Source organism: Odocoileus virginianus, chromosome 14 (genome assembly GCF_023699985.2).
Source record: "Odocoileus virginianus isolate 20LAN1187 ecotype Illinois chromosome 14, Ovbor_1.2, whole genome shotgun sequence".
Taxonomy (NCBI): Eukaryota; Metazoa; Chordata; class Mammalia; order Artiodactyla; family Cervidae; genus Odocoileus; species Odocoileus virginianus.
Genome location: NC_069687.1, coordinates 28,372,617 through 28,483,550, shown reverse-complemented (window position 1 = coordinate 28,483,550; position 110,934 = coordinate 28,372,617). Strand labels below are relative to the sequence as shown.

At 37.6% G+C, this 110,934-nt stretch overlaps 1 protein-coding gene across 3 annotated transcripts; it reads left to right on the top strand.

Annotated features, from left to right (window-relative positions):
- Positions 1-21,497: 21,497 nt before the first annotated feature.
- ZFR (zinc finger RNA binding protein) lies at positions 21,498-101,894 on the top strand. Of its 3 annotated transcripts, XM_070476545.1 has the most exons (21): positions 21,499-21,635; positions 21,930-22,029; positions 45,273-45,296; positions 46,778-47,060; positions 48,687-48,831; positions 51,875-52,093; positions 60,621-60,868; positions 63,835-64,026; positions 64,549-64,840; positions 67,836-68,029; positions 69,725-69,844; positions 70,941-71,086; positions 74,306-74,468; positions 75,728-75,933; positions 76,619-76,769; positions 79,242-79,383; positions 83,932-84,029; positions 84,899-84,994; positions 96,960-97,071; positions 97,200-97,297; positions 101,375-101,894. In XM_070476545.1, exons 1-21 carry the CDS (start codon positions 21,599-21,601, stop codon positions 101,552-101,554), a joined length of 3,246 nt encoding a protein of 1,081 aa, XP_070332646.1. In that variant the 5' UTR covers positions 21,499-21,598; the 3' UTR covers positions 101,555-101,894. The 3 variants fall into 3 exon arrangements, with proteins under 3 accessions (XP_070332648.1, XP_070332646.1, XP_070332647.1); XM_070476546.1 differs by lacking the exon at positions 45,273-45,296; XM_070476547.1 differs by lacking the exons at positions 83,932-84,029; positions 96,960-97,071; positions 97,200-97,297; positions 101,375-101,894 and having other exon boundaries at positions 21,498-21,635; positions 84,899-84,985.
- The last annotated feature ends 9,040 nt before the right edge of the window (positions 101,895-110,934 follow it).

The window sequence follows — 110,934 nt, the reverse complement described above, 5'->3', positions numbered from 1 at the left end:
AGTGGTCAAACAGGAGATGGCAAGAGTGAATGTTGACATTCTAGGAATTAGCAAACTAAAATGGACTGGAATGGCTGAATTTAACTCAGATGACCATTATATCTACTACTGTGGGCAAGAATCCCTTAGAAGAAATGGAGTAGCCATCATAGTCAACAAAAGAGTTCGAAATGCAGTACTTGGATGCAATCTCAAAAACAACAGAATGATCTCTGTTTGTTTCCAAGGCAAACCATTCAATCCAAGTTTATGCCTCAACCAGTAATGCTGAAGAAGTTGAAGTTGAATGGTTCTATGAAGACCTACAAGACCTTTTAGAACTAACACCCAAAAAAGATGTCCTTTTCATTATAGGGGACTGGAATGCAAAAGTAGGAAGTCAAGAAATACCTGGAGTAACAGGCAAACTTGGCCTTGGAGTACAGAACGAAGCAGGGCAAAGGCTAATAGAGTTTTGCCAAGAGAATGTACAGGTCATAGCAAACAGCCTCTTCCAACAACACAAGAGAAAACTCTGCACATGGACATCACCAGATGGCCAACATTGAAATCAGATTGATTATATTCTTTGCAGCCAAAGATGGAGAAGCTCTATACAGTCAGCAATAACAAGACTGGGAGCCGACTGTGGCTCAGATCATGAACTCCTTATTGTCAGATTCAGACTGAAATTGAAGAAAGTAGGGAAAACCACTAGACCATTCAGGTATGACCTAAATCAAATCCCTTACAATTATACAGTGGAGGTGAGAAATAGATTTGAGGGACTACATCTGATAGACAGAGTGCCTGATGAACTGTGGACACAGGTTCATGGCATTGAACAGGAAACAGGGATTAAGACCATCCCCAAGAAAAAGAAATGCAAAATAGCATGGCTGTCTGAGGAGGCCTTAAAATAGCTGTGAAAAGAAGATAAATGAAAAGCAAAGGAGAAAAGGAAAGATATACCCATTTGAAGGCAGAGTTCCAAAGAATAGAAAGGAGAGATAAGAAAGCCTTCCTCAGTGATCAGTGCAAAGAATTAGAAGAAAACAATAGAATGGGAAAGACTAGAGATCTCTTCAAGAAAATTAGAGATACCAAGGGAACATTATGCCTACCCTTACCATAGTTTGGCCTCAAGCCAAACTGCAGGGAGAGAACACAGGCCCACCCATCAGCAGAAAATTGGATTAAAGATTTACTGTATATGGCCCCACAAACCAAAGTAAGACCTAGTTTATCCCACAGCCAGACCCTCCCATCAGGAACCTTCCACAAGCCTCTTATCCTAATCCATCAGAGGGCAGACAGAATGAAAACCACAATCACAGCAGACTATGTACATCTCCATACATTCTGAACTCTTTGCAATAAACAGATCTCCTCCTACAGAAGTGATGCCCCACCCACACTCAACCCACACCTTGATGGCTAAGATGACACCCTCTGTGCACAGAGTTGTTTGAGGCTCTAGATGTCTGTGAGGGAGAATGTGTGAGAATGTGTCAGGGCTAAATACACATGATTTCGCTTTTACTGAGGATAACCTAATCACTGAAAGTGAAAGTGAAAGTTGCTCAGTCGTGTCCAACTCTTTGCGACCCCATGGACTATACAGCCCACGGAATTTTCCAGGCCAGAATACTGGAATGGGTAGCCTTTCCCTTCTCCAGGGGATCTACCCAACCCAGGGATAAACCCAAGTCTCCTGCATTGCAGGCGGATTCTTTACCAGCTGAGCCACAAGAGAAGAGGGCTTTCCTAGTGGCTCAGATGGTAAACAGTCTGCCTACAGTGTGGAAGACCTGGGTTTGATCCCTGGGTTGGGAAGATCCCCTGGAGCAGGGAATGGCAACCCACCCTAGTATTCTTGCCTGGAAAACCCAATGAACCGAGGAGCTATACAGTCCATGGGGTCAGACACAGCTGATCGACTATTACTCACCATAATCACAACTCTGGTGTCCCCTGTAACCAGTGTTATCCCCAGTCTGCTACCCAAGCTGGGACCACCTAATTATCTCACAGAGAAGGAATGGCAGATGTTGTTTACTACCTACTTGGCAGCTGTTATGGGCTGAATAGATGTGTCCCTTGAAAATTCCTATGTCAGAGCTCTAATCCCCAAATGTGATGGTATTTGGAGTTGAGGTCTTTCAGTAATTAGGGTTAGGTGAGTTCAGAAGGGTGGGACCCTCACGATGGGATTAGTGCCCTAATAAGAAGAGTCTCTCTCTTTCTCCCAGCACACACCTCAGGAAAGGCTATATGAGCACACAGAAAGATGGTAGCCATGTCCAAACAGAAAGCAAATTGAACCCTGCTGGGCTGTGATATTGGCCTTTTCAGCCTCCAATTTTCTGTTGTTTAAGTCACCCAGATTGTGGAATTTTCTTATGGTAGCCCTAGATGCCTGAAGCAATTCCCTTTCTTTCCTAACAGAAGCCTTATTTTTAATGAGTGGAAACCTCTGGTAACAGAATTCTAGTGGATAAATAATGATTTGTCTAAGGCAATTATTATAATACCATCCCCCTTTTCCAATAATGGGTTTAAGAGTGGGCATGTCAATTAGCCAGTGAGAATCAAAAGAAACTTGGGGTTAAAAGCCATAAAAAATTGTTTTTAGCAGGACATTAGCTTCCAATGTCCGACATTGGAAGTCGGAATCTGCTAAGGAGAGTGTAACAATTCACCTGTCAAATCAACTAGCCCTGAAAATGGATGGTGCTAGAGCATCAGGGCCATACCTGGTCATCGCTGCTAACAAGCACATAAAAAGATGCTCAACATCGCTCATTATTAGAGAAATGCAGATCAAAACTACACACTGAGATATCACCTCACACCAGTCAGAATGGCCATCATCAAAAAAAAACCTAATAAATGCTGGAGAGGGTGTGGAGAAAAGGGAACCGTCTTGCACTGTTGGTGGGAATGTAAATTGATACAGCCACTATGTATGGTGTGATTCCTTAAAATCAGGATTGTGATTCCTTAGAAAAAAAAAGCTAGGAATAAAACCACCATATGACCCAGGAATCTCACTACTAGACATATACCCTGAGGAAACAAAAACTGAAAAAGACACATGTACCCCAATGTTCATTGCAGCACTACTTACAATACCTAGAACATGGAAGAAACCTAGATGGTAATTGACAGATCAGTGGTTAAAGAATCTGTGGTTCATAGGTACAATGGAATATTACTCAGCCATTAAAAGGAACACATTTGAGTCAGTTCTAATGAAGTGCATGAACCTAGAGCCTATTATACAGATCGAAGTAAGTCAGAAAGAGAAAAAGAAGTATCATATACTAATACATCTAGGAGAATGGTACTGATGCAATTATCTGCAGGACAACAATGGAGACACAGAGAACAGACTTATGAACACAGTGGGAGTGGAGGAAGGAGACGGTCGGATGTACAGAGATAGTAATATGGAAACTTACATTACCATATGTAAAATAGACAGCCAATGGGAATTCGCTGTGTGACTCAGGGAACTCAAACTGGGGCTCTGTAACAACCGAGAGGAGTGGGATGAGAAGGAAGATGGGAAGAAAGTTCAAGAGAGAGGGGACATATGTATACCAATGGCTGATTCATGTTGATGGTTGACAGAAATCAACACAATTCTGTAAAGCAATTATCCTTCAATTAAAAAATAAATAAATTTTAAAAATAATAAAAAACAAACAGGAAAAGAATTAATTTAATTTTTAAAAATATCCTTTTTATTCTGCCCCTTCCTTTCTCTAGTGTGGTTGGAACAGCAGCAGCCATCCTGTAACCAGGAGATAAGATACATGAGGAAGAAAAGCTAATACCCTGATGATGGTGAGGCCAAGGGTGCTTGAAGATTTTACTGAGCCATTTAGTCAGCTCTGGGACTTCATGTTCGGTAAGGAATAAATGTCCTTATTGTTCACACTCATCTGTCAGCTCTCTGTTATTTGAAGCTGAATGGAATAATTTCATTGATAAAGGAGGAAGTCACCAGACTCCTCCCCAGGCAAGCTGAATTCCAAAAGGCATTTAGCCAATGGAAGTCTGTACCATTTCTAGATGCCCAGGGTATTCCTGGCAAAAGTGTATTCTCCCCCTTTGAGGGGAGAATACCAGGAAAGTTAAGAGCTCTAGCTTTAGGATCAGATGCATGTGTTCAAATCCTAGCTTTTAAGTTGATTAACTATGTGACCCTAAGAATGTTCCTCAACTGCTCTATGCCACAGTTTTCTTCCCATCAAAACCTAGGAATAATAATAGTGATTGCCTCATATGGTTGTTGTGAGAATATAATGAGATGATACCTGTGAAGTGCTTAGCACAAGGCATATAGCATGGCATATAATAATCACTCAAATATTCGCTATGCTCCATGACAGAAGATGAAGTGTAAGGTTTCGGGATTTAGTGGACAAGAATGTCCAATACGGATTCATGCAACTCTTGATCATACAGGCTGACAAATCAAGAAGACCTTTTGCTTCGGAATGTCTGAGGGGTTTTAAGTTATAAAGGGATTGAGGCTCTTGGGCAGAGGTAGGGATATAGCTTGAAATTTTCCGACCTAATTTTCACCTGGTTGTTTAGGAATGAAAAACTTTCTGTGTGCTTGCTCAGTCATGTCCGACTCTTCTTGACCCCATGGACTGAAGCCAGTGTCCCCTGTCCATGGACTTCTCCAGGCAAGAATTCTGGAGTGGGTTGCCATGCCTTCCTCCAGGGGATCTTCCCCACCTAGGGATCGAACCCGCACCTCCTGCATTGGCAGGTGGATTCTTTACCACTGGGCCACCTGGGAAGCCCTTAGGAACATTACTCATTACTCATCTCCTTACTGGTGCTTAACCTCAGGCATCAACACTCAAGTTGTCATTAAACAAGGACTCTAGGGAGCCTAATTTGGGATGGATCAGCAGTGCAATGAGTGGAGAAGCTTTAAAGACCTAAGAGAGTTTATTTAAATTATTATACCCATCAGATAACTTTGATGCTGGTAGATCTTTGAGGGCTTCATGAATAAGAACATTAATGGCTTATGGCCTAGAAGTTGCCCTCTACACAGATGGTTCTCCACCAAAGTGACCCTGTCCTGGGGGAATATTAGAAGTTTGTGGTTGTTGCAGTGACACCCCTGGCGTTTAATGGTCAGGGGGCATGGATATTAAATACCTTGCTATACACAAGACAGTTCTATAGGGCAATGGATTATCTCAGTATCAAATTGGATATTCCTGTACATGCAAAGTGTGTTTATAAGCCTAGAATCTAAGTTGGCTTTGAGATATAAAAACAAAGTATTTTTGCACAGTTTTAACATGCTCTAGATTTGAAAGGAACATCATTAAAAAAAAAAAAAAGAAAGAAAGAAAGGAACATCATTATTGTGGAGATGGAAGGATGGTTAGGCTGTGTTCTGTTTAAAATGTTAACACAGATTGTTTTCTGTTTCGGAAAACTCTATCACCAGCATCCTAGTAATTAGCTAGTATATTACCTGATGCCATCAGCACTTGCAAATATTGCACTCATGGAGGTTTTCACTTGAGGTGCAAGTACCTGTTGTATACTCAGTGTCTTCCAGAGCAGTCCTGACCAAATATCAACACACTGAAATACACATTATCTTATCATAAAGTTTTTCCCTTTTCTTTTTTTCTTTATATCCTTACTAAGGTACTTATTTAACTTATATGCAGAGTGTATCATGAGAAGCACTGGGCTGGAAGAAGCACAAGCTGGAATCAAGATTGCCTGGAGAAATATCAATAACCTCAGATATGCAGATGACACCACCCTTATGGCAGAAAGTGAAGAGAAACTAAAAAGCCTCTTGATGAAAGTGAAAGACGAGAGTGAAAAAGTTGGCTTAAAGTTCAACATTCAGAAAACTAAGATCATGGCATCTGGTCCCATCACTTCATGGGAAATAGATGGGGAGACAGTAGAAACAGTGTCAGACTTTATTTTTGGGGGCTCCAAAATCACTGCAGATGGTGACTGCAGCCATGAAATTAAAAGACGCTTACTCCTTGGAAGGAAAGCTATGACCAACCTAGACAGCATATTAAAAAGCAGAGACATTACTTTGCCAACAAAGATCAGTCTGGTCAAGACTATGGTTTTTCCAGTAGTCATGTATGGATGTGACAGTTGAACTATGAAGAAAGCTGAGTGCCGAAAAATTGATGCTTTTGAATTATAGTGTTGGAGAAGACTCTTGAGAGTCCCTTGGACTGTAAGGAGATCCAACCAGTCTATCCTAAAGGAGATCAGCCCTGGGTGTTCATTGGAAGGACTGATGCTGAAGCTGAAACTCCAGTACTTTGGCCACCTCATGCGAAGAGTTGACTCATTGGAAAAGACCCTGATGCTGAAAGGGATTGGGGACAGGAGGAGAAGGGGACGACAGAGGATGAGATGGTTGGATGGCATCACTGACTCGATGGACATGGGTTTGAGTAGACTCCGGGAGTTGGTGATGGACAGGGAGGCCTGGTGTGGTGTGATTCATGGGGTCGCAAAGAGTCGGACACGACTGAGCGACTGAACTGAACTGAACTGAACTGAAGGTACTACGTTAATTTATTTTTCATTATGAAATTAAAATTTTATTTTAAAAAGAAAAAACTTTATACAAGTCGTATGTACAATTCTCTACACCTTTCATTTCAGGAAAGGACAGAGGATGTCACAAAACATTTGTTATAAAGGAGGGGTATTTGGGTTTGATAAAATGGAGAACCACTACTCTATGGGGACTTTTTTTTTAAGTAAACTTTACACTGAAGTAAACATACATGCAGAAAAATGTAATTTAATTTATAAATTAAATTTTTAAAAGCTACCCATCTCCTCAGATGGATCCTAATATTACCAGTTCCATAGAACTCCGCCTCACTCTCCTCCTGGTCACTTCTCACTCACTATCCTAACTTATCCCACCAGAGATTAATACTGCCTATTTTTTGTCTTGGAGGGTTTTTTTCACCACACTGCTCAGTCTGTGGGATCTGTTTCCCGATCAGGGATTGAACCTGCACCACAGCATTGAAAGCCGTGAATCCTCACCACTACGCCACCAGGGAACTCCCAATGTTGCCAAGTTTTAATTAAAACTTCATGTAAAGGATTATAACTATGTGAGGCAATGGCTGTGTTAACTAACTTTATTATGTCCATCATTTCACAATATATATAATATTCAATAAGTGTATCAAGTCATATCATTGTACACCTTAAACTTGCACAGCATATTTCAATTATATCTCAATAAAACTGAAAAAAACTTCATATAAATGATATCACAAAATTCTGTGATATGCACGTGTGACGTTTTTTTGATCAACATTGTATTTGTGAGAACCATCTATGCTGCTGCACATATTGGTAATTCATTCTTATTGTTGATACTGTTCTTTTGTACAAATGTAATGGAATTTGTTTTACCCATTTGACTGTTGATGAATATCTGGGTAGTTTCCAATTTTGGACTATAAGACTAGTTCTCTAAGTATTCTTGTAAATATTTTTGTTAAACATATATGTATCCATAAGTGTACCTAGAGAGTAGTAGTAAGTGTGCGTTTGTTGAGCTTTAATGGATTCTGCCAGTTTTCCAAAGTGGTTGAAATGATCTGTCCTCCCTGTGCAGCTATGAGAGTCCCATTTGCTCTACACTCTCAGGTTTAGACATTTAAATGTATTCTTCCAACCCCACCTGATACCGAATCTTTCCCTCCAGGCTTTTAGAAACTAGCAAGGATGGAGGGTGATCCCTTCAGCACAGAATGCTCTCTGAATGTGCTCAAGGCTGAGTGTTGCTCGGGAGCATAGCTGGTAAGTGCTGTGAGCAAGGCCTTGGCTGAGTGACAGCCACGCGCAGCCATCTCTGGGGCTCTGGAGCTCCCACTGCATCTCAGGGGGAGGATGACTCAACACCAAGGCCCTTCAGGCAGAGAAGGAATTGTTCGAATGCGCCTGGCCTCCAGCCTAGCTGGGCTGCACAGGTGGAGCGTGAAATAAGCAGAGCGGGCTATCAGCCAGAAAGCAGACTCCAGGTAGGTGGGAGTGGGAAAATCAGGGTGTGTGTGTGTGTGTGCGCGTGTGTGTGTTAGTTGCTCAGTCATATCCTACTCTTTGTGACCCCATGAACTGTAGCCTGCCAGGCTCCTCTGTCCATGGAATTCTCCAGGCAAGAAAGTCAGAGAAATATAGCCATTTATATAGCCAAAGTCAGGGTATAAATTGTTGTATAGTTTCAACATGTTTGCAAATCTGATATACTTAGAACTGTTGTTTTTTTTAATTAAGGTTATTATTCCTTTATTTCTTTTTTTAAAACATAATTTTGTTTACTTATTTTGGTTGTGCTGGGTCTTCTTGTTGCATGGGTTTTCTTCCAGTTGCAGGGAGCAGGGTCTACCCCTTATTGCAGTGCACAGGCTTCTCATTGTGGAGGCTTCTCTTGTTGTGGAGCACAAGCTCTAGGGCACGCAGGCTTCAGAAGTTGTGGTTCCTGGGCTCTAGAGCACAGGCTCAACAGCTGTGGCACACAGGCTTATTTGCTCCCTGGCATGTGGGATCTTTCTGGACCAAGGATTGAACCCGCGTCTCCTGCATTGGCAGGCAGATTCTTTACCCGGGCCAGCAGGGAAGCACCAGAACTAGGTTTCTAATTGAAAATTAAATTCATTATAGAGGGAAAATTTTTCCCCAACCACCACAAATGTTTTTTCATACCATGAAAAAATAAAACCTCTTTTGCCTCTTAGGTTGCCAATCCTCCAGGATCCTTCCCCCAAGAAAGGCTTCGGTTCTCTGTCAAAATTATCTATTTTGTCATTTAACTTTTGATCAGGTAATTAAAGTTAATTTCCAGTCCATATTTGATAAACTGTATATCTTAATCATATATTCATTATTTTATTGAATTCTGATGTGATGCATGAAAATTTGTACAAATAATTTAAAATTCTTGATGTTTTCTTTCTCTAGAGGTTGACTTTTGTTTCCAATAGTACCTCAATCGATTTTAATTGACCCTCTGAAACCATGCTTTAGACCTATGAAAGCTAATTTTTTGTTTAATTACTTCATGGGTATATAGCCCTTCTTACTATCCTTATCATGCCTGGTTGAAAACTTCAACTTTTGCTTTGCTAACTGAACAAAACTCTAAGACAAAAGCTATGTCCAATGTTTGGTTCATGGTCCTTCCAGAAGCAGCCTGTGCCTACCCAAGAACAGACATAGAGGTATGGCTCAGATGGTAAAGAATCCACCACAATGCAGGAGACCTGGGTTCCATGAGGGAGACCTGGGTTTGATCCCTGGGTTCGGAAGATCCCCTGGAGGAGAGCATGGCAACCCACTCCCGTATAATTGCTTGGAGAATCCCCATGGACAGAGGAGCCTGGCTGGCTACAGTCCATGGGGTTGCAAAGAGTCAGGCACAACTGAGCGACTAAGCATACATCTTCAATGAGTTATTAAGCTTCTCTGGGCTTCATCATCTTTATCCTTAAAATGAGGGGACTGGGCATAGTCCAACTTCCTTGTTGATAAGAAGCACTTGAGGAAACTTGTTCAATGTACGGTTTCCCAGGCCACAGGGTCTAAGATTCCAACTCAGTGGGACTGCAATTGCAATTAAGAATTTTTATTATTGAAAGATCCTTAGGTGATTCTTGGGCTTTCCTGGTGGCTCAAACAGTAAAGAATCTGCCTGCAATGTAGGAGACCTCAGTTCAGTCCCTGGGTTGGGAAGATTCCCTGGAGAAGGGAGTAGCTACCCACTCCAGTGCTTCTGCCTGGAGAATTCCATGGAGAGAGGAACCTGGCGGGCTACAGTCCATGAGGTTGCAAACAGTCAGACACGACAGAGTGACTAAACTAACTAGGTGGTTCTTATTATCAGAAAGTTGAAGGAAACACTGGATGTAGAATAATTTTATTTGGTTTTGCCAAAGGCAAACAGGTGGTGGGTATGAGGGGTACAGACCATAAAGTTTGTTGTTGTTGTTTAGACCCTAAGTTGTGTCCGACTCTTCCCAACACAGGGATCAAACCCAGGTCTGCTGCAAGTCTCCTGCATTGGCTGTAGACTCTTTAATGCTGAGACACCAGAGAGGCTTACAGACCCTAAAGATCCAGGCTCTATTTTTCCTGGTATACCTGGCATAAAGCAGAATAAGGAAACTGAAAACATTTATTTTGCAAAGTTGGGGTTTTAGTTTTCATACAAATCATGAATAATAAATTTATATTTATTATTTCATATAAATAAATAAATGAATAATGAGACTGGCTTTGGGCTGAAAGTCAGATGTGTCTGGCTATGGCACTGCCCCTAAAGAGCTGTGTGATTTTGGAAAAAGTCACTTACCTCTCTAGACCTGTTTCCTTATGCATACAATGGAAGGGTGGATTGGGGAGTACCTTATTTTGATGATTCTGTTTGTTTGTCTGTTTCACATTGTTACATCTCTGTACTTCGAATGCATCTCATAATCAATGGTGTCTTATAAATATTATAGTTCTTTTCTTTGCTGCTTTTACAATCTATAGCTGATTAGAATAAGTTAATTACCATACTGAGAAATTTACCTCTAGCCTGGGAGGCTTCTGGGCCCTGGACAAAATGGGATGCCAGTTGACTATGAGAACTGTCTATCATAAACTAGGTACTATCTTATCCTCCAAATTATAAAACTAAACCTATACAGAAGCCTTTCAAATTAGAAGCGATATATACATATACAGATTGCAATATACATATTGCTTCTACTTTATGGGCTTATATATATTATATATATATATATGGGCTTCCCCGGTGGCTCAGACAGTAAACAATCTGCCTGCAATGAAGGAGACCCGGGTTTAATCCCTGGGTTGGGCAGATCCCCTGAAGAAGGAAATGGCAACCCACTCCAGTATTCTTGCCATGAGAATCTCATGGACAGAGGAGCCTGGTGGGCTACAATCCATGGGGTCACAAAGAGTAGGACATGACTGAGTGACTAACATATTTACATACATAAAATGAGGCTGGAGCAGTCTGAAGATACAGGTAAACTACCACAAGCTGGTAGCCCAGAATCCCATGGTACCTGCTCCTATTACCCTGCACTCTCTTCCTCTACTCATTCTTATAGCCTCATGGGAATTCCCCATGACCAGTTACTGAAGGAGGCAAATAAGGAGAATCAGCTCCTGAATCATTGATCCAGCTGCAAGGTCTGCCATTCCAGTTGATATTGGACAACTGCTGCCCTCCTACTCAGGTGACCCTGAAGTACAGTGGAAAAGAAAAGTCCTCTGAGAGGGCAGGATTTGGGGTGTGCATTTTATTCTTTACTTCATATGTGAGTAAAGATAGGCTGAGTACAGATCTATACTAATTTTATTTATTTATTTATTTATTTATTTGACTGTGCTGGATCTTAGTTGTGGCATGCAGGATCCAGTTCCCTGGCTAGGGATTGAACACAGCCCACCCCCACCTGCTGCTGGCCTTGGATTGGAAGCACAGAGTCTTAACCACTGGACCACCAAGGAAGTCCCAGGTCTATGCTTATTAATAAGCCCTCACAGCTGATCAGGGACTGGGAAAGAACAAACAAGGCTAGGAAATGTGACATGAAGGTCTGGGGGAGTGGTACATGGATAGATCTTCCAGAATGGTCACTGAATGTGAAAATGTTCATACCTCATGAGGAATGGGCAGAAGGACCTTCAAACCTAATATATGTTCTCTTACATGACTTTATTTTGGGGGGCTCCAAAATCACTGCAGATGGTGACCACAGCCATGAAATTAAAAGACGCTTGCTCCTTGTAAGGAAAGTTATGACCAACTTAGACAGCATATTAAAAAGCAGAGACATTACTTTGCCAACAAAGGTCCATCTAGTCAAAACTATGGTTTTTCCAGTAGTCATGTATGGATGTGAGAGTTGGACTACAAAGAAAATTGAGCGCTGAAGAATTGATGCTTTTGAACTGTGGTGTTGGAGAAGACTTCAGAGTCTGGACTGCAAGGAGATCCAACCAGTCCATCCTAAAGGAGATCAGTCCTGAGTGTTCACTGGAAGGACTGATGTTGAAGCTGAAACTCCAATATTTTGGCCACCTGATGCAAAGAGCAGACTCATTTGAAAAGACCCTGATGCTGGGAAAGATTGAGGGCAGGAGGAGAAGGGGACGACAGAGGATGAGATGGTTGGATGGCATCACCAGCTCAATGGACATGGGTTTGGGTAAACTCCAGGAGTTGGTGATGGATGGGGAGGCCTGGTTTGCTGTGGTTCATCGAATCACAAAGAGTCAGACATGACTGAGCGACTGAACTGAACTGAACATAGCAAAAAGAACTTTGCAGATATGATTAAGTTCAGGATCGTGAGATAGGGAGATTATCCTGGATTTTCCGGGTAGGTCTAATGTAACCACAAGGGTCCTTATAAAAGGAGGACAGAAGTGTCTGACTGAAGGAGATTTGAAAATGCTTTGCTAGTAGCTTTGAAGAAAGGAAAGGGCCATGAGCCAAGAAATGTAGGCAAACTCTAGAAGCTGGAAAAGGCAAGGATGGATTCTCCTCTAGAGCCTGCAGAAGGAATGTGGCCCTGTTAACACTTTGATTTCAGCCCAGTGATATTTCGGGACTACAGAATAATAATGTATAAATGTGTTGTTTTAAGCCAGGAAGTCTGTGGTAATTTGCTGTCTCACGTGAATGTTCACCACAGGGTGTTCTCAGAGGACAGGGCACTCTGTTAATCAGAGAGCAAGATGACCCATTTATCGATGTGGGTTAATCACTTTCCCCAGCCACCCCAGTGCTAGCTTGATGGAGCCATGAACAAAGTGTATGTTTAGTCATTTTATGCTCACATCTGATTTGTCAGATTAGCGCCACTATTAGTCTTCCTATTTTTTTAAATGAGCAGACCAGGACATGAGGAGTTTAAGTAAATTGGCCAAAGACATATAGTCAGTAAATAGTGGAGCCAGGATTTGAACCTAGATCATGGGCTTCCCAAGTGGTGCTAGTAGTAAAGAAACTGTCTGCCAGTGCAGGAGAGGTAAGAGAAGTGAGTTCAATCCCTGGGTCAGGAAGATCCCCCGGAGGAGGGCATGTCAACTCACGCCAGTTTTCTTGCCTGGAGAATCCCACGGACAGAGGAGCCTGGAGGACTATAGTTCATAGGGTTGCAAAGAGTCAGACATGACTGAAACGACTTAGCATGCATGCATCTGACTCCGGTACTGTACTCTCCAATATGATAGTCACCAGCCATACACAGGTATTTAGATTTAAATTAAGTAAAAAGTTTAGTTTCTGTCACACTAGCCACATTTCAAGTGCTCAACAGACACATGTGGCTAGGGGCTGCCATTTGGAGAGTACAGATATAGAACATTTCTATCTTTGAAGAAAATTCTGTTGGGCAGTGTTGCTCTAGAGTGTGGGCTCTAAACCAATACAACCTTCAGCATCTCTCATTAACAATTATATCAAGTTCTAAATCAGGTTGCAGTATGGATCAGACTCTTCTCCAGTTCCCTAAATAGCTATTCCTTGTGGCTGCCTTGAGTTCTGCAGGTTGCTCAGATTCCAAAGAACGTTACTGACACAAAGAAACCCTTACAGTACTGGTGTTGGGTGTTGAGACTTTGCAGCAGATTACACATGCTAGAGTGTCAAAGTTGCACAGATGACTAAAGTAGGTTGGCATTTGCTTATATGTCTGGTACCATGTCAGCTGGCAGTTGGAGAAGGGTGGAGGAAGATACCAAAGATATATGTCATAACACCATTGTTCTCAGGAAATAAAGGATACAGGATTAAGCTCATCTATCCCACAAACACTTATTTAGTGCCTACTACATTCCTTCCAGGGTCCTAGGCATTGGGAATTTAGAGGCAAATAAAACAGACATAGGTTTCAACCCTGTGGAACTTCTGTTCTTTGCTTGGGAAAAGAAAGACATTGAGTAAGAAATAGTCTGTTGTGCATCAGGAAATGCAAAGTGTGGCATACTTTGGGATGAAATAACTAAAGAGCTGATAATATAAGTGCTCGAATAGTTTATAAATGAGAAATAGCCATGTACACTAATAGGACATGTTCTTATTTTAGGCCAGTGGGAATCTGTGTAAGATTTTCAGCAGGGTAGAGACACGTTGGATGGAAGTGTTCTAGGGAGGTGGTATGTCATTGAGGTTAGGCATCCTGGAGTCATGTTGGTCAAGATACAAATCCTGCCTCTACCACTGATGAACTTCATGAACTCAGTTTTATCATCTCCAAATGTCATGAGCATAATAGTCCCTACCTCTTAGGTTTTTTTTCTCATAGGTTTTTATAAAGAATAAATGTTTGCAATATACCTTGATATTCTTCTTACAATTACTATTAGCTTTTTTTTCTTTTTTGCTGCTCAAGGTCTTCATTGCAGCACAAGGGCTTTCTCTCATTGCTGTGCAGGTTTCTTTAGTTGTGGCACATGGGCTTAGTTGACCCGAGGCATGTAGGATCTTAGCTCCCCAGTGTTAGTGTTAGTCACTCAGTTGTATTGGACTCTTTGTGACCTGCCAGGCTCCTCTGTCCATGGGATTTCCCAGGCAAAAATACTGAAGCTGCCATTTCCTTCTCCAGAGGATCTTCTTGACCCAGGGATCAAACTCCAATGTCCTGCATTGCAAGTGGATTCTTTACCATCTGAGCCACCAGGGAAGCCCCCAACCAAGGATCAAACCCAAGTCCCCTGCATTAGAAGGCAAATTCTCAACCACTAGACCATCAGAGAAGTCCCACAATTGCTACTATTTTTAAAATTTTATATCCTTTGATAATTATGGGGAAGATGGGTTTGAGAGAGTTGGATCCTTAGGGAGAGAGATCAATTAGTGAGCTACTGAAGTGTCCTTGGGCAAGAGGCTGTGAAGAGGAAGAGAATTTGAGATATTTAGAACTTTTTTTTAAGGCAGTTGAGGGGGCGGCTGGTACTTACCAGCAATCCCACTTAGGAGAAATAATAATATATGTCCACACAAAAACTTTTACCAATCAGGGTTCTCCAGAGAAAAGAACCAATCAGATATACGGTGATATGTATAACAGATTCAGTATAGGAAGTGGCTCATTCTGTCATGGAGCCTCAGAAGCCCCTTGATATGCAAGTTGAAGAACCAAGAAAACAGGTGATGAAATTCAGCCCAAGACCAAAGGCCTAAGAATCAGAACCAAAAGTGTTAAGTCCCTGTTGGAGCCATCAGGCTCGAGAACCAGGAACTCCAAGTCGAAGGTTAGGAGAAGATGGATGTCTCAGCTCAGGTACAGAGTGAATTCGCCCAACCTCTGCCTTTTTGTTCTTTTCAGGGTTTCAGCGGATTGGATGGTGGCCACTCACACTGGTGAGGCCATCTTCTGATTCAAATGCTAATCTCTTCCAGAGACACCTTCACAGACACACCCAGAAAAAAAAAAAAATGTTTAACCAGGTATTGTAGCATCTCTTAGTTCAGTCAAGTTGACACATGTGAACAAATGTTCATAGTAGCATTATTGTTAATAGCCAGATAATGCAAACAACTCAAACATCCATCAACTTATGAATGATAAATAAGATGTGGAATATCCAAACAATGGAATATTGTGTTCAGTCACCCAGTTGTTTCCGACTGTTTGCGACCCCATGTACTGCAGCACACCAGGCCTCTCTGTCTCTCATCATCTCCCGAAGTTTGCCTAAGTTCATGTCCATTGCATTAGTGATGCCATCCGGCCATCTCATCCTCTGACATCTTCTTCTCCTTCGGCCCTCAATCCTTCCCTGCATCAGGGACTTTTCCAATGAGTCAGCTGCTAGCATCAGATGACCAAAATACTGGAGTTTCAGCTTCAGCATCAGTCCTTCCAATGAGCATTCAGGGTTGATTTTTCTTAAGATTAACTAGTTTGATCTCCTTGTTCTCGGGAGTCTGCTCCAGGACCACAATTTGAAGGCATCAATTCTTCAGCACTCTACCTTCTTTACAGTACAGCTCTCACAATCATACGTGACCACTGGGAAGACCATAGCCTTGACTATACAGACTTCTGTCAGCAGAGTAATGTCTCTGCTTTTCAACACACTGTCCAGGAATATTATTCAGTCATAAAGAAGAAAGAAGTACTGATGCCTGCTACAACATACATGAAACTTGAAAACATAAGACTAAATGAAGGAAGCCAGATAAAAAAGGCACATATTGTATGATTGCATTTATATTAAATGTCCAGTACAGACAAATCCACAAAGACAGAAAGTAAATTTGTGGTTTCTAAGGACTGAGAGGAGTATGGAAAGTGACTACTAATGGATACAGGATTTATTACTGGTGTGATGAAAATGTTCTGAAATTAGATAGTGTCGAGAGTTGCACAATTCCGTAAATGTGCTAAAAACTACTGAACTGAATATTTTAAAACCATGGATCTTACAATACATGAATTAAATATTATTTGTCAAAAAATCTTAAGATATAGTAAATAGGGTGACAGAAATCAGAGAGTGTCTATGCCTAGAGATCCTTTAATATCTATTCTGTCTTGGTGGCAACCAAAAGGATTGCATTGAGCACTTCCCATGTGCCAAGCAATGTTCCAAGGATTTTACAGGTCTTAATTCATGTAATACCCACAACAATCATATAAACTAGACATCATTAGTTCCTGGAGTAACTGAGATCCAGAGAGGTTATACAACTTGCCCTAGATCTCCACAACTAATAAGTAGTGTGAGTAGAATAGGAACCCACCAAATCTGGCCCTAGAACAAACTACTATATCATTAACTTTCTTACTGAGATAAATAACATGATCTTCTGCACTAAATTTCCTTTCACTCCAGCAGCTGTCACTGTATTTATCAAGGATACATTTAATCTCTGTAGATTACCCTACTATCTGATCCTGGATTACAGTTCTCAGTTTGTTTCTTAACTATTTCAAAAGTCCTGACATATCCATCCATTTAGCCACCATCCACCATCCATTGGCCAAAACTCAAGAAAAAACCTTAACTGGCTTCTAAAGAGTACCTGTTCAGTCAACATATCTTCTAGACGACAGTTATTCCTCCAAAGGAGGTGAGGAGAGCAGAGGGGAAGGGAGGGTAGAGAGAAGAAGGCGTGGGGAAGGAGGTAAGACTTTAGATGGGCCTGCTTCCTGGTCTTTCACTGTCACTGTCTAGGAACCTCCCATTTTATGCCATGTGGGGCTTGGTCTCCTTTCCCCCTTGCCACAAAAATACGTTCCCATCCTTTGGCTCATTTTTTATTATAACAAGAGAGGGTGGTGGTTAGAATAATAGCCAACGCTCACAAAGTGCTTGCAGTGGCCAGGCATCTAGGACACTGTGAAACTCTACCAGCAACCCCCTGCTGTAGGTAGTACTTTCATCATCTCTATTTACAGAGGAGAAAAATGAGGCACAAAGAGGTTGTGGCTGAGGTGAGTTACGGCAGTGAGTGACAGAGCTGAGATCTGAAGCCAGTTGGGCCCAGCATCAGAGTCTTATTCAGCATCAGAGTCTTATTCATTATGCTGTACTCCTCTTGGTATCCCTGTCAGTGTGGTCAGTTGTGTCCGACTCTCTGCGACCCCATGGACTGTAGCCTGCCAGACTCCTCTGTCCATGGAATTTTCCAGGCAAGAATACTGGGTTGCCATTTCCTCCTCCAGGGGATCTTCCAGACCCAGGGATTGAACCCGTGCCTCTTGCATCTCCTGCATTGGCAGGCAAATTCTTTACCGCTGCACCACCTGGGAAGCCCTGTCTTGGTATAGAGTTATTTGTATATTATCTTTTCTGGCTGACAAGTTTGTATTAAGAAACCCTTTTAGGATACCAGTTCTTGACAGAAAGGTGTGAGGAAAGGCAGTTAGATATATTTCGGGAGAGTTTATGGGCAGTCCTCCTAGCTCCACCTTGTCTGCCAACTGACATATCCTTCTTTGACCTCAGATGCTATTTAAGGTTTCTCATGATGACCCTGAGGTGCGACAGGTTCCTGAACTGCCTTCTGAATCATCCAAGGAAGATCAAGCTGTGCACAGCTGGTTCATTCACTAAATAAGTTCTACCACCAGGCACCCAGTATTGGCACCCTACCTTCAAAAAACTACAGTCTGATGGGGGGAAATACATATTAATCAAATAATTCTGTGATAAGGGAAATGAAGTACCGAAGGCATGATAAGGGTCTGATCCAGCCAGGGGATCATAGAAGACTGAGGAGGGGTTGGCTGAGTTGAGACCTTGAAGCATGAGGATTAACTGGGTGAAGCGAGGTGAGAACATTCTAAGCAAGGAGAACATGATAGTCCTGGGGTGGGACAGAGCATGGTAAATAGCAGGCTAAGGAAGCTGGAATGGAGAGAATCAGGAGTAAAATGGAGCAGGACCCTAATAGTCCTCCCCATCCACCCCCCACTCATGTCCTCTGCCTGCCTTTTGTCTGTGGAAAACTTCAGTCAAAAAATAAGTTTAGTCAGAGAAGTGAGACATACTAAAACAAAGTAAAACAGTCAAAAGAGATTAAATAATAATAATATAGTCATTAAGCACAGCCAAGAAACTAACTTTTTCTCAAGGGCTATAGATAATATTCTCAGCCATATCCTGTGAGCTGTCTTACAGACACCAAAACACCAGGTGGAGAAATTAACTACACGAGGACCGGACTGTCCCCAGGACAAGAGCTGCCACAATACTAAGAACTAGCCACAAAGAAATGGGAACAAATGGACTCTGGAACTGAAGATTAACTGTATACCTAAAACAACCAAGATGATGCTGGTCAGACCACCGATGACCAATTTGAAGAGGACTGTCAGAGAAGACTGTGTTGTTTCTGCATGTAGCCCCCACTCCCCGCAATGTGTCTATAAAAGTTCTCACCCCCTGCTCATCAGGGTTGGGGGAGTCAGCCTTTGGACATACGCCCTTGCTCCCCACACCACCCCCCAGTTGCCAGCATCTGAAATAAAGCAAACCTTCCTTTCCACCAAGCTGACCTGTTTATTGGCTTTTGAAAGTAACAAGCACACTTGAGACCCACACACTATTTAGGTTAACAGAAGGAAGATGCTGAAGAGGTGGCAAGGTCAGACCACACAGGGCTTGTAAGCCATGTGGAACTTTTGATTTATCCTAAGAGGGAGGTGGAGCACAGAGGGGTTTGATCAGATTTGCATTTTGAACCCATTGTCTGAAGTGTGAAGGACTGTTGTTTTATAGAAATGCTACTTCAAAAAAAAAAAAAGAAAAGAAATGCTACTTCATTGAAACCCCACCACAATCCTGTGAGGGTTATTGTTATTCCAGTCATATAGGTTCAGAAAGGCTAAACAATGTGCTCAGGTCATTCCACTACAAAATGCCCAGGAAAAGGACCTGAGTCCTCTTGATTCCCAGCTGCTTCCAAAACTCCTTCCTTAAATAAACCCAAGTCGGGGGCAAGTTGAGGCCCTTCCTGATGCCACACCTACCCTGATCTCTAGGAATAGTTACAAAAGAGAAAAGGCATGCCTCCCTCTTTCCAGTTACCTGCCTGCTCACTGGGGTGTGCCCACAGTCCTCTTCTATCCTCGAATGCCTGCCAACCAATCAAGCACAAAACTGGCCAAAAAAGAATCTTCTTGGTCAGGTGATTAACACCTGTCTTTTCTCCGCCAGTTTTATTCAAGTAGCCTAGCAACTAATAGTGCAAATTTATTAAAGCAGTTACAGTCAGCACCTTGAAGGCTTGATTGCTCCCTGAAGTTCAAGGCAAATTACTTTTAAAACGCAGTTCTAATATTCTGAGTGAAGGAGATCTTTTTTTTTTCCCCTAGCAACACACTTGGAGCACAAATAACTTTTGCCTGGGGAAACATCTGCATTCTCAAAAACAATGACATTAACTTATCTCAAATATACATTTTCTCTGTTTTGAAATGAGTAAGAGGATAATGCAGACAGGATTTCAGAAACTGTGCCTTCGTAGGAGGTATGGGGGGAGCAGGACTGGCACATATAAGAACTGAGGTATTATCTCTGCCCTGGCAGGAGAGGGCTTCCCAGGTGGCCTAGTGGTAAAGAATCCGATTGCCAATGCAGGAGACCCAAGAGACGTATGTACGATCCCTAGGTCGGGAATATTCCCCAGCGGCAACCCACTCCAGTAACCTTGCTTGGAAAATCCTGTGGACAGAGGAGCCACAGTCCAGAGTCGGGACAGGACTTAACACATAGATACCAAGCAGAGGGTCTGGGGGATGGGCGCGAACACCGTGAAGAAGAGGTCAAGTGCAGCACTTAGGCGCTGGTGGAAGGCAGGAAAAGAGATAAGGCGGGAGAAATAGAAACAATCCGACGAGGGATGCAAGAGGAAAGAGAATGGTTGAAAATGCACAGGGAAAGTAGAGAGAAAACAGTGAGAAAGCAGAGGGAACAAAGACACGCCTGCACGGGGGAAGAGTGTCCTCCGGTCCTGACGCTGACAGATTAGGCTCTCTTAGCAAAGACTGTTCTGATCCCGACTCCCTGTCACTAGACTCCAGCCAGACTAACTTCCTTGCTGCTCTTGAGCACTCCTGCCTTAGGGTCCTCCATTTGCTGCTCTTCCAGCAACCATCTACACCAGGTTTATCTCCTCACTTCCCGGGGCTCTACTCGACGACTTCCCGGGGCTCTACTCGACGGCTTCCCTAACCACACCCTAGTAAAGAAGCACCTCCCTCGCTCTCTAACTCCTACCCTGCTTTATTCTTAAAGCTGCAATCAACCGGCCGACAGACTATTTGGCTATTGTCTGAATTTCACCACCCCCCTCCCCTCCCCGTTTCCCAGAAGGTAAATTCCGTTTGAAGGCGGACTTTGTTTTGCTCACTGCTCTATCTCCAGCACCCAGAACGGGGACTGACGCTTTGTGGAGGCTCCATACACGTCCTCGGAATCAAGGGAGTGGGCGCGGGTGAGAGAAAGCGACCGGAAGAGATTAATTCGGAAGGGGTAGCCAACGCAACAGCACACCTGCCATTCTTTTTCTCTTTCTCCCCTCCCCGTCTTTCACTCTCCACTTCAAAGGCTAAGGACAAGAAGCGGGATTGAGAGAAATACGGAGAAAAAGAATCCAGATTAGTCCAGTTCAAATCCTGATGAAAAGGGCAAGGGTTGGAGAAGGGCTGAAAGGGAGAAAAACAAATGCACACACAACAGTGAAAAGAAGTGAAAAGTAAGAAGAAAAGACTGGTAGACGTCACTCTCTCCAGTCACTCTCTCTGACTCCTCCTCTCGGCCGGCCAGGGGCGGTTCGCCTCGGTCAACGTCGCGCAGGAAGCCAGACCCGCCTCCCTCGGAGGACGCCCCTGGCCCGCCTCGGCTGAGGCCCGGCACGCGCCCGCCCGAGCCGCGAAGGCGGCGGGACTACAGCTCCCAGAGTGCCGCGCGCGGCCGCGCCTGCGCAGTGCAGCTGGAGGCGGCGGTCTGTTCTCCGCTGAGGAGGAGCGGGGCTGAGGAGGGAGGCAGCGGGTGAGAGTTCAGAGTTCAGCTGCAGCAGCCCGAGCCCATGATTCCCATATGCCCTGTAGTTTCTTTCACCTATGGTGAGTATAATGTGCCCCTCCGGGGTCCCCGCCCGGCCCCTTCCCCGGCCCGGGGCGGCGGGGAGGCGCGGGGGTTGGGGCAGGCTCCGGGGAGGAGGCGGCGGCCGCCGCCACCGGGGCGTGCGAGTGAGTGAGGGAGTGCGAGGCGGGAGGGGGAGGCGGCGCGGCCGCGGCCCGACGAGGGCGGCTTCTCACGGCGCCTCTCTCTCTCTCTACCCCTTCCCTCCCTCGGCGACTCTGCCCCTCGGCGCCTTTTCTCCCGCCATGGGACCCGACTCTCCTTGCCCGTCGCAGTGCCCAGCCGGCTGGGGGAAGATGCCAAAATGGCGACCGGCAACTACTTTGGATTCACCCACAGCGGGGCGGCGGCGGCGGCGGCTGCGGCCCAGTATAGGTAACGGCTCCCCGCTCTTTCCCTCCTCTCCCCCTGCCCGCCCCTCCGCCGGGATCCTGCCGACGCGACGGCCCCGCGCCCGCCGCTACTCCCTCCCCCCCGGAGTCCCGGCCCGTGGCAGGCCGGGCCCGCGGCCTCTCACGGCCCGGGGCGGGAGCGAGGAGAAGGCGAGGCTGGGGGCCGCGGAGGGCCGCCCGGGCCTTCGGCGGCCCCGCAGCTAAAATGGCCTCCCGCGGCTTCGGAGCCGCGTCGCCGCCCCCGCCCGGCGGGCTGAGGAAGGGAGCGGAGGCCGAGGCCCCTGCGGTCCCCCAGCCCCCTCGGGCCGGTCCCCGCCTCCGATCACTTGGGGATGGAGAGAGTGGGCGAGGGCTTCTCTGAGGGAGTCTGGGGTCGCCCCGGCCCGCGCGCTGCCTCTCCTCGCCGGGTGTTCGGGCCGCGGAGCCCAGATAACGTGTCGTTTTCTCGGTGCCTTCTCCTGCGTCCCGTAATCTCACCTGGCCCTCCACCTGAGCCCCGCAAAACCAACTGCGGGTGTCATCGCATTCATTTCGTTGATTTAGTTTTCCCTGCGAGGAGAGAGGTAAACACACCAACCACCTGTGAATTGTGTAGATGGTAGACTGGAAAAGATGCGCGAAGTTTCTAGTGCTGACAAATGAGTCCATTGCCTTGTTGCAGCTATTGCGATTAGGCTCCAGGTGGGCCAGTAATTCCCCTGGGCGGCTCTTTTTCCTCCGGAGAAATGAAAAGGGCTAGTGGGGTACAGTTAAATGCCCCATATGAAATCGCTACCTTAAGGGAAGCTCTAATTTCTGAAGTGTCTGTATTTCGTTATATATCTTCTCAAAAGAAAGAAAAAAACTAGATTTTGTTACTTTCGAGTCATTCTGAGAGGCTCTAGGTTCAGGCTGTAAGCATACAGGGCTCCTAAGTGATCAACTTTTTATATAGAGAGAGATTATATTGGATATCTGTGTAATAGGTAATTTAAAACCCAGATAGTTTTCTCACGTGATTCACTTCATTAGGCGGGTGCTCTAATGGAAAGGACATCACTGGGAACCAGAAGACCTGAGTTTCAGTCTATTTTGCTCCTGATTTTATGACAGTGGGAGTATCTCTTAATTGAGCTGTCATTTTCCTCATCTGTAAAATAAGGCTGTCTTTTGTGGTTAAAACTTGTAATTCTGAAACACAGTTGCCATATTTCATGGAATAATAAGATGCTATGTCTTGAAAGCGCTTCCCTGGTGGCTAGGCGGTAAAGAATCCGCCTGCCAATACTGGAAGAATCCGCCTGCCAATACTGGAGATTCGGTTTGATCCCTGGGTAGGGAAGATCCCTTGGAGAAGGAAATGGCAACCCACTCCAGTATTGTTGTTGGGAAATCCCATGGAGAGAGGAGCCTGGCGGGCTACAGTCCATGGGGTTGAAAATGAGGCAGACAGGAGTAGCAACTAACCACCACCATGTATTATAAAGAGAAGGGTGTCAATATTTTATGTATCACTTAAAAAAAACCACTACCGATTAAAACCACTCAATGCTTCAGACACCCTTGATTTTTAAGAGATGTATAAATATTTTATTGATGAAATTGATATTTTACTAATTGTTGAATGCCTTGAACGCATGTGGCATCCTTTACAAGTCCTTTCACCTTGACGCTTACTTCCAGAGAAAGGACTGAGATGACAGATTATTGAGGCATAAACGTTTAAAAAAAAAAAGTCTTTGCTTACAAGTTGTGATAATTAAACAACTAGCGAAGTTTCAGATACTTTAAACAGCTGATAATATTCGTGAAGAGAGAAAAATCAAGCCATTTTTCTTTCTCTGGGAAATAGGAGATAACTAATGAGCATCTGTGTCATAAATCTACTGATACCAAGTACTATGTGTTCTAGACCAGACTGTATTTAACCACTTAAATTTTAATTGTTTAACACAGTTTTTCTGTTATACTGTTCGAAGAGTGATGATAGATTTGTTGAATTATTTATTAACTGTTTACTGAAAACTAGTTCTTTGTGGCAGTTTTGACGTATTTTTTCTAATGCAAACCTATAGCTAGAAATGAGGGGAGGAAATGCCAATTTAAAGGTACTTAATCACTTTTTGATGAAAATATTTGCATATATGTATTTTATCCCAGTATAGGAAGCTATTACAGAATTTCTGTGTCTAGTTTGTTTTTTTTTTTTTTACTTGAATCTTAATAGTTTTAGTAAACTGTAATGTCAATCCAAAATATTAAACTGATTGTTATATATTTCTGTGTATCTAATGCCGGAGACCCGGGTTCCACCCCTGGGTCCGGAAGATCTACTGGAGAAGGAAATGGCAACCCACTCCATTATTCTTGCCTGGAGAATACCATGGAAGAAGGAGCCTGGCAGGCTACAGTCCATGGGGTTGCAAAGAGTCTGACAGGCCTGAGCGACTAACACTTTAATGAGAAAAGACTAGTCTTTTGACATTACTTATTTATGCATATATTGGCAAAACTAATTTTATCCTTGTACTTAACATAGTATATGGGATTCTTTGTTTTTAATGGAAAGAAATCAGATTCAATAATGCTAATACTTGTTCAAGGAGGATCAACAAATAATAGTAAAAGCATATGCAAAAAATGCAGTGATGATGTTCATCTTTCTTCCTGAGTAGAAATCATTAAAATATGACTTTCAGACATGGAAGACCACGGATTATTTTTCAAAAAAATTTTTTTTTAATTTAAGGGATGTAAACTCAAGGAAATCTTAAACATTTACCTGTTGGATTACGTGAATAATTGGCTTCACCTGTCGAAGAGTACAGATAACTGAAAGTAACTATTTCTTAAGTCTAGGTTTAATTGTGGTTGTTAGTTTTCTTGGTTACAGGTATGTAAGGTATTTGATTAAGTTTAAGCTTTCTTTTTGCTTGTTAATATTTGAAATTTATAATGGTATACTAAATAGCAAAGTTCTTTAAGAGATGTTATAAGAATCTAAGTCCTGCTACTAATAATTTTTAGATAAACCAAGTTTTTCTTTTGTATAATGCATATTAGATATTTTATGATAAGCATTTACTCAATCCTTGTGCTACATGTTCCGTCAGCCACTGAATATTTTTCTTCCTGCTTTCTGTATTTCCTTTTTTTTTCTTTTTGTATTTCTTCTAACGCTACTAAATAAACCTGTTGTGCCATTTGGCCACTATTGCAAATGTAATCTTTTCATTTTCTTACCATTCATGTGCTTTTTTCCCCCCTTGAAAATTACAAAATCAAAAAAAAATTAAGTATTAATTATTGTGTTTATATGTATATGTTTCTGGTAGAATGTTTATTTGGAGTGTGCAGGACAAAGCAGATTTCAGGCATGGTGAAAAAAATAGGAATGGCTTCATGGCAGAAAGAGAACTTGGATAGGTACCTACTTCAGTACTCTTTTTTGTTTGAGAAGATACACTTTAAAACTTCTAGACATAATTAACAATTTTAACAATTAATTAATAATTAGCAATCTTAACAGTTGTAAGGACTTACTGTAGCAAAAAATGTGAGAAAGATAATTCTCAGTGGAAAAAACTTGCTAAAAATTAATGTTTCATAGGATCAAATCAGTTTTTTCTCTCTTACTGGGAGTTATACAGAAGTTCTCATAGAAGTTCTTCAGTTTTTTGAGGAATTTTGTGGCGTAAACACACTATATGTAATACAAACTAAAGTAATCCCATTATAGTTTACTATTAATAGGACATAATCTTTTCTTTGAGAGTTTTAAACAGCTGGTTTCTCTTATTCCTTAGAAAAGCCATGGATGTTTCAGTTCTTGTCACCTTTCTATCTTCTCAAGATACTTGTCTGTTTCCTGCATAACCTGAATCTTTAGCCTGTGCTTATTAAGCTTTCTTTGTTTTGTCTGTAATTCTTATCTGAATGTTATTCTACCTTCAATAAAGTTAGCTATTTAAAGTAATCATTTGGCAACATTTTTTACCCTTTTAATATCTAGAATTTATTGAGTTCAAAAACTTGAGTAATGATTGTATAACGATCCAAGGTAATTGCCACCGTATCTTAGAATAATAATATTCTTAAATAATAAATGTTTAAGTGGATTTTGACTGTTGTCTGAATATTAGCTTACACATCTGCTAGTCATCTCATCTAGTGATTCTTGAGATGTCTTTAGGACATCTGTTCCTAAAGGATGAGTATCTCTTCACATCACTAAGGTAACTTGGATAGGCTGATTAGCCAGTGAGTCTTCTTTTTTTTTTTTTTTTCTCTTTTTTCCTTTTTATTGGAATGTAGAGTTAAGAGTATTGTATCTTGGAGGAAAGGATAAAAGTAACACTAGTAAAGTAGAAGTAATCACTAACTGAGATTGTGAAAAAACCAGATGAACAGGTTTTTGAAACCAATCTTAGTGATGGAAATTTACTGGCTCTACTGAAAAAAATTTACTGCAGCTGCTAATTATATTAGCTCTTCCTTTGTTGAATTAGAGATCTTAGGGTTCATATTGCATGAATGAATTTGAAATAATGAACATTTTCTTTCCAAAAAGATCAGTGCTATTACAGGGATGTGTCCTGTATGTTATTAATAGCCTTAAGGGCAGTGTGAGCCAAAATAGCACTCTATAGAATGCTTAAAGTGTATTCTTGACTGTGCTTTTGCTTTTGTAACTTGCTTCCCAGTATACTATAATGAAAAGGGGATGAGCTAGTCCCACTTTGGATTTGAATCTCTCTTAAGACTTTTCCAAGTCCCTTAATTTTTCTACGACTTGGTTTCTTCAGCTAACTTGCTTTGAGGTGAAGATTAAATATAAAACTTCCTAGCCTAGTGCCTGATTTTCAATAGGTACTTTACCCATGTTAGTTTTCAGCAGAGATTTGCATAATAATATTAAAAGGGTTCTAAAAGCTATGGTTAGTTGATACCTATCCTACATTTAATATATGGAGTTTCATAATCTCAATGAAGAAGGAAATGGCAACCCACCCCAGTGTTCTTGCCTGGAGAATCCCAGGGATGGAGGAGCCTGGTAGGCTGCCATCTATGGGGTCGCACAGAGTTGGACATGACTGAAGCAACTTAGCAGCAGCAGCAGGATCTCAAATGTTAAAAGTAGGTACTTGAGTATCAGTTGGCGGCCTCAGTTTCAGTGTCAGTTTAATAGAGACCTCCAAATTTTTAATTACTTGCAAGTAACATGATTATAGTTAACAGACAAATATGAGAAATAATAAGAATTCAGATTTCCTGCATCGGGGAAATATTGTTAACTCTCCTGTTTCATCAGTGGCAAATTAGATAATTATATTTCAAATAAGTTCTTTGTACATAGCCATAAAATCTATTAAGTAGATCTGAAATTAATGAGATATGCAAAACATTTTAAGGAAAAAATAAAATAGGCTATAAAGAACAGAAAAGACATACATGAAAATGGGCTGTGTTCATGGAGTGAAAAAAAATCAATACTATCAAGTTAATCAGTTTTCTCCTGAGTAGTCCATATATTTAATGTAATTCCAATAAAAACCACAGCAGACTTTTTGGGGTAACTTGATAAAGAAATCTTTATGTTGACAGTGAAGAGTATTTGTCCAAAAGTAGTCAAGACAGTCTTGCATAATATGCATGTCTTGCTTATTAGCAGGGACCAAAAGACATTATTAAACAATCAGGATAATTAGAAAACAGTCCTTTGTCAAATGTAGTAATTGACAAAGTATGTTAGAATTACTAAAAAGAGATTAAAGGTGGGGAGTGTGCCTACAGTACTTATCCATACATTGTCCTTGGCATCACTCTATCATAATTGGGGTCATTGTTCTAAGAACAACATTGCTTAGTGTTTTGGGAAAGCTGTGTACAGTGCAGCTCTTAATTCACCCTTACACAGGGCAAATTAATGAAATAAAGAACATCTGACTTTTTGTTTTTTTTATTAATAGTCTCCTCATGTAATAAGTATCTTAAAATGCATTTATAGGGAGTAACTTGTAGTATGCATACCTGCTCTCAAGTAGTTTACTCTGCTGGAAGGTGAGAGTAGGGGCAGGTATACCTACAGGTAACTCTGCCATGGTAACAATCGTACTGATTTTTAATAAAATACTTAAATGGGGAATTGGAGCATTTCGACTATGGAGTTTGAGGTAGTCTTCATGGTGTTTAATTCTGAAAATCAAGGCAGGGTCATTTTAGACAAAGAAAATGTGTTGGCCAAGGCAAGAATGAATTAAATTCTTTTTTGGTTAGTGTAGGTTTTTTTGGACACACCCTGTGGCATGTAGGGATCTTAGTTCCCCAGGGATTGAACATGTGCCCTCAGCAATGAAAGCACAGAGTCCTAACCACTGGACTGCCAGGAAATTCTATGAATTAAATTCTTAATGTGGTTTGTAGTTGGTAGATTCTGAAGTCCTGGCTCCCTCTACTATTTTCCATGTGACATTGGGCAAACAGTCCTTTGGTACTTGAGTTTCTTCATCTATAAATTAGAGATAATACTAATAATTATCTCATAGGATTGAAATTTTTTGAAAAATTCTCCCTTGAAGTGTGATATATATGAAAAAAGCACATATAATAAGAGTATAGCTTGATGAAATGTCAGAAGCTGGGCACCACTGTATAACCAGCACCCAGACCAAGAAACAACATTATCAGCATCCCAGGAGGCCTCTACATTCTCCATTGTGGTTTGAGAATTCAATGAGATAACATTTGTAATGTGCTCAGAATATTCAGTAGGCATTTGGAAATAGAGCTCAGAATTGGGATAAGGGTCGAAGTGTAAATGTGAATATTAGCCATATGGTGGTGAATCCACTGTTGTAGCTGTGAGTATGGATGAACCAGAGGAACTACTTGTCATGCATCAAACATTTAAACATTTAGTAAACTTTTTTTGAATGAGTGGAAGAAAAATAGTCACTGTTACAAACTTGGGGAACTTTGGTGTTGAAAGTAGAGCCAGAGAAAGAAACAAATACTGGGTCAGGGTGGTGGTAAACAGAGAACTGGGAGAATGTAGTGTTCATAAAAACCAAAAGAAGATAGAGTAGTCAGCAATATTAAGGCTTTAGAGAGGCCAAGTAAAGAATTGACAGTTATCAAAATCATTGCTTTAATTTTCATGGGCGGCCATTATAGAAAAACTAGAATCGGACTCTTTTTGGAGCTACAGAAAGACAAGCATAAAATTTTGCACAAAATAGGTTTTGCATTCTTTTTTTTTTTTTTTTTAATTTTTATTAGTTGGAGGCTAATTACTTTGCATCATTACAGTAGTTTTTGTTATACATTGATATGAATTAGCCATGGAGGTTTTGCATTCTAAGTATTCAAATAAATTTTTTTAAAAATTTGAAGTATGGTTGATTTACAATGCTGTATTTTCTGCTGTACTGCTAAGTGGCTCAGTTATACTCATATAAACATTCTTTTTTATGGTCTTTTCCATTATAGTTTATCCCAGGATATTGAGTATAGGTCCCTCTGCTATACAGTAGGACTTTATTGTTTATCCACAAATAAATTCTTGAGGGTCCTAGAGGTTAAATGGGCTTAAAGTATTGGGAGGCACTGTGTTTAAAGATAAAAGAAGTGAAAATAAAATTTTGAATTAATTTTTTACTTCTTGGAAAAGATACTATATTGTATACTTGCATTATACTGGTGTAGTAGTCTGCATTAAATGGGCAGAGAACTTGAAATTTGAAGAATGATACTTTATGATAGAAAAAACAATGAGCCTTTTAAAAATACATATAAATGAGGGCAAAGAGTGATGTGGTTTATGAAGATGACTTTATTGCTTCTCTCACTCCCCCAGTCCTACCCATCCCAAGCCATTTTTTACTATAAGCAGACATAGTCACTATAAATTTAATCAAAATACTCATACTTAAAATCCTTCATTTGCTAACCTTTACTTTCAGAATATCTGGTTATCCTAGCTTCACATTTAGAGGATTGGGGATCTTATTGTATAGACTTGTTCATTATTCACATGATATCCAAAAAATTCTGAAAACAATACTAGTAAAAAAAAAAAAAAAGGAAAAACTGACATGAAGAGTAGGTTGTTGCTCATTGTTCAGTTGCTCAGTTGTGTCCAACTCTTTGCCACTCCATGGACTGCAGCACACCAGGCCTCCCTGACCTTCACCATCTCCTGGAGCTTGCTCAGACTCATGTTCATTGAGTCGGTGACGCCATCCAACCATCTTGTCCTCTGTCATCCCCTTCTCCTCCTGCCTTCAGTCTTTCCCAGCATTAGGGTCTTTTCTAATGAGCAGCTCTTCTCGCATCAGGTGGCCAAAGTATTGGAGCTTCAGTATCAGTCCTTCTAATGAATATTCAAGATTGATTTCCTTTAGAATTGACTTGTTTGATCTCCTTGCAGTCCAAGGGACTCTGTAGAGTCTTCTCCAACACCACAGTTCAAAAGCATCAGTTCTTCAGCACTCAGCCTTCTTTATTGTCCAACTCTTTACATCCATACGTGACAACTGGAAAAACCATAGCTTTGACTAGACGGACCTTTGTTGGCAAAGTAATGTCTCTGCTTTTTAATTTGCTGTTGGTCATAGCTTTTCCTCGAAGGAGCAATTGTCTTTTAATTTCATGGCTGCAGTCACCATCTGCAGTGATTTTGGAGTCCAAGAAAATAAAGTCTGTCACTGTTTGCATTGTTTCCCCATCTATTTGCCATGAAAGGATGGGACTGGATGCCATGAACTTAGTTTTTTGAATGTTGAATTTTAAGCCAGGTTTTCCACTCTCCTCTTTGACTTTCATCAAGACCCTTTTAGTTCCTCTTCACTTTCTGCCATAAGGGTGGTGTCATCTGCGTCTCTGAGGTTATTGATATTTCTCCCAGCAATCTTGATTCCAGCTTGTGCTTCATCCAGCCCAGCATTTCTCATGATGTACTCTGCATGTAAGTTAAATAAGCAGGGTGACAATAAACAGCCTTGACATACTCCTTTCCCAATTTTGAACCAGTCCATTGTTCCATGTCTGGTTCTATTGCTTCCTGACCTGCAGACAGGTTTCTCAAGAGGCAGGTAAGGTGGTCTGATACTCCCATCTGTCTTAAGAATTTTATACAGTTTTGTTGTGGTCCACACAGTCAAAGGCTTTAGCATAGTCAGTGAAGCAGTAGATGTTTTTCTGGAATTCTCTTTCCTATGATCCAACAGATGTTGGCAGTTTGATCTCTTGTTCCTCTGCCTTTTCTAAATCCGCTTGCACATCTGGAAGTTCTCAGTTCACGTACTGTTGAAGCTTACCTTGGAGAGTTTTTAGCTTTACCTTGCTAGCATGTGAAAAGAATGCAATTGTTCAGTAGTTTGAACATTCTTTGGCTCTTTGGTAGGCGGCATGTAATTTTTTAGTTTCACCTCTGTGAGTATCCATACCTTTCTCTGAAGAAATGTTAATATATTAGAGAGATAATGAAAGATGTATTTTTCTTGGGTATAGGAAATTATAGAGCACTTTGGTTTAATTTATGGTATCCACCAGCTTTAATTATACCCAATAGCTTGGTTGTTTTTTTTTATAAGTCTAAGATTTAGAGTTTGGAATCTTAGTGATCTTGTTTTTCTGTTTCTTGAAACATTTTGCTATTTTGTCATCCTAAAGGTTATTTCCTCTTTACTCATCACTTATTTCCAACTATGCTTTAAAAAAAAAATAATGCAATAGCAAAATTGTTTTGGAAGCACCTCAAAGGATGGTACAGTAGTGAAATAAGTGGAAGATACTGCATTGCCCAACATTTTGCATCTTTCAAGATGGTATGAAAGAAGAGAGAGACACTACCTTTAATTGTTGGCTTTTAGTTTTCCTTCAACACAGTTGAGAAGTCAGAATTATTCATTCTCTGTTCATACTGTCAAAAGATAAGAAAGTTAACACAAAATATTTGACAGTTATTACATAAATAAGATGAATGCAAAAACAAAATGACGCTACTCAAGACATATGATAATGGTGAAATTGATTGCATGAGCAAAATCTCAGCATAAAGGTCTTTACATACCATATCCTAGATCAGGGATCCCCACCCCCCAGGCCACGGACTGTTAGGAATCAGCCACACAGGAGGTAAGTGGCATGCCAGTGAGGGAAGTGTCCGTCTGTGTTTAAGAGGCTCACGTCACTCCCTTTAAACCTGAGCTCCACCTGCTGTCAGACCTGGAGAAATATTATATTCTCATAGGAGCTGCAAAGCTCCTCCTGTAAGAATCTAATGCCTGATGATCTGAGGAGGGGCTGAGGTGATGCTAGTGCTGGGGAGGCACTGCAAATACAGATGATTATTAGCAGAGAGATTTGACTGCACAGAGACCACAGTCAGTTGCGTGCAGACTACTGTCAGAACCCTGTCAGTGAATGGCAATTATATGTGTGCATGCTAAGTCACTTGAGTTGTGTCCGACTCTTTGTGACCCTGTGGACTGTAGCCTGCGAGACTCCTCTGTCCATGGGATTCCCCAGGCAAGAATACTAGAGGGTTGTGTTTTCCTCCTCCAGGGGATCTTCCCAATCCAGGGATTGAACCTGCGTCTCCTGCATCTCCTGCATTGGCAGGCAAGTTCTTTACCATTAGTTCCACCTGGAAAGCCCAGGTGGCAATTGTATAATTTATTCATTATATATTACAATGTAATAATAATAGAAATAAATGCACAATAAATGTAATGCACTTGAATCATCCCCTCCCCCCATCTGTGGAAAAATTGTCTTCCATGAAACTGGTCCCTGGTGCCAAAAAAGTTGCGGACCACTGTCTGAGATGAATTTTTTCACACTGAAGAATCAGTAAATGAACAGTATATTTCTAAGGAACTGAAGAATCAGTAAACGAACAGTATATTTCTAAGGATAAAAAAAGAAAATAAAGTACTCATATAGTTAATAGGAAGGACTTCATTATGTAATATTCTGTGACAATATTCAGAACATCCCATTTTGCTCGAAGTATATGTGGCAGAAATCTTTCTTGTTTTGTGATGTTTGTGAACTAAAATTTACCTGATGTGGTGCATTAATGGACAGATCATCAAGGCAGGTATGTATTCAAAGGTAGTTGGAAGTAAATAGATGGTGTAGAAATTAAAAGATTCATTAGATCATTCCAAAACAAAAAATTAATGTTTTGCAATTATGAATCAAATATGGTCATCATCATCTCTCTCTCTCCAGCAAAATATGAGCCATAAAACATTTCAAAACTTTTTAAAGCATTGTATGTTGACAATTCAAATGCAGGAAGAAGAACTGGAAGTAATGAAGAGTTGGAACTCATTAGAGAAATACTTAAAATGTGGAACTAGCATTTACAGATAGACATGTTTCATGTTCTGCATTAAAGTTGATGAGCAGTTATGTTCAGAAAACATGGTCCATTTTGTCTATATGTGGAGTAAGAATTTGAATTTGCTATAATTCATATTGAAAATTTTCTTATAGATTTTCATTATCCCTTATTTGTATGTAAATGGTCAAATAACCTCAAAAATGCTGAAAAGGAGAGAATGAGGTTCAGCGGATCCAAATGACATTTCTCCTGGTGGTAGCTCAGCTGGTAAAGAACCCACTTGCAATGCAGGTGAGACCCTGGTTAATTCCTGGGTCAGGGAGATTAAAGAATCCACCTGCAATATGGGAGACCTGGTTTTGATCCCTGGGTTGGAAAGATCCCCTGGAGGAGGGCATGGCAACCCGTTCCTATATTCTTGTCTGAATAATTCCCAAGGGCAGAGGAACCAGCGATCTACAGTTGATGGGGTTGCTAAGAGTCAGACATGACTGAGCGACTTTAAGCACAGAACAGTACAACATTGAGAGTTAAAAGATCTCAAGAAAACTGTTAACAGTTCATAGGCTATTTAACCATCCCTCTCCCTTGTAGTCTACAAATCTAATGAGTTGGTAGAAATGGTAGGATTGGTTATTTTATTTGTTCTGGTTTTTAAGAAGAAAATACAGCCTGAATTTACTCAGTATTCAGTTCAGTCGCTCAGTCATGTCCAACTCTTTGCAACCCCATGGACTGCAGCACACCAGGCTTCCCTCTCCATCACCAACTCCCAGAGCTTACTCAAACTCATGTCCATAGAGTTGGTGATGCCATCCAACCATCTCATCCTCTGTCGTCCCCTTCTCCCACCTTCAGTCTTTCCCAGCATCAGGATCTTTTCCAAGGAGTCAGTTCTTCACATCAGGTGGCCAAAGTATTGCAGTTTCAGCTTCAGCATCAGTCCTTCCAGTGAATATTCAGGACTGATTTCCTTTAGGATGGACTGACTGGCTGGATCTCCTTGCAGTCCACGGGACTCTCGAGAGTCTTCTCCAACACCACTTTTTATGTTCAAAAGCATAAATTCTTCAGCACTCAACTTTGTTTATAGTCCAGCTCTCACATCCATACATGACTCCTGGAAAAACCATAGCTTTGACTAGACGGACCTTTGTTGGCAAAGTAATGTCTCTGCTTTTTAATATGCTCTCTAGGTTGATCATAGCTTTTCTATGAAGGAGCGAGGGTCTTTTAATTTCATGGCTGCAGTCACCATCTGCAGTGATTTTGGAGCCCAAGAAAATAAAGTCTGTCACTGTTTCCATTGTTTCCCCATCTATTGCCATGAAGGGATAGGACCGGATGCCATGATCTTAGTTTTCTGAATATTGAGTTTTAAGCCAACATATTCACTCTCCTCTTTCACTTTCATTAAGAGACTCTTTAGTTCACTTTCTGCCATAAGGGTGGTGTCATCTGTGTATCTGAGGTTATTGATATTTCTTCTGGCAATCTTGATTCCAGCTTGTGCTTCATCCAGCCCAGCATTTCTTAAATAAGTTAAATAAGCAAGGTGACAGTATACAGCCATGACGTACTCCTTTCCCAATTTGGAACCAGTTTGTTTGTTCCATGTCCAGTCCTAACTGTTTCTTGACCTGCATACAGATTTCTCAGGAGACAGATCAGGTGGTCTGGTATTGCCATATTGTCTTTAAGAATTTTCCACAGTTTGGTGTGATCCACACAGTCAAAGTTTTAGCTTAGTCCATAAACCAGAGGTAGGTGTTTTTCTGGAACTCTCTTGCTTTTTCGATGATCCAGCGGATGTTTGCAATTTGATCTCGGGTTCCTCTGCCTTTTCTAAATTCAGCTTGAACATCTGGAAGTTCATGGTTCACGTACTGTTGAAGCCTGACTTGGGGAATTTAGAGCATTACCTTTCTAGCATGTGAGATGAGTGCAGTTGTGCAGTAGTTTGAGCATTCTTTGGCATTGCCTTTCTTTGGGATTGGAATGAAAACTGACCTTTTCCAGTGCTGTGGCCACTGTTGAGTTTGCCAAATTTGCTGGCATATTGAGTGCAGCACTTTCACAGCATCATCTTTTAGGATTTGAAATAGCTCAACTGGATTTCCATCACCTCCACTAGCTTTGTTCGTAGTGATGCTTCCTAAGGCTCACTTGACTTCGAACTCCAGGATGTCTGGCTCTAAGTGAGTGATCATGCCATTGTGGTTATCTGGGTCATGAAGATCTTTTTGTATAGTTATGTGTATTCTTGCCACAGAATACAGTCTACGGTCTTCTTAATATCTTCTACTTCTGTTAGGTCCATAACATTTCTGTCCTTTATTGTGCCCATCTTTGCATGAAATTTCCCTTGGTACCTCCAGTTTTCTTGAAGAGATCTCTAGTCTTTCCATTCTGTTGTTTTCCTCTTATTTCTTTGCATTGATCACCGAGGAAGGCTTTCTTATGTCTCCTTGCTATTCTTTGGAACTCTGCATTCAAAGGGATATATCTTTCCTCTTATCCTTTGCGTTTAACTTCTCTTCTTTTCTCAGCTATTTGTAAGGCTTCCTCAGACAACCGTTTTGCCTTTTTACATTTCTTTTTCTTGCGGATGGTCTTGATCCCTGCCTCCTGTACAATGTCCCGAACCTCTGTCCATAGTTCTTCAGGCACTCTGCCTATCAGATCTAATCCCTTGAATCTATTTGTCCCTTCCACTGTATAATCGTAAGGGATTTAATTTAGGTCAAACCTGAATGGTCTAGTAGGGAACTTCTTCCTCCAATTTAAGTCTGAATTTGGCAATAAGGAGTTCATGATCTGATCTGAGCCACAGTCAGCTCCTGCTCTTGTTTTTGCTGACTGTATAGAGCTTCTCCATCTTTGGCTGCAAAGAATATAATCAGTCTGATTTCTGTATTGACCATCTGGTGATGTCCACGTGTAGTGTCTTCTCTTGTGTTGTTAGAAGAGGGTGTTTGCTGAGACTGGTGTGTTCTCTTGGCAACTCTATTAGCCTTTGACCTACTTCGTTTTGTACTCCACGGCCAAATTTGCCTGTTACTGCAGGTATCTATTGACTTCCTACTTTTGCATTTCAGTCCCCTATAATGAACAGGACATCTTTTTTGAGTGTGTGTTCTAGAACGTCTTGTATCTCTTCACAGAACCATTCAACTTGAGCTTCTCCACCATTAGTGGTTGGGGCATAGACTTGCATTACTGTGATATTGAATGGTTTGCCTTGGAAAGGAACAGAGATCATTCTGTCATTTTGGAGACTGCATCCAAGTACTGCATTTTGGACTCCTATTGACTATGATGGCTACTTCATTTCTTCTAAGGGATTCTTGCCCACAGTGGTAGATATAATGGTCATCTGAGTTAAACTCACCGATTCCAGTCCATTTTAGTTCACTGATTCCTAAGATGTTCACTCTTGCCATCTCCTGTTTGACCACTTCCAGTTTGCCTTGCTTCATAGACCTAACATTCCAGCTTCCTATGCAGTATTGCTCTTTACAGCATCCGACTTGAGTTCCATCACGAGTCACATCCACAACTGGGATATTTAATCCAGATATTTAACCATCCTTCTCCCTTGTAGTCTACAAATCTAATGAGTTGGTAGAAATTGTAGGATTGGTTATTTTATTTATTCTGGTTTTTAAGAAGAAAATAGCGCCTGAATGTAAGTTTCTTCCAAAATTCTACAATGATGCAGTTATTGTTTTAATAGCATTGTAAAGGTAATGGAGCATGACATAGCAAGTTTAAGAAATACCTAAAGGTAGTATGTCTTTTTTCTTCATTCTCAACATTATAAAATATTAAATATAAAGAAGATAAATTTGTCAGAAGTTTTGTAGACATAGAAAATCCTATAATTTGACCTAGAAGAGTCCAACAATGTTGAACATTAAATTTGGGCTAATGGAAAGATTGTGTTTTGTGTGCCAAGAGAAGGGGAAAAAAATGTTTTATCAGTTACTTAACTGTGTTATCCAGAGTTGAAACAGATACACTCAACAGTAGTTTCCAGAGGAAAAAAAAAGCACATTTAGTAATGTAAGTCACAGAAGCTACCTACATTTTCTTGAGATTATTTTTCCCCTCATTGCCTTTCAAGGTCAGAAATTAAACATTCTACATCTATCCTATGGTGACTCCTCTAGAAATTTCACATTTTTAATTTAATCTGAAGTTAATCATTACCTTTACTTTACCTGTTTAGGAAGGTACCTTTACATTACCTTCCTAAACAGAACAAGGACTTAAAATGCTCAACTTTGTTCAGTTGCCTCTTCATTTTGTGCTTTCATTGTTTTTAGATTTTCTAAACCCTGTGACAGTTGTTGGACGAAACTGTCTTATATAGCCAGTGATTATTTAAATTTGCCTTCAGATTTACCTTTTTTTTTTTTTAACATTCATTCATCCTGAGATCATTTTCTTTCTTCCTAAAGTAAATCTTTGAGAATGTCCTTTAATACGGGTTTACTAAGAACAGATTTGTTTTGTTTTGTTTTTTTAATCTCAGATATCTTCATTTCTCCCTTCTCATTCTTGAGAAATCATCACTTAGTCTCTAAGGAATTTTTTTCCTCAGCCTAGTTGTGCTTCTCGCTCTTTGGTGTTTACATTTTCACTCAGATGGATTTTGGTGAGAGTTCCTTATTTAATCTTACTTTGGATTAGTTGGGACTCCTGGACATGAGGATTGTTATATCAGACATTCTATTTAGATGTTTCCTCTCTCCCATTCTTTTTCTTCATTTGTAGCTCCAGTGAGTTGCAAGTTACCATTTTTTACTCTTTCCTCCTGGTCTTTTAACATCTTTGATATCTTTCATCTCTGTGTGCATTCTGGGTAGGTTTATAGATTTTTTTTTTTTTTTTTTGGCCAGCTATGTCTAATCAGTTATGCCTTTCTAAGATTCTAATTTTTATGTACTGTATTTCATTTCTTAAAATTGTTTCCATTCATCTGGTTGTTTTTGATTGACCTCTTGGTCTTGGTTTTGACTATCTCTTTGCTGCTGCTACTAAGTCACTTCAGTCGTGTTCGACTCTCTGCATCCCCATAGACGGCAGCGCACAAGGCTCCCCCATCCCTGGGATTCTCCAGGCAAGAACACTGGAGTGGGTTGCCATTTCCTTCTCCAATGCATGAAAGTGAAAAGTGACAGTGAAGTCGCTCAGTCGTGTCTGACTCTTAGCGACCCCATGGACTGCAGGCTACCAGTCTGCTCCATCCATGGGATTTTCCAGGCAAGAGTACTGGAGTGGGTTGCCATTGCCTTCTCCAGACTATCTCTTCAGTGTGCTTATTTTCTGTTTTGTATCCAATAATTCTAATAATTGTAGTTTTCTCAGTTTTTTAATAATTTTGCAAGCTCTTGCTCATAGTATCTTATTTTCTTATGGGTTTCATGTTTGATTGAGATCTCTTTCTTGCAGGATTGTAGCATTAGAGAGAAATCTGGATTCTGTGACACCTGGAAGCATTGTCAGCACAGAGATAACTACTTGGTTTGGTGTTTTCCCTGGTCAGATAATGTGAATTCCAGAGCCCAATCTAGGAGAGTGCTCACTTGTTAAGTATTATCAAAGAAGAGCCTTCTCTCCTTTACCTAGAGCCAAGGCTCAGACAAGAAAGTTTCCATACAGTTCTCCCTTAAAGGGGAAAGTGGGCTTTTTCCTAATTCACTTTCTGTTAGTTTCTTGTGGGGGTTCCAAAGTTCTGAGTCTTTACTTCCCAATGCCTTTGATGTCTCTCTTAACACAGAAATTGGTATGTATAGCAGTTAACCAGGAGATTTGGAGCCCTAGATAAGACTATTATAGGTTTAGGCAACAGACCTCTGGCCGCTCATGCACTGCTGTTTTAATGGAAAACAAATACTGTTTCTCTGTCACAAGATAGAAGGAAGCATTTTGCTTAAAGAGGTAATAAGAGCAGGAAAATGAACGGTGAATACCATCACAGATCTTAAGTTAATATTCTGTATCATAAAATGGTGATTCTCAAACTTTATGGCTCTGGGACCCTTCTAACTTGTAATTATTAAAACCCCCCCCAAAAAAACCACTTTTGTTTATGTGGATTACACTAATATTTACTGTATTAGGAATTTCTAAAATATTTATAAAATTGTTTTAAAAGTAAAGCCACTACATGCTAACCAAGAATATCTTTATGAAAAGGAACTATATTCCAACCATGAAAAAAGTAGTGAGATGAGAAGCATTGTTTTTCATTTTTACAAATCTTATTAGTATCTCTGTGGATATAGAGATAAGATGGTTGATTCATTAAGATGGTTGGATTCTCATATCTGCTTTTGCATTTAGTCTGTTGCAATAAGTTGTTTGGATTAAAATATATGAAGGCAATTTGTAATTGAAAAAGGAGAACCAGCCTTATGGACCCTCTGTAATCTTAGGGACCCTTAGCCGTCCTTGGATCACATTTTGAGAACCACTGTATAGAAATTAACTAAGATGTAGGATTGTGTTCCCTGTTACTAGATGCCATGTATGTGGACAAGCCATTTGTACACATAACTTGTTGTGATTTCAGTAGTGACTGTAGATTTAGTAGTGTAATATAAAGTCAGGTCATATTAATGGAATTTGAAAGATGGGCCCAGAGTTGGGTATAGATTCAGGTTGAGGCCAGTAATGTACATGTAGAGTTGTATTGGAATAACTAGAAGGGAGTATTTAAAGTTAGGGCTGGTTTGTTAGTCATTAAAGTTGCCTGTCTGAGAATTCTGTTCTAATATCTTATGCTTCCTTTTTCCCAGAGTAATGCATTAACTAATTAAAAATAGATAGAAGGACTTAATGATAACAAGTCACTTATTTTCCTTCTCCCTGCCTCCCAATTCCACTTCCCAGGGACCCTCACCTTTAATATATCTTGGTTTTATTTCTAACCTCCATATCACTAAATAGTATGCTGTGTTTTTATATCTTAATTTATTAACTATACATTATATTTTCTTAAAATCATGGTTAGGAGTTCGTATATACACTCTCATGCTTCTCATATTTCTCTTCCCAAATTCAGTAATACGGCTGTCTCTCTTCAACAATACTGTCAGTTCTGTTGTAGTTCCATCACAAGCTGATAGTATCTTGGTACTGTTAAGAATCTTTAAATTCTTCTGCTTTACTTTCCCTCTTTCTCCACTCCATCCCTCTACTCAGCTATAGTTTTCCTTGTGATAGCATTTACATTGTGTTCTGCAATCGTTGACTTCCCGTGATTTAGGTTGATTCTAAAACTTAAAAGCAAAAACCATTTCATTTTTATAACTGTAAATAGTATTTACTGTGGTGCCAAGTACTGATCTATGATTAGAATTCCTAGTGTATTCCATTTTATAACGCTGTATCACTTAATAATCTTTCTAGGCTCAAGTTCAAATGGGTTTTCCTTTTTTTACACTCCTAGTTGCTCAGCTGTGATCATTATTTTTCTTGACCAGTTTCATATTTCCTAAAGTCTTTCATTATCCTGTTTTTCACCCAAATCTTCTTGGTGCCTTGATTATATCCTGAGATTTCACCAGTCTCCTGGTCTGCTGTCTATTGTCCAGTCATCTGTTTTCCTGAACATCTTTCTCCTGGAGGCTTCTGTCCTTCCTTTGATTGCAGTCTCATAAACTTTGCCTTTCTGGGCCTTTGTATTACACTGCTGACCTGGGCTTTTATCACTCTCCTAGTTTGAATCCACTGTTTGTGGAATTGCATGTTATTTTTCTTGTTTTACTTTTTGCTGAAGTATGTTTTCATGTAGCTTCCTAAGAAAAGGCATATAGGAGGTAAACTTCAGACATTAAATGTCAGAATCTATATTCTGTGTTAATAGTTTAGCTGGGTGCAGAATTCCACATTAATAACCATTTTCCCTTGAATTTTCAAGACGTTACCATATTGTCTTCCGACCACTAGTGTTAAAAATAAGTATGATTTTCATTTAGTTGTATGTAGGTAACCTGTTTGTTTGTATCTGGAGAGTTAAAGGATTTTTTTCTCTTTGTCTTGAGGTGTTGTGAAATGCTAAATGTCAGTGTTGTCCTTTCTTTCTGTTCTGCACTCTGTAGACCTCTGAATTTGAAAATATTCCTCTGTTCAAGAGTGGGGAAATTTTATTTCTTAATTTCTTCTATCTGCTTTTTTCCTTTTCTCTAGAATTCCTTCTTGTTAGAATTTTAGACCTGCTATATTTATCCTTTCTCTTTAATCATTTTCTTTATCTTGTTCATGTCCTTCATTTTTATCTTCTAACTGGTGTAAAGTTCTTATTTTATAGATACAAATTGGAAATTTTGAAAATTCTTACTGTTGCTTTGAGTTATCCATTTCCTGTGGAATCATTCTTGTTTCTTTTTCAGTTTATAGTAATATCTGGTCATTTTGGCTGGCTGTTTATTTTGATAAGACTTCTGACTGGCTTCGCTTTCAGCTTTGTTGTTGTTCAGTTGCTAAGACGTGTCTGATTCTTTGTGACCCCGTGGACTGCAGCATACCAGGCCTCCCTGTCCTTCACTATCTCCAGGAGCTTACTCAAACTCATGTCCATTGAGTTGATGATGCCATCCAACCATCTTATCCTCTGTCACCCGCTTCTCCTCCTGCCCTCAGTCTTCCCCAGCATCAGGATCTTTTCCAGTGAGTTGGCCCTTCGCATCAGGTGGCCAAAGTATTAGAGCTTCAGCATCAGTCCTTCCAATGAATATTCAGAGTTGATTTCCTTTAGGATTGACTGGTTTGATCTCCTTGATGTTCAAGTAACTCTCGTTGTCTTCTCCAACACCACAATTTGAAAGCGTAATTTTTTTGTCACTTAGCCTTCTTTATGGTCCAACTCTCACATTTGTACATGACTACTGGAAAAATCATAGCTTTGACTATATGGACCTTTGTCAGCAAAGTGATGTCTTTGCTCTTTAATATGCTGTCTAGGTTTGTCATAGCTTTCCTTCCAAGGGCAAGCATCTTAATTTCATGGCTGCAGTCACAATCCGGAATGATTTTGGAGCCCAAGAAAATAAAATCTGCCCTTGTTTCCACTTTTTCCCCATCTATTTGCTATGAAGTGATAGGGCCAGATGCCATGATCTTAGTTTTCTGAATGATGAGTTTTAAGCCAGCTTTTTCACTCTCCTCTTTCACCTTCATCAAGAGGCTCTTTAGTTACTCTTTGCTTTCTGCCATTAGGGTAGTATGAGCTGCGTTTCTGAGGTAGTTGGTGTTTCTCCCAGCAGTCTTCATTCCAGCTCCTGCTTCATCGACCCAGCATTTTGCATGATGTACTCGGCATAGAAGTTAAATAAGCAGGGTAACAGTATACAAACTTCATGTACTCCTTTCCCAATTTTGAACTAATCCATTGTTCCATGTCTGGTTCTAACTGTTGCTTCCTAGCCTGTAGACAGGTTTCTCCGGAGACAGTTAGGGTGGTCTGGTATTCCCATCTCTTTAAGAATCTACCACAGTTTATTATGATCCACACAGTCAAAGGCTTTAGCATAGTCAATGAAGCAGAAGTAGATATTTTTCTGAAATTCTCTTGCTTTCCCTATGATCCAGCAAATGTTGGCAATTTGATCTCTGGTTTCTCTGCCTTTTCTAAATCCAGCTTATACATCTGCAAGTTCTTGGTTCACATGCTGTTGAAGTCTAGCTTGAAGAATTTTGAGCATTACCTTGAAATGAGTGCAGTTGTGTGGTAGTTTGAACATCTTTAGCTTCGGTTCTTAAGCTGAAGGTAAACAGTTCAGGAATGTGAAACATACTTTTTTACTCTTTAATATCAATAATATCCTAAATTCTCCCCCCTCAAGAGAAATGCCATTCCTATTTTATGTCTGATTATTTCTTAAGCTTTCTTCCCCATGTTGATTTCCTATGTTTGCTTCATAATTTGTTTTTTAGTTTGTTGCACTTTAAAAGTGACTGAAACTGATTAGATTTAATTTATTCACAAAGGATATTATCATCTAAATAAAAGCGTCTGGCCTCCTGGTTGTTTGGTAAATGAAAATCTGATTTCACAGATTATTTCTGTGGCACAGGATGTGGGTTTTTATTTTATGTCCTGTTTTACATAAGATTGGTGGTGGGGGGACACATGACTTGTGGGATTTTACTTGCCAACCAGGGATTGAACTGGGGCCGTTGGCAGTGACAGTTTGGAGTTCTAACCACTGGACTGCCAGGGAGTTCCCTATTTAAGAAACAACTTAAAGACAGTTGTGCGTGTGTGCTCAGTTGGGTTTGACTTTTTGCGATCTCATGGACTGTAGCCCACCAGGCTCCTCTGTCCTTGGGATTTTGCCAGGCAAGAATACTGGAGTGGTTTGCCATTTCCTTCTCCATAAAGATGATTAAGTCTTAAATTTTATATAGAGGTATAACTTAACATCTTTTATTCTAACACTTGAGACTAGGCAAAAACCTTAATTTGAACTTGACCTGAATTCTTAAAAATTGTTTAAACTTAGCTGCTACTGCTAAGTCATTTCAGTTGTGTCTGACTCTGTGCATCCCCATCCCTGGGATTCTCCAGGCAAGAACACTGGAGTGGGTTGCCATTTCCTTCTCCAGTGCATAAAAGTGAAAGTGAAGTCGCTAAGTCATGTCCGACTCTTCAAGACCCCATGGACTGCAGCCTACCAGGCTCCTCTGTCCATGGCATTTTCCAGGCAAGAGTACTGGAGTGGGTTGCCATTGCCTTCTCCGGACTATCTCTTTAGTGTGCTTGTTTTCTGTTTTGTATCCAATAATTCTAGTAATTGTAGTTTCCCTTCTCCGTAAACTTAGCTACTTGATATTTAATTGCATTAGTGTAGTCCAGTGTGGTCATCTGTGTCATGTAAAAGACCGTTCTTCTAAAGGTATTTGAAATTGAAAGAGAATTTCCCAGATGGATCTAAGATAACAGATTAGAGAATCTTCATTCTTAACTGCTGTCAGCTGCCCTAGCCCTTGACTCCCTGGGAACTGAGAGTGGATCATCATCCTTCATGATGCTTTGGTGGAGGCTGTGGTTCCAGTCCAGATTATGGTTAGGGACCTGGTTGTACAGAGCAAGTTAGATTAGTTAACCTTAAGGATGTAAATATATGGTAATTGCTAAATGCACTGACATCTTTTTTATATGGCTGCTGGGAAGAGTGACTATAAAATTTATTGTTCAAATTGAGACATAGGAGAGTGAGAATACTATTAATAAATATGTGGGGCAATAGGCATAAACCAGAGCACAAGGTTATCCATCCCTGAGCTGTGTGGACTTCTATAGATCAGAGGCAGTATACATCAAATTGCCTGCCTAGTATACTTGATATTCCTGTTTTACTCCAACTTTTGCTTTTTGTCCTGTAGGACATATTTTGGGGAGCATAAAATGTGAACAGATGCTTGATAAAGAGCAGTGGGATGAATGGAAACAGTATAGGAATTCAAGACTCTCTGGATTCTTATGTAGCCATATAGCCTGCATGTGCAAAATCTTACCAGTAAATGTTAAATACAAGTTCCACAGAACTGGTGCATTTATGTTTTAAACATGATTCTTTTTCTCAGTTCTAGGAATTTTGAAGAAGTACACGTTACTGGAATTTTTCTTAACGATGTGGAATTATCCATAGAAAATGTCAATACCCATCTAATTTCCCACTATTGCAGTTTAAACTTCCTTTTTCCTGTCTTATAATTGGCATTTATGTAGAAAATGTTAGCTAATTTTTAGTGTCAAAATGTGGAAAACCTCATCCAAATAGAAATTATAAGAGTTTCTTTGGACTCTGTTCTAAGTTTTTGTTTTTTTTTCTTTTTCATATTGGGCTGAAATCTGCCACCCTTCCATCCATTGGTTCTAGTTCTGTTCTCTGGAGCAGCATGGAGTAAGTTTCTTCTATTAGAAGGCAGCTATCATATCTTCCAAGGTCACCTTTTCTAGACTGAATGGCCCCAGGTCCTTCACTTTTTATGTAAAATAATACCCATACTTATAAACTTCATACTGATTCCTTTTGAATACATTCTAATTGTCAGTGTCTTCCAGTGTCTTTACAGTTAAAATGATGGCCCCAGGTTTTAATTCTATGCCATATTTTTTTTGGTATTGTGCATACCAGTGAAGAATATCCTGTACTGTAACCCATGAATCAGGCACACTAGTTTATTAGTGCAGCTTCAGCTGTGTTAGGTATTTTTTTTCTTAGGTGTACTTTTGACTCATATAAAAACATATGGTCATTAAAAAAAAAAAACATATGGTCAACTAAAACCTGTCAGCTAAATAACTATTGGGGCTATCCTTTTTTTTAAGAAGGCATTTCTGCCTTGGTAATAGAGCTTTAGCAGGTGTGATTGTGAATGTATTACTTACTCAGAGAACCTAAAACAACAAAAACATTTTTATATACTAAAATCTGTGGGCCTTGTTTTATGTGACTTGGGCTCTCAAGTTAAAAATTAAAGTAAATGTCATTTTAAGAACTTTACCTGAAGATTAATTAGAGTTTTGAAAAATGTTTTTGTCTCTTTGAGGTCTAAATAGTTATGATTGCAAAGCATCTGACTTAGGTCTCCTTTTGCAGCATGTGCTACATTTTTAAGAGAGAAAGAAATGTGTATAATGATTGCTGCCTATAACCTGGAAAATGTATCTAATATAATAAATATTGCATTGTACAATCTGTACTCTAGAGAAAGAACCTCAGCACTGTTGGCATTCTTTGGATAATTCTTTGCTGTGGATAGCTGTCCTTTATAGGATATATAACAGCATCACTGACCTCTACCCACTAAATACCAGTAGCACGCGTCACCACCTTCTCCTTTGCAGTTTGATCATCAAAAATATCTCCAGACATGACCAGGTATCTCCAGGAGGGCATAGACAACCAGGAGGTTCTCCCCTAGTTGAGAACCACTGCCTTAGAGCATCAGAAGTATTTAAGTCATGTCGGTAACAGTTTCTGCCTTAAATGTTTTCCATAATTGGACCTAGAATACAGTATTTTAAAACTACAGAACATAATAAAGAACTTTACATACAGCAGATACTTTTTTAAGCTTCTAATTTGATCAGTTTTTCTTCCTAATACTGCTTCTTATCTCAGTTTGTCCTCCCTGCTTTGTGATAATGATCTTTTGATCTGAAACAATATATGTGACTCTCTTAATTTATTCAGATTAAGGGATGAAAATTATGCAACAATAACAAATACGGTATTTGGTTAGGTGGTTTATTAAGTTCATACCTGTTCTTTTGTAGTCCATGATTAAATTACTGGGAAATGTGCTTTTAAGTTGATTGAACTTCTAGATTTTAAAAATTGAAATTGTATTATGTTTATTCTTCTACTCCACAATATAGCCAGCAGCCAGCTTCGGGTGTAGCCTACTCTCATCCAACCACCGTTGCTAGCTACACTGTTCATCAGGCTCCAGTAGCTGCTCACACAGTTACTGCTGCCTATGCACCAGCAGCCGCCACAGTTGCAGTTGCCAGGCCTGCTCCAGTAGCTGTTGCAGCTGCTGCAACCGCTGCTGCTTACGGAGGTTACCCCACTGCACACACAGCGACTGACTATGGTTATACACAGAGGCAACAAGAAGCACCTCCACCACCACCTCCAGCTACTACACAGAACTACCAGGTAAGAAAGCTGCTGCTTTCATTAGCCTTAACGTACAGGTTCAGTGGCATCAGTGTTTAATGTAATGTTCAAGCCAATGCTTTTCAAACTTGAGTCTTGCAAAATATACCTCTAATGATAGAGAAAAGTGAATGTGTATTCCTAGGTAATCCAGGGGCACACTCCAGGGATTAAGCCTCCTTGCAGTGAGTTTTATATTAATAATCCCCCAGTCCATTTCACTTCACTCTATATATATGTTTGCTTTAATTTAAAAAAATTAATGGCTAAATATGTTAATCCTATAATAAGTTTTTGAGAGAAATTAAGACATATAAGGTCTTCTGTCCCTTGTTGGTACTGTGGTATTATTTATCCACTTGGGACACCCCTATGTCTATTTTGAGAACCGTGACCTTCAGATATGTAGGACAAACAAATTACATAGTGTCAGGACTTCCCTGGCAGTCCAGTGGTTACCTGCCAGTCCCTGGCACTTCCACCACAGGGAGCGTGGGTTCAGTCTCTGGTGTGGGAACCCGCATGCTGGAATGCCATTAATCAAAGCAAAATTATATAATGTCTTCCTAAAACACGGTGGAAATCCTATTGCCTATGTGTACTTCTTCCTTTGAGATACTCTTTATCTGTAACAGAAATTGATCCTGCTCTTAAGTCATCTAATTCCTTCTTATTAGGTTTATGGGGACATAAAGCTCTTAATTTAAAAATGTGGTCTCTTTATGTCTGGTATGGCACTAAATTACTACTTGCTTATTTAATAAATTTGGTCCTAATTCTTTTAACCCATTTTTTGTTTGTTTGCTTTTAAGATCTGGTTTTTAAAGTTTCGGGCTTCTGATTTTTTAATTTTCTTTCTAAAATAAAGGGATTTATTTTGTTATCTAAGAAATTGACATATGGATCAGCATTATTAGCATTTGCTATTAATATTTAGCAGGTTTCTAAACTCAGAATTACTTTGATGTGTGATTGTTTTCCTTATGACCAAAGACAGAATATAATAAATTTTATTATTTTTAATAGGGTGTATGAAGCCCATCATTTTCTGGGTCCTGCCTGCATCAGTCTTACCTGTGTGCCTCCCCAGCCCTCCTCACTATATGCAGTGCTAGAATTCACCCAGCTCACCTTGATTTTTATTGCTTTGGAGATTTGTAAATAATATTCCTTTCCCTTAGAACTTTTGTTTACCTTCCTTCCACCTGGAAGCTCTTACTCATCATTATGTTAATAAATAGTGGTAAATAAGGGCGAACAAAAAAAAAGCTGAAACAGTCACAAAGCTTAGAACATCCAGGTGTTCTTTACTTTGGAATCCATCTTTAAAGCAGATCCACCATGCAATTTTTAAATAAAATTAATTTTTAAATAATGTTTATTTTAAAATGTTTTGATGATTTTTTTTTTATTTTAAAAGTTAAGCATGCTGCTTTAAATGATTTTGACCTTATTTGATGAAGTCCCAAATGAATCCCCTTTGTATTGAATTTGAATCTTCTGTTTATATTCATACATATTTAGGTTTCTGTTTTCCTTTATTGGGTTTTTAGTATGGCAAAGATGAGGTTTTTTTCCTCTGCCACTTCACTGATAGCAAGATTTTCTTTCATTCTCTTTCTTTAGGATTCGTACTCATATGTAAGATCCACAGCTCCTGCTGTAGCTTATGATAGTAAGCAGTACTACCAACAGCCAACAGCAACTGCTGCTGCTGTAGCTGCCGCTGCCCAGCCTCAGCCTTCTGTTGCTGAGACCTACTATCAGACAGGTGAGTTTATTAACATACCACCCTTTCATTGTACACTGTTGAAACATATTATTCAAGGTATTATTTAATGAAGATAGACTTTTGAACCCATCTAAACTTGTTGTGTTATATTACCTTGAGAGGCAGGTTCTAGCCATGTCCTCTTTCTGTATAAAAATGCCTTTGAGTCCCAAAGAGAGAAGGCCCTGGAGGCAGTTCACAATGTTGTCCTTCTCTCTTGGAAGTGTATTTCATGTCTGGTCTTCAGCTTACAGTTCTTTTTCTGCTGAAATAAGCTGTACAAAAGAAGTTGTGGCAATAACTTCTGGCTGCCTGCTTTTTGCCCAAAAATGCCCAGACATACCTTCCTTTGTAATTACTGGAGGCCCTGATGGTGGTTTCCATTTTGTGGACCCATATTTTTAATTTATCTTTCTCTGGTCTGTAATGACAGTTGGTTTTGTTATCAGCCACTGATAGTACAATATATATTAACAGTTTGAATGCAGGAACTGTTTTGTTTGCAAAGAAGCCTACATATCTGTAGTCTTTAAAAGATGGATTTTTCTCATAGAAATTTAACTGAGCACCTTTAAGACCAAAGCTCTCTGAGTTCTGAAAAGTTAGTCAGTTCAGTTGCTCAGTTGTGTGCAATTCTTTATGACCCCATGGACTGTGGCACGCCATGCCTCCCTGTCCATCACCAACTCCCAGAGCCTGCTCAAACTCATGTCCATCGAGTCAGTGATGCCATCCAACCATCTCATCCTCTGTCGTCCCCTTCTCCTCCGCCTTCAATCTTTCCCAACGTCAGGGTCTTTTCCAAGGAGTCTTCACATCAGGTGGCCAGAGTATTAGAGCTTCAGCATCAGTCCTTCCAGTGAATATTCAGGACTGATTTCCTTTAGTATTGACTGGTTTGATCTCCTTGCAACCCAAGGGACTCTGAAGAGACTTCTCCAACACCACAGTTCAAAAGCATCAATTCTTCGGCACTCAACTTTCTTTATAGTTCAACTCTCACATCCATAGAAGACGACTAGAAAAACCATAGCTTTGACTAGACGGACCTTTGCCAGCAAAGTAATGACTCTGTTTTTTAATATACTGTCTATGTTGATCATAGCTTTTCTTCCAAGGAGCAAGCATCTTTTAGTTTCATGGCTGCAGTCACCATCTGCAGTGATTTTGGAGCCCAAGAAAATAAAGCTGGTCACTGTTTCCATTGTTTCCCCATCTATTTGCCATTAAATGATGGGACTGGATGCCATGATCTTAGTTTTTTTAATGTTGAGTTTTAAGCCAGCCTTTTCACTCTTTTTTCACTTTCATCAAGAGGCTCTTTAGTTCTTCGCTTTCTGCCATAAGGGTGGTGTCATCTGCATATCTGAGTTTATTGGTTTTTCTCCCGGCAATCTTGATTCCAGCTTCATGCAGCCCATCATCTCACATGACATACTCTGCATATAAGTTAAACAGTGGCAATATACAGCCTGAAAAGTAGGAGACTTCTTTATTTTTGAAGGACCATGAGAGTGTGGGTAGACCCTTGAATTAGAAAAGAGTAGAATTGGTTTCCAGCCCTGGTGTTACCAGTATCATGGGCAAGTGATTTTTTTACCTCATTTCATCTCTTCTCTCATTTGTGAACAGGGTAGTTGACTCAGCTCTTTCTAGGATACTTTCAGATCTAACATTGATTTTATGAGTCCCTTGGAAAGTGGGTTAAAAGTATTTTGAATTACAATGATCCTGGCTTTCCTTATAGTCTCCTTTCTAACGATTTTTGGGTACAATGAGCTTTAATAAACTTCCTGATTAATTACCAAGGTTTGATGGATTATGCTGAAGAGTACTGAATTAATCATGAGTCAGAATACCATGGTATAGTCTAAAATCTGACATGACCATGTGACTTTTGTAAATTATTTAGCTGTTGAACATCAGGGTTTTCTTGTAAAATGTTGTACTCATCTGTATGTCATGTGGATCAGATTTCCTACTATGTGTAGAAAAAGTTTTATAAACTGTTAAGTACTGTTTGTTTAAGGTACATTTACTTAAGCATGAATGAGTTTGGTCCCTAATATTTGGGCCTTTCTCAGAAAATGATATTTGTATGCTTTAGTGATCCTTAATAAGGGATTAATTGTTAATTTAGTGATGATAAGTCTCATAAGATTCTTAAGGTATTCAAGTGTGTGTGTGTGCGCTCAGTCATGTCCGACTCTTTGTGACCCCATGGACTGTAGCCCACCCACCAGGTTCCTCTGTCCATGTAATTTTCCAAGCAAGAATACTGGAGTGGGTTGCCGTTTCCTACTCCAGGGAATCTTCCCTACCCAGGGATCCAACTTGAGTCTCCTGCATCAGCAGGCAGGTTCTTTAACACTGCACCCCGGGTATACATTGGTTTTAATGTGTTCAAAGATAGCAGAAGGTTCAGGCGAGACATTAATGATAGCCATTTAAGAATAGCTGCACTTGAGCTATTGACATTTGAAGAATTAAATAAGTAGCTCCTTGTGGGTTGTAATTAGCTTGAAGTTCACTGTGGACAAATCAGTACAATTCTTTTAAATGGTGTATGAACAAGTTCCATATGATCAAGCATTGATAATTTTACTGTAATTTAAATTATACTTTGAGACACTCTCTGTTTTGTTCCCAGTATTAAGCATAAATCTCAAGTATACTGGCTAGCCCAAATATACACACACACATTCTTTCCTTAAACCTTTGGTTTATTTATTTATTTATTTATTTTCCTTAAACCTTTGTTAATGACATGGTTTAAGTAGTGTTGGTATTTCAATTAGTGGCAAATCTTGACAAAATGTCATTTCAGAAATATGTAGAAAGCATCTGGGAAGGAATAGTAATTTATATAGATGTTGTATTTTATGAAGTTGGTAATAAGAATTTTACTCCTTTTATCAAGGAGAAATTGCTAGCATAAAATTTCCAGTTGATGATGTTCTATGTTTGTTTTTTTTTAGGATATTGGTACAGTAACTATACTGGTTCGCCTTTCTGATTTTCTTATGTCTCTTTTCCAATTTAGCCCCTAAAGCAGGTTATAGCCAAGGTGCAACTCAGTATACACAAGCCCAGCAAACTCGACAAGTGACAGCCATAAAACCAGCCACACCAAGTCCAGCTACCACCACTTTCTCCATTTATCCTGTATCCTCCACCGTACAGCCAGTAGCAGCTGCAGCTACTGTGGTGCCATCCTATACCCAGAGTGCTACTTATAGTACCACGGCAGTTACTTATTCTGGTAAGACTGATAAAGTGTGTTTAAGTGAGTAAGCGAATTAGACTCACTGAGAAACTGTCTTGGTTTTCTGTGGGATGATCTTACTCCCAGTACAGCAAGAATTGAATTAATTGATAGGTGTTAATACAAATATTTGTACATAATGTGACAAATGAACCGTACTTTTAAGATGTATGCTTTTTTTTTTTTAATGTCAGCAAATTTTAGAATGTAAAAATGCCCTCTGGGCTTTTAAAACCTTGGTCCCAGCATTGCAGTTAGAGAAAATAACATCTAGTATTCTACAGGGTCATTTCCTATCTGACTTTTCCAGATAAATTTGAAAGTTCAAGGTTAGCTTCAGGAAGTACCAGTGACAGATTATTTACATTGTGTTTTCAGCTCACAAGGAGTTATATCTTCATATTTACTATCAGGAATAAGTAATCTTGAAAATATTGGGGGCCTTTATAAACATCCATAGATGATGGTTATATAACACATCTCTTGGAAGAACAGAGTAGATTTATTTTCCCTAGTAATCATATTTTTCCTGGCCAAGAATAATCACTAAAACCTTGCTGTGCCCACTGTTCTTCCTAATTTTCCACTGAGGTACCTTGTAGTATTGGAATGCTTAAAGTCACACATGACTTTTTTGAAGACACTTAGCGTTGTACTAATGTATAGTTTGTTGTTGGTTTTGCATTTTACTTATTCCTTAGTATGCTATCTTGTTCAATGGAAGATTTAAGGTGGCATAGGTAATTTCATTTTTCATCTCTTGATGTTTTTTGGTAGTTGAGGTGTTAGAAGTAGCCACTGAATTTTTTAACTTTTTTTATTTCTCAAAGATTTTTTTAAATCTCTTACTCTGTGTCGAATGCTGTGCATGGTGTTAGGGATACAAATTCGTCAGGCATGATAAGTTTGGGATCAAGAGTTCATTGTGGCTGAAATACAGAATACACAGGGTAACAGGAAACTGAGGCTGGAAATGTCAGCGTGGAAAGCCTTGTGTGGTCTGCTCTGCTGTCTCGTACTTTACCTCGTGGGCAGACAGGATGCCAAAGAGAGCTCGAGAAAGGGGGCAATGGACAGATTTGTGAGTTAATTAAGACAGCCGTGTGGAGATGAACTGACGTGAGGAGGTATTATTATTGTTTGATTTGTTACTCATGATGGCACAGACACAACTTTCCTGCCTTTCTCTGGTTAACTAGTTATATCTGTAAATGGAGTTGTTTCACTGAAATCTATTTGGACACTTAAGGAAGAAAACCCACATCAGCTTTAATAAATAAGGAATGTGATAGTATCCTTTCCTATTCCTTGTTTTTCTCTTGCATCTATTCTTCCCTTTATCTTTCTGCCTCTCTCAGACTTTGTCTATCTCAGTTGCTTGAACATACCGTACACAGCATGAAGATAATTGTTTCTGTTTACTGCTTTAGTATGTAAGTAATATATCATTTTTAAAACTCGAAGCAGTTGATTTAAAAAGGAGAAAAAATTAAATTACTAGGCATGTATCCCTAGACACTAATTACCATTAACTTTTTAATGCATGTCTCTCTATACTTTCTTCCATACAATTATGCATATATAAATATCATGGTTTCTTAATAAAAAGTGAATTTTGTCTTATATGTACTACAGTGTAAACTGCTTTCCTTGTTGTGAATGCCCTAAGTATAGAGATACACCATTCCCTGGTTCATGTTTTTTCCCCAATTTTAGGAAATTTTCTTCTGCAGAAAAGTGAAAAAAGCAGACAACAGATGCCCATACAACATTTAGGTAGATTCACCAAATATTATTTTGTTACGTTTGCTTAACTCTCCTCTGTTTAAACACATTTTCAAACAGTTTAGCAATGTTTCCTTGTTTGCTAAGTTGCCGATGACATGGTACCTTGCCTGGAATTCTTCCACATGTATTTCCTAAGAGTAGGAGCATTCTTTTATATAACAAAATGCAGATAAGAAATTGGACGTAGATATTATCTAATAAATTTTCTTCAGTTGTCCACAAATGTCTATGGCTGGACTTTCTCCATAGTTGATATATTTGTGCTTTGTCTTAAATTCAGGGTCCAGTCAAGGATTATAGATTATATTTGGTTATTAGTTTCATTTTCCTTTGATGTAGAATAACCCCTGGGGCTTCCCTGGTGGCTTAACAGTAAAGAATCCACCTGCAATGCAGGAGATGTTTGCAGTGCAAGAGACTCGGGTTCAATCCCTGAGTTGGAAAGATTCCCTGGAGAAGTAAAGATTCCTACTCCAGTATGCATGTCTAGGAAATCCCGTGGACAGAGGAGCCGGGGGGTGCTGCAGTCCACAGGATCACAAGAATTGGGCATGACTTAGCCACTGCACCACCACCACCACAGAATAACTTCTATTTTTATATTATCTCTCATGACCTTGATTTACTTATTTACTGTGTGGTTGTGTCAGGTTTTCATTGCAGCACACCGGGTCTCTGCTTGCCACAGGCTCCAGAGAGTACAGGCTCAGGCTAAGTACAAGCACGGGCTCCAGAGACTGCAGCCTCAGTAGTTGTGGTGTGCAGGCCTCGTGGCATGTGGGGTCTTAGTTCCAGAAACAGGGATCGAACCGTGTCCCCTGCATTGGAAGCTGTATTCTTAACCATTGGACCACCAGGAAGATCCCAGCCTTGATGTTTTTGAAGAATTCAGACAAGTTGTCTCGTAGAATATCCCACAATCTGGATTTATCTGATTTCTTTATGTTTAGATTCTGGCAGTTTTTTAGTCAGTAGAACTACCTATGTCAGCATTTCATTTCATCATATCAGGTACATGTAATAAAGTGAAAATCGCTCCTTCATGTCCGACCCCTTGCAATCCCATGGACTATACAGTCCATGGAATTCTCCAAGCCAGAATACTGGAGTACATAGCCTTTCCCTTCTCCAGGGGCTCTTCCCAACCCAGGGATTGAACCCAGGTCTCCCATACTGCAGGCAGATTCTTTAATAGCTGAGCCACAAGGGAAGCCCAGGAGTTCTGGAGTGGGTACCCTATCCCTTCTCCAGCAGAACTTTCCAACCCAGGAATCAAACTGGGGTCTCCTGCATTGCAGGTGGATTCTTAACCAGCTGAGCTATCAGGAAGCCAGCCACGTAATAAATAATGTCAGTTTATTCCTTATTAATGGTGTCAGGTATAATCACTGATTGAAGTGGTGACTACCAGATCTTTCCTTTTTAAACATACCTTTTTCCATTTTGTAATGAACCAAGTTATCTATGGGCCTGTTAGCCCAGCTATCTTTCTAAGGTGTTATATCCTTTGAAAATCAGTAACTGAATCAAATTCTCCATTGGTGAATGAAAAATCCTTTTACTAAGAATCAGTGTGAAATGAGTTGGATTCTTAGGAATTCTTCCCTCAAGAGGAGTCCCGTCACCCTTTCTTTTTTGATGTTACTGTTTATTCAGTTTAGTGTAATCCATTGCTTTCATTTTTCTTTTTAAGGCACACAGTGTCCCAAATTTGGGTAGTAAAGGATCCTTTTCAAACCAGTTCTGAGTCTTTTGAACTTGGCATCATTAGTCTTTGAGCATTTCTTTCTTTTCTGGCACAGTAAAATGTTACTCTGCCTGATTCACCATTGCATCCCTAATATCAAGCATAGCACTTGACGTAGGGTAGGAGATAAAAATCTCTGAGAAATTTTTTAAAATACTTCAGAAATTCAGTATCTAGGCTTCCCACACTCAAGCTCTATAACAAAACATCAAGAGGTAAGAACTGAAATGGCCCTTATAACCTATGCAGAACAAGACAGAGTATTAAGGAATAAATAAAATGCAAAACAACAATAAACTTTGAGCCTTTCCTGCCATAGACTCACAATTAGCCATTTCACAAAGGAAGCTTGGTTTCTTGTATGGCATTAGTATTTAGAAACCAAGATCTATGCTTAGAAAAACATAGTTTTTAATGACTAATACTGTTTTATTGTATGCATGTGATACATTTTAAAGTTTCTGTTGGGGACATTTAGTTTCATATTAAGGAAAAGCTTGAAACAGCACTGGGTAAAATAATCATTTTATGTACAGATTTGTGTGTTTGCCAGTTGTTTTCCTCAGATAAATTCCTAGATTTGTAACTGTTACATCAAAGAGTATACACATTTTAAAGAACATATGATACATTACCATATGAACATACGAAATTACCATCCAAAGAGATCATTATTAGGGCTTCTGAGTTCTGTGTCTGCAATTTTATATCAGCTACAGCTTAGGTCAGCTATTCTTTTTATCTCTTACTGAAAATGAATTCTACAGTGTTGGTACCTACTAAATGATGACTTGTGGTATAATGTATTTACTGCTGAGGTGGTAGTCTTTGTTTCTGATACTGTACCTTTAAAAATTATATTCTAACTGTTCTAATTATGCAACTTCTTATTTGATAAGTATTTATAATAAGGTGCTTTTTATGTGAAATAGTTTTAGCTTTTCAAATGAGCTTTTACTTAATTTAGAGACATAGCATTATTTTCCCATAATGCTTTACGAGAAATGTATGTGTGTTTGCTAGTAGTTATAGGAAATTTAAAGGAGATCCCTTAGCAGAGTTCCAGAACCTTCAGCATACCTTTCAGTTTATGCTTTGATTTTTTAAAAAATACTGAATAGTAAGCTATAATTAGGCTTACCTTTTATTAGTTTTAGACTACATGTATGCAAATGAAGGAGGTTATTTCGTAAATATTATGCTTAGTGATTTTTGTTGTTTAAATAACCCAAAGGACCTTAAAAAACTGGTCAGTTCAGTCGCTTAGTTGTGTCCGACTCTTTGCGAACCCATGAATCACACCACGCCAGGCCTCCCTGTCCATCACCAACTCCTGGAGTCTACCAAACCCATGTCCATTGAATCAGTGATGCCATCCAACCATCTCATCCTCTGTCGTCCCCTTCCCCTCCTGCCCTCAGTCTTTCCCAGCATCAGGGTCTTTTCAAATGAGTCAGCTTTTCGCATGAGGTGGCCAAAGTATTGGAGTTTCAGCTTCAACATTAGTCCTTCCAGTGAACACCCAGGACTGACCTTTTTTAGGATGGACTGGTTGGATCTCCTTGCAGCCCAAGGGACTCTCAAGAGTCTTCTCCAACACCACAGTTCAAAAGCATCAATTCTTCAGCTCTCAGCTTTCTTCACAGTCCAACTCTCACATCCATACATGACCACTGGAAAAACTGTAGCCTTGACTAGACGGACCTCTGTTGGCAAAGTAATGTCTCTGCTTTTTTAATATGCTGTCTAGGTTGATCATAACTTTCCTTCCAAGGAGTAAGCATTTTTTAATTTTATGGCTGCAGTCACCATCTGCAGTGATTTTGGAGCCCAAAAAAATAAAGTCAGTCACTGTTTCCACTGTTTCCCCATCCATTTGCCGTGAAGTGATGAGACCAGATGCCATGATTTTAGTTTTCTGAATGTTGAGCTTGAAGCCAACTTTTTCACTCTCCTCTTTCACTTTCATCATGAGGCTCTTTAGTTCTTCTTTGCTTTCTGCCATAAGGGTGGTGTCTTCTGCATATCTGAGGTTATTGATATTTCTCCCAGCAATCTTGATTCCAGCTTCTGCTTCCTCCAGCCCAGCATTTCTCATGATGTACTCTGCATATAAGTTAAATAAGCAGGGTGACAATGTACCGTCTTGACATGCTCCTTTTCCTTTTTGGAACCAGTCTGTTGTTCCATGTGCAGTTCTAACTGTTGCTTCCTGACCTGCATACAGGTTTCTCAAGAGGCAGGTCAGGTGGTCTGGTATCCCCACCTCTTGAAGAATTTTCCACAGTTTATTGTGATCCACATAGTCAGTAAAGCATAAATAGATGTTTTTCTGAAACTCTTTTGCTTTTTCGATGATCCAGCGGATGTTGGCAATTTGATCTCTGGTTCCTCCCTCTGCCTTTTCTAAATCCAGCTTGAACATCTGGAAGTTCACGGTTCACGTATTGCTGAAGTCTGGCTTGGAGAATTTTGAGCATTACTTTACTAGGATGTGAAATGAATGCAATTGTGCGGTAGTTTGAGCATTCTCTGGCATTGCCTTTCTTTGGGATTGGAGTGAAAACTGATCTTTTCCAGTCCTGTGGCCACTGCTGAGTTTTCCAAATTTGCTGACATATTGAATGCAGCACTTTCACAGCATCATCTTTTAGGATTTGAAATAGCTCAACTGGATTTCCATCACCTCCACTAGCTTTGTAGTGATGCTTCCTAAGGCCCACTTGGCTTCACATTCCAGGATGTCTGGCTCTAAGTGAGTGATCACACCATCTTGATTATCTGGGTCATAAAGATATTTTTTGTACAGTTCTTCTGTGTATTCTTGCCACCTCTTCTTAATATCTTTTGCTTCTGTTAGGTCCATACCATTTCTGTCCTTTATTGAGCCCATCTTTGCATGAAATGTTCCCTTGATATCTCTCATTTTCTTGAAGAGATCTCTAGTCTTTCCCATTCTGTTGTTTTCCTGTATTTGTTTGCACGGATCACTGAGGAAGGCTTTCTTATCTCTCCTTGCTATTCTTTGGAACTCTGCATTCAAATGAGTATATCTTTCCTTTTCTCCTTTGCTTTTCGCTTCTCTTCACAGCTATTTGTAAGGCCTCAGACAGCCATTTTGCTTATTTTGCATTTCTTTTTCTCGGGGATGGTCTTGATTCCTGTCTCCTGTACAATGTCATGAACCTCCGTCCATTGTTTATCAGATCTAGTCCCTTAAATCTATTTCTCACTTCCACTGTATAGTCATAAGTGATTTGATTTAGGTCATACCTAAATGGTCTAATGACATTAGTGAATGGTCTAGTTTCCCCCACTTTCTTCGATTTAAGTCTGAATTTGGCAATAAGGAGTTCATGATCTGAGATACAGCCTCAGTTTTCTCATCTGTAAAGTACATATAGTAATACCTGCAATACTTACCTTATAGTTCTGAGATATCACTGTATCTGGAAAACTGCCTCTTGTAGTATGGATTCTCAATTTTCAAAAAACCTAGGGAATTCCCTGATGGTCCAGTGATTAGTACTTGACCGCTTAATACTATAGGCCCAGATTCAGTCCCCAGTCAGGGAACTAAGATCCTGCAAGCCATGTAGCATGGCTAGAAAAAAACCCAGAGCCCAGTAGTTCTGATCATCCAGCATTGTAGGATGCTGCTCATCTTATTCTCCTTTTTATTATTTTCTTGATACATAATTCATGAAGCTGCAGTTTAAGTGGCCATGTTAACAGTTCCTGCACACAACTAGTCATTTGGAAATTTTCTATTAATAAAAATTTCAGAATCTTACAATTCTGATTTCCCATGCATCTTAACTTTCACCTTTCCAGTTCATGTTCTCTTCCCTGTGTAAAATATATTAAAGTGAGTGAGTCTTGAATCTTTACTCCTCAGTATAGCAGTTTGCATTTGAGATACCAACAAATTCAGTTTTCCTTAGGTGGTTCTGTGCTGCAACTAGGAATCTCTCTCTTGAGCATTAACTTTTGACCCACTCATTTCCTCTTCAGGGGAAAGGATGACGATTAGGGAGTCCCAACAGATTTCCGGGGATCTTAGTTTAGGAAACAGGAAGTTTTCCAGTTTTAACATAGGGTTATAAATAAAATCAGCAACTTTGTCACATGTAAAGCTTTTATAGATTTTTTAAATCAATAAATCACTGCACATAAACAGCTTGTATATGTTATCTCTGTGGCTAGCTTAATGTGCTTATTCATCAAAGACTTTGAACAATGGAAGGATAGAATTTATACATTTAACCAGAAAATTCAGTGCTTTTTCACCTTTTGGAAGATGAGAACCAGTGTCTTTCATTCTTTATTTCATATCTTGCCTTTTGTTGTCCTGATGCTCATCAGAACTCCAACTCCATATTACAGACTTTTGCCAAGCTTTAGTCACCTTACCTCTCCAAACCAGCTTCTATCAGCTCTTTACTTTTATTGATTATAGAACCCCTTCAGTCAGTCACTGGGATTCAAAATCTTGGTGTCATCTTTGTGTAATTTCTTCTTTCATATCTTTTGTCCCCTAAACCACCAAGTGTATATAGTCTTACTTTCATGACTTTCTTTTTTTTCCTTTCTGTATTCTAGTTCAGACTTTTCCTCAAACCCAGCACTTTCTTAATTGTATTCCGAGGAATTCTGCTTGGGGAAAATACTATATAGCAGTTTCATAACCACATAAGTTTATCAGACAGTCTATCACAGCCTTCCAGCAGTACTATAAGCCTTCTTGAAAGCAATGACCAAATCTTACCCTAACACCTGCCATGTATTATGTAAATACTCAGTTGGTTGACTTACATTAAAAGAAGGGTAAGTAACATTTTCCTTAGGTTTTGTGAGATACAATTTATTTGTAAATATGCACATGTAAACCTATCTTCTTAAGCAGAATTTATTGGGTTTAAATTCCCATCACTTTTCTTGGCCTTTTACAGGTATGTAACATAATCTTTGTTTCATTTTATTTGTAAGGTACATCTTATTCAGGTTATGAAGCAGCAGTGTATTCAGCTGCATCCTCCTACTACCAACAGCAGCAGCAGCAACAGAAGCAGGCGGCGGCGGCAGCGGCAGCGGCGGCTGCAACAGCTGCCTGGACAGGGACCACCTTTACTAAAAAAGCACCATTCCAAAATAAACAACTGAAACCAAAACAGCCTCCCAAACCACCCCAGATTCACTATTGTGATGTCTGTAAGATCAGCTGTGCTGGACCACAGGTATGTATATTGTATGCTTCATCATGAATCTTCAGTGGTTGTCCTTGAGAGTTAAGTATGATTGATTATTGTAATTCTTATGCCTACAAAGAAAGTTTACATTTTTCTCTCCTGCTAGTTTTTAGTTAACATGTACATATTTCATCAAATGGCCATTTTTTAAAGGCTTTTGTATTGACATACAAGAATTCTAAGAAAAATACAGTAAAAATAATTATGAATGTTAATAAAAAGTAGACAAATTGAGCTTTTCTTTAGGAAGGATACTTTGCTCTTTAAAACTTTTAATTTAGCTTAAAAGTTTTATATTCAGATTAGTTGGGATTTGGGAGTAAGATTGAATTGTTATTTCTTTTTTGGCATTTATGACTTACTTTTTAAGGCCTTTATGCAAAATTCTTGACCTTAAGACAATTGGATATTGATTTTCTTAGTTCTTCAAGGTCCATATTGAGTGTATAAGTAGAATTTTGCAATCGAAAAAGGATAACCATAGAAATAGTTAAAAATATATATATATTAAAAAAAATAGTTTGATACACTGACATGATGAGATGAGAAGACTTTGTCAGATATAAATAGCAGAAGTTGCCTTTCTCTAATATTAAAAATCCTTAAGCTATTTTAATAATCTATAATGTTAGGATAATATTTTTCATGAGACTGACTTTTGTATATGCTTTGTAGAATGTTACTTGTTTCTATATACTTATTTCTTCCATGAGGCTGTAGGGACTTTGGGAATAAGAAAGCTGTAGGAAAGTGTCTTTTTCAAAAATATCAACCAAAGAAGCATGCAGAACCGTTATTCCTTTATTCTGTTTTTTGTTGTTGTTGTTTTTTGTTATTTTCTTGCCTTTGCTAAACATGAAATAAGTGATTTAGGGAAGGATCTGCTTATAAAATCTAGTGAGTTCAACTCCCTTCCCAACTTTATTTGTTAATACTTTCTTTAAGAGCGTCTAGTGTTTATATTGGAGAAGGAAATGGCAACCCACTCCAGTGTTCTTGCCTGGAGAATCCCAGGGATGGGGGAGCCTGGTGGGCTGCCGTCTATGGGGTCGTTTAGAGTTGGACACGACTGAAGTGACTTAGCAGCAGCAGCAGCAGTGTTTATATAAAAATTTGGTAAGCAGTTTGACAGACAAAAGGCATAGTATTTGAAAAGATCAGATTTTGAGTTTTTAGTAGTTTCTTCCAGTTACATCATCTCTCACCCTTTCCTAACCTGTGTACATTCTTTTAAATTTACTAGATCAGTTCTGTCTGCTTTTCAGTATAGAATTTGGGGGTTATTTTCAATTGTCAGCATTCTCTGAGTTACACCAAATTAGACTAGTTTAATATATGTGGCTGTTAAGATAAGACCTTTTTTTCCCTATTTTAAGTTTGGTAGAAAACAGTGTCATTGTGATAACATGCTCAGGGGAGAGGAGACATGGGGAATGTTTGCAGCAACCCAGGACTAAACATGAAAGGGAACAAGAATGTTGGCTTTAGTATTTGAGGAGAGTATCCTACTCAGTAATGACCGTTCAGGGGGAATGATGATGTGGTGGCAATTACAAATGTTAAGAGACTTGACTATATGGTAACATATAAAAGGATAGCACATAGCTCTAGGGTGATAAGTTAATAGCATTTAGAATCAGTATATATATGCAAGGCTGACCATTGATTTGGGGGAGCGGGATGGTTACACAAGAACAGGCCAAGAGTACCTCTGTTAAGTCAGAGGCAGTGCCGTAAGGGCTTAATGAACCTATGGAGAAAAATACCATATGAATGAGATGGTGAGTTAGAGTCTAGTGTAGATATAAGAAAGGAGACTAAATTGGTTCCAGTATGAGGGGCCATTGTTCCAGTCCTGTTTCTGCGACTTAACTTGTGGCCTTGGGCAAGTTGGAGACTTTAAGTCGATTGTCTGGTCTTTTGTTTCCTCACTTCTGTAATAGGGACTTGTTCCTAAATAATTGAGGTTCCCACTGCTTCACGGAGCCACTTTAGGCTGCTGCAGATGGTGAGAAGAGAATCAGATGACTAGGTCTTAGGGCTTCCTCTTTTGTTTGGAAAACAGTAACTTTCTTTACTTGTGCATAAGATTTCATTTTGAGGAAGGATTTTCTTGTTTCAAACTTAGAAAATCATTGTAGGTAACCTCTAAAGTTCCATTCAGCTCTGAGATTCTGTGCTATCTGTGCAATTTTACACTCATCATATGTGTGTATAAAAATTTTTTAAATAATATAGGAAATAATAATCTGGCCCCACTCAAGGTCCTTATTGACCTCCTCGCATTTTAATAAAACTGCCTTCCTTGGTCATTGACATTGAAGACAATTTTTAATATATACTTGCACTATTTTGATGGCTAGTATCAAAAGGGATACAATTCTGGCAGTTAAATACTTTACATAGACTTTTGTTCAGGGTGGAATGGATTCTAACACAGATTGTGGTAATGCATTCTTGAGTTTTCTCAGATGCAACTGACTTCTAAACCAGTTTTATAAGTAATCATACCTGTTTATAAAGAGTCTTGTTACCATGTAGTAACATTTTTTTTCTTCTCATGTGGCAGATACATTTTTCCTCCCTCCTCATAATCCTATAATTAAATAATTTCTTTTGGAATGATCACTCTTATTAGTCTCTACCCAACATTATACATAAGCACTAAAAGATAGAAATTCTTTCAAACTGAGAGCAGTTACCTTATATTGATATTTTGGCTGTGTATGAAAATCCTTTGTTAATTAAAGTGTTTGGTAAGTGTGTTCTTGGTAAAAAGGTACAGAGAACCACAAATTCATCGTGTATGTAGGGAAGCCACATGCTCCTGTTCAGTTGCTTTTAAAATGGTGTAGTGCTGATATTTTAATGAGTATTAGAGATTGGAATGAATAATTGCAAATAATGTAGATAGAAAAGTAGTGAAGCAAAATTATTCTTTTTGTTTGAGACAGACTTATAAAGAACATTTAGAAGGGCAGAAACATAAAAAAAAAGAAGCTGCATTGAAAGCCTCACAGAATACCAGCAGCAGCAACAGCTCTACTCGTGGGACTCAAAATCAGCTACGTTGTGAGCTCTGCGATGTGTCTTGTACAGGAGCAGATGCATATGCTGCCCACATTCGTGGTGCTAAGCATCAGAAAGTAGGTGTTTTTTTTCCCACACACCCTTATGTCTTAACTCTCTTTTTCTTTTCCATTTTTGGTGGGGGTTGGGGGTAAAGTAAAGAAGTCTTCAAAATTTGAAAATTTTTGAGGGTACTATATGCCTAATGTATATATAAAGACAACATCAAATAGTCATTGCTTAAGGAAGGAAAGAGTGGTGACCCTTCTTCTTAAAATTGAACTCGGTCGTTTTTTTCCCACCAACTGAAATTGAATCATGTAGTTGTTTTCCACCTTCTGTTATGCTTAAGTGTAGGTTGGTATGCATGTGGCCAAGTCATTTCCTCGCTGAGTGGTAGATGGAATATGTATCCGAATCTGTTTCACACAGATTGTTTTGAAAGTAATGAGTTTTTATTTTAAAATGTATGAGAAAGAAATACAACAAAGAAAAATATGGTTAAGATTTTCATTTTTTAGGGTCTTTTAGGCAAACTTTTTTTAAAAAGTCTACATTCTCTGAGTTTTCTGACAGATAAATACGCTTTTATTTTGTAGGTGGTTAAATTACACACAAAACTTGGTAAACCCATTCCTTCAACAGAACCAAACGTTGTTAGCCAAGCTACTTCTTCAACAGCTGTGTCTGCTTCAAAGCCAACTGCCTCTCCTTCAAGCATTGCAGCAAGCAATTGTACTGTGAATACTTCATCAATTGCAACTTCTTCAGTGAAAGGTCTTACGACTACAGGAAACTCGTCTCTTAATAGCACAGCCAACACTAAAGTATCATCAGTGCCTGCAAATATGGCTGCCAAGAAAACATCTACACCCAAAATAAACTTTGTTGGCAAGTACTAAAGATTCTGTGTTCCTTCTAACTCTGTTAAAGTGGTATTTCTCCTCTACTCCAGTACTAGCTCTTCTACTTATGCAGTTGTCTTCTTTTCTGAGACCTTATTTAATCACATGTATGTTTTTTTTTTCTTGAAGTTTTTTCAGTTCCATTTTCTTCAGCCATAGACTTAAAAATATATATGTATTTATTTTACTGTTCCTCAGGCTGCTCACCTAATTCTTACACTCTCTATTTCCTATCCAGTCCTCAGTCTCTTATTGTAGTATTTCAACTCTACCCTTTTCTGAAATCACCAAAAACCTACTTGCCACATTGAGTGGCCAGTTTTCTGTTTCATCCTGTTGACCTCTCTAACATTTGAAACAGTTGACTGCTATACCTTAAACCTTTAGTTATGTCTCTGTCTCTCTATTTTGGGTCCACTGACTCCTTCCTCAGATAGCTTTATTGGTTCTCTGGCTCTCATGTTCATTAGCTGGTAGTATTGCTAAGATTCTGATTCTGACTCTCATCTCACTCATGTAGTATTCATGAGTGGTCTTTATCTATTCCACTGTGTATGTAGTAACTTTAAAATCGTTTGGGCAAATTCAGAATGCCCACCTGAGTCCTAGAACCATATTTTAGGTATTTCCTAGTTATTGTCTGTATGGTTCTGTTGATGCCTGTTAGTGTCTGTTTCTAACATTTTATCTCATGACAAGAGTACTCTGAAGTAATCTCATAAAGCTGCTGCTTTTTCACATGAAAAAGTCCACTGACATTTTTTCTTACTTGCTGCCTCTTCCAGTTGTTTCTAATCCTTTTGTTTCTGTCACTACAGTATTCTCCAAAAAGTGTCTTTTTCTCTTCATAGCCTCTGCTTTTTTTTAGACCTTCAAAGCTGCTTCCTCAGAGCTTTGTCTCATTGCATCCAGTTTCTGCAACACTTTTGTCAAAGTCGTTTTGTAAAAAAAAAATGTATCAAACTGTGTTAGTTTGCTATTTAAAAATTTTCTGTGGCCTTCCCCTTGCATATAAGAAAAATGTCTATTCCTTAATGATGTCATCCAAGTCCTTTCACAAATTAACCTCTACCTCAGACATCATTACCTCTGCCTCAGTGCTGTGCTGTGCTTAGCCACTTAGTCCTGTCGGATTCTTTGTGACCTCATGGACTGTAGCCTGCCAGGCTCCTCTGTCCACAGGTTTCTCCAGGCAAGAATACTGAAGTAGGTTGCCATTCCCTCCTCCAGTCGATCTTCCCAGCCCAGGGATCGAACCCAGGCCTCCTGCATTGCAGGCAGATTCTTTACCATCTGAGCCACCAGGGAAGCCCTGTACCTCGGTGATAAGTCCTATTGAATTACCAAGTCTTTTTTTAATTTACCATGGTCTTTTTATTATTATTATTTGTTTATTTTAATTGGAGGCTAATTACTTTACAATATTGTGGTGGTTTTTGCCATACATTGACATGAGTCAGCCATGGGTGTACATGTGTCCCCCATCCTGAACAACCCCTCCCACCTCTCTCCCCATCCCATCCCTTCCCTTAGGGTTGTCCCAGTGTACCAGCTTTGACTGCCCTGTTTCATGCATCAAACTTGGACTGATGATCTATTTCACATATGGTAATATACTTGTTTCAATGCTATTCTTGCAAATCATCCCACCCTCGCCTTCTCCCACAGAGTCCCAGAGTCTGTTCTTTAAATCTGTGTCTCTTTTGCTGTCTCGCATATAGGGTCATCATTACAGTCTTTCTAAATTCCATATATATGCGTTAATATGCTGTATTGGTGTTTTTCTTTCTGACATACTTCACTCTGTATAATAGGCTCCAGTTTCATTCACCTCATTAGGACAGATTCAAATGTGTTCTTTTTCGTTGCTGAGTAATACTCCATTGTATATATATACCACAGCTTTCTTATCCATTCATCTGCCGATAGACATCTAGGTTGCTTCCATGTCCTAGCTATTGTACACAGTGCTGCAGTGAATGTTGAGGTACACATGTCTCTTTCAGTTCTGTTACCATAGTCTTTTTAACTTTATGTTTTTGTGTTTTGCTTGTGCATAGTGTTCTTGCTGTTTAGACTTAATTGTCTTTTTTTCTGCCTGACCAGTTCATACCTAGCACTCTTAAGCCCAGCCCTGGTGTCATACTTGCTGAAGCTATTCCTAACTGGATCAGGTTAAAGGGTAGTGGCTCCTTTACTTTACATTCCCAAAATACTCTGTTAACACATTGTACTATAATAATGTGTCAGTCAGTTCAGTCACTCAGTCGTGTCTGACTCTGCGACCCCATGAACTGCAGCACACCAAGGCCTCCCTGTCCATCACCAACTCCCGGAGTCCAGCCAAACCCGTTTCCGTTGAGTCGGTGATGCCATCCAACCATCTCATCCTCTGTTGTCCCCCTCTCTTGCCCTCAGTCTTTCCCAGCATCAGGTGGCCAAAGTATTGGAGTTTCAGCTTCAGTATCAGTCCTTCCAATGAACACCCTGGACTGACCTCCTTTAGGATGTACTGGTTGGATCTCCTTGCTGTCCAAGGGACTCTCAAGAGTTTTCACCAACACCACAGTTCAAAAGCATCACATTCTTCAGCACTCAGCTTTCTTTATAGTCCAACTCTCACATCCATACATGACCCTAAATTGTTGGCACCTCAAAGACAGCCACACTGTATTATTATGTTACTAGAACTTAGGATAGTGCCCAGTTCCTGGCAAAGGGATATAAGCCTGTTACAAGAGCCATGGTGAGGACAGAGAGGACCATTGAATATTACAAGAGAGAGAATGGGAAGATAGAGACATGTGTTTCATTAATAGCATAAAAAAGCCAAATGGTTTATATGGTTCTTCAAAATTCTGATCTATTGTATGTCAAAGTTTGTTGGTAGAAAAGATCAGAACTTTATTTGGATTTCTTCTATCAGTTCATACATTATATAGGAAGAAAATTAAAATTACTGTAATTCTTTTATGTTACAGGTGGTAATAAGCTGCAGTCAACAGGAAATAAAACAGAAGACTTAAAAGGAACTGAAAGTGTTAAAAACACTCCTGTCACTTCTGTACCAATTCCAGAAGTAAAGCCAGACACAGTGTCAGAACCAGTCACACCTGCGTCTCTTGCTGCTTTGCAGAGCGATGTGCAACCAGTGGGCCATGATTATGTGGAGGAGGTATTGATTTGAGAAAACTCCTATTGTGAGATTAGATAGGAAGGACATGTGTCACTTTGTCACAAGTGTGCTTTACATGTAAAATTCAATTATATTTTAGGTTTAGATTACTTATAAAGGGATATTGAAGGGATCTTTGTTGAAGGTTTTGTGTTCTTTTTTTTTAAGCCTGCCCTTTGAGCTTGCCTAAGTGACATCACAATTTTTTTGTTGAATTTTCTCTTTCCCTGCTGACACCATCACTGTAGTATGTGAAATAACTTTCTGTTTATTTGGCAGGCCTTCTTTAAACATAACCCTTCTACTGTGCCAAACGTAAAAAGTAAAAAAAAATGTGAACAGCAGAAATGACAAAGATAGCAAATATTTCTTTCTGAACAGTTTTGTGTGTAAAATTTCAATTACTGATTTAACAGATAACTATTTATATGATTTCTCAAGCTGATTAGAAAACTATTCCTGTTTTACAAAATAATTTAGTAAATGGAGGATAAGGAAGTATCAGAAGGGACTTGATAGATTTTTGCTGTTAGTGGAAAGACGAACATACAGTGGTGTAGCCCTGTTCTGCTTTTGCTGTATTATAGAACAGCTGAAAATAACAAGTTCTCTAAATTTCAGTGTCTGCATCTGTAAAATTTGGGTATCTCCCAGTGAAGATGTGAAGCTTAGATCAAATAAAGTACCTAAGCACAGTGCCTAGCATATGGTGGATTTTTGGCAAATATTTATTTGTTCCTTCATCCTTTTCCATCAAGAAAAATTAATTATTGAATTCTTTGTTTACAAGATGGAAAACTGGGCTGTGTAGTTTATAAGTCATTCACATGCAGTTTTAATTTAAAGTTATAGGTGTTGGGAATTTCCTGGCGGTCCAGTGGTTAGGGCTCCTTGCTTCCACTTCATTGGTCAGGGAACTAAGATACCACAATGCCAGCATGGTTAGGCAACAAAAAAAAAAGACATTTAAAGGTTAATAAACTTCTAAATAAATAAATAATAAACCTTTAGCTGTTAGTAAGACTTGTATGTTTCAAAAAAAAGTACAGCCAGAATATCTGGCCAGGATACCTTAATAACCAATGATACTGGTTAAGTAATTTTTTTTTTTTTTTTTTTTTTTTTTTTTGTTAAGTAATCTTAAACTTCAGAGGATTGTGTTTAGAACCAATCTTTAAAATTTGCTGAAGTTTTAATAACTTTTAATAACATTCTAGTCTACTTGTCTTCCTAACTGGTTGTGCAGTTAGAAAAAAAATTGACATTGGTTTTCAATAAAGTTATACATGTATAAAGTCTTGGGCTTTGTAGAAATAAATGAGAATAATGCCTTTGATCATCTTTAGCTCCATTTCCAAGAACAGTACCTGGCAGGAACAGGTATTCAGTAAATATTTTTTCAAGAATTGAAGGTGTCTATTGTATTAAAATCTCAATGTTAATATATAGAGGAAAATATTAAAAGTTTAAGAGACAAATACATGGTAACACATCTTGCATTGTACAGTTAAAAATTCTAACCCTGTTCATTTCTATAGGTGTCCTCTTCAAAAAGTATAGACATTGCCCCCCCCTTTTCTAACTATAAATTCTGAAAGTTATTTATAACTCATGAGATGGGTTTATAAGTGAAATCTTCACCTGTGACATTCGTGTTGTGATTTCTTGACTTTTTCTTTTTTTCTGGATATCAAGGTACGAAATGATGAAGGAAAAGTGATTCGATTTCATTGCAAATTATGCGAGTGCAGCTTTAATGATCCCAATGCTAAGGAGATGCATTTAAAAGGACGAAGACACAGACTTCAATATAAAGTGAGGAAAATTTCAGCTATTTTTCTCTTTCTCTTTTTATATGGTTTGGAATATTCTAGATGCAAAAATAAAGCTTCTAAATATAACTCACTAAGTCCATGAACTCCCACTGTCAGGTTGGCATGTCGTGTCTCACTTAGAGAGTTAGATGTTTAGTTTTTATTGATTAGTTTGTTATGCTTAGGGCTTTCCCTGGTGCCTCAGATGGTAAAGAATCTGCCTACAATGCAGGAGACCCGAGTTCGATCCCTGGGTCTGAAAGATTGCCTGGAGAAGGGCATGGCAGCCTACTCCATTGTTCTTGCCTAAAGAATTCCATGGACAGAGGAGCTTCGTGGGCTACAGTCCTTGGGGTCACAGAATTGGACACAACTGAGTACCTATCACTTTTGTTAAATTTAAGAAAAAGCAATGTAGTTGTATTTCATTATTTCTAGTGGCAAAATAAAACTATGACATTACTTGGATCAAGTAACCATGTAAAAATAGTTGCTTCAAAGGAAGTGTTTGAAAGAAGTCAGGTCTCCATTTCCTTTATCTTAGCAGAATTTCCGTTAAAGTGAATTTTGAGATGAGGAATTTTTTGTTGAAAACACTTCCAAGTAATAAGTTAAATCTAAATACTTCAAATAAAATTTTTAATTAGGTTGTACTTAGCATTAGATTCATGTTTTCTAAACAGAAGTGGTGAAGATTAAAAATAATTTGTTAAGGGGCAGTAGTACTTCTATAAGAAAAAAAGTTTTTAACCCCACACTCAGATATCTAGAATCATTTATTTACAAACAAACAAAGGAATATTAAATACCCATCAGTCTCCCAAGGATTTCTTTTATTGGTTAACACTAAGTTAAGTACTTTTTGTGTACTAAACTTGAACAACCAAGAATTTTGGGGATGGGAAGGAAGAAAGAACATTTATGAATGTATTTTGAGTTTTTCTCTGATTCAACTTATTTTACTACATTTACTCTTAAAGTAGATTTGCAAATAAAAGCCTCTATGATGAAAAAATGTGTGAGATTGTATGATTTAAGATATGTGTAGATTGTTGGAAGGATTGCTGGTTTTTCAAACATCTTATCTGTGTTAACAGAAAAAAGTAAATCCAGATTTGCAAGTAGAAGTAAAGCCCAGTATTCGAGCAAGAAAGATTCAAGAAGAGAAAATGAGAAAGCAGATGCAGAAAGAGGAGTATTGGCGAAGAAGAGAAGAGGAAGAACGCTGGAGAATGGAAATGAGGTAGTATTTTTAACTTTTAGTACCATCATAGGTGGTTTAGACTTTCTAAGAAACTTAGCTGTTCTGAGTATGACTCCCATTCAGAGCAATCCAGATTTATTTGAAATATTTTTAGTTTTCACTTGTGAGGGAGACACTAGGTCTAGGAAAGAAATGCATTAGAGTTATTCTGGCTGTTCTAATATTTGACCATGTCCTTGGTATTAGGACTTATTTTGGAAATAATATCTTTAGAGGCTACAGGAAAGGAGGAATGAGAAAATATGTTCAATAGATATAGAAATGTTTAGTTTTATTGATATAACTGGCATATCTTTAAGTGGCACAATTCATTGGTTTTATTCACAGAGTTGTGCAGTTATCAGCACAGTCAATTTTAGAACATCTTTATGACCCACAAAAGAAACCACAAACCCATTTAGCAATCCATACCTATTTCCCATACCAACTCCTCGCTCTATTCTTGGGCAACCACTAATAAACTTCATCTCAGTAGATTGCCTCTACTGGAGATTTTATATAAATGGAATCATAGAACATTGACTTTTGTGTCTGGCTACTTTTCACTTAGCATGATGTTTTCAAGGTTCATGTATGTTATTACATATATCAGTACTAATTTTTTTATACATGCATAGTATTTCATTACATAAGTGTGTCACATTTTATTTATCTGTTTATCAATTGATGGATATTTGTGTTATTTCCACTTTGGGGTTATGAATACTGCTGCCATAAGTGTTTGTGTACAAGTTTTTATAACCCACTTTTTTTCATTTACATACCTACTTTTTTGTGCAGATGTAAAATTTTCTTTATAACCTGTTTCATATATTTTTAGATATTTATAGAGTTTTTTAATAGTATTTCCCTATTGTTATTACATTGACCATCCTTGAGGCAGTATTATTGTATAAATCACTATCAGTTGACACTAATCAAATCCCAGAAGCAAAAATGTTTGACAGATACCTGTACTTTTGCCTGTGCTAGATAGTTTAACTTAGTGATCCTCAAACCTTTTGGTCTCAGGACCTTTTATAACTCAATAATTATTGAAGACTCTGAAGAGTTTTTGTGTATGTGGGTTATAGGCTGTCAACATTGTATTAGAAATGAAAACTGAGAAGTTTCAGTATTTAGGAACTTATTTTTATATAACTTTGTATTTGTTTAAATGTGGTTAAATATTATTAATAATTACAATATTAAATCAGGTGTATTTATTAATATAATAACATTAAATATAATATGCTAACTATAAACAACTGTTTTTCCCCCAGAAATAATGGCAATATTTTACATTTTTGCAGATCTCTTTAATGTCTAGCTTAAGGCAACGTGATTCTCCTTCTGCTTCTGTGCTCAACAGGTTGTGATAACACATTTTGCCTCTGGATAACTCCACTGTAGACTCATAGGAGAAAGAGAATAGAGAAGGCAAATATTATTTTGAGAGTAACTTTGATGTCATGAATCCCCCCCGAAGGTGTCTCAAGTCCTACCTAGACTACCCAGACCACACTTTGAGGGATGCTCCTATAATTTATTAAAACATCTGCCTGTGAGAAATAGAAACATGAAAGCCAGTTTTATTTCAACTTTGTATTGTTGGCAAATTAAATTTTTATTTCATGCTTAATCACTTAAATTTCTTTTGTGGTGAATTGCCTATTCCTTTGTTAACTTACCTGTTAACAGATTTGTACAAACACTTCTTATAGCTATTAACCCATTAACATGTTATCTTTAAATAATCTTTACTGTTATTTATGTATCAATTTTTATTTTTTTATGTATTTAACTTTATTCTTATGAAATTTCTTCCTTTGTCATGCACTGGCAAGTTTTCTCTATATCTAGATTATGCAGTTATTTCCTCTTTTACTGCTTTATCGAATATTTATTAAGGACTTACTGTATGCCAGGAAGCAGTATATAGTGTGTTAGGCACTGTAGTATACTATGTTTACCAAGTATGAATTGGTAGACAGTTGGTATTTAAATATACCCTTATGTAACCTAAGCATCATTAGTAATAATAGAGTATTCAAAACTAGAATGAACATGGTTTTCCAGAGCCTTCAAGCTGTTTTTATTCATTTTCTCTCAAGACCTGAATAAAATTAGAAGTATGATTCTATCTGTCCTAAATTGGATGACCCAGAAAGCACTGCTTATTCCTGACCTGAAGAAATTGATGGTTTCTACAATACTACTTGAGAAGCATACTTCTTTCTTAACATTTTGTATTAAATGAATTTGTGTAGTAAAAATTTATTGTTAACAAAAATTTGCTACAAAGACATGACTGCCTAGGGAATTATTGGTATCCTAGTTTGAAGCTGAAGGCAAAGATAGAACTGAGAGGGAGAGAGTCATGTGATGAAAAATTAGATTCCAAAAATGTTGACCATTAAAATAGAGGATACACGCTAACTGCCCACTAAGTTCAGCCCATGGGTGTTTTATTTGGTGCCCATAGTATTTTTTGGACACCAACATGAATCAACATTTAAAGACCATGAGATTTCACAAAAGTCCTGATTGACCTTGGGATAACCATCTGGTATTCCCTTGTGACAGTAATTAATAGCTGTGCCGCCCTCTTGTCTCTAGCCAGAGCATGTGCTTTCCTTCTTTACCATACTTCCCATCATCCTTAGCATGTCCCCGAAAGTGAGATGGGATGTGAGTTGCCATTTATCCCTGTTGTTTTTCATTGTAGAAAAATGTCTTTGTCTCTGTCTGTATCAGATGAGGAAATTAAAGGTTGTCTTAAGAAGTTCTCTCTTACAAAAAAAATAGAGAGCACATTTCTTTGAAGACATGAGGAAAATTCCTGAATGTATTCTTTGGGTCTTTCACTCACACACTTTATTAGTCTGGCCACATTAGGTAGGCATTTAAGTTTACAATTTCTACTGTAAAGAGGGAGAGGTTGGAATGAACTGTGAGGTTTCTGATGCTTGTTTTTTCAACTCTGTCTTCAGACTATGAAATTTTGTTTTGCTTTTATCTTTTGTTTTCTTATCTTTTCACTGGGATTGACTTTCATTCACTAATTGATGAAGGCAAATGTAATCCGATACAGAGGGGGAAAGAAAGGTGTTAGCTAGACTGATTTGGGGGTTTTTATTACTTTCTATATTATTACTGATGTAAATTCTTGGGGTGTATTTTTCTAAGTGGCTTACAGTATCATTCTTTATGTTTCAGACGTTATGAAGAGGACATGTACTGGAGAAGAATGGAGGAAGAACAGCATCATTGGGATGATCGCCGCCGAATGCCTGATGGAGGCTATCCTCATGGTCCCCCGGGCCCACTAGGCCTTCTGGGAGTCCGACCAGGCATGCCTCCTCAGCCACAGGGGCCTGCAGTGAGTGTCCACTTTGTTTACATAGGCAGTGGAAGTATAAGACTGGTTTGGCATTAGAAAATAAAAGTTTGAAGAGCTAATTTTTAGACTTAATAATATCCAAATCTCAATATGTTTTTCATCTGATTTGGGATTTTCTCTCCTTTTTTTATACTTTCTCAACTCGTGTCCTTTTGTATAAAGACTTCGTAGAATTTCCATGAATCTTTCTTATTTTCAGTATAAGCTAAGGGAGCAGATCTTAAGAGGTTTTTTTTTTTTTTGCCTTTGTTCTTTAGATTATCAAGAACAACTAATTCTGAACGCTGTTGCTTTGGCTTTAGAATTATTTCTGTCTTCCCATTATGTATGGTTTAGAGTCCTTTTTTCAAATCTTTAGCGTTCAAAACCTACCACTACTTCTAAATTTAAGTGCATGATAAGGGGTAGGTAGAGTCCATGGGGTCACAGAGTTGGACACAGCTGAGCAACTAACACACAAAGGGTAGGTAAATGGTTGGAGATAACACACAGTGGTTGTATTAGGAGAACTGTAGAAAAGAGGTGGATCTTGAGAGTCTGCGTTCTGTAGAAGCTAGGTAAAAAATACCTGGCTTATGAGGAGCATTTCATATAAGTTCAGTCTATAGAAAACAAGATGATTTTTTTTCTTTGTTCTGGTGTTCCAGAGAGCACTTAGAAGGAAACAGTCTAAATTACTGCGCTTTAACCTATTCTTTCTCATTTGTCCTTCCATAGAATAAGCATTTGTAAAATCTGTTTTGTTAAAAGCAAAACGTCTCACAACTGTTTTTAAAGTTGTATAAAATGGAGAAGGAAATGGCAACCCACTCCAGTATTCTTGCCTGGAAAAGTCCATGGACGGGGAGCCTGGCGGGCTGCAGTCCATGGGGTTACATGACTGAGCATGTGTGCACGAGGGTGGAGGGAGATGGGTTGGTAGCAATAAAGTGGTAGAACTAAAAAAAAATAAAGTTGTATAAAATGTATTTTCATAACCTTAGATGGTATGTATTATAACTTGTTTTGAGTGCATAACATACATACTTACTTTTGATACTGTACCTTTCTACAGTTTACATTTTTGTTTTTACCAAAATGGGAAAAAAAGGAGAAGATAGCTTTAAGTGGACATTCAGTATAACTGGCTTTCTTATTGAAAAATGCAGCAAGCACATGTGTAGTTGAAAAATAATAGTTTACTTTTGCTTGGAAAACATTTTTTTAATGGAGTTATTTTTTTTTTTTCCCATCTCCAGCCCTTACGTCGTCCTGACTCATCTGACGACCGTTATGTAATGACAAAGCATGCTACCATTTATCCAACTGAAGAGGAATTACAGGCGGTTCAGAAAATTGTTTCTATCACTGAACGTGCTTTAAAACTTGTTTCAGACAGCTTGTCTGAACACGAGAAGAGCAAGAGCAAAGAGGGAGATGATAAGAAAGAGGGAGGTAAAGACAGGTGTGTTTTCAGAGTTTTTTACTTTGGTATAGTTTTGGTTTTCCTTATATAGACTTACCTTATACTTGAAAGTTACAAAGACTGAAAATTCTCTGGTATCAGTCTATATGTGTTGTGCTTATGTTAGGTTTTAAATGTATTCAGCTGCTTTCTGCTGAAATGAAAAATAGTATAATTTCATACAATCTCCAACCTTGTAATTTACTCATTGTATTTAAACTCATATAAAACTATTTCAAGTCTGTTTTCAAAGCAGCCATTGTAGTTTTCCAGTTGCATTCAGCTATTCAGTGTTTATTCATTTGTTGCATCTGTTCCATGTTCATTCTTTTAACAGCTCATTTTATCTTTAACACATTGACCCATAAGCATGAATAAGCTCAAACTTTAGCAACATCTTTATATCTGTGTATATTAAACATGACTTTTGTTATTCTAATTTATGAGACAGAAAGGCATTAATGGCCTTTGCAGTTGTTCCTGAGAACTTAGCTCTTGGTTTATTAATTTTTTCATATTTCTTATCTAAATAAAGGGTATTTCTGAAAATATTAACTGTTCTTATACTATAGTTGATACAAATCTTAATGATGTAAAATTATTTCATTTACTACTGTGTGTTGAGAGATTATCATGGTTATGGTTAAGAAGGGAAATGTCATAATATAATTTGATTTCACTGCAGAGCTTTAAAAGGAGTTTTGCGAGTGGGAGTATTGGCGAAAGGATTACTTCTCCGAGGAGATAGAAATGTCAACCTTGTTTTGCTGTGCTCAGAGAAACCTTCAAAGACATTATTAAGCCGTATTGCAGAAAACCTACCCAAGCAGCTTGCTGTAAGTATTATGGAAACGTTCATTTTTACCCCTTGTCTAGTTCAGAAGTTTTTGGCAGGACTACCTGCTTCAGCTTAAACCTAAGCCAGCCTTTGAAGTTTTGGCTTGACTTTCCAAATTGCTTGATTGTACAAATTGGTAGCACAGTTTTCTACTTTGTTAAATTTTTAGGTTTTATGGTGCTTCTCTTCAACATGAAGCCATCTTGCTAATTTATTTTAAAATGTAAAACTGCAGCACATGTCCTCTTCCTGTTCTTTTTCCAAGATTTGAATCATAAGAGAAGACAGTTGTTCAGGGAAAAATTTCATTTTTTGATTTTTTTTTTTAAACAAAGCCCATGTATGTATAGTAAGCTTAAAGTTTTAGAATTCATGAACTTCTTGCCTATTTAGTTGAATACATGTTTTTAATAAAATATAGTAACTCAAATAGAGACTTTCTGATTTGAATTTTCCCAGCTTTATTATGATTACTTTCCATTTTGTACATGTTATAACGGTAACAATGACTTGTCTTTGTCTCTATCCAGTAAGTTGTGGCAAATTCAATTAATAGAATATCCCTTTTAGGTCCTACAAAAACAAAACCTTTTTTTAAGTTTGAATTAAAAAAATTTTTATTACAGTATCTTGTCAGAATCACAGACTGGAATTTAACACAGGTTCCTTGAATAATTTAATATATAAAACTTATTTAGGTATTTGAAATTCAAGAATTGGCATTTCATTGGCAGCATGTGTTCTGCAGTAATGTTAGAATAAATAGTACCTGACCACAGCAGACCAGCCGATACCAAAATGGATAGTGAAGCATGCTATTAAACTTGAGCTCTGATTTACTGTTGTTTGCTTTATATTACCATTGTTCCAGATGTGAGACTTTTTTTAATTGTGGATGAGGCTAAAAAGGAGCATTAGGAGCCAGGAGAATTGTCATTGTGTGTCTACTTGTTACTATATCTTGAGGCTGCCAGGGCAGTAAAAGGGAGGAAAAGAAGCTTGAGGACTTTGAAAAAGTATGTAATTTGCAAAAAAAATCTTAAATTGTTGTGTTTTGTAAAACTACAAAGGAGAAAATGTTATATTCTAACTCAACTGACTAATGCTTTACAGCACATTCTTTACCATCTGAGCCATCAGGGAAGCCCAAAACCAAAATACAGTTTCCAGATCAGTTTGTCCTTGTATAGTGGGTAAGCAGGAGAGAGAACTATCACCATCACTGTCACGGTTCACGTCTACGTAATGCTGTGTGCCAGGCACTGTTTTCAGTTCTTTGTGTAGTTAATTCATCCATTCTTCTTAACAGTCTTACAGGTTAGATCAATTTTACTGTTCCCATTTTATAAAAACAGGTATGGGGAGTTAAATATTTGCCCAACTTCACGTCATTAGTAAAGTAGCAGAGCTAGAATTTGAACCTAGATTGTTGTTGCTGTTCAGTCACTAAGTCATGTCCAACTCTGCGACCCCATGAACTACAGCACGCCGCACTTCCCTGTCTGTCACGATCTCCTGAAGTTTGCTCCAACTCATATCCATTGAATATGATGCCATCCAACCATCTCATCCTCTGTCACCCCTTATCCTACCCTGTCTTTCCCAGCATCAAGGTCTTTTCCAATGAGTTGGATCTTCACATCAAGTGGCCGAACTATTGAAGCTTCAGCATCAGTCCTTCCAAGTGAACTTAGATCGTATACTGGGAACACTCTGTGTAAATTTCTAGAGTCTTCCTTTGTTCATATATACTGAAGCTTATTATATGTATACTAAATTGCAATGAATCCTGTTTTGTTTTGTTTTTTCTGTTGAGCAAGACTTTCTGCTCCCTGATTTATTTATTTATTTTTTTGCTCCCTGATTTAAAATGTAGCACTGGAAAGACCCAGAGGGATGGGATGGGGAGGGAGGGGGGATCGGGATGGGGAACACATGTAAATCCATGGCTGATTCATGTCAGTGTATGGCAAAAATCACTACAGTTTTGTAAGGTAATTAGCCTCCAGCTAATAAAAATAAAATGTAGATTTGTTGATTTCACAGACAAGATGCACTGGGTATGGTTGAATTATGGCTCCTGTTAGTTTCAGGTATCTATTTTAGTCTCATTCATATTCTGCAAATATTGCAATAATAGTTGCCCAGGTGCTATTTTAGGAAGGTATGGTAATAACTATAGCAGTGTTTCTTTCATCCAAAAATTCATCATCTAAAAGGTGCATACACACATACAGATAACTCATATGATATAATAATGGTAAATATTAGTTGAACAAGGAATTCTAAAAGGAAAAAGGAGCAAGAGATTATAATTTGCATGTTTTGCAAGGCTTGGAGGGAAATAATATATGATCTAATCCTTGCAAAATGGTTAAAGTAGTGTGAGAAAGTGAAAGAGCTATAATGAAACTGCTTTGTTTGATAATGTAAGAGGGCCAGCTAATTTCTTGTGCTCTTCATTATATAGGTTATAAGTCCTGAGAAGTATGACATAAAATGTGCTGTTTCTGAAGCGGCAATAATTTTGAACTCATGTGTGGAACCCAAAATGCAAGTCACTATCACCCTGACATCTCCAATTATTCGAGAAGAGAACATGAGGGAAGGAGGTTGGAAAGCCATTAAACATTCTACTTTTTATTAACTTCTTTTTTTCCCATTTACCTACTCTTTAAGATGGCATTAAGCCCTGGAAGGCAACATGCTGGCATTACATATGAATCTGATAGATTTGACTTACATAGCAACTAGTTTTGCTTAAGGTTATTTCCCAGATCTTTTATTAATGTCTTTTTAGTAATGTACTTTTATATAAAACACTCAAGGTATTATTAATTTTCTTGATTTTTTTTCTTTTCTTTTCTTGCTAACCTCAGATTTCTGGAAAAGTTTAAATTATTCTTAGTCATAAGCATAGTTGACTTATGAAAAATGAAATATTGCTAGTAAAGGGCCACAAATTTAACTTCTTTTAGGTCCTTGTTCTTGTCTTTAAAAAAGACAAGCGAGTTTCATAAGTAAAATTGGTTGAATACTCATAACAGTTTAAGAGACATTGTTATATATGTAATCATGGATTTGGCTTGTCCTGAGGTAAATATTTCTGGTTCTCTGAGGTTGCTCTTTGGTGGAGCGCTTTCATAAATGCACTTAGATTTGGGCATCTGACCCCCACTTTTCTACCAGAGATTTGAGAAATAAATGATGATAGGCGTAGTTAGTGAGTTATAGCACAATTAGGGGTTTTTAACTTACTTTGCAATTGTAGACTATGAAATCCTGCTGGTGCCAGCAATGTTGCTTTAGGGACTGTCCTATAACATTTTCAAAGCTTCAAAAGCTTTTAAGCCAAAAAGCATGGTCAGTGTCTGCGGTATGTTGGTTCTGTTGTTTTATGGGTCAGATAAAATTTACTTTGTTTCCTTTCATGTTGTTTTTGACATCTTAATTGGTTGAATACGGAGTTATATAGTCTACACTAATATTACTTTGTGATACAGATAGAGGAGAAAAGAATACTTAAAATTAATTTGTCTAAAATAGCATGAGTAGGCTCTCAATTACTGTCCCTTTAAATTTGTTTTCTTATAGCAAAGCAGTTTTGTTTTGTTTTTTTTTTAAGGCACTGGGCTTTACACAACCCAGGAAAAGAACATCTTTACTAAAAATGTGATCATTAAGAGACTTGCCTAACTTTGCATACATAATATAGATATACTACGTATCAGGACTTGTACGCGGTATAAGCTTTTATCTTAAAAATAAGTGGGTTTTATGTAAAGGATCTTTTATATGAGCATGAATTTCCACTGAAGGTCTGGCTGTGGATATTGCTGGAAAAACAGTTCCTGAGTCAATCTGGTCAATTTGGATGCAGCATGACTCTTAGGATTTGAAAAGGAAATCTTGATTATGTTACAGATAAAAGTTACTGTATTTAGTATGAAATTATACTTATATAACCACTTAACTTTATTTCAGAGCACATTTTGTCCAGTTATATTTAGGTTTACTTAAATTTATACAGTATTAAGTCATTTTATTTTGTTGCAAAAGCCTGAATAAATAATTATCATATTTGTAATAGTCTTTAATAATCTATCCCTTCTAAAGGAAACAAAATTATACTTTTGTCTGACCCAAACTTGAGTTAGAATTATTGTTCTGAATTTCATAAGTATTATGGTGAAAGAAACAATCAGTCCAAAATTGAAAGGTTTTCTTCAAGACACTGAGCTGAAAAGTTGGATGTGCAAAAAGTGTAGAAACATTGATAGTGTTCCTTGCTGCAGATAACTGCAGTAAACCATGTGTTTAGCCTCATTAATGAAGATTGCTGCAGAATAACGGTATGTATTCTCCCTCACTGCAGCTCTGAATGCTCTGTGTCTTAAAATCATTTAAAGCCTCTAGCTTGCTTTGGGGAGTTAGTCCAAGGGTAAGGAAGGCTTTGCCGGAAGAGTACTTGTAAACCACGAGACTGGTGACTTGCACATAGTTGTGGTAGGCTCTTAAATGCGTAATGGTCCTGTTTAATACCAAAAATTATTTAAAGGATATGATTAAATTTTCCAAATAACTGTTAAACACATGACAAATCTATTTTACAGTATTGTGTTTGGCAGTTAAACATTAAGTAAACCTTTAATTGACATTAATTGACGTGAAGCTTAAACTGTTCAAATGTTCTAACCCTTGCTACAGCGTCTCTTCTGTAGCAAGTCAAGTATTGTGTGTGTTTTTTTCCACCCTTAGCTTATCAGGCCCGGTCCAAAGCCTTCTAGCAGAGGGAATTGATTCCTGTCAGGGGTTGCTGCCAAGACATCGGAAGGATTTTTGACCAAGGTTTTCAAAAGCTCAGTGTCACACCTGCCATTTGATTTAAAGAGGGATATTGGATGCAGAGTCTGGCATTTATTGTCCTTTGTGTGGCTGTTCTGTTTGTATTGTCTTTGTCTCTTCTAGAATTGAGCAGTGTTCACACTAGTTTTTAAATTGTTGGGTGGATTATATATTTTACATAACCGTGTTAATTTAAATTAATATATTCCCATTAACTTTTAATCATAAAATAGTGTGGACACAGCGTGTCTTCTAACTGGTGATTAACCCCTTAAAATTCATAAAATACCTCTCGTAGGATAAGAATTTGCTTTTTTTTTTTTTTTTTTTTTTTTAATTTTTTTGTTAACTGGGTATTAGGAAGCAAGTATGATTTTAGTACAATATATCTAAGGGGTTAATCCACTTGAAATATAGAATGGGTGCAAAAATCCACACTCTAAATTTGACAGAAGTTTCCTACTTATAGCTCTTAATTTGTTTTTAAATTGCAATAGGTGTCTTGGCATCTTTGAAATTTTATCATTAAATTACTGAAGTTATAAATGCTTGTGTGCAAAAAGAAAACTTTTTCTTACATTGGAGGAAATTAAAACAAGAATTAACATTAAGATTCAGAAACTTCTTTAGAGATTGCACATTATCACCTATTTGCATTTTAGCTTTAGCAAATAACGTAAGTAAATAAGGGACATGGAAAAAAGGGTTCTTCAGCCTGTTCTATAACCTTGCTTTGGGGAGTGGTTTTTTTTGTTGTTGTTTCTTTTTTTAGTTCTTCAATTAGCTGTGCTTTCTGGTGTCCTTTTTCCTTCTTTCAGAATAGCCCATTTCTTACTATGTTCACTATATTTTTGGATTCAGTAGTTGATCTTGCAGATTTTGAGGTTATTTATTGGTTTTTTTTTAAATTTCTAGTATTTCTGATTTGCTACTCTCTTTTTAGTGCCCAGGTTCCTCTTTCAGTGTTCATTTTCAGAATGCCACACAGTGTTTGAGTATCTGTAAATCTGATTATTTAAGGAGTAAGAACTAAGAAAAGAAAGCCCAGACAAGGGATATAATTTTTTTTATCACTTTTAAAATATGCTTTTTAGTATGTCTTCTACTCAAAATAAGGGCAAGAATCTCTTAAGATTTCTGAATGTTCATATAAAAATATACCATCAAATAACTTGCCCAGAGCTCCAGTGCTACTCTTGAAATTATCTTTCATGTGTTCTTTTATCATATATTTCATCGTTCGTCTCATATTCATTTGGTACCCTCAATGATTTATTAAATCATATACTAAATGTGCCATTAATTTGGGTGCTTTCTATCTCGAAGGCTGCTAAATTCAATAAACTACTTGCCTGGCATGTTATTTTCTGATATTTAGAAAATGTTTTAATATCACCAAGAATTATGAATTCGATTGATTTAGTTATGAATAGTTTGATTAGCAACTTTTATATACATTTAGATGAATGTAAGGTGGCCCTCCAATGAAGTTTATTAATATAAAGTTAACCTTTGCCCTGATTTAGGTTCAGATTTTCTTCTCAAGTTTTATATAACTCATTTATGTTTTAATATAATTATTGATTAAAATCAGTTATTATAAACTCTAACTTAAAAGATTCTGCATATTTATCATCAAACCATTCTGCTTACTGTATCTGTTCTATTTCTATACTTTGTTTAACCATGCTAGTTTCTGTTGCCCTTTTCTACTTTACTCATTGTTTCTCTCCAATTGTCCTTTCTTTGGAATACTTTATAGGAACTTTGAATTTTTAAAGGGCATTTCATATTCCTTTACAACTAAAGTTCTCTTGTGGAAGAGAAACCGTTAAACTAGAAATGCCTGTTTTTGGCTCCTTATTTTTTCTGTGATTGTTACTACATTGATCATCCCATATTTATCATGAGTTATTTTACATTTTAGTCCCAAAATAACCTGTGACCATTTAAAATACTGAACAAACAGGATAGTTTACTGTACATTCTCATTTATTAAGGTGGATTTTTGTGTTCCCTGTTGTTGTCTTTGTGCTGGCGCACTGTATCCAGTAATCCTTCCTTTTGATTTTCTTTTGGTGGGGTAGGGTTATATTTGTAGAAATTACTTATTATATTTCTAAATTAAAGAGTTTAATCCTTGATCTTCATATTATATTTATGTAAATTTGTTAAATAACTTCCTGGGTTACTTTAAAGTGCTGACAAAACCCTCAAATGGCTCATGTGACACTGATGCTACTTTAAGGAAGTGTCTTGCTCACCTGGTCAAACACCCATTCCTCACTGCATTTTGCCAATTCAATCCATTTTAGATGTAACCTCGGGTATGGTGAAAGACCCACCGGACGTCTTGGACAGGCAAAAATGCCTTGACGCTCTGGCTGCTCTACGCCACGCTAAGTGGTTCCAGGTTCGGAACATCATTTTACTTTTTTCTTGTAGCCTTATGAGAGAGTAGTTCAGTACAACATGTTTAACTGTGTTTAAACATTTCAAAAGACTGCCCAAGCAATACTATTTTAAATTAAATATGAGAAAATATGTTAACATAGAAAGCTGGGTATGAAGATCTGCATATTGCAGTTACTATTAATTTGACAATAAACTAGGATTTTGGGGGTGTTTTGTAGTTTGGGTTTTTTTATTTTTATTTTTAGTGGCTATATCTGAAGCTGACTTGTTCAGGAACATCACATGTTTGTGTATATATATTATATTCCATAAGGCTGCAGATTAACTTTGCTTTAAATAATGGAATATGTGTTTAAAGCTTTGTGTATAGTTTTAAGATTTTTTCCCCTCTTTCTCTTAAGTTAATAAGTGTAGGGAATGAAAGGTAAGGAAGCAGCTGTTTGGTTTAGTGACTTTGCAGTTATGCAAAGGCACAGAAAGGAAACCAAACAGATTTCCTTAATCTTTCAGTCCCTAGACAAACTTTTTAGCTCTATACTTTTTCTTTTATTTCTAATGTAGGCAGACTTTTTTTTTTTTAAGTTTACTGATTTAAATGAACACAGGTCAAGGTTCACAGGGGATCAAGAACAATTATTCTTGTATAATCTGTTTACTTTGACCTAAAATATCAGCTTTTAAATACTAACCCTGGCATAAAATATCGCTGTAAATGGCAGCTCATTGAATCCAATTTTAAGCGTGGTTATTTTTGTTTTATTTTTATCTGAGCTTCCATTGAACAGTGGTATTTTAACTTTTTTTTCATCAAGGGATATTTTTAATATTTCTAAGATTAATTCAGTTGATTTTTGTGTTGCTCTCAAGGCTAGAGCTAATGGTCTACAGTCCTGTGTGATTATCATACGTATTCTCCGGGACCTCTGTCAGCGAGTTCCAACTTGGTCTGATTTTCCAAGCTGGGTAAGTAATATGTAACTGTATGTGAAAAATAAACGTCTCAGAAATATTTCTGCAGTTTTTTACAGCCTCATCTTATGTCTACTTATCAACTTTATTTCCATTTCCTAAATGGAGTTTTTTTCTTTATCTCATGAGAAATTCTAGGGTCTTATCAGACTGTTTAACTTACTGAGAAATAATACTTGATTTTCTTTTTGTATTTTCCCCTTTTTTTTTCTTAAACTCTTCTCACAGTGTTTATTACTTTTTAAAAATATTATAGGTGCAATTATTAGTTGTACATATATAAAGATACAAAGAAAATTTTAAATGAGCTATTAATCTCCCTATGCGGGATTTTGTTGATATTTTAACAGTAAGGAATTTTTTAACATTTAGAAATATGCATTATCCAAAAAATGCATAAAATTAGGAAATTCAAATAATGCAGAAAGGCACAAAATAAGAAGTGAAAGCCTCGTAATTTAAAGGCCAATTATCATGGCACAATTTGTTGTGATTTTTTTCCAGGGAGGAGAAATGCATATATGCATGTCATGTATATATTCCTGTTTTTTTTATTTATGCACAAATATCTGTTTGATGTTGAACTATTTGAGTTCCTAAATAGCAAAAACTCAGATATAGAAGGATTCATTTTAAAGTATAACTGAACCTACAGATTCTAGAGTTGGGTTAGGGAAAGTTGACTAGCCAGGGTTATCTTAATTCTGAGAGCTCTTTGAGAGCTGTATTAACTACTTGGTGTTTCCTTTGTATGGACATGCCATATTTTATTTAACTGGTGTCTGATGGACAGTTACATTGTTTGCAGTCTTTTGCTATTAAATATTCATTGTATTTTGGTCATGCTTTTATGAGTGTTATATACACGTGATGGCTAGGGTCAATTGCTATAGAATTCCAAGGTCAAAGAATGTGTTTTGATTGTAACCGGGAAAGGTGGATCATTTAAAATTACCAAAAATTGTTGAACTTAACCATTTTCTTCACATCCTCACTAACTTCGGGATAAGATCACACTTAACACATGTTAGGTAAAAAATGGAGTCTCATTTTTTATTTAAATTTCTTTAAGTGATTATTGGCATTTATAATTATTTTTCTCTTAACTGCCAGTTCCTATTATTCATATTTCCCATAATTTGTAATAACTTTCTATAAGAAATTAGCACTTTACCTATATTAAAATAATTTTTCCAGTTTTCATCTGCTTTTCAACTTAATTCTTGCTGTTTTATAAAAGGTTTAAAATTTTTACAAATTCTAATACATTAGTGTTTATGACTTAACAACTTTGTATTCTGTTTACAAAATACTCTCATGTTTTAGGTTATAGATTATTCACACATGCTTTCTTCTAGAGCTTCCCCCACCCCAGTCAAATTATGTTTATAACAGATGTTTGCTCACTTACTCCTGGAAGGATATATTCTGTATTATAACAGGAGTTGTCTCTCAGTAGTGAGAAGTGGGCTTGGGTTAGAGATCTGTAATGTTTGGATTTTACTAGGATAAAATATACATATATTACTTGTATAATTATAAATTAATAAGAAAATCATAAATGGACTAGAAGTAGATCCAGCAATATCTTTCCAGACCAATTGTCAATTATTCCAATACCATTTAGCATTTTATTTAGTAGTGATGTTCGTTCTCCCAACCTCCAGTTTGAAATATCACCATTATCATAAACCAGTGGTTCTCAACCACGTTTCAGTTTTGCCCCCTGGGGACATTTGGTAATGTTTGGAGATATTTTTGGTTGTCAGTACTGGTTATCGATAGCACTGAGGAAGAGAAACCCTTTCTTAAACCAAAGTTCCTTTTTTGCAGGCCTATTTCTACAGCAGTCTTTCATTCCTCAATCTTCTCTATTAAACTCTTTTTTTCTACTGATTTTTTTTACATATTTCTTTTAACTGGCAGCATCGAGTCTAGTTATGGCACACGGGATCTGCATTGTGCCTATGGGATCTTTGCTTGTGGTACGTGGACTCTAGTCGTGACACACAGGCTCCAGAGTTCTTGAGCTTCGATAGTTGCAGTTCGTGGGCTTAGTTCTCCCGAAGCATGTGGTATCTTAGTTCCCCAACCAGGGATTGGACCAGTGTCCCCTGCATTGCAAATTGGATTCTTAACCTCTAGACCACCAAAGAAGTCCTTAATCTATTTTAATTTTTAAAACTACACAGTGTGTTTTAAAATTCTGATGTCCTTTTCGTCAGAATTTACCCCTCTCCATTCTCTGCTGCTCATTATAAACACCATCTAGCACTGTTTGGGGGTTTTGTTTTTGTTTTGCTTTTTTTTTTTTTTTTAAGTGTGTTTTGTTTTGTCTTGTTTTTCTCATGTTCTTTTTCCAAAAGAACTTGACTGCCATTTTGTTCAATTTGATGAACTCCAAGGTTCTTTTAATTATTTTTAAGTAGTACTGTATTGAATTAATAGATAATTGGTAGAATATCATCACTTTTGCAGTGACAATAAAGAAAGTTTTGTGTTTTATTTTTGTCTTCTTTGTTAGATTTGCACTAACTCTGTAAAAATTAATTTAGAACTTTTGTTCTTTCTCTAAACTCTGAAACTTTTTTTTTTAGGATCATCAAAAATACTGTTTTTTGATTATTTGTAAAATTCATTTGACATTATCAGTTCCCAGTCCCTTATAAAGGGGGTAGCACTTTTCTTGGTTTCTTTTATTGTGAGTAACTGTTTAATTTTTCCTTCTCCTGGGGTTAATTTTGTTTAACTTATCTTTTCCTAGAAAAATTGACCCATTCAACCGTATACTCAAATTTTTATATAATAGAGTTCTGTGCTCTTTGAGTTTTAAAAATGCCTATTATAGCATCTTTATTGTTTTAATTCTCTGGTTAGGTTAGTCAGTAATAGCAGGCTCAATATTGGAGCAAAATAAGCAATGGGTGTTTCAGTATTTACTTGTGATCAAAATTCATTGAATTATTGATAGATTTTTAATATAAAAATGTATGTGCATTATATAACTTAAACTTTTTTTTAATATATAAAAATACAAGCATTCTACGTTATCATTTTACATCCTGCTTCAGATATGCTCTTTTCTTTCTTAATAATCCATTAATTTCTTTTTGTAATTGGAATATAATTGCTTTACAATGTTGTGTTAGTTTCTCCTATACAATGAAGTAAATCAACTATATGAATACATACATCCTTTCCCACTTGGACCTCCCTCCTGTCCACCCCCCCCCCCCCCATAATTTATTAGTTTCTAATTTCATCTCTAATTTCCTTTTTTCCTTGGGTTTATTTTCATTTTTTTCCAAACTTATTGAGTTGGATACTTGTTTAATTCACTCATTCTTTAATTATATAGACAAATTTTAAAGCTATTATTTAAGGCTGAACATAGGTTTTGGCTGTATATATAATATTTTCTTTCTCTTTGTATTCTCTGCAGTCTGAAATTCACTTCAGTGTTGTCTTTAAGCCAAGAGTAATTTTGAGGCAGTTTTTTAATTCTTCATGACTGAAGAAGAGTTGCTTTGTTTTTGTAAATAACTTGCATTTTTCTAGCATATAAACTAGTAAATATATTCTGTTGCTGTTTAGTTGCTAAGTCGTATCTGACTTTTTGTAACCCAGTGGACTATAGCCCACCAGACTCCTCTGTCTATGGGATTTCCCAGGTTAGGATTACTGGAGTAGGTTGCCATTTCCTTCTCCAGGGTATCTTCCTGTCCCAGGGATCGAACCTGAGTCTCCTGCTTGGCAGGTAGATTCTTTACCACTGAGCCACCTGGGAAGCAGAAAATATATTCTATTATTTGCAATATGGGGAATCTAAGATTTTCTTTGTGATCTAATCTGTACAGTTTTTATAAAAGTGTGGGCACTTTAAAAAATGTGTTCTCAGCATATAATATATACCTCTTAGTTCAACTTCATCAGTTACTTTGTTCTTATCTTCTATCTCTTTTCCTTCATATTTTTTTGTCTACTTTATCTGTCCATGGAGTGACAAAGATAAGTTAAAATCTGCTCTTTCTGTTATGTCTTTTTAGTTTGTACTTTATTATTTTGTTGCAATAACATTTTGGACATAAAAACACTTAATTATTTCATTGTGAGTTTGAACTTTTTGTCATTCTAAAGGGCATTTAATTAACAGTTTCTGCCATTAGTTAATAAGCCTTGTCCATTTATTAATATCTAAACTCTAGCCTTTTAAAGAGACAATTATAACTAACACAGTTTTACTAGTTTTAGGTGTACGACATAGTAATTCCATATTTTAATACATTATGAAATGATTACTGCAGTAAGACCAATTACTACAATATTGTTGACCATATTCCCTATGTGCACTTTCTTATGTTGACCATATTCCCTATGTGCACTTACCTTTGACTTTCTTATCTAAAAGCTGGAAGCTTAACCTCTGAATCCCGTTCATATATTTCATCTGTACTGCACCCTCCTAAACTCTAGTCTTTATTATTAACATTTATCTGGTATGTTTCTGGTACTTTTCTATCCTTTGCCATAATTCTTATCCTTTTCTTGTTCTTTTTATGTGTGAATATGTTTCTCTTCTGATTATTTAGACAATTAGTTGTTGACCTTATAGTTTTATATGGTATTTTCATTCGTCTGTTTTAACAATCTTAGATAATGTCTTATTAACCTCTCATCTATAAAAGCTGAAAAGATGATCACTTCCTCCTACTCCTCGTATCCTCTTTTGGGTTTTTGTTAATATTTTCTTTTTTTTCCATTTGTTTCATTCATTTATTTTAATGTGTCAAAAGCTGTTTCTTGATTTATCTGTTTTACTCAGTGAATACTGATTCCACTTAGAAAACAGGAAAGTTTACACTTAATGCTTTTTTAAATCTTAAAGGTTTAAAAATAACTACATTTACCTTATGTGTCAATATATTCCCTTTGATTATTTAATGTTCTTTATTTAAATGCTTTGGTGCCAGCGCCTAAGGCTTTACCAGGGTTTCCTCTTTTTATTTCTTGGTTGACTGCATTTTATCATCATATAGTTTTTATCAAAAAGTGTTTTGTTTTTAAAATTTCTTTCATGTTTGAGAATCTTTGCCAATTACCATTAGTTTATTGAAAAATATATAGTTAGGTTGCAATTTTTTCTCCTCCATTTATTGGTCTTGCTCCATTATCTTTCAGCATTGAGTATTGCTAAATTTAGTTTATGTTAATCACTTAGTCATGGGGTCACAGAGTTGGTGACCCCATGGACTGTAGCCCTCCTAGCTCCTCTGCCCAAGGAATTCCGCAGGCAAGAATCCTCAAGTGGTTAACCATTCCCTTCTCCAGGGGATCTTCCCAACCCAGGGATTGAACCTAGGTCTCCTGCGTTTTGTGCAGATTCTTTACCATCTGAGCCACCGTAAGCCCAGCCTTATTTTCTTGCCTTTACTTTTTCTGAATTTTGGTAAAAGAATTCTGTCTTTATCCTTGAATTTCAGTAACTTCACCAAATTATGTCCTGGAATCTGTTGTTAGTGTCATCATTTCGTTGAAATCTTTATCTGTACGTTTGACAAATGATTAATATGATCCTCTATTTTCAGGGGCACCAATTACCCTTATGTCGGATTCCCTTTGTCCTATATATTTATTATCTTTGTGATTGTCTTAATCTTTGTTCTCTTTCCTCTTTTGTCCCCTGTTAACTATTTCTTTGGCAATAATTTAGTTTTCACGCATGTCCCAATATTTACTATTTATAATTCGCTTATTAGTTTTATAGTAATGTTGAGTGCTTAATTAGCTCTTCAGTCTTCCTTTTCATCTCAACCTTGAGGTTTTAATTTTATTGGTTTTTTTATTTATCAAGTTCTCTATAACTCAAAATGTTGATAGTTGTATCTTCAGCCCCTTAAATTAAGATTCTTCCAGAAGAGATGGTTTTCTAAATAAATATATTTTTTAAATGATAAAAATTTGATTGACAGCAAAAAAAAAAAATTGATTCACTGCAAAACTGAGCAGAAAGTAGAGAGTTCTCACATACCGTCTATCCTTACACATACAAAATCTCCCTCTCAATATTTGCACCAGATGGATACATTTATTACAAGCAGTGACTTAACAGTATCTTTAAAAGTCCATCAGTTCAGTTCAGTTCAGTCGCTCATGTCCTACTGTTTGCAACCCCATGGACTGCAGCACACCAGGCCTCCCTGTCCATCACCAACTCCCAGAGTTTATTCAAAGTCATATCCATTGAGTCGGTGATGCCATCCAACCATGTCATCCTCTGTCATCCCCTTCTCTTCCCACCTTCAGTCTTTCCCAGCATCAGGGTCTTTTCAAATGAGTCAGTTCTTCGTATCAGGTGACCAAAGTATTGGAGTTTCAGCTTCAACATCAGTCTTTCCAATGAATATCCAGGACTGATTTCCTTTAGGATGGATTGGTTGAATCTCCTTGCAGTCCAAGGGACTCTCAAAGTCCATAGGAAATAGATTTCACTCTATGTTCCACCCAAATGCAAAGATATCATGCCTGGTTTTAGTTTTTTTCATTACTTTAGGGCTTAGCATTGTCAGTTCCATTTCCAAGTCATCCTTTGATACTAAAGCACGAAAACAAGAGCTGTCTTTTAGTTTATTCACACCTTTTAAAATACTTCTTTTTAAAAAAAAATACAAAATAAAATACTTCTTTTTCTTCCCCCATGAGCTCTGCTTTGAGGATTGCTTATGGAAAGGAGTAGTGTTTGGCTTTCTCTCTTGCGTGTGTTCTTTTTTTTTTTTTGGTGCCCCATGTAAGGAACTTAGTTCTTTGGCCAGGTATTGAACCCAGGCCCCAGCAATGAAAGCACTGAGTCCTAACTACAGGACTGCCAGGGAGTTTCCAGACATGGGCTTTCTCTCTTCTGTTCCCTAATTCAGTGTGCTGTGGTAGTCTTTGAGGTAGATTCCCTTGGCACACCTTTAGGCTTCAGGTTTCAAACCCATGATGGCCTCCTAGAGCCTTTGCCTGTGCAGAATTTGCTCTGGTTTTTTTCCTGAAACTCTTTACCATCTCCTTTCAATAAGAGCTTTCTGTTACCTGAATCAGCAGAAGGTTTGGGGTGTGTGAAGCCACTTTGGGAAACTTGCATTGGGAATTCACAGCAATCTTTGATGTTAATTTTCCCCTCTGTCTTACTCCTTTGAAAGATCTTTTTTTGTTGTTTGTTTTATCTGCATGTTAGTCAAATGTCTATTTATTATTAGAGATAATTAGATGTGGATAATTGGAATTCTACTGTTCCCTACCTGTCTTCCACAAAGAGCCTTCAGACTGATGAATTCTGTTGCTTTTCCTTTCTCTGGTTGGATGAAAGGTGGTTTATGTTTAGAAATATTTCTTTGCCTGGGGCTACCCGCAACATGACTTGTTCTTACTCTCTGAGTTGGGAGAGTTCTGGTGAAATTTTTGGGTTTTTTTGCCCACTCTACTGCCAACCCCTTCCCCATTTTCTTCTAAAGAGCCAGTTAGGGAACTGTAAATGGAGAGTTGCCCAAGCCCACTCACTTTCTTAGAAATACTCTTTTCACTGGCCTTTTCCTCCATTTAATTGAAGCCATTTTATGTTTGTTTGGATGGTGATAATGTGCTTCATACATGTTTCTTTAATCATAACCAGGTTTGGGGGGCAAGAGATCTTGAGATTGGGCTTTGTACTGTCACCTTAAGCAGAAAGTAACTTTTCTTCTTGGTTTGCATGAAAGAAATTTGAAGTTCTTGTGAACTTGATCTTCAATTTTGTTTAGCCTTCATGTTACTTTCTTTGAATAAATCTAAGTCCTAACACCTGCCTTTAGTGTTTACCACTACAGTGAGTACAGCAAATAATATACTGCCTTCAAATTAGTTCTTCTTTTGTCCTAAATCTATAGTGATGAAGTAAAGAAAGTATAGGTAAAATTCTCTTGTAAGGTTGATCTGACTTAAGAAATGCTGTGTAGAATAGAAACCTCTATTAGATTGGCATACCTTTAGAATGGTATACCTGCTGTAAATTGCAGAAAGGCTCCCCCCCCCCAAAAGTTAATGTTTTAATGTTTATTGTATATTTTATTTTTAAACTATATTAAGCTAAGGAATATTTGATGAAAGAGAATGATCTGTCATGGATGAACCTCCAAAACATCATGCTGAGTGAAGGAAGCCAGACACAAAAGGTTACGCATTATGTGATGGCATTTGTATAATATACCCAGAATAGCAGATCCAGATAGATAGAATGAAGGTTGGCAGTTGCCTGAGGCTTAGAGAATGAGAGAACGAGGAGAAACTGCATGATGAGCTGGGGGTTTTACTTTGGAGTAATAGAAATGTTTGAACTAGATAGAGGTGGCTGTTGTTCAACATATTAGTAGGTGTACTAAATGCCACTGAAGTGTTCACTTTAAAATAGTTAACTTTATATTATGTGAATTTTATCTTTTTTTATTTAAAAAAAAAAAATTATTTGTGAAATGATGAGATAGTCCCCAAAGAAGAGGCTGAGAGGCTGTAATTGTTCTTTTTGCTCATACAGCAGTTAAAATATGTGCTCAACATATATTTTCACATTTTATTTTTCAAGTGTTAGTTGCTCAGTTGTGTCCAAGTCTTTGCAACCCCATGGACTGTAACTCCCAGGCTCCTCTGTTCATGGAATTCTCTAGGCAAGAATACTGGAGTGGGTAGGCATTCCCTTCTCCAAGTGATTTTCCTGACCCAGGGAACAAACCCGCTCTCCTGTATTGCAGCCAGATTGTTTACCATCTGAACCACCTGGGAAGCCCTGTTTGTTTGTTTGTTTGGAAGAGTGTATTAGATTTTAGTGATGATGACTTGTAGTGAGATAGCTCCTGTTTGTCAGTTTTAGAACCAGTGAGGAGATTCTAAATGATAAATGATAGAACACTGACATCACAGGGCAAATAACTTTCTTTTCACTTGCAGGAGTAAGTTACTACTGTTAAAGATGGGAAGGAAGAATATATACCACATGAATGTTTTCCTAAAGCAGATATTGCAATCCTGGATTTCATGTCATTTAACATAATATTTAAGAGAGCATTTCTTTTTTAAGTAACTTTTGCCATCAAAATCCTTTGCATTATTGCCTAAATAATCATTTCCCTTGTTTGATTCTGTTTGTCTTTGATGTTGTCCTTTTACCTTTTTTTGTCCTTTTACTTTTGAATGCATGCATTCATTGTTGCTTTCCTAACTGTGGACATCTGCTTGGAGACCAGCCATGTTCTATAGAAAATTAGCATTTTTAAATTGCTTACTTCACAGCAAGTGATCTCAGAAGGCAGATAGTTGACTTAGTCTTACTGTGATTCAATATATGGACTTTGTGTTTCATAAATACTCATTTCTTTCTTGGTTCTTATTTAGTTTCTACCTTAATACATAAGTATAAATTACATATTCCCACTAAAGGTCAGTCAATAAGCAGGTCATAAAAAAGCATTGAATTAATTACCTATAATATTTTTATATCTTGACATAACTATATTCTGGGGCTTCCCAGGTGGTGCTAGTAGTTAAAAAAGCCCACCTGCCAATACAAGAGACTTAAGAGACTTGGGTTCAGTCCCTGGGTCGAAAAAAATCCCCTGGAGGAGGGCATGACAACCCACTCCAATAATCCTGCCTGGAGAATCCCATGGACAGAGGAGCCTGGCAGGCTTCAGTCCTTAGGGTTGCAGAGTTGGACATGACTGAGCACTTAGTATGCACGCACCTGTATTATAGCTGATTATTGAATATTTGTTTTTCCCTTAACATTCTCTAAAAGTACTTATAAATTTGAGTTATTTTTGGAAAGGTGCATATTTTAAGACATTAATTTTGTATTTTAGTAACTTGTTAATTACAACTCTTGATTTCTTTAATTAGCAGGATTATTTTCACATTTCTTTCCAAAAGTATTTTGATCATAGATACTTATTAAGTATTTTCTATATGCCAGCCATTTATGCTAGACAAAGGGGTTCCATAAATGACAATTGACAATCCTTATCTTCAAAGATTTCAGTCTTTTGGACATCTTGAAATAATACTTGTCTGGACAGGAAAAGTGTTTAATATACATTCATAGAATTGCCTCGATAACTGAAGCTGATGCCTTAAAATACTAAAATTTTTAAATGAAGACCCTTTAGGGTCTTGTGTCTTGAACAACTTACTATGTTCTTCAGCTGAATTAGACTGAACGATCTTAATTTTTTTTGTTGTAATTTACATCTATCATTATTAACACCCGTTTTTCTCACATTTTTTTCAACTTCATGCTTCTAGCTGTCTTTTTTTTTAATAGCTTTTTATGTGTACTCTCTTCAGATTTGTATCTCTCTTACAACTTATTCCTAATTTGTTTGGAACTAAAACCTCCACATATCCAATCTTTAAGAATTATTCTTACTTAAAAGATCTGAGTAATGGCCTTGGGGTGAGTAGGTGGATGTAGTTTTTACCTCTAATTAAATCTATGAGTTTTTTAAGTACACAACTGAAAATGGGTCCTCAGTGTTTTAAACTTCATTATCATTGTAAGGGTTTCATTCTAGTTTCAGTCTGTTTAGTTTCTTTGAATTGTTATTGGTGATTTTATTTAAAGTTTGAGTAAAAGCTGCAACGTGGATAAACCTTAAACATAATGCTAAGTAAAAGAAACTAGACACAAAAAGTGACATATTATATGGTTCCATTTGTATAAAATATTTAGAAAATTCAAATCTATAGAAATAGAAAGTGGTTTATTGGTTGCCAGGGGCTGAAGGAAAGAGAATGGAGAATAGCTACTAGTAGGTATGGCGTTTCTTTGGGGGTGATGAAATGTTCTGGAATTAGAGAATGGTTATGGTTGAACAACTTTCTAAATGTACTAAAACCCACTGAATTGTACATTATATCTTAATTTTTAAAATCTAAATGGAAGCAGATTTTTCTAGTAAACTCTTCAAAATGCTTTCTGGATCTAAATCCATACTTCTTTCTTTTATTCATTGGTTTAACTGATTTTGAGTCTCAAGTGTAATTTACAGTGAAAGTATAATTTATATTTTCTTCAAGGATAATAGAAGTACAGTTGTATGTTAAATGAAAACTTAGATAATTGTTCATGAAGAAAAAATACAAGTCTTCTTTACTTGGTAGAGTATGGTCTTGCTATAACTCTTCAGTATTATCAGTATGTAGGCATTAAAAGAATAAATATATGTGAGTCCTAAATATCTAAAGAAGTTTAAGGACTGTCATATTTTAATAGGAAAGGATAGTAGTAACTGAAAATCCAAAACAAAAAATCATTAATCTATTTTTCATTAAGCACAAATTACAAAATAATTTTTAAGATATAAATTATATATTGCCTTATTTTGTTTTCATTACTTATTTTTAATTTTATATTACATGTAATTTCTTTTTACATGTAATTTTTATTTTCTGATTTTGTGACTTAGTGTGATTTTTTCAGTCTTTAAAAATTTCTCTGTTAATAATTTTACTTATTTTTTTTTTTTGGCTCTACTGGATCTTCATTGCTGTGCAGACTTTGCTCTAGTTGAGGCGAGCGGGGGCTTCTCTCCAGTTGAGACACACAGGCTTCTCCTGGGAATGGCTTCTCCCTCTGCGGAGCACAGGCTCCAGGGCACTCAGGCTTCAGCAGTTGTGGCACGTGGGCTCGGTAGTTGCAGCTCCCAGACTCTGGAGCACAGTCTCAACCGTGTGGCACACGGGCTTGGTGCTCTGCAGCATGAGGGGTCCTCGGACCAGGGATCACACCCACGTTCCCTATATTGGCAGGCCGATTCTTCACCACCGAGCAGTCAGGGAAGCCCCAGTCTCTAAAAGTTTTAATGACAGTTTCACAAGTATTTTGTCGTTCTGAAAATGAATAATTCCTTTGGGCTGTAAGCTGTCAAACACGTTTTTATGTTTTTGTTTTTAGGCGATGGAGTTACTAGTAGAGAAAGCAATCAGTAGTGCTTCTAGTCCTCAAAGCCCTGGAGATGCTCTGAGAAGAGTTTTTGAGTGCATTTCTTCAGGGATTATTCTTAAAGGTAAGTTTTACTTCCATTTTTAATAAACATTAAAAACATCTGTGTGTTTGATGGTTGAATGAGAATTACTCACTCTTCTACAAATGGATGATGATGATACTTTATTCTGCCTGTGGTGATTGCTGTAGGTAGTCCTGGACTTCTGGATCCTTGTGAGAAGGATCCCTTTGATACCTTGGCGACAATGACTGACCAGCAGCGTGAAGACATCACATCCAGTGCACAGGTACCATTGCGTTCCTAATCCCAAGGCTTTGTTTTATGACTTCCCTTACAGTTTTGGTTTTTTTATAGTTGTCCTCTAGAAGAAATTACCGTGTAGTATTCATTATTCTGCTTCTTTAGTAAGTAAGCTCTTAGAGAGGATATAATTTAAACTAAATTTCATTAATCTTCAATTTTATTATTTTAACTGTGTGTGTCCTCTCTAAATATAAAAATACTGCAATATTTTCAGTATCATTAAATCAAGTTGTATTATATGTCAGGATCAGTAGAGTAACTATTCATGTCTTTGGGTATACAAAAGTGATGTGCTGTTTGGTTTATGGAAATTTTTGTTATGATTTAGCCTTTCCTGCCACTGAAAAGGCCAGCTAATATAGTAATTAAAAGTGTGGGCTCTGAAGTCTAGACTCCTGAGTTTAAATATCAGCTCTGCATCTCTTCTATAAGGGATAAGAGCAGTATCTGTCTCAAAGAGGATTGTTGGGAAGATTAAATAAATTAAATCTTTCAATCAGTCTAAAACTTATACAGCTTCCCTTTTTCGACTCCAGAAGTGTGCTGAGAGGAGAAATGGCTAACAACTATAAACAATAACAATCTAGTCTAAAGCAGTTGCGCTTGTTGGACTTAAGATTTTGTTCTGCTGTCTCTTCTGGCAAGAATAATTTGGAAGAGGTCAGGATTAAAATAAATTGTTAGGTTAAACAATTTAGGAAGAGTCAATGATAAGAGTATATTACGAATATCTTACAGACTCACAAGATTTCCAGTTTGTGTGTATTAAACAAGGTTTGTTTTCATTTCTTTGGGTTTAATTTTCTAGGGAAGATGACAATTTACCCTAAGTGGCTTTTTTCTTCATTGGTACTTAAATGATTTTTTAGGGTAAGAAGCAGGGCATTTGAAAACTAATAAGAGAATTCTTAGTTGGAAGGAAGGAAACCTTTAATGTGACTTTGAAGAAAGTGGTCTGATTTTAGGAGGTAGTTAGAAATGTCCTTGTTAAAAGTGAAGAAGTGAAAAGTGTTAAAAGTCAGTGGAGAAAAGGGAACCTCATACACTGTTGGTGGGAATGTAAGTTGGTGCAGCCACTGTGGAGAACAGTATGGAGGTTTCTCAGAAAAACTAGAGCTACATGACCCAACAGTTTCTCCTAGGTGTATGGCCAGAAAACAAAACAAAAAACTTTAATTTGAAAAGATATACATACCCCAGTATTCACAGTAGCATTATTTACAATGCCAAGATAAGGAAGCAACCTTAGTATCCATCAGCAGATGAATGGATAAAGAAGATATGGTATATATACAATTGAATACTTCTCAGCCATAAAAAAGAATAGAATTTTTGCTATTCCCAATAATATGGATAGACTTGGAGGGTATTGTGCTAAGTGAAGTAAGTCAGAGAAAGACAGATGCTATGTATCACTTATGCTAAGTCACTTAAATTGTGTCTGACTCTTTGCAACCCCATGGACCGTAGCCTGCCAGGCTCCTCTGTCCATGGGATTCTCCAGGCAAGAATACTGTAATAGGTTGCCATGCCTTCCTCCAGGGTATCTTCCCAACCCAGGGATCAAACCCACATCTCTTTATGTCTCCTGCATTGGCAGGCAGGTTCTTTACCACTCGTACCACCTAGGAATCCCATCACTTTTATATGAAATGTAGAAAATACAGCAAGCTAGTGAATATAACAAAAAAATGAAGCAGACTCACAGAACAAACTAGTGGTTACCATTGGGGAGAGGGAAGTAGGGAGGAGCAGTATTGGGATAGGGAATTAAAAGGTACAAACCGTTGCATATAAAATAAGCTATAAGAATATATTTACAGCATAGGGAAATAGTATATTAATAATTAAATTGTGTATAACCTTTAAAAATTATGAGTCACTGTATTGGGCACCAGTTAATTATTTAATAATTGTACATTAACTATACTTTGATAAATAAAAGTGAGGAAGTTAGTATACTGCATCATTCCATCTTTATAACATTTGTGAACTAACAGAACAGATTAGTGATTCCTCGGAGTTAGGGATAGGGGTGAGGATAGATGTGGCTAGTGAGAGTTTTGTGGTGATAGTATAGTGCCTTGTAATGGTGATTAATGCAAACCTACACATGTGGTAAAGTTACATAGAGCTGTATACATCGCATATAAACCAAGTGTGTGTATAACTGGTGAAATCTGAATAAGCTGTATGGATTGTACCTAGGTCAATTTCAGTTTCTTTTTTGGTGGGCCATAGTGCCCATATTAATAATTTGCTTTTTTCCTTTGTCTGGGACTTTTCTTCTTTTCCTTCCATAATATTTACCTTTGATTTTGTATCTGTATTCTCTAGTGATCTTTTTCGAGTTGCTTCTGCAAGATGTAGCTTTTGTCATTTATTCAGATGCCTTCCTGTAGGTGTCCAATAGAGCAGCATATCTTCAAAAAGCACATCTGTAAGGTTATCTTCCCTCTCAAAAAAGGATTAAGTAAAGCTTACATCTTCTTTGATGTTGTTTTTAAAAATTCCAACATGACTTTGTATGGGAATAATTTCAGTACCCTCAAATTTCATTTGCTTTTAAATAATTTCCAATTATATATTAGAAATGTCTCTTGTTAGAATTTAGAAGTACATACAAATCACATGCAGAACAAGAGCTTACAGAGTGCTCACTCCAGCCTCAGATGCTACTGTAGTTTTCCTTACTAAAGTACTCTTCTGTTTAGAAACTCCTAGTATGAGAATAGGCTGAGGATCAGTAGCGATATTTCTGTAGTAAAAGTGTGTTACTATTCATTATTATGCATCAGATATCTTTGGATATTTTCTTTAAATGTAGAAGAAAACCTTATTCTGTTTATCTTTGGGAAATAACCTTTTTTAAGTAATTCTAAATAAATACTATCCTGTTATGATAAATAATCCCTAGTTTCACCTCATAAATAGTAGCATTTTGCATAATTTCCAGAAAGTGGAAACATCCCAAGTGTCCATCAATTGATGGATGGGTAGATAAACAGATGTGATATATTCATACAGTGGAAAATTACTCAGCCATTAAAAGGAATGAAGTGCTGATACGTACAAGGTAGATGAATCTTGAAAACCTTATGCTAAGTGGAAGAAGCCAGACACAAAAAGTCATATTGTATCATTTTGTTTATATGAAATGTCTATAGTAGGCAAATCTATCAAGTTACAAAAGTAGATTAATAGTTGCAAGGGCCTCAGGGTAAAGGGATTGAGGAATGACTGCTATTGGGCCATGGGGTTTTGGGGTGAAGGGAGGGTGAGACATTGGGAAGGTGATGAAAATGTTCTGGGATTAGAGAGTAGTTAATGTTGAAAAATTGTAAGTATACTAAAAAAAAAGCAACAACTGAATTGTATACTTTAAAAAAACAAATCTTATATGGAATTACATCTCAGGAAGTAGTCTGAATAGTTATATTGAAGGTTTAACCACATAGTTGCCTTTTAATCAAATGACTGTAGAATCTCCTTAAATATTTCTCAGAATATTGGGAAACTATGTCTCAAAATATCCTATGACACATGAGGTCTTGTGGCATTGATGCCTAATGTATTCCTGTATATATATAGCCACAATAGTGAAAAATCTTTTTTTAGTTCACGAAGTAACAAGTTGAAGAAGTATAATCCTCATTTTGTAAACCTGGGGAGGTGTGTGTTCCGAGGCACATGTGCCTGAGGATGAGCACATGGACGTCCATAGGAAAAGTTCCAAGATATGTGAATATGAACCAAAGAGAGGTTCATTTGATGAGTGAGATGCTTTTTTTTTTGCTGTATACTCTTAGGATTTTTTAATGAGCATAATCATTTTGCTAAATATTTTTTTAACTTACATTAAAAAAAAAAATAGCATGCACACAGAAAAACCTGAAAATAAAAACTTCAGGACATACAGAGTCTTTCATTTGTGAACCTTAATATTGTTTAAGGTGTTTCTTTCATTAAACATGCTTTTTTATATTGTTATGTGGGACTGTAAACCTAATAAGAATTAATATTGGTTCTTTAATTTGACTAAATTTTCTTTTTGTTGCAGTTTGCATTGCGACTCCTTGCATTCCGCCAGATACACAAAGTTCTAGGCATGGATCCACTACCACAGATGAACCAGCGTTTTAACATCCATAACAACAGAAAACGAAGAAGGGATAGTGATGGAGTTGATGGATTTGAAGCTGAGGGGAAAAAAGACAAAAAAGATTATGATAACTTTTAAAAAGTTTCTGTAAATCTACAGTGTTAAAAAACAACAGGTGCCCATTCGTTGGCTGTTTTTCATTCATAATGATGTCTACTTTGAAAAAATTATCGAGAATTTAAAGAATTTCATGGAAGAACCAAGTTTTTCTATGATACTAAAATCTTAATGTACAGTGTTAGGTATTATATGAATGGAAAGACACCCCCACCCCCAAAATTGTGCTCCAGCTTGGGGAATTACAATGGTTCTGATTTTTTTCCCGTTATTTTGGTTTTATTTACTGGTTGCCGTAGCTCCCCCTATATTTGTGTCTTTTATTAACTAGTCCTATTAAATCTTTACTGTATTTAATGCAGTATTTGTGCTTCAGTTACTATGTGTATTTTGATACTTTTATTTAGAGTTTTGTTTGCTGTTTGATACTAGTTGTTACTTTGTGTTACAGATATCCTTTACGCCTTCTTGATATTTTACAGCAGTACGTTTTTTTGTAACGTGAGACTGCAGAATTTTTTTCGTTTTGTTTTTCTTTATGTGATGGATTACAACACATAAAGTTATCCTGCCATTTAAGTGCTCAGAACTAAATGTTTCTGCAGATCTTGTGGCATTTGTCTCTCTAGTGTGATATATAAAGGTGTAATTAAGACAGATTTCTGTTAATCTAATCAAGTTTGCTGTTAGTTGTGCATTAGCAGTATAAAAGCTAATATATAATATATGGTCTTGCAACAGTTTTAAAGCCTCTGCATAATTGATAATAAAAATGCATGACATTTTTGTTTTTAATAGACTTTTAAAATTATAATTTTAGGTTTGACACGTAGATCTTTGTACAGTTGACTTTTTGACATAGCAAGGCCAAAAATAACTTTCTGAATATTTTTTTCTTCTGCATAAGTGGAAAGGGCATTTTTCATATATAAGTGGGCTAACCAATATTTTCAAAGAACTTTATCATTGTGCAACTAACAACAGTAACTAGCCCTTAATTATGAAGACAGTTCCTTATTGGTGTGTGTGTGAGATTACTCTAGCAACTATTACAGTATAACACAGTTGAATGATCCCTCCCCCTGCCCCTACACCCCATCACCCAGATAATTTACAGTTCTATTAACAGTGAGGTTGATAAAGTATTACTGAAAAAAAAAATTAAGATTATCTAAGAAAAAAAACAGAAAATTATTTGGTGTGGCCATCTTACATGCTTATGTGTCCTACAAAAAGCTAAATATTATAGCAGTGGTGTAATGAAAAGTTACATCTTACTGTTAATATATGTATGCTCTGGTATACAGATGTCATTTTGTTGTCACAGCACTACAGTGAAATACACAAATAAAAACTTAAATTCATATAATGGCTTAAATGTATTATATGTTAGAATTGACGTAAGTACTTCTGCTTTGAAATGACTTAGTGTTTCAGTAAAACCATATTCAAATTTATTGGATACTTAGATCTTGTTATTCCTAACAGATGATACTTCCTGGGCACATAATTTCCAGAAAACTGTATAATTCAGTACCATATTGGTTCAGTTTCTTTCTTGGGCACAGTCTTCCCCCAGACTCCTAGAGGAACAAGAGACTTGGGCTTTTCTTCCGAATTTGTGATATACTATCTTTGTATCTTGGGCAACTGTCTTTTTCTATTTTTTTTTTCATCTTTCCAGGTCTCTTTTTACTCTTGAATACTTAGTCACCCAGTGAAAATTTTGGAATTATGTTTCTCATAGTTCTCTTACTTAGAGGAGAAGGAAAAACTGATATTTATCATGCAGTAATGATAATTATCATGCTAGATCTTTCATATGTTTTCTTGTTTAAAACTATCATAACAATAAGTGAAGGTACTGTATTACTTATTTTCCTGATGAGGAAACTGAAGCCCAGAGTGGCTAACCAAAGCTAGTACATTAATTTAGTAACAGAGTTGAAATGGATAGATATCAAAAGTTTATTCTCTGCACAGTTGAGTCTGCTCCTTTCATCTTGCAGTTAATTATCTTCTAAAAATGTTTTCAACCCAAATTCCCAATTTTTGCATTTAGTTTTGGGTGTCTTCATCCAGATACACAAATGATACCAATTAAATTTTTTAAAGTATTTTTTTCAGTATTATTATTATTTTTTGCATGGCTTAATTGTTTTCATAGCTCTAGCTAGATCTGCATTAACTATCTTATGTGAAATAAGGCTGACTCCAGCATCTGTTAGTATCTTTTCTTCTGCTTTGACAGTTTTTAAAACTGTAAACCCTCTAGTCAAGCATTGGTTCTCACCATGCTGATGCGTTCTTGAACCAGTTGTGTGGCAGCTGACACACTCTCTGCATCTCAGACTAGCCCTCCCTGTTATTACAGTGCATGCTTACGTTCCAGTAATGGTAACCCGGATAAACTGATTCCTCTCACCCATTCCCTAGTTACGTGACACACATTCCAAATTAGATTCTGTCGTCACCACTGTTGTTTCTTTGATGTCTTTGAATAAGCTAGTATCAAAAATGCAAACTCGCTATAAGAAAGGCTCTCTGATTTTTTTGTTAATGGTATTTAAGTCTTTTTTTTTTCCTGCTTATTGACAAAAGAGCATAAGTCTTTTGTATGGTCATGCTGTTACATTGTCAGTATAAGTTGTGAATTTAAGTTATAGTTACTTTAATGGATTCACCTTTTTTTTAACTGAATTTGGCAGAGTTAAATTTTTCCCAATAAAGGGTAAATTTTATAGTGTCATAGATAATAAAGCAGTGATCTCAAATTTGTTCATGAGAGTCATCTGGGGACTATTCTAAACATTAACATTTCTAGGCCCTAGTTCCAAAGATTCTGACTGAGGAGGACCAGAATAAACCTGAGAATGTGCATTTTAAGATGACTTTCTCTTAGTTACTTGTTTGAACAGATTGTTCATAACATGTTATAAAGGTCAAAAGGCATAAAATATACAGCATAAAATAAAATATCTTCTGCCTCCCCTTGTTTTCCAATTACATGGCTCCCCTTTCTAGAGACAGTGTTAAGCCATTTGTATATTCACACATGGTTTGTACACTTAGGTGTGTGCTCCACTTGTCTCTGTACAGATAGTTGCATATTGTGTACATTGTTCTGCACTTTACTTTTTCTTAGTGTATCTTGGAGTCTTGGAGATTGTTCTGTGTAAGTACACATAGGGAAGTTGCATCTTTAACAAGTACTATAGGACCATCTCCAAGTAATGTTTTTCTTCAGTTACAGGTGATTGTGATGCAAGTTATACATGGATCATGCTTTAATAAGCATGCTTTACAGTTTAAATTATTTAAATTTAATATCAAAGATGTTTTATGATATAGCAATAAAGTTAACTATAATATTCAGCAAATCATAATATCCCTATTCCATAAACAATTGATTAGTCATCATCTAAGTAATTTTAGTCCTTTATCTTGCTTAGTGTAATAATATTAGATGTAAAAACTGAAAATAGGAAACAGCTCACTTAAAAGCTTGAGTCATTTTTCTGAACAATTCTTAATCTGGTTCCATGGTAAATATAAAGCTACTCTATTCACTCTATCCTAACATAGTCCCAAGTAAATACATGTTACTAGAGACAGGGTCTTCAGTTTAGAAAGGACTGATCAGTTAGTAACCTCATGTGAAATATTCTTAAAAATCAAGTAATCTGTTGAATGAAAGTATGAAAAGGCAGTTAAGTCTGATCCCAAGTAATTAATCATTCTTAAAATACACAAATAATAGCTCAGAAGCAGAAAGGGAAACAGCAGAGAACATAACCGAGGGCTTGGATCAGTGTGGACCCTATATTAAATAGATACAGGATAATGCAGTATGACAGGTTCTTGATGAGAAAGAGTCCAGGGTGTTGTAATTTACCTTGAGCTTTGCCATAAGCTATTTAAAGGGAAGTTCTATCTCAGTGCATTATAATGTAGCCAGAAACAGAAGGTCTGCCTTTTACTAATGCACAATGTGGAGGGCTGGAAGGAAGTTAAAACCTGCATTACTGGGACTTCCCTGGTGGTCCAGTGGCTAAGACCCCATGCTCCAAATGCAGGGGGGCATGGGCTCAATTCCTGGTGAGGGAACTAGATCCCACATGCTAAGAGTTTACACGCCACAACTAAGACCTGGCGCGACCAATAAATATAAAAATTTTTAAAAACCTGCATTGCCAATCACAACTAATTTTACTGAGATAGTTCTGCAAGCCTTTATAGGCAAGAGTCTCTGTACATGGGTCTGCCACAGATCCTGCTTCACGAAGCTTACATTCTAAACACATGATGACTATGGAGAAAATTAAACTGCAACTTAGAGAGTTGGAGGACAGAGAATCACAAACAACTTCCAGAAAATCCTGTGCAGTCCAACTAACTAGGGTGCCCATACTCCTTGGAGCTTGAGGCAGGCCAACTTGCCTCCAGTTTTAATGTGTGAATAAGTCACTCCAGAATCTGATTAAAGTGTAGATTCTGATTCTCTTGGCTGGGAGGAGTCTGCAGGACTATTCCCAGAGATGCTAAGGCTGCCCAGATGGAGGCCCATACTTGGGGTGGGAGGTGCCAGAATAAATATAAGATGAAGCCTCAGAGGACACAACACATTAATTGCTTGATGGTAACTTTTTGGATGTTATTAAATAGATAGGAAATATATATGTGTAATTGGATAATGTGCTCTGGGCATTAATTTTAATGTGGTACTCAGTGACCAAGATAGTGAATTTGTTCAAAATTATTGTGTATATTTGGAACCACAGAAGAGGGATAAAAGATGACATGGAGAGAGAATGGATTCTAAGTACCATCTGATATGAATACCTACGGGGGAAAAAGTTGAAATGGCTTTTTAAAAACAACTGCAACAATAAAATGGATAGGATCACTTGCAAAGAAGTTGTTGACCATGTTCAAAATTAACCACCTTTCTCAATATCAAAAAAAAAAAAAAAAAAATCCAAAAAAATTAGTGGAAGATCTAAGTAGATACTTCTCCAAAGACACACAGATGGCTGAAGAGCACTTGAAAAGATGCTCAACATCACTAATTAGAGAAATGGGAAATCAGAACTACCATGAGGTATCACCTAACACCAGTCCAAATGACCATCATCAAAAAATCCACTCACAGTAAGTGCTGGAAAGAGTACAGAAGAAAGGGAACCCTCCTACACTGTTGATGCAAATGTAAATTGATAGAGCTACTGTGGAGGTTTCTTAAATAAAACTAAAAATAGAACTATCATATGACCCAGTAATCCCACTCCAGAGCATATACCCAGAGAAAACCGTAACTCAAACATATACTTCAGTGTTCACTGCAGCACTGTTTACAGTAGCCGAGACATCGGAGCACCCTAAATGTCCATCGACAGAGGAATGAATAAAGATGTTCATATATACAGTGGAATATTACTCAGCCATTACAAAGAATAAAATAATGCCACTTGCAGCAACATGGATGGACCTAGAGATTGCCATGTTGAATGAAGAAAGTTGAGAAATAAGACATCCCTTATATGTGGACTCTAAAAAGAAATGATACAAATGAATTTATCTACAACAGACTAAGAGAACAAACTTATGGTTGCCAGCAGAAGAATAATGGGGAGAAGGGATAATTAGGGAGCTTGGGATCAACGTGTACATGCTGCTGTATTTAAAATGGATAACCAACAAGGACCTACTGTGTAGCACAGGGAACTTCTGCTCAATATTATTTGGCAGCCTGGATTAGAGGGGAGTTTAGAGGAGAATGGATACATATGTATCCATATGTTTCATTGAGTCCCTTTGCTGTCCACCCGAAACTATCATAAGGTTAATAGGCTATACTTCAATATAAAATAAAGTTTTTTAAAATTCTTGGCATTAGGTATGAAAACATCTTTTCCAAGTTTAAAATGGTAGTATACTGTTGGTCCATGTACTGGGGTCTCCTGCGTTGCAGACTGATTCTTTACCAACTGAGCTATCAGGGAAGCCCTATGTACCTAGTAAAGATCATTTGAATAGAACTCAAAATGATCAATGTTCTTAAAGGTGATAAGAATTATTTCATGGCACAGTCAAAATACAAATATGAATAATATTTTAGAAAAAAGAGGGTGCTGGTTTTTCTACACCTCAACTTTTCCCTTTTGTCCTGGGTCATTTCCTTCTCCCTTTGAACATTCCTTCTCTGCTTCCACAACTTCTGAGTACAATCAACCCTTGACGGCATGGGTTTGAGCTGCACTAGTGTACTTACATGCGGATTTTTTTCAATGGTAAATACAGCAGCACTGCACAATGTGCAGATACAGAAAAACCGAAGATATGGAAGACCTTCTATAAGTTAGGCAAATTTTCCACTGCAGAGGACTGACTCCTCTAGCTGGGCCCCCACCCTTACATTGTTCAAGGGTCAGCTGTAGTACTTTCCATGGTTCTTTCATCAGCATCTTCTGTATACAGAATACAGCATCTTCAATATACATGATATTGATCTCATCCATCTTTCAAGTTTCAGATACTCCTTTTGTTAAGTTTATTTCCAAATCCTTTCTTTCTAGCCAGTCTCCAGTCTTGCTTTTTTATTTCCTGTCTCCAGTTTCTACATTGTTCAAACTACAACCCCCAGTATACTCCTCCTAAAGCATCCTGCTATTCAAAACACCTTCAAGCAACTCCACATGACTGTGCTAATATGTATATGTGGTTTCATCTTCAGGACATCACTAGGTGGTAGATATTCATCAACATGTGAATCAACCAGGGATTGAGATGACATAACATGCTGTTGCTATAATAATGATCATTTGAATATCTCTTCTCGAATGTGTCAGAGCATCAGAAATCTGCCTCCCTGAAAAGTCCTGTTGACCTCAAATCCTGAACTTTAAACCTTTATTCTGTGTACCTCCTATAGATTTGTCCTTTTAAAAATATTTTTTATTGAAATATAGTTGATTTACAACATCGTATTAATTTTTGCTTTAGTCAAACCTCTTTCTGCAGAATTTTAATGCTTAAGACATGATGTACAGGAGACAAAGGGATGAACTGAAAGAATAGCATGGAAACATATACATTACCATATGTAAAACAGATAGCCAGTAGGAATTTGCTGTATGATGCAGGGAGCTCAAACCTGGTGCTCGTGATAACCTAGAGGGGTGGAATGGGGTGGGAAATGGGAGGAACATGACTGATTCATGTTGCTGTATGGCAGAAACCAACATAATACTGTAAAGCAATTATCCTCCAATTAAAAATTTTAAAAAGACATATGCAAATAGATTTTAAGTATCCCAATTTTGTTCTATTTCAAAGACCTACCCATCAGCTGTTTTTCCCCCACTTCATTCTAAAGAACCTATAAATCTGTATCTCTTTCAAAGGTCAATGTTTAAGTAAGGATAGGAAAAAGAGGAAATTCCATCTCGTTTGGTCTGCATTTTAACCTTTACTTAAGCCGTCAAAAATGATACCTAAAGTACTATACCTAGGATGTAACTGTCTCATTTGGCCCAAATACTGTTAGAAACTTTGAGCCAATATTAAAGATTTTATTAGAAAATCCCAATCTGACTTCTATCAGACTGGAAGATCTGATGATATAAGGCAAAGCTCCTATGATGAGAGTAATGGCTACTCCCTGTAGAGGAAAAATTTAAGACAAAGCCGGTTCTAGACAGCTTACCAAAACCTCTACTGTTCTCTGTTTTTGTCTACCAGTCCGGCCCTGTGGGCATCTGGTTTTATTATATTTCAGATCCCTGATATTTTACCTATGGACCCTTCCAATCTTCATATGCAACCACATATATTAAACTGGGGAGCAGACAATCTGTCAAATTACCATCCATTCCAAAATTCTTCAATTCTGTAATCACATGTTTCAAAAACTAGGGTTTTTGATGTCTCCCTCACCTAATGTAAAAGCCGTAAAGAAATACTTGACACTGAAGGTTTCCAATGAAGGAAACCTTCATTGGTTGTTTCAAGACAAATGTCAGGAAGGAGGCTTGAAATTTAAGCAAGCTATAGCCTCAAGGGAATCCTTTATTTCAGAACAAAACCTCTCTTTTAAAAATCTCACAGTAACAGTCAAGCAGCTTGCCTGTCTTCCTGTGTGCTCTTTGATTGGACTAAGAGGAGGGAAAAATGGGCTAAAAGGAAAATGCTTCTAGATGTTCTAGATGGCAAGATCTTAATTACATGAGTTCTTTTTTTTCTTTTTATAGAAACAGTGCATATCAAAAGAGATTTAAACAGGAGAGGGCCTACTATGGTGAAGTGGAAGGGTAGCTACAACAATTTTTTTTTTTACTTTTGACCTTTTTTATTCATAGTGGGAGACACCTGATTAACGATGTTGTGATAGTTTCAGGCGAACAGTGAAGAAACTCAGCCATATTAATCAAAACCAAATTTATGAGCTCCGGGTCCTGATAAGATGAAGTAAGTACTCTCCTCCCCATATTTCCCTCAGAATTCAACTATAAAATCTGGTTTAAATGCATAGAACCACACCGTGAGGATCCTGAACCATAGTCTTTCTTTCTTTTTAACATTTTATTTATTTATTTATTTGGCTGCACCGGGTCTTAGTTGTGACATGCAGGATCTTTAGTTGCCTCGTGTGAACTCATTCCCTGACCAGGGATCAAACCCACGTGGTGCATGGAGTCTTAGCCTCTGGACCACCGGGGAAGTCCCCCCTGAAACACAGTTAGTAGCGTGTAGATTGGAAAAGACCAGAAGTATCATCAAACTGACAGTTTTGCCATATATCCCCCTCCAGTGGTAAATTCACTGCTTAGCCTAGGACTTGAGTGCAGCCATAAAAGTGTGTGGTAGAATGCAATAACTAAAACTCCAGATTTCTGGGCCAGAGGGCTGAAAAGGGGCATCTGGGGAAACTGAAACACACTATGCAGATTGGGGAGGGGAAGGAGAGAAAGCAAGTGACCCCATAAAGCTATTTATAAGTAATACTATAATAATTATAGTAATTTCTTTTTCTGAGGCTCAAACTCGACTTACTTCATAAGACCAACATTATCCTGATACCAGAACTAGGTAGAAACAGTTCAAAGAAAACTCCAGGCCAATATGCCTGATGAAATTAGACTCAAGACTCCTTAACCACAGCAGGATCCTCTATGACCCACATCCCAGAATTTTAGAAATAAAAGCAAAAATAAACAAATGGGACCTAATGAAACTTAAAAGCTTTTGCACAACAAAGGAAACTATAAGCAAGGTGAAAAGACAGCCCTCAGATTGGGAGAAAATAATAGCAAACGAAGCAATAGACAAAGGATTAATTTCAAAAATATACAAGCAACTCCCCAGCTCAACTCCAGAAAAATAAATAACCCAATCAAAAAATG

Coding starts and splice junctions, on each gene's coding strand:
- ZFR (XM_070476545.1), top strand. CDS start 21,599: ATGATTCCCATATGCCCTGTAGTTTCTTTCACCTATG. Junction 22,030..45,272: donor GCGGCTGCGGCCCAGTATAG/GTAACGGCTCCC, acceptor CATTGGTTCTAG/TTCTGTTCTCTGGAGCAGCA. Junction 52,094..60,620: donor CACGGCAGTTACTTATTCTG/GTAAGACTGATA, acceptor TTTATTTGTAAG/GTACATCTTATTCAGGTTAT.